The sequence below is a fragment of the Ostrinia furnacalis genome, unplaced genomic scaffold (genome assembly GCF_004193835.3).
Source record: "Ostrinia furnacalis isolate ACB-3 unplaced genomic scaffold, ASM419383v2 OfSCF5115, whole genome shotgun sequence".
NCBI lineage: Eukaryota > Metazoa > Arthropoda > Insecta > Lepidoptera > Crambidae > Ostrinia > Ostrinia furnacalis.
In genome coordinates, this window is record NW_021135354.1 from 41,242 (window position 1) to 185,420 (window position 144,179).

General features: G+C 36.3%; 8 protein-coding genes across 8 annotated transcripts in view; 6 read left to right on the forward strand and 2 right to left on the reverse strand.

The window, feature by feature from the left end:
* The window catches only part of LOC114360653 (uncharacterized), a gene marked incomplete at its 3' end in the record, with an annotated part of 17,166 nt that extends 8,449 nt beyond the window's left edge, over positions 1-8,717 (reverse strand). The window contains exon 1 of the mRNA XM_028315407.1: positions 8,694-8,717. Within this exon, the coding sequence (XP_028171208.1) occupies positions 8,694-8,717 (24 nt within the window). The remainder of the gene's footprint in view (positions 1-8,693) is intronic.
* A 21,410-nt stretch (positions 8,718-30,127) lies between these two features.
* Positions 30,128-37,288, forward strand: LOC114360657 (mitochondrial genome maintenance exonuclease 1). Its single transcript, XM_028315410.1, has 5 exons — positions 30,128-30,453; positions 30,689-31,123; positions 32,197-32,410; positions 35,047-35,392; positions 36,712-37,288. The coding sequence occupies exons 1-4, from the start codon at positions 30,252-30,254 to the stop codon at positions 35,384-35,386; spliced, it is 1,191 nt and encodes a 396-aa protein (XP_028171211.1). The 5' UTR covers positions 30,128-30,251; the 3' UTR covers positions 35,387-35,392; positions 36,712-37,288.
* Positions 37,289-39,320: 2,032 nt separating this feature from the next.
* LOC114360656 (4-coumarate--CoA ligase 1-like) lies at positions 39,321-50,445 on the forward strand. Its single transcript, XM_028315409.1, has 8 exons — positions 39,321-40,394; positions 40,773-40,983; positions 42,450-42,812; positions 43,348-43,533; positions 45,558-45,679; positions 46,923-47,093; positions 47,626-47,796; positions 50,059-50,445. The coding sequence occupies exons 1-8, from the start codon at positions 40,197-40,199 to the stop codon at positions 50,347-50,349; spliced, it is 1,713 nt and encodes a 570-aa protein (XP_028171210.1). The 5' UTR covers positions 39,321-40,196; the 3' UTR covers positions 50,350-50,445.
* A 5,265-nt stretch (positions 50,446-55,710) lies between these two features.
* Positions 55,711-63,982, forward strand: LOC114360658 (4-coumarate--CoA ligase-like). Its single transcript, XM_028315411.1, has 8 exons — positions 55,711-55,899; positions 56,377-56,587; positions 57,257-57,619; positions 58,687-58,872; positions 60,689-60,810; positions 61,496-61,666; positions 62,842-63,012; positions 63,409-63,982. The coding sequence occupies exons 1-8, from the start codon at positions 55,711-55,713 to the stop codon at positions 63,685-63,687; spliced, it is 1,692 nt and encodes a 563-aa protein (XP_028171212.1). The 3' UTR covers positions 63,688-63,982.
* Positions 63,983-66,657: 2,675 nt separating this feature from the next.
* Positions 66,658-112,516, forward strand: LOC114360659 (uncharacterized). The gene is made up of 25 exons (XM_028315413.1): positions 66,658-66,894; positions 79,329-79,539; positions 80,585-80,947; positions 81,516-81,701; positions 82,231-82,352; positions 82,799-82,969; positions 83,607-83,777; positions 84,296-84,585; positions 87,334-87,340; positions 93,010-93,225; positions 94,320-94,530; positions 96,561-96,923; positions 98,464-98,649; positions 99,180-99,301; positions 99,590-99,751; positions 101,678-101,848; positions 102,250-102,534; positions 104,361-104,627; positions 106,996-107,206; positions 107,906-108,262; positions 108,394-108,579; positions 109,025-109,146; positions 109,761-109,922; positions 111,320-111,490; positions 112,154-112,516. Exons 1-25 carry the CDS (start codon positions 66,706-66,708, stop codon positions 112,442-112,444), a joined length of 5,193 nt encoding a protein of 1,730 aa, XP_028171214.1. The 5' UTR covers positions 66,658-66,705; the 3' UTR covers positions 112,445-112,516.
* On the forward strand, positions 71,808-75,458 carry LOC114360654 (reticulocyte binding protein 2 homolog b-like). The gene is made up of 3 exons (XM_028315408.1): positions 71,808-72,025; positions 72,474-73,075; positions 73,297-75,458. The coding sequence occupies exons 2-3, from the start codon at positions 72,483-72,485 to the stop codon at positions 75,137-75,139; spliced, it is 2,436 nt and encodes an 811-aa protein (XP_028171209.1). The 5' UTR covers positions 71,808-72,025; positions 72,474-72,482; the 3' UTR covers positions 75,140-75,458.
* A 20,076-nt stretch (positions 112,517-132,592) lies between the features above and the next one.
* LOC114360661 (uncharacterized) lies at positions 132,593-138,698 on the forward strand. The gene is made up of 3 exons (XM_028315415.1): positions 132,593-132,797; positions 137,360-137,480; positions 137,908-138,698. The coding sequence occupies exons 1-3, from the start codon at positions 132,704-132,706 to the stop codon at positions 138,029-138,031; spliced, it is 339 nt and encodes a 112-aa protein (XP_028171216.1). The 5' UTR covers positions 132,593-132,703; the 3' UTR covers positions 138,032-138,698.
* An 841-nt stretch (positions 138,699-139,539) lies between these two features.
* Positions 139,540-142,248, reverse strand: LOC114360660 (uncharacterized). The gene is made up of 3 exons (XM_028315414.1): positions 142,084-142,248; positions 140,695-140,824; positions 139,540-139,704 (listed from the first exon to the last, which is right to left on the reverse strand). The coding sequence occupies exons 1-3, from the start codon at positions 142,181-142,183 to the stop codon at positions 139,572-139,574; spliced, it is 363 nt and encodes a 120-aa protein (XP_028171215.1). The 5' UTR covers positions 142,184-142,248; the 3' UTR covers positions 139,540-139,571.
* Positions 142,249-144,179: the final 1,931 nt, after the last annotated feature.

Below are 144,179 nucleotides of genomic sequence, written 5' to 3' on the forward strand. Positions count from 1 at the left end.
ATTTGCGTTCGTATTATAAACTTTTTATGAATAAAAAAATAACTCAAGCCAAAAGATATTCGAATTTCAAAAATGTATTTAAATCTTATTCTGAAACAAAAGAAAAACTTATCGGATTTTTTTTTCTTGGCTTTCGCGGTAAACGAAATGTTTAAAAATAGGCACACTGGCAGTTAAAAAATTATATCAAAAATATTACTGCAATGTGCATGCACAATGCACATCTAGTTGATGATAATGCGACAATGCAGATTACTAATGGCAGTATAATGGTTTCCTGCAACATGAAGTGTGTCAATGCTAAATAACTCGGCCACGAGAAAATTCCAGACTTTATTAATTCCAATTCATCATCATCAATCTTTTGAAATATTTTAGTTACTTGCACTTACAGAGCAGGTATCCATCCTAGACTGCATGTCACTTAACATAAAGTGTGATTGCTGTCAAATAACTGCTTTGTTCTGCATAAAAAAAAACTTAACTTCATTGACTAAGTGCCCGAGCAACTGCACGCAGGAGGATTTACTCGTAATTAATGCTGCTGACAAAGCCACTCTTGTAGCGGAGTTTTGGGCTGACACTGTGTAGGTTTGTTGTCGACACGATAAGAAGAAGAAGAATTGACTAACAGGATTATAACACTTCTTCCACGTTCCTACTTCCCGAATAAAATTGACATTCCAAAATGAAATTCTAAATTCCAGACACAGAGAATCTTGAAACAAAATGAAGATTTATTTGTGAAACTTCTATCCTGTCATCGCAGGTGGTTTTCCAATACAATAAGCTGGAAGCTCCCGTGGGAATGCGACGCGGATTTAATTTAAACTTTCGTATTTTTACTTCCAAGGTACTCTGTTGGAGCAAGGAGATAGCTTTTTAGGTTTTTTAGGGTTGTTATACGAGGGCGGCACTGAAAATTTCGGGAATCAAGGAAGTGAAACAACATTACTATTTAAAAATATATTTATTGCTTTTTAAAGTATTCTCCGCGAAATTTGACACATTTTTCCATACACGAAACCAATCATTGAAGCAACCATTGCATTCGGAAGTTTGGGTCTCCAAAATGGCCGTTTTGTAGGCTTCCACAGCTTCTTCAGGTGATGAAAATCTCGGACCACGCAATTTATTCTTTATTTAAGGGAAAGTATAGAAATCATTGGGGCTTAGGTCGGGGCTGTACGGCGGATGGACTAATAATTCTATGTTTTCTTGCTCAAAAACTCTTTTGTTCAGTGCGCGGTGTGAGAACTCGCATTGTCGTGATGGAGGATGATGCGGCGGTTGCAGTTCTCTTTACGGAGTTCAGAAACGACCTGTGGCAAACAAATGCTAGCATACTAATCTGCATTAACCGTTCTTTGTCCCCCAAGAGGAATAGTCGCAAATCACATGTCGATCTTCTTCAATCAGCTTACGCACAGCATCAACGTTTTCTTAGGTGACTGCAGTTTTTGGACGACCTTGACGGGGATCATCACTGAGCTTGACACGTCCACGTTGAAATTCAGGAAACCAGCGATAAATTGTGGTTTTGGATGGGGCTTCATTACCAAATGCAGAAATCATCCGGTCAACACACTGTTTTTGTGTTAAACCACTTCAAAAGTCATAATAAATCATCGCTCTTGAATTTTCTCGAGTCAATTCCATTTTCTTAACGACTAAACAAGTTTGACAAGACCTTGTGATACGACCGAGAATCTTTTTTTAAATAAATAAATGGTATACGATTTTTAAAACCCTGGAGTTTGCAATTAAATAGATTTTAATATGACTGGAACAGTGGAAATATTCCATTCCCGATACTTTTAGTGCAGCCCTCGTATTGGATAACAAATGGGTAATGCTAAACTCTAGCCATATTAACACCTGTCATCCGCTTTGCATTGGAGCGAACTTGATCATAACTTCGACTTACTTCTTTATTCTTCTGATTACTCTGTCTGTTTTTCTGGGACTCATGATAACTGTGATTGGATTTTGCAAAATATTTTAGAAATAGGATTATGGCCTTTAGCTAGTACTGCCTTTATAATCGACTTCAAAAAAGGAGGAGGTTCTTTCTTTTAATTTTAGATTTGGTTATTATTTTATAGGCAACCCTAACACAATAATGGTAGGAAATGAATAGGAATAAAATAAATTTAGGCAACGACTCGATGGAACGTTCCAAAACTATGTGTGTAAGTTTTTTGGTTTCAGTTTCATATTTTAGTAGAAACTCTATTTACAGACCAACGTGTTTTCTAACTTAACGAGTTCTAATTAGAGTTGAAAGGAGAACAACCACTTTCTATGAAGCGTTGGGCCCAGTACTAAGTTATTTGTACAGCTACAAATTTTATGTCGTTTTTATGCCTTCATAAACTATGTAGTTTATTATTGTGTTTATTTGAGGTTGCTAACTAGTGTCATTCTCGAGAAAACTAAATTAGAAAAAAACTAGAAAAAATGTTACTTTTATACAAAATCAAGTCGTCAGTTACCCAAATCGCAAGCAGAATCCGTTAGAAATAGCATAAAATGTTATTAATCGATAGTTTTATTTCTTCTTCTTCTTTTAATTAGTTTTAATTCAACAAGCATTCGCAACAGTCTCATCCTTTAGATCCTTTAGACATACTCTCTAATCTGTGGTCTCATCTGTGATTCGCAAGTGACATTGCTGCATTGACAGATGACAAAACGAATTATTTTCATTCATTATTTCATTCAATCATTTTAGTTTTGTCATCTGTCAGTACAAACCTTCTTAAAGATCAAATACACTGAATTGTCCCACCCGTGACATTGACAGGGGGCGCCACCGTCAATACCGGATCGCTGGTTCCGATTTTTGCCATGTTAGAAACTATATAGTTGAACGATGGTGGCGCCCCCCTGTCAATGAGTTTGGTGGGACAGTATAGTGTATTGAGTCTTTAATCGATTGACTTTAACGTTCCATTTTACGTTATCTTAGATTAAATCATTAATTCGTTTTTATTATTGTATACGACTTACGACATCAGTTAAAATTATCATTTTTACTCATGTATGCGTAAAATACTCCCTAATGTATGCGTAATATAATATCAAAAACCTACCAATGTACAACTCTGTACAAACTAGGGGCCCAAAATGGTTGTTCTCCTTTTAATGGTTAGAGCCAAAGCACACGATCCGTTGCGGAGCCGCACCGCAAAGATTTCGGCGTACTATCGCGCGTCGCGGTGCCGCACCGCTCGTGGGCCCGCCACAGATATTTCTATGACTGTAATGTTTCAACCACACCAACGCGTGCAGTGGGTCTAGACAAAGTGCCATTATAATCGCAAACCAGTCGAAAAGTGGTCGAAAAGCCCCTTTTTTGTATGGAATTTGACGGATTCGATTTTCGATTCGATCAAAAAGTGCGTTTTGTCTAGGGGGGCAGATCACCACCGCCGGCCCGATCAAAGGTCAATGACAGGTCGCGTGAACTGTCATAGGTCGCGCGACCTGTCATTGGCCTATGATCGCGCCAGCGTTGCACGCGTTGGTGTGGTTGAAGCTTTAACTACGCAGCGACACCGCTCCGGCGTCGCACCGCCGCCGCAACGCATCGTGTGGTTTCAGCTTTGGCTCTTCGACCGTTTGCATAGCGGTTATTTCACCGACCCAGTGTCCTATTTTAATGCATCTGAATAATTTAGAGAATTTACTTGTTAGTTCTCGTAATAATTAGGTTAGTTTAAGGGTTAAGTTTAGATGTAACTAAAATATTTTCATCGATGTCGGCTAAAAATAAACTAGAACATTTATCCTCAGTTTTGTTATACTATTGTTGATAGGAAATCCTAAGGCTGAGTTGCAGTCCGGTGTTTTTAAATGGAGTTCAACAGAATTTTTGACGTTTGTTAAAAAGTAAAAGAAAGATGGTTGCTTTGGTCATAATATGACCAACTTGAGCTGCCACAGGCATCAGTTAGGAATATTCCTAATTGATGATGGCTGCTCAAGTCAGATACCAAGGCCAGGAACTCTTATTGACATTCTTTCTACCGTGTAACCTGCATCGTCATCATCATTTCAGCCACAGGACGTCCACTGATGAACCTAGGCCCCAATGATTTTCACATCGTCCGGTTGGAAGCGACCTGCATCCAACGCCTTCCTCCTACCTCTAGGACGTCGGTCTACATAATAGAAGAAAAAAGAAAGGACAAAGTTCCAGATTTTTTTAACAAAAAAATATTACGGTCTGCCCATTCCCATCACACAATTCGATATTATTGAGGGCACGTACATTATTATAATACCGCTATTAATCACTCAAGATTTATATTCAAGCTGCCAAAAATCACCCGCGAACAGCTGTGAGTAGAGATGAAACGGATATCCGGTAACTATCCGGTAGGCCGGATATCCGGCCTAAATTTACTATCCGGCCGGATACCGGATAGTAACTCACTATCCGGCCGGATACCGGATATTAAATAAACTTTTCATAACTTCAAATGATAAAAAATATTTCAGCACTGGAGTATTGTGTGGCAGAACATTATACTATGTAGAACTGAACTTTACGAACTATTGTATGCTTGACTACGTCAACTGCATGGAGAGATATGACGGTAAATATAATGACTTGTATGTGGAATATAATTAACTTTTTTTAAAAAATATAACCGACTTCAAATGCGTGAACACAAAAAAAACTAAAAATTAAAAAAAATTGATAATACCTATTCAACAAAAAAATAATCGTTCAAATTGGTTCATAATTGGCGGAGATATTGCGTATAAAAAAGTTCATCCCCAATTTTCCACCCTTGGGGGTCAAATATTTTCTTCAAATTCGCATGAAACCACCCTTTTGATAATACCTATTCAACAAAAAAAATATCGTTCAAATTGGTTTATAATCGGCGGAGATATTGCGTATAAAAAAGTTCATCCCCAATTTTCCACCCTTAGGGGTTGTTTTTTTTGAGGTATTACCTATACGCCGAAAAAAGATTTGTTCAAATCGGTTCATAATTGACGGAGTTATCGCGTAACAAACATAGAAAAAAAAAACATACGGGTCGAATTGAGAACCTCCTCCTTTTTTTGAAGTCGGTTGAAAACTACGACAATTTCTTATTAATAAAATGAATAACATTAATCTTTGAGGCAAACATCAATAAAATGGCTTATAATAATAATGACGGCTTTTATTTAAAGTTCAAAAAGTTACTAAAAAGCCGTATTAATTAAGGCCTTTAAAAAAACTAATTTCTTTTTCTGGGCTATTCACTCTAATGACGAATACATAAATACACTCAGCGGCACGGAATTTGGCCCAAGCCTAAACAACCAGATATGAGGGCAAATAGGTGTTGTATACCTAAGTTTCGTGTGACATGTTAACAGAACATTTGTTTTTGTTAATTTAAGAGGCTAGATTAATAAAAAAATGCGTCTGTTTAACTTTTTTGACTCTAGAAACGCATTTCGTTGTTGGAGCGTAAAGAGTACGGGTAAGTTTAAATTCGATATTAAATGTTGTAAGGGTTTGGCGTTTTGTTTTTTGTTTTTAAATTAATCTTAGGGTTATTCTCGTTTCCATAATTTGAGAATAATGTCCATTATTTCAGCTCAAGTTGCTCAAATAGTGCTGCTTAGAAGTCCAGGGCGTATACAGCGGGAGATGGCTGAAACTTTCAATTTATGGCGTACAAATTTAAGATACACGTTAAAAAGGCATGACCATACCGCCTTTTACACAAGAAGACCAAAAAGTGGGGAATGAAGGTGTAAATCAGCGCGCGATGACCCGATTATCGTGCTTGCAATATCAAGAAATCGGGTTCTCACTACGTTTGAGATACGCCAGCGTAGCGTTTACAAACAACAAGCCTAGTGAATGTCAGTGAGTACACAATAAGAAGAAGGATGGAGGATCATAACCTGCATACTCGAAGACCAGCTCGAGGACCAGAACTTTTCCGATACCTTCGCGAAGTGCGACTTACGTTTTCTAGAGAACATGCAAATTGTACGTTAGACTAATAGACACGACATGCAACGAGACAAGGGGCCAACTATCCGGCCGCCGGATATCCGGCTATCCGGCCTAGCAGCTGGCCGGATATCCGGTATCCGGTATCCGGCCAAACAACTATCCGTTTCATCTCTAGCTGTGAGTCCTAAAATTAAGGTGTCGAAATATAGGCTTAGCGCTTAACTGAGTCAGTTCTTGAGGTAGGTATGGGAGCGGTACGGGGGGGTGTCGCGGATGTCGAAGGCACGATGCCCATTGACCGGAGCGCGTCGGAGCGCGTCGGAGCGCACTTACACGGCCGTAAAGAAAACAGTATTTTATTAACAGTTCTTAGAGTCGTAATTGCTTTCAACTGATCAACTGACATTTCAATCCGGACGGATGCGCGAGCATGCGTCCGCATTTTTACGCTGCGCTGCGCGCCGACTCGCGCCGTTCAATATGATTCCTGCCTAAGGCTACGGCTGGATACTGACACTCCTACTCAGGCGATGACGGAACGCCGTGTAGGTTTTAGTGGGTATACCCCGTACTATTCAGGACGGAACAGCGCCGAGAGTCCCACACATTACCCTATCCCCCGGCAGTGGTGACGGTGCGCAAAACATTTCCTACGCGACAAAAAAAGGGTGTTTGTGATATCAAATGTCAGCGCGACTTCATATTTTCAGATTTGTATGCTCTGTCTCGTCAATATCAATGTCGCCCCTCCCGTGTCGCTGCAATACCTCAGCTACTGACTCGGTTAAACGCTATATCTATAGTAGACTACCGCAACCACTCTATCTCGTTAAAAATAAATCTATCGAAAATGTATTACAGAACCGCGTGTTTCCAATGATTCATCAGCTTTGGTGGCCCGAGAAATTTTGACGCCTACATTACTAACGTACCATTAAACTACCAGTGCAAATTCAATCTTATTTTCTCTGATTAAGGTAGGAAGTTCAATGAGAAAAGATAAAAGCACAATGCATTGAGCAAACAGTATTCGGAAACTGAACTTTATGGAGGTCGTGTAAACAGTAGTTTTGGCTTGATGACGCAGAGTTCACGAGGAAGGTAATTTAATGATAGGTCGATGACAGAGGAAAGCTCGGCGAATTTTTTCGCAACTACTTTTACGAGTATGTGGGTTTGATACTTGGCTATCATATAAATAGAAATAAATTAGTATTATTTTGTTGATGTTGAAAAACGCAATTTACGCGCTTATTACTTTTTTTCAGTAATTTTAATTGACAAAAGAAAGAGAATTCTCTCTTCTACTATTCTATGGACCTCAGTATCTTAAAGTTCTGTTTTTAATCTCCACATCTTAGTTCAAATTTATTATTCATTATCACCATTTCAGCCATAGGACGTCCACTGCTGCTGAACATAGGCATCCCCCAATGATTTCCTTTGACCGGTTGGTAGCGGTCTACATCCAGCGCCTTCCTGCTACCTTTATTAGTTTGAATTAGTTAATACAAGTTAGTGTAACTATTGATTTTTAGCATTTACAAAAAATATGTGACTAATACTGAAAAAAGTATCTTCTCTCATAAGAAATAAATTAAACTATTGTATTTTAGAATAACTTTTTCATAAACAGTTCCATTGCATACCTAAGTAGACTAACAATGACAGTTTTCTTTCACAAAATCAGAATTAGAATTGACAAATTCAGTGGCACTAACTTTTCCAGGTCTCAACTCCTAACAGCTCTTGACGAATATTCCAAAATAATTTTTACTTCAACTAAAACAACAAACAAGAAAACTTGAACAAAGACAGTTGCGAAATAACGGGGCATTTCCGAGACAAATGGGTGAAGACTGAAGCCCCTTGGAAGTTTACCTGAGATTCGCTGTAAATAAATATTAAGGGTGTTTGTTGGAGCTCTTATTAATGGCACTCCATTATTTTTGGGTTCTGCTGAAAATATAATGTGCTCGATACTTAAGGTTTGAAGTGATGCGAGCTAAGCCAGCTCAGCTATGTTCAACACTTATGGATACCTACACTAGCTTATGTCTGCGGCTTCGTTCCAACGAATATGGGTTTGTCACAGGGGCCTTCAAATTAAGAAGCGTGAGGAAGAGCTGCACTGCGTCTGCAGCGCTACTAATGGTTTTCATACAATTTCTAAAATGTGCAGCGCGCCACTTACATTTACGTAGACGTGCGGCTATTGTGTATCTAGAAATCTAATAAAAACTAGTAGTGCCACTTTCTTCTTGTTAGATGGCGCCCGATCCTAGAGATGTGTGTTTATGTTACTCAAGAATCATGTAGCTTTCTTCTGTCAGTGACAATTTTCCAAGCAGTAGTGGACGCCATTTGGCTGACACAAACGAATGATTTTTCAATCTACCTATTTCCAAAACGCGCTCCTATTTGGCTCAATATTATCGTAAAGCATTTTTTATGTGGACACGTAGAACATTTCATCACCTTGTTGAATGGATAAGAACTTTTTTAAAAAGCACGAGCTTTTATATTATTTCATCACGACTTTACATAGACGTACACATTAACAGATCAAACCCAAACATGTACTAAGTGCGAATGTGAAATATTTTAGTGGACTATACATATCTGGAGCCTGACAGTCGACACAAAGGCACTACATATTTGGGATAACAACCTGCGGCGGGCGCACATGTGAATGGCATCCCCTAATTCAACATACCATGTCGGGCCTCTCATTTCTCATTTTCACTGTCAACACTATACTAAGACCCTGTACATAGTTATAGTATAGAAGGCACTCTCCATTTTGAACGTCGCAGACTTTTAGGCCGATATTATGTACTTTAATCGGGTTATTAATCAGTATGTACAGTACGAAATACGGAACACGGAAAACGCAGCGTGGGACGTCCACCCACATGATGGACCGACGACATCGTAAAGGTAGCAAAAGGTAGAAGGTGCTGGACGCCGGCCGCTACCAACCAGGCAACATGGAAAGCATTAGGGGAGGACTATTCCCACCTCTCGTTCCCACCACTGCAACTCCTGTGTAGCCAGGATCTACAGTTTGACCGCCATAAAAACCCAACCAAGAAGGTCTTTGTCCGGGGGAAAGTTAAACTGTCATTGGACCCGCAACGAAATTAATCAGAAGGACATAGGAGGAGTTCGAAATTAAGGTTCGAGGGGAGGCCTATGTTCAGCAGTGGACGTCCTAAGGCTGAGATGATGATGATGACAGTACAAAATAACGCACGTCATTACACCAATTTGGTATCGACTGCCAAAAAGTTTGTAGTTTACGGGGACTCTATTTAGTACCTAGGCAGTGCAGCAAGACGTGTTTATATTGTTTTGATTGAAGAACCTTACTGATCCAACTAGTCACTTCTACGTGCTATGTGACATGCCCATTGGAACATAAGCTTGCAAAACCATTTGCAATTGCAAATCCTACGTCAGCGATTTTAGTTCGTTTACGGATCTTCTCAGCTCCCACTTGTATCTTCCTTACAATCGTGAGTCTACTGTCGTGGTTTATGTTAGTGTTTTCAGTGATACTTCGCAGTTAGTAAGCCTGCCCAAAGTTAGACAGTTCAAACGATATGTTACATACAAAAGATGTACTCGTGTCAAATGCCTAGTTGTTAGCGTGAAGAGGTAACAGACAGACTGACAGAGTTACTTTTAAATCAAGTACAATTAACACCATCATAGTCACAGAATGAATAAATAAATAAATATCCTTGGACATTTTACACTGCGCTTCTAGTCCCAAACCAAGCAAAGCTTGTAATATGGGTACTAGACAACGGATATAAACATACTTAAATACTTTTTTTTTGTAAATACATACATATTATACATAGAAACACCCAGTCCAATACAAACAAATATGATCATGCACACAAAACTGTGCGGGAATTGAACCCGCAACCTCTGGAATAGTAGTCCGTTTCGAACCACTACACCAAACGGCCGACTACCGAATAACTCATTATAGTGTGAAGATTGTGCGTAGACACTTGTTTAGATTGGATCGTCGTGATCGTGAACAGCTGTAAATATGACTGAATTAATGTGGGAAACAAACAAATAATTAATTGCCTATGACATCGTAACAACGGAAAAGATTTCGAACATCACGATTATTAGTCCAGTCAATAAAGCATTATAGATGGAAAACTGTAGAACACAATTTCTGACTTCAGGACTTTATTTAGACTAGTTAGGAGGTGAACATAGCAAAAGTTCCCGCCCTTAGCCCTTGAGCCGGCGGGGAGAGGGGGGTTTAAAGGTGCCACTTTTCGGTTTTTCGCTTAATCCTCGGAAACTATGCGTCCTAGTGACATGACTACTTTGAACCAAAAAAAGCATATTCAATTTGCTACAGATGAGATAGACAAGTTNCGGGGACTTTTGTTATGTTCACCACCTAACTAGGCTAAATAAAGTCCCGAGGTCAGAAATTGTGTTCCACGGATTTCTCTCTACACCGTCGTTAAGGCATTCATTGACTGGACTATATGAATATTTCGTTCGTTTCAGCCAATGACGTCTGTTGGACAAAGGCCTACCCAAGGATTTCCACGACGACACCGGTCCAGCACTGCCTGCAGATTGATTTGGATTGATTGAGATTTCATTTAGATTGTGAAAAAGAAACATTTACCCACGAATGTACTCTAAGATTGTTTTTTTTTTTTATTTGACAGGAGGCAAACGAGCAGACGGATCACCTGATGGTAAGTGATTACCGTCGCCCATAGACACCCGCAGATCCAGGGGCGTTACAGGTGCGTTGCCGGCCTTTTTTTATTCTAAGTTTCATAACTTATGAAACTTAGAATAAAAAAAGTTAGTTTATGAAGATAATTTGAGCGTCAGATAGAGTGACACCCAAAGTAGCCAAAAAGTTCGCAACACGTCTTTGTTACAATTGGAATAAGGTTGTGTTGTCAACTTTGTGGCCACTTTGGGTGTCACGAACTATTTGAAGCTGGAAAGTCAAAAAAATAAACATAGCACTCTATGTAGTTGTAAAAAGTGACATTTTGCAACAAAAATGCGTAAGCCTGTTGTGCTGTCAACTGTATAACCCCATAAATAACCATGACATCATCCCGCATATCATCAAGGGCGAAGTCCACTCACCATGTGTGTTCCCTAAAATCAAGATAACCTCTGAACTTAGGGATTTCGTCTGGTGACCCAAATAAAGGGACTCTTTTTAATTGAACGGTTAAACTGCTTGTCATGAGACGACTTAGCAAACAAAACGAATCTAATTATTACGACGCAACTACCATACTTAGTTTAGCTCATAATATGTGTTAAAATCCTATGCAATTGTTTACAGAAACAAACAAAACAGATATTCAAACTCCTTCATTAGGGGCCGTCCATAAACGCCGTCCGTCTACAAAGTGGACCGACGACCTCATAAAGATAAGCAGGAAGGTGCTGTATGCAGGCAGGCGGTCATTATGAAAATCATTAGGGTACAGGCCTATGTTCAACAGTGGACGTCCTACGGCTGAAATGATGATGATGATGATGATAAAATGTTGCTTTATTTTAATTCCTACGCTAAAAATTATCCATTTGTATTTAATGCCACTATGCAGTCCTAGTTTAACTATTACGAGAAAAACTCATTTTTGCAGTTTTCATACTAGTTGCTATTCAAGTAGCCATAAGAGAAAAATAATACAGAGTACATAGGCTTGTGATACCTTTTTAGAATTTCAATTAACCAAGAAAGTTTTTAAGATAATGGGCACGATGGTCTTCCTACATTTTTTTTACACGATGGCTGATCAAAAGTGCAAGACAATGAATTAATTTTTCCTTCTCTTCTGCAATTTCTTAAAATTTTCATACTTTCAAACTAGTTTGTTGAACTTTGATCTTTTCTTTTGATAGCCCAACTATCCCTTGTGATAAGGAAAAAAACTAGATTGAAAAGTATCCTCATTTGTAGAAATGGCATGAGAAAAAGTAATCGCAGGTGGCAATTTTCTAAAAATGCACAAAAACTTAAAAATCTTGAAAACGGTGATATTTTTACTGGGGTCAAAATTGGACGTTAGGGAGACCATGGCGAGGCCTATCGATGGTTACAGGGTTATCCATTGTTTTTGGGACACCCTGTATTTACCTTGATACAAAGAACTTCGCAATGTTGTCCCAATAACAATATTTAATAATTGTGGTTTCACCAATACATTTAAATTTCATAAACGGCGTATTGGCGGCAATAAATGGAATATTTGAATGCAATAATGCAATTTGTTAGTAGTTTAATTTGGAATTTCCTTGACTTCATCCCCATAAAGTGGTAGAATTTTCCTGTTATAGTCTAAACTCTTCATAATATACTACTCCACGTAATACCTATTTGAATTTTACTACACCACACACACAAATATGAACTAATAAGTAATTCTTAAAAATCCTTCTCTTAAACCTGTTTCCGATAGAGGTAATGATTATCTTCTTCTTCATAAATAAGTAAGTACTCGTAATAGAATCAATTAAAACATTGGGTCTATTTTCAGGTTTCTAAATGCTTTTTTTACGTTCGGAGCGTAAAAAAGTAAGTAACATTTAGTTACCCTGCGCGTAAAAAAGCATTAAATGCTTCTTGTTTCTATTCCATACTTTAATATAACTATTGGTTACACAAACGTCTACTGTCACTTGTTATTCTTGGACAATCTATCACGGAATTAACGCGAACATTAACACTAGTTAACAACTTTTAATTTACGAGTAGAAACAATTACAGCTCCATTTATAACGATGTCACGGCCTAATTAAACACATTTGGCCAATTAGCCCTTGGTAGGGTCTGGGAAACCCTTTTTATAACCCAACTCCCTCGGAATTGCGTTTAGGTCAAATGCTACATTGGTAATGTTAATTGTTTTGGACTTAACTTCATTGGCTTCGGTAAGACTTGGTTTGGCATGAAAATTGTTATCACTATGTTTACACTTCATTATAGGTAATTACTTTCCTAAAGTATTTACAAATTAGAACAACTAACGATTGTTTCAGCAAAGATAATAAGTAAAGATTTTTTCGTATTAGACTTGTGAACTGCTGTATTTTTTTATTACTAATAGTCCCATTAGCCCCTCGTAAATAAGCTTGTGTTACGTGGGCTCACCACAATAGTCGAGCGGAAATAATGGAGCAACTTTTCTTCAGAATCAAATATTTTAGTCAAATGACACAAATTAATTGCAGACATTAAATTATATCAATTTTGCATAATTTATAGCCACTCCTTATTCACACGGTCAGTAATCTACATATTACGACCCATTGTCATTCATCGGCCTACATAACCCCAAATTGTGAAGATCGTTTCGTAACTTGAACAAACTGTCGTAAACGTCCATCATTGCTCACATGTGAGGTGACCATTTATTATGTCGAATACTGACGAAATTACTGAAATTAACAATCTAGTTTATAACAAATTCTCTTATTACAATTTCGAAGATCTTTTGACAAAAAATCGTAATTTTTGAAAGATGTTTTTAATGCAAGTTTGACTAGTTACTACTAGACATTATTACATTAATCACATTAAACGAATTATACTTAATTCGTTTAATGTCATTGTTAATCTTGTTTATTTATTTGTGTAAATTTTTTACTGTAAAAGTACATAATAATATTTTTTATGCAAGATAAGGCAGGTATTTGACCGCAATCGCACCTGATGTTAAGTGAGATAGTCTAGGATGGTACATACTTAATATCTGCCCTGTAAGTGCCTATTAACTCTCGCCTTGAAAAGGCCCGGATTATAGTGTTCAGGAAAAACAATTCATAATTTTACCTCATTAGCATGATTAATAAACACAATATCTATTACATACTAAAAATAAAGACGCCAGTACAGATCCCTGGAAAACTCCTACCAAAATAAAAAATACTAAACTTCCAATTATATGACAACAAAGACAGGTGTTCGAAAACCAATCACAATTATTAACGTAATTTAATTTACTTGTACCTGTATGTGGTTCACGATATCGAATGCCTTAGAGAAACCGCCAATTAATCCAATAGATTCTGGAGCTTCATTATGTGTATAAGTAACAAGGCCCAGAATTAATTGCTAATTTATCTTTCACGCACCGTGTAACCTTTACGAATTTCAATATCTTCCTTTCAATTGATTGCCCGAATAGAATGTTTTGAAATAAATTAACGTGACGCTGTATAATGTTTAGTTAGGTAGGTACTCGTACTATCTAAAACAGGGTTATGTACCGAAGGTTTAATGCCTATTACGCTATTATTGTATTGTAACGCATGAATTAATGGAATTCTAGGATTAAACAGATCTGAAATTCAGCCAACATGATCAATTACTTCGAAGACTATTAATTTAAAGATATCTTTTATGAAGGAATTTGGGATAGGGCTAATTTGTGTAACACCTGTGCTTGAACACAAACGATGCTTGCTTATGTGACGCAGCAAATCGAACGCACAGCGTTGAATAGAGTTCTGTGATTGGTTCGCGTGTGACCCTGTGCGTCCACGCATACTGTGAGACCTCATGGTAATGTTTGTTAAAACGGGCATTAGTATTAAACGAGGTTCACGAAAAGCTATTCAAGACTCTAGTGATTTACTACATTTTATTACTCGCTGATGATCAACGAGTATCCAAATACAACATAATAATTAAGACTAAAAGTTTGGTCACCATAGTCGCAAGTAACACTTACGTCGTAAACGATGACAGCACCATCAAATATTGAATTGTGAGCATTTCATCGCACACCCACATCAAACTCAAATGGCAATGTTTTGAGAGATCTATAAAATACGGGTGTTATAAGGTGTACAAAATAATTTTATTAATATGGCTACACTTTTGACATTGACTCCTATAAAAGCTCCATGCAGTAGCCATGGGCGTATAAATGTCGATCGTTTTATCCACAAAGACGCGCCCCACCAATTTTTGGTCGGGGGAAGCGCGGGGTGCGGGGAGTTTTATCCGAGCCATCCCAGCGTCATTATTGTAGTGTGCGTGTACACTCATGGACAATTTAGCGTGTACCGATAACACTCAAACATTAGCGGAAGAATTATGGTGGGGCGCGTCTTCGTGGATGAAACGATCTATACCCCGCTTCTGGCCTGGCAAGTCAGTTTTTAAGGTCAGATAGTTTGACTTAGTTCCTTCAAAGTGACTTTCAACCCCCATTGGGTAAGCCTATGGTGGTAACTATCCATTAAATAATAAAGTAGGTCCTATTATTCCAGGGAAGGGCGCAGGTTTCACTCCAATTAAGGCACAACAGTTGATTAAACCTCAGCAATTAGCAAGCGAGGCCACAATTAATTTATTTGTTTAATGAACATGTACCAAATTTCGGTGTACGTCGACGATTTTACCATTGTCTTTTGAATTCCAGAAGTCAAAATCAAAATGTGTAGATATACTATTAGAAAATAGTACCTACGTACTTACAAATGGTCAAATCTTAAAAAAAAAAAAATACAAAAAATACGCTTTTGTCCTTATTGAGCCCTTACATGTTTCTAAATTACAATATTTTTACCCTATAACTGCTGTTCATTATAAATTCACATTTTTAGGGACTCATGAACTATTAAACGCCCCCAAACCACTTGTTAACTCATGAAGCCCTGGGACCGAATCACCAATTAATAGGAGTGTTGACCCAGTCGTAAACACAGTGGATCGTAACTCAAAACTTTAAAAGAGACGTCAGGAACGTCGTTAAACGTCAATGACGTAATCTGGGCCAGTCTGCCCTACAGGGCTTTATGTTGGCAAAACAGGTCACTGGGATTAGATCGTAAAGTGAAGCTTCCTTGGTTGGTGCAAGTCAAGAGAATAGATAGGTAAGTAAATAGAATACACTTTATTGTAAGTAAAGTACAGAAGACAAGAAAAGAAAAAAATTATAATAAAAATAAACTTTTTTAAAAACAAGCTTTTATTCTGAATTTCGAAAGTTTGTATCGCGCATGGAATTTATTCCTCTTTTTCTCTGTTTGCGCTACAAGCTTTCGAAATTCAGAATAAAAGCTTGTTTTTAAAAAGTTTATTNTAAAAAGAATACACAAAACAGACTGCACAATTATTTAGAGAATGTTAAGAGGTCATTTGAAAACCATATACTTAATTATAACTCAAAGTAATCCAAGTTTGATATTATGCTCGTAGTATGAATGCAAAAACTCTTCAATTACCTACCTATGTTGGCGAAACAGGTCACTAGTATTATACGTTTAGACTTAAAGTCATTGCCTGAGGTCTTGGAGCGGCGCGGCATCAAGGTGTTTTCAACCGACTTCAAAAAAGGAGGTTCTCAATTCGACTCGTATGTTTTTTTTTTCTATGTTTGTTACGCGATAACTCCGCCAATTATGAACCGATTTGAACAAATCTTTTTTCGGCGTATAGGTAATACCTCAAGGGTGGTCCCATTTAAATTTAATAATAAAAAAACAACCCCCAAGGGTGGAAAATAAAATTGGGGATGAACTTTTTTATACGCAATATCTCCGCCGATTATAAACCAATTTGAACGATTATTTTTTTGTTGAATAGGTATTATCAAAAGAGTGGTTTCATGCGAATTTGAAGAAAATATTTCACCCCCAAGGGTGGACAATTGGGGATGAACTTTTTTATACGCAATATCTCCGCCGATTATGAACCAATTTTTTTTGGTCACAGTGTACTGCCTACCTTCAGTGGTAACATCAAGGTAATAATTAGTTAACTAAAAAGCAAGAAATAAGTAAAATTTTATAAAAAAAAACCGACTCCAAAAAACCTACACTAAAACGTAGAAAAATAATTACTAATTACCTACTTATTTATTAGGACAAATTAATAATATTTATGTAGGTATACCATGATTGATACTTTTGGAGTCGGTGCAGGCAAACTTTACATGTTTCATAATCTTGGCACTTGGAACACCAGTATACCGGTATGAATTGACTCTGAATTGTCTATGTTCCCACATGCCTAGATCACATACGAACCTATAGTTCTGTACCTAAGTTAGAAATTAAATACAAGTCACGTTTGTTGTTTTAATTTTGTAACGAACATCATCTATGAAAGTTTCAAGTTTCAACTGTCTAGCTATCATGGTTCATGAAATACAGACAGACAGTGTTTTAGTAATAGGGTATAGTTTTTAGCCTTTGAGTACGGGACCCTAAAAAAGGTAGGCTAGTGGTAGCAAAGTCCGTTAAAATTAATTGATCCACCAGCAAATTCATCACGCGGGATAATTGGCGATTGGAGCCTGACCGCAGAACTGATCGCATTGAATTAATTATTGGTTGTAGTAACGAGAATGGAATTACATACGTTCAAACTAACTTTACATTGTTTTCGTGAAAAGTGGGCTCAATATCTGAATATGAGAAGACGACTGATTGAATTCAATTCTGATTTTGGGAAATTCAAATAAATTAATGGCTTTTTCGACAAAAAATATTACGAATGGAGTTTAAAGTTTGTTTGAAATGCTTATTTGAAGTTAATGCATCGATAACATTGGACAGGTTGAGTTGGGAGAGTTGTGATAATTCCAAGATGTGAACTTTACCTTGAAATAATATGTATATCAGCTTGTACTTTGGCTACCGAAATATTTTCTGTATCTACTACACCTACTTCTCAAGTTCCTTCATACAATAAATAACAGGATTGTCGAATTTATGATTTAGTTTTTTATCATCGCTATAAATGTTTTATAGCGTTTTCAAACAGTTGTGCAAACAACAATAATTTTAATTTATTGCCTGGTGCAGTCAAAGTATGAAAAGATTTCTGTAGCAACAATATGAAGTAACAGCACATTGCCAACTATTACGAAAAAGGTTTTTCGCAAGAATATAATGTTTATAAATATATTATTTTATTACAAATAGAAAACACTTTTTGTGACAGAATGAAATTCACGCGGGCAGAGTCGTGGGCAAAAGCTTGTCTAAGATAAAAGGAAAACTTGATGAGCCATTTTTTTAACCTTCTGTCTGGTTTAGAGAAAGATATTTTTCATTGATTTTATTAAACTTATGTCTATCTTACAACTAAAGTTCAAAATATGGTGGCATCTATTTTTCCACTACCAGGAAAGTGTATCTATCAGTCGTATTTTATCTATGATCAATAGTGACACACATCAGCCAGTTGATCAACAAAGGCTTTTGTATCTAGGTACTTCCTATGTAAATTGTTATAAAACCTAGTACTGTTATAATTTATCATACAAACATAATACCCCATACAAGTTTAAACAAATACCTTTTGTAATAACACACAAAACTTTACCGCAGTTCCCAGAAACAGGGTTACAGTTATTTATTAACTGCCAGTTAAATAACACACAGTGGAAGTACATTACGTAGGGCTACCATGAGAAGCACTTAAGGACTCTAACACACCAAGCTCGGCGGCTTGGTGTCCGCGGCTTTATTTCAAAAGCAATATTATCTCGACGACTTCTTCTATGACTTTTCACATTTCAAAAGTCGACGCCCCATGTCGGTGGGTCGGCGAGCTTGGGAGTGACTGCATTAGAGCTAAGTATTGAGCTAATATCATTCAGAAAAGACAACAGTGGGTACCTCTATATTTTACAAATTCAAATACTATCGCATTCTTTCATAATATGCCTCAATATTGCCGTAGTCTGTAGGTACTTGTACATTATAGTAATTTCAATTTACCCTACTACATTTGCCCACGTTCTGGTGTTCAACAGCCGATGCCACGTGTTGCCCCGTAAACCCGTTTATGTTACTCTGTTTACGTTAACAGTAAACTTGTAGCCGATTATATTATCTCATACGCTATTTTTATATTTCCTCAATATGCAGTATCCGCATTTACGCAATATTGATCTAAGACTTGGGAAAAATAGTTGGCCAATGTGTAGTGGTGCATCATCTCAAAATGTACGTAATTGGCCAAACTGAAGAATGGTCTGTTCTTTGCACTTTGAACATCGGATCAGTATCTGCATTAGACAATTGTTAAGTATTTAACAACGAGCTATACTAACATATACTTGTATTGTAGGTATTATTATTATCTGTAATCGAGAGTGGTTCTGGTGCTCAAATACAACAATTTATGGGTATGCACAAATACCAAAATCTAAATCTGAAAAATAAAACAAAAATCGTTTGTTTTATTAATTACGTAACTGACTATCAGCTGTTCAATTTTTACGAGTATGTGAAAGTAAACTTAACATAGTACGCAAAACTGACGGCCGATGGGGCAGCAAGGTTCTGGAATGGAGACCGCGTACCGGAAAACGCAACGTGGGACGTCCACCTACAAGGTGGACCGACGCATCGTAAAGGTAGCAGGAAAGCGCTGGACGCAGGCCGCTACCAATCAATCAACATGGAAAGCATTGGGGGAGGCCTATGTTCAGCAGTGGACGTCCTATGGCTGAAATTTTAATGATGATGACGATGATGAAACTTAATTTTTGAAATTTGGATGTCCATTGTCCGTCCCACACAATATTTGTTTGTTATTTGGGCACCAGAATCACCCCTTACAGACAGAGTTTTTGCATTACATCATAAGGCCTGATCCCATTAGCCATTAACAACAAAGCTCACAGTAAAGACGCATTACGTCACCACTCGTGCTGACAATCGGAACGCATGCTTCAGACGGTTAGCGGCGACTCAAAGAACTGATTGAGATGCGCGCACGCGATGGTTAACCGGTAATGACATTGTACGCAGCTTAAAATATTTTAGACTTCTGAAGTCCAGACGATCTTTCAAGTTTCTAGTAATTTTAGGCTCAATACATACCTATCTCTTTTTTTTAAACCACTAATACATAGGTACAACTCGAAATCTAACCAAAATATTACCAAACTTCATAGGAAGAGTCAAATTCCTTAAAAGAAAAGGGCACGACTGAAAAGCAAGAATACAGTACGTGTATTTAATCTTTATGAACATTTGTGATGATTAATGGATGGATGATGGTTGCCTCGTGCAAATAAATACCGAAAGAATCTTTGATGAATAATGTAAATGTGTTTGAACATCACGTGAACCAAGTCCAATAATTAAGTGGTCAATACTCAAACTCAAACTTCACATTATAATACAAAATCACACCTATTACCACTACATTAGATACACCAGTGGCTAGCTTGACATGCCCGTAACCTAACCCTTTCGTGACTTCTTCCATTCCTAATATAGAATGCATCAACTCTAAAATTCCCCGTTATTTATACAGCATCGCGTAACATGTTGCTGTTGCTACAAAACGAACGAAATGTTATCAAACTATAGGTTCCGTTCTAAAACTCATTAAAAATTGAGAATTTGTATGTTTTGCGCTAGTTGCAAGCGTAAAGTCCCGAAATTAAAATCACTGGTTCAAATTCGCTACCATTTAGGTAAAAACTTTACCACATTCGCGCATAACTTTTCGTTCAATATGCTCGCAAATTGCAAAGCATTTTAATCTAAAACAAATCTACGTACAATTTAATTAAACGATTCGTCAAATACAGCCGGAACACCAGTTACATTAGGTTCTACCTACTTTTGGGCCCTTTCAGTTCAGAATTAAAATGAAATCCAAATTCCTACTTATTGCAACGCTGTATAAGTCCTTTTAAAATATGAATGACGTCAGCTTACTGTAGTAATCTTATAAAAAGTAAAAAGGACAATGACCAAAAATGTATGGAGTGTGGTCCAAATGTCCACCACTAACGAGACCTATGTAGTAAAATAGTCTACTAAATAAATACTGTTTCATTATAACCAAACCGCAATCAAAAATATGCTGTCAGTAAAAAGTTATGACTGAATGAAAAATCTGTTTTTTACCTTTTCATCAGAAAAATGTTCTTGATAACATTCTATCCATTGCACATTTTGGACTAATCTACGCATGTTATGTCATGTCGCATGTGGCGCGGGGTTATAGATGAATTTTATTAAATATTATACTAGCTGTGCCTACTTATGACTTTGTACGCGTAAAAATAGTTTGAATAATATTTCTCATTTTTACAACATTTGTCTTTACTGCTCCGCCCCTATTGGTTGTAGGGTGATGTTATTTATCCTTAAACCATCCTTGATAAATGGGCTATCCATAACAAAAAGAATTTTTCAAATCGGACCAGTAGTTCTTGAGATTAACGCGTAAACTACTACAATTTTCAAACAGTCATAACTTTTTACTGACAGCTTATTTTTTTTTCGTCTCGTACTGAAAGTTAATCTCTATTTAATGGACTATAAGCCAATATAGGTCTCATTAGTGGTGGACATTTGGACCACTTTTGGTCATTGTCCTTTCACTTCTAGGACGTGCAATTATATTGTAAGTTTTTGTATCTAGTAACTAGAAAATTTGTGCCAGTCAGAGTTAGTAATTTGAATCTTTTCTGTAAATACTTCGAATATTATTCATACATAAGCCTTTTATAACATTAAGGGCCATTTCCTCAATAGTTTCATCTGTTGCACGTTTGCGGTACCCTAAAACTAAAGATACGGAACGAAAGGGTCGGTTTACCGAAGTAACGAAGCATGCATGTAGGTCAGTGTGCACTGTGCATTCTGAATTATGCATTCAGTTTTTGGCAGTCAGAAAAAGTGGGCAGAATGCAAGTGCACAGAAACAAACACAGCGCTATTCAACCTCGCGCAGAACATATTTTTGCTTTATTTTTGGCCAAAATCAAGAGGAAGGTTTTTGGAAACTACACTGTGCAGGATTTTATAGGGTAAAAAGGAAAGAAAATCGGCGTAGCAGCGCAGAAATTTTAATATATCAAAGGTATTTTTGTCTTTTTTTGTACGAGTAGAATCAACTGTGCTATTTTTTTGAATCCTTTGTTTTCTTTTTAAAAGAACAAAATTACTGCCTGTGTGAATAAGAATCTAAATAGATTACGGTTTTTAGGAAATACCTACCAGTAGATCTATAAAGAGTTTTCGCGTGCTTCTCACCATCATTATTTCAGCCACGTCCACGTCAGGACGTCCACTTGAACATAGGCCTCCCCCAAGTAAATTTTCGGCCGATGGCACAGTCTCATCGGGTATAACACCGTAGTACACCGTATACTTGACAAAATAATTGTGAAGGTCTATAAAATCTGTCTCTAACTTTTCTTTTTTCTTTTTTTTTTAAGGGTCGCGCGCTGTTAGCTTGAGGAGCTTTTCCAGCTTCACCGGGCAGAGTGGCGAGTACAGAAGGTACTCTAGCCGTTTGGCGATCGTCGGTGCGCGTGCCGACGAGGCCGAGTGTGGGCTTCGCTTCGCTTCTGTCGCAGACCGACGTTCGCGATTAGGCCGTATCGAGCGCATAAGGCGCCCGATCAGTGGCGAACCCTTAGAGGGTTGCCCACCGCGGTGTTGGACCAAAGTCCAGCCTACGGCGGGCTCACTCTAGTGGGCCCGATAGAGGGGGACTACAGACGCGGCCTGAGGGCGCCACGGTAGGCTCGGACCTCAGCTCAGGCCGTGTCCGGGGGGGGACGGATTGGGGCTCTCTCTAACAGCACAAGATAGTGTAACATCGGTTGATGTCTGTATGATCCGTGACTGAAACACAACTTTCAGCCTGTTTACGTGCCGGCAGTAGGTACTCAAACATTGTTTACGACTGCATTGATTTATATCACTGTTGCTCCACTACTGTCAATATCAATTAATTAGAGAATGAGAACGCGTAAGTAGCCCTACGCGTTCGTGACTTGTCATCGTCATTAAGGAAAAACAAAAACGTTTATCTGTCTCTTTCTCTACATCAGGAATAATTAACATGTGTACAAGAGATGGATAGAGTTGATTAACATAAATTGTTTTAGCAGCCTAACTCTGAATTAACAATGGATGTATGGAAACAATACTTTTAAAAGAAAGTTTTCCGTTTTTTTACAGTAACTCTATATAACGACACTCATGGGACTAAGAGACACAATAAAGCGGATAGAAAACAAGGTAAACCAACAAAGTCTAGAAATTTCGACATTATAAGGACTTTATCGTTAAATCGAGTAATGCTATAAAGAGTTTACACTGTATTTTAAACTAGTCATCATCATCATCAACAGCCCTTTACAGTCTACTGCTGGACTATGAGCCTCCTCCACTATAGTACTAAGAAATTTGTGTACATAATATTATTCAACTAATAACCATCTCTGGAATTAATACTATAGTATACTTTTCTGCTATTTGTAGAAATCCAATATCTGCAGCCATACCTACATTTCCATGCCGTTGTTTTTCATTGACTCGAAAACATTGCGAATTCGCCCGAATAGAACTGTAGTAGGTTAAGTATCCCATTATTGTTTGAAGCATAGTTACCTAAATAGCTTTCTAAATCGGTCGCATTAGTCAAGATAGATAGCATACCTAGGTAATTATGAAATGAATACTGTGAAATTAACAATGTACTTAAACACTAAGGCCGAGTTGCACCACCTTACTTTAACCGTAATTAAAACAATAACCGGTGTTTTTGTATGGAGTTTTCCAGACTTTTGACATTTGTTAATGTTAAAGCTTGGACGAATAAATTCGTCAAAGCATTGAAGTAAAATGATGAAACAGCCTTAGTAGTTAGGTAGATGAAGAATTGTATAGTTCTAAAACCCTTTGCGCGTTGAGAAGACTTCGTTTTCAAGCACTCGACATGGTAGAGAAAATTGCATTTGAATACATTTAATTTTGTTTTGATTTGAATTAAATTGTAAGAATACCTACCAGAATAATTCCGTGTACCTTTACTGTTAAAAGTGCTGAAAAAATAAAACCCTTTGTAAAATTTGCAACATTTGACGATTTTCCAGCGGCATAAATAAGCATCTGAATGCAGAATGCAGTTTCCTTACGTGAAGCCGCAGGGGCACCTGCGCCCTAAGTTATGAGTCAGTCACCGTTCCACCACATTGCCACAGCAGAGGTGTTTACAGTAAGTCCACTGAAACTTGTTTAATGTTTCGAACCGCCACGCCGCCTGAAAATCAGCGCCCAATTAACTTGTGACACATGCTGAAACGATAATCTTTTTTTGTCGGAACTCTAGGCTCAATTTTTTTGATACTCGTATTTTATGCTTTGCTAAGCAGAGGATTTGAGCTCAGTGCAGAAGTCACTATTCAACTATTTACATTACGGTATTAACTATACTTACCAAAGGGCGATGAAGCGAGCTATGCTCGGAGTTTCCCTGCGTGATCGAATTAGAAATGAGAGATCAGCAGGAGAACCAAAGTAACCGATATATCGCAGAATTGCTAAAATACCGATAATGGCAGTGGGCGGGGCACATAGCTCCTAGAGACAATGGCCGTTGGGGCAGAAAGGTTCTCAAGTGGTGACCACGGGCCGGAATACGTGGGTAGGCCTCCTAATAGGTGGACCGACGATCTAGTAAAGGTCGCGGGAAGAGCCTGGATGCGGGCAGCGCAGGACCGTTCATTATGGAAAGCATTGTGGTAGGCCTTTGTCCAGCAGTGGACGTCATTTGGCTGAAACGAACGAACGATTAACTATACTGATGGCCGTTGAAACAGAGGACGTGAGGGACGCAAAATTCAAGAAGCGGAATAAATGCGGGCAGTGCAGAATCCTAAAAAGAGACAGAGGAGAGAAACAGGATCCAGCAGAGAGTACTTGGGTTGGAACAATTCATGAAATTATTTGATTATTATGTAATAATGAAAAGACACCAGAGATGTAACTCGTCCACACCTTCTGCTTGATAATGTCTATTGTGACACAGTAGAGGTAGAGTGAGCCGCTCATAACTTCACGACAAATGCACATAGCTGCAAATATTGTTATAGAGTTTTGGGCAGGATTGGTACTAGACTTTGCTTAGTATGGTTTCATGTTATTAACCTTCTTCTTCTTTACTATTATTAAAAACAGAAGCTAATGTGATTGTGCATAGGTATTTGCCCCTTTAATTTGCCTGAATTTCCCATTTTAATTATGATTTCCACTCTCCATATTGTTTGAAGCATTGTAAGACCAAACAGATAAAGATACTTCAGAGTAATGTTCAGAATTTCAGATGTAGATAACTATTATCGATTGGAAAAAGCAAAGAGAACTGGTCACAGCTGAATCAATTTCAGGAAAATCTGGTAGAATTTAGAATTAGATCCATTGAAATGTTAATAAATCCCAAGTTCTAACACAATCGCTGATTCTGCACTGCACGATAATCGCATTAGAAATTAGCATGCCGTATGCAAATGCTATGTTTGCTGAAATCAAACCAATGTGATGGCTTGTACAGTCCTCCGCATAAACATTAATAAAAAGACACATTAATAGGAAACCTTCATTGAAAGTAGGTAAGCTGACATTTAATACAGCTGACAGTACAGGCTTTATTTATGACGTTACAAAGTGCCTTCTTTTCCCTGAGGTAAAATTTAGCTGAAACCACAGATTAAGTACATACATACTAGCTGAAGCTAATAAGATAACGTGTAATGGGTTAGTTACTTAATTATGAAGCTGACTGTACAGCAGATTCCGGTTTTGAATTAGGTACAGTGTGCCTACCATGAGTTTACGTTAGGTGAGCTCGCTAGCGAATACGTCAAAAAATTCTATGAAGATTTTATTTCTTGAAAGTAGCCGCTAGGGGCGCTGCACAATATGTCATACATTTAAATGTCATTTTTTACGCAGTCGCTAGCGAGCACACCTAACGTAAACTCATGGTAGGCACACTGTTGATGAATTGCGATTGCACTACATAGCGATATAAGCCACAAATCAGTAAGTACATTAGAGAGAGATAATTTAGTTTTGATTTTATGTATTTAGGCAGTATCCGCCATATTATGTAAAATACTTGATACCTAAATAAATAATTATTTGTCTTACGCAAAATTTAACCAATTTTAAATTGGAACCTAACAAAAACAAAGTTTAATAAGCGATAGGCATTTCATTCCAAAAAGAACAGGAATAACCGTCAAGTTTTAATTAACTAATTACAAAGTCTAAACTACTGAACCCCACCTGACCGGTCGTGGCTATTTCATTTTTTAATTTGTAAAGTAACCCCCAATTAGTGATGCAGTTCAGTAGTGACTTATCGATGAAACTCTACATTTTAATTAACAACTAAGTTGGATATAGAAAAGAACAAAAGTAGGTACTTATTCCCATTAAGTGAAGTCTTTTAGACCTACCTGGGCAAAATTTCTTCTATCATTGGACTCGCAAAGAATTATGTAAGAAAAGAAAGAGTTCGATAGATGCTAAGAATCAATTTCCCTTCTGCAGTGTTAATCAAAAGATAGACCATGACCATGCGCTACTTAATTTTACTCTCATACCTGGAATCATAACAGATAAAAAGAAGGAAAAACATTTCTATAGTTGCTTGAAGCTATACTTCAAAAATTGATTGGTAGAAAGTATATTCATCAACATAGCTATCTAGAAATTTTGTGGTATCGATAGTACCTAAGCTAGTGGTTTTCGGCGACACTTCAAGGCATCTTAGAAAATGTCGATTGTGCAGAGAACAAAGGGTAATAATGCAATTTTAATCAAACTTCTAAGTTCTTTGATGTTTTTGCTCACTAAAACCCTTTAAAAGTCAAAGTGCAAAAAGTGCTTGATGAAGTTACTTTGTATTTCAAACGGCTAATTTGTAAGTTAGTTTACCTACATATTTCTCAGCTTCAGTAGTATATTTTATTGTAAGTTAGTACTGCTTGCATATATGCATTAAAATTTCACGTTCAGTTTTAATAGTTTATGTTCGGTCCTGATACGTGAGAGCACCCCTCACTCATGCTTAACGCTCAAGGAGCGGACATAAAATTTTACACCTAGACGATGCAAGAGTGCTGACTCAGATAGCGGAGAAGGGACCTTAGTTATAGCTGATAGTGAAGACGTAATGTAGTCGAAAGTGTAAACTAATACTGTAGTTAATATTATAAAGAAAGAGTTTGTTTTGTTGAATGAGCTAATTTCAGGAACTGGTCCGATTTGAAAATTATTTAATGTTGGATAGCACGTTTATCGAGGTAGGCTATAGGCTATAATAATCTAATCCCGCTACGATCAATAGGAGCAGAATCAACGAAAATGTGGCGAAAACGGGAAAATTATTAAAGAAATGAACTGTAATGCTTTGCAATCCACTGGGATTACTTCACATCAGTGGGTATAAACTTCAGACTGAAGATCAAAATAATATCTAATCTAAAAAGTACAGCTCTAGTTTCGTTAAAGTTCATTCAGCTACAAATAATTTTGAGATAAGCTCAGTACGGGACTAGTCCCACCTCTCGTTCCCACCGCTGCAACTCCTGATGTGTAACCAGGATCTACAGCTTGACCGCCAATAAAATCCCAACCAGTATCGGTCAAGTCAAGTAATTGAGCTGAGTAGTGCATACGAAGTTCTTCTCGCAAACCATTATTCACCACCTAGACGTAGCAGGCTCCATTATGATAATTAGCGCAATCAAAATCAGGAAGTAATATTTACTCGTAGTTATTGGGTCAACTAAGTAGATCAATGCATTATTCATGATAAAGTCGGCACCAACATTTTAGTACAGTGTAGGTAACGTATAAAAGTAACATTGTTTAGAGATTTACCCCCTTACTAATAAAACTTACACGCTCGTTGAACAGTGTTTTAAAGCGACGTTTAGTATGGAAATGACATTTTAAAACAGTGTTCAACAACTGTGTAACTTTTTATTAGTCATGGACCGTACCTAATGATTCAACCACACCAACGCGTGCAGATCGCCATCGCAGGCGTTATCACGACGCGATCATTAGGGAAATGACAGGTCGCGTGAACTGTCATAAGTCGCGCGACCTATCATTGGTCTTTGATCGCGCCGGCGATGGCAATCTGCACGCGTCGGTGTGGTTGAAGCTTAAGTCGTAACCAATGTAGTAGGTAGACCCCTTCAGTAGGAGAATTGACGTGATGGTGAAGTTTGCAGGAACCACCCAGGTGCATCCAGATGCAGGCAGTGGCGCAGTGCAGGACCGGTCGATGTGAAATTCCTTGGGGGAGAACTTTCCAAGAGTGGACGTCTTTTATATGAATGGAATCATCACCCAATAACAGTTCCGTCATAGGAAAATGGCGTCGGTAAATGTTTCTGACGCTGACTGTAGTTATTTTGCAAAGCCCTACCGGAGCGTGGGTTGATCACCTGGTCGCCTGTTCAGAGACCGTTGAGGCAAATCGGCCTAATTACACAGTTCCATTTCTGCCACTTTTGTGAATAGCACAGAAATAAAACGGTTCCAGAACGACCCTCTTTGCGCTATAATAGCTTATTACGGAACTGATTTATAGCAAATAGCTAGAATAGAAAAATTTGGGCTAAGTAGAAGATGGCACATCGAATTGGACATGCCACACCTTATCAACTTAGTACCTAGGCTTATTTATTTTTATTTTAGTTAAAATACTTTATTGCACAAATAACGTACAAAATGCGGACTTAACGCTAAAAGCATTCACCGCTAGTCAACCTTTGGGTTATTCAGAAAGCCGTGTCTCAAAAAATTCATTGGTTTAGTTGTAATCGGGTCGATTTTGCAACAGTTAACAATAATTGTAGGTATTTAATTTTTACATTGAAGATGTTGATATGAGATTTGGACTCTTCACAGGATTGAATGCATTTTTATCAGCATTTTTGTGGAATCAGGTAAATCCCCTTGGCAGTAAGTCTAGCTAGATCAATAAAGGTACAGGGCTAGTATCCATAGCTACAGTTAGGTATTCTTATAACTTGTAGCCATTTTCAGCAGTAATTGCTGATTAATACTTTCTTAAATTAAAACGTTGGCGGTATCTTACGCGGTATTAAAAGCTCAGGTGAGGAGACTATTTTTCCAAGCAAATTGCTGGCTTAAATGAGATTTTTCACGTTTAGGAACAGCCGAAGCGCTAATTGATTTACTTAGGACAAGTTCCGTATAATAACATGGACAGAAACATTGCAATGACTGTTTTTTGATAATGGTTTGTTCGATGAAAATTCTTGTAGGAAGTGGGTAAGTAAGGTACCGTAAAGATGTGCGCATTTTTCCTCTTCAACTCGAAGTTGAGTCTCTGAACAAAGATCATAGAGAAATTAACTAAATTATTAAGTAGTCTGTACCTACCTACCTACTAGGTAGTTTTATTAGGTAGTTCCAGTCCTGAACTAAAAAGCCAGGAAAGAAGTCAATTTATTCAAATTTTATTTAATTTTTTTGCCAGACAGAGGTACCAGACCAAAGACTCACAAAGACCGCTTAAAAAAACTACCGCGAACCCCTAAAAAGTGCAAAATGAATCACCGCGGCTATAACCGAGGTTTTTAATTAAAATTCTGCTCTCGCGGTCCGGCGAATGAATGAATAGTCCCATTCTAAGATTAATTCTTTTTGCCACCTTATCGGAGGGAGCACTTCCACTAAAGTTCTTAGCGTTCTTCCTTTATTAGATGAATGCAGCAGTTGACTTTGAACTTTTTCAGTTAATGTCAACACTTTCAATTTACTTAATGGGTAGATTCTTGTTTTTCAGATCGTAGGTATCTATCTCAATTTTATAAAATGAGAGGAACGTGTCCTTAATTTCTGGGAACTTTTGTCATCACCGGTATCTGTTTTTGTTTTTGTGGGTGTTACCAGTACCAGTAGCGCAATCTATCGTAGTTTTTTTAAAAAAATGAGAAAAGTATGCTTGGTTGCGCCATCTATCTTTACTATTCTGTAAACTACTGTGAAAGCATGCACAAGCAATAGATGTCTTTGAAAAATAATAAGAGATGGCGTTGTTAGGTCGATAAAACAGTACAGAAATATGACAGAATGGAACATTATCTTTCATTAAAATAAACCAATAGCAATGTGGTGATAAGATTTTTGACCAATCAACGCTTGCTGTATCTTATCCCTCTTCGTTCATTGCCCAATCAACAGCTTACGTCAATGTCGTTTACCATCATATCTGTGTTTACCATACAAGATTCATTCATCATTCATTCTCTGTCCATCTGTCATAAATCAAAATTTAACAAATTTTTGGTCAATTTCTGCGAATTCTTTCTTGTTCTTATTTTAGAAAAATCATTAGAATTTTGCGTCTGAGATTGTAAATCAGGTTTTCTTCGAAGACTATTCTGTAGATCGTTCCAAGAAAAAATCGGCGGTCGTTATGTTACGACCGATTTGCACCATCGGTCGTCGAATTTCTTTCGAAAGGAAATCTAAGGAATTCATCCGAACAAAAGTGGTTAAACCCAGTTCTCTCTTGAAGCCAGCGGATAGAATTAAACTATACAATAGAGAGAACAAGGATTTATTCGGGCCTTTGTTGGAGAATAGTAAGCAGAAGAAGCAGCGTACGCGAGAATCGGGTAGGTGTTGTATGGTTTCGCTAGCCTTGTGATTGAATTACTTTCTATATTAAGGTAATCAGGCTTATCTGCACGAGGAAATAGTTGGCTGCGATTCCCCGTGTCGTTTCAATGTTGTAGCGGCACAGAGTGCGTTTACTTTCCCTTGTGCGTCTTTGCCAATTCAAATCATATGACATTACGCTGTTGGCGCCGTGCGCTATAGGTACACGCGTATAATTTTATCTGTTTTCAGCTAAAAATAGATCACATCAAAACAACGGCGCGACAGCCACAAACGAAAATACGCTCAAGTTAGAAAGTGAGCGGGATGTGGTAGCAAGCTACTCTAAGTTTAGTGTGTACCCTGAGAAAATAACCACGATGTGGCAGAATACGAAGAATTTAGTGAACTTTGTTGGTGTTTTGTTGAACAACACAACAGTGAGAGGGTTAAAGACTGTAGTGCCAGTGAATGCAGCGAGGAGCTCACCTGCACAGCCTGGGTATGCAAGCGAAGACAGAATACTGCAGATTAAGCAACATAAGAATGATTTTGCTGAACAGTATCCTTCTGTTACGCTGATCCTGAACAAAACTATGACTGAAGACTCACGGTCTGCTTTGGAGAAATGGAAACAAGAGAGGATAGCTGAAATGGGAGAAGAAGAATTCAATAAATTCTACCAGGGTATGTTTGTTTCTTTAATATTTATTTTTCAACTGTTGTATTTAATTCTTCATTAATGTGTACATTTCTGCACCTGTAACATTTTTAATCCCTAAACAACACTGCCATGGCAATTTAAATCTAAAATGGTAGGCAACCTTGAAGAATGGTAGATAATTTAATCAGTGACACTGCATAAACAACAATTGCAAACAATTAAGGCTGGTACGAAGCAGCTATTCTATTAGAATTTATTAGCACTTGATATAGGTGTACAATTTTGATTGCTCAAATATTTTGAGCTTTAGAAATATTTGAATTACTAAACTACCTAACAATACAAATTAAAGTTCTTATGCTTTAATTGTCAGTATTTTAGGTAAAGTCAATACTTTACCCAAATACATGTAGGTACGTCCTTCTAATGACTTAATAACATAAAATAACATCTAGTGACATGCAATAAAATAATTCAAATTTGAATTAATTCATATTATTATGTTTCTCACTTTGTATTCTAAAATAACAGTCAATTTTATGTGGCACTTTCAGTACATTGTATCATTGGACTTGAGAACATAATTTATTTTATTTTAATCTAACTAATTGCTATTTCATTGTAGTAATAGTATCTGGTAAATGTATGAAAAGCAACTGGTGAGTGTACAGTCACTTGAAAACCAGAATTCTCAAGGGTAAACTAGCTTGGTGCATTTGTTGTAGCTGTCTCACCGATGACCTCCAAAATTTCTTGTACATGACATTTACATGTGATTTGTTATTCCTTCATTGTTATTCTTTAAACAATGATGAGTCTATAACAATAAAGTGAAAAACCATTACTTGTTTTTAGATGCGTTAACTTTGGAATAGGAAACAGAAAAATAATGTAAAATTTTCTTATTTGAATTATTAAAAAAATTAGGATTAACCTTATACTGAATTTCATTTAAATAAGTAAGTAGACTGTTAATATTTCTGACAATTCCAGTGCTATAAACAACTGTAAAGTAACTTACAATTAATATGTATTTTTGGTGGCTAATTAATTGATTGCAATCAATAAAATATTGGTCTCTTACATTTCATTCCAGCTCAAATGGCAGTTGGTACCAAATTCCACACTACACTCAAGAACTACTTCACGCAGCCTCAAACACAGCTTCGTATTGAGAAGGACGTTGAAGGCGTCTGGGTGTCAGTCAGCGATGTCCTCAAAAGTATATCATCGCCCAAAGCAATAGAGTCCAATGTTGTGCACCCCGTTCTGAAGTATCGAGGAATATTTGATGCAATCGCTGATTATGAGTAAGTAACATTTATTTGAAAACATATTATTTTGTCAACTATTAGAGATCCCGCGCACTAGACAGCCTGGCTGTGGTAGCAAGTTCAACATCATCATCATCTCAGCCATAGGACGTCCACTGCTGAACGTAGGCCTCCCCCAATGCTTTCCATGTTGCCCGGTTGGTAGCGGCCTCCGTCCAGCGCCTTCCTGCTACCTTTATGATGTCGTCGGTCCACCTTGTGGGTGGATGTCCCACGCTGCATTTTCCGGTACGCGGCCGTCACTCCAGAACCTTGCTGCCCCATCGACCGTCAGTTCTGCGTACTATGTGCCCTGACCATTGCCACTTTAGCTTGCTAATCCGTTGGGCTTGAACATAACTAAATGACGGTGTATGGGAGCCTGCGTACTAGGCAGCCAAGAGTGTTCATATACATTATACAGGATTGGCTGCCACAGCCAGGCTGCCTAGTGAGCGGGGTCACATACTGTTTTTAAAAAAAAAATTAACTGATAGTGATGGTCCAGAATAAGGAAAATCACTCACGCCCATATTTACAAACATTACTATGAGGTCTCACTGTGCGCTTGGACGCATAGGGTGAGAAACGAACAGATCACAGAGCTATAGCTATTCAATGCTGAGCGTTCGATTTGCTGCTTTACTTAGCAAGGTTCGTTTGTGAATATGGGCGTCAGATTGTTTTGCTTCTTGTTGATTCATTGAGCCTATTATGCTAGTGTTGCTAGTGCAGTAAATACAGCATATCAGAATTACGGCAATATTTCTTCTATTACATAAGATGTCACAATGTTTAGTTTGTCGTCAATTCTATTTACTTATTCTGTGGTAGTTTTAGAATAGTTTGTGTTAACATCGATTGTAATATTTTATTTGCGATGTTACGCTGCGAAAACAACTTTGACCTTGAAAGGGGTATTGCTCTTGTTGACAATTCTCTTACGCCCGTATTCACAAACATTGCTATGAGGTCTCACAGTGCGCGTGAACGCACAGAGTCACACGAACTAATCAGGGAGCTCTATGCGTTCGATTTTCTACTTCACTTGTGCAAGTATCGATTGTGAATACGGGTGTTAAGCATAAAGAAAGTAGGTATTATGGAGCCAGATTGACAAGTATCTACTTGAGTATAATCTTTGGAATTTTAATATGTTGATTATAATGTAAAAAGTGTTATCTGCGTATTTTATGCTACACCCACATTGCATAATATGATACAGAAATCTTATTCATGATAATATCATATCGGTGAATTTTATTTGGATAGTAGATTTTGGAGATTCTCCAATCTGCTACAAAGTAACTAATTATATCCATTGTTTTGATCCGTATCTGAAATGTAACAAAGTCCAAACTCCATTCTGATCTTTGGACATTGTAGCAAGTAGATATTGATTATTCCTGTGAATCTGAATACGAGCTCTATAACGATCCATTGTAAATTTCGATGTGTTATGATTTACCTTCATAACCTGAGTTTTTACCCGACTACGCCAGAAAGTAGGCAAAGTAGCTAAATGCTCACAAATATCTGTAAAAAAAAAACGTTAATACAAATAATCTCAATCAACATCGGCTAAGTATATTTTTACTAATCTCTCTAAAGATAACTCTAATTGCTCTGAAAAAATTTTTTGCTCTTGAAACATTGTTTGACATAAAACATGATAATGCTTTTTATTGGCAAGTGTCCAGAATTTTATCAAGTTCACGAAAACAAACATTCTGTGACAAAACATAATTAACGCTTTCTTGTGACGCATATTATTATCTTGTATGGTGAAATACCTACTGATAAGTGTCGCAAAAGTCAAGTTCGAGATTGGGATAATGTATTGTTCTGCATTCCTTGATAAGGTGACCTCTTATCGGTTGTTTATCAAGGTTCTTGACTTTATTAAAACTCATACACCCCCGTATTCACAAACGGTGTTTGCATAAATGAAGCATCAACGCTATGCGAAGTCGAACGCACAGCGTTGAATAGAGTTCTGTGATTGGTTCGTGTGTGTCACTCCGCTACTCAAGTATTGTCTGTGAATAGGTTTTTGGGACCCTATGCGTCCACGCGCACTGTGACACCTCATAGTAATGTTTGTGGGTGATAGCCTACTGATTTGTTCAGCCACGAGTAGCAAAATGATAAGTATAATCAGGTTTATCAAACTGGTATCGAGTAGGTGTATTTACATGAAGTAGGTAAAAATGTCTTTAGGCCGATACTAGGGCAATGACATAGTAAGAGTGAAATTGCAGAGGTGTAAATCTGTTTGTAATCGTTAAAATTCTATTGTCTTTTCATACTAGTTTGCCTGGCGATTTCAAGGCGAGGCGCCTCTTATCTAAATAATATATCACAACATTGAATCGAAGCCAGAGCTTCTATGTTAAATTAAATACCTTGGAAGTACGTAATTGACGCGAGAGGTGCACACTGCTGGACAAAGGCCTCCCCCAAGGTTTTCCATAATGAACGGTCCTGCGCTGCCCGCATCCAAGCTCTTCCCGCGACCTTTACCAGATTGTCGGTCCACCTAGTAGGAGGCCTGCCCACGCTACGTCTTCCAGCCCGTGGTCGCCACTCGAGAACTTTCCTTTAGTGTATAATATTAATCTTTTTCTTTTCAGGGACAAGCCCACACTAATCGAATGGAAGAAATCCGACAAGCCACGCAAATCGATATCTCTAACGTACGACAACCCTGTACAATTAGCCGCATACTTCGGCGCCGTCTGCAACGATCTAAACTACAAACACTTAAACGTGCGCGATGCTTTACTCGTTATCGCGTACACAGACGGGTCTAAAGCTGACGTGTATCATCTATCGACTGACAAATTGAGGGAGCACTGGGCGCAGTGGTTGATAAGGCTGGAGGAATTCATGAAAACGCACGGGAAAGACTCTGAGAAGATTCTGAAGGGAGGGAAGCGGCTGTTCGAGGAAGATATCGGGAATCTCCAATAAATTAGGGTAAGATTTTTTAAATACCTTTCAATCAATTAACCTAATCTAACTAAGACAACAACTAGTATAGATACTGCGTGGATCGAATCACAAATGAGGCGATCCGTAGGAGAACCAAAGTGACTGACATAGCCCGCAGAATCGTTAAAATCAAGTGGCAGTGGGCGGGGCACATAGCTCGTAGAGCTGATGGCCGCTGGGGCGGGAAAGTTCTTGAGTGGCGACCACGAGCCGGAAGACGTAGCGTGGGCAGGCCTCCCACTAGGTAGACCGACGATCTGGTGAAGGTCGCGGAAGGTGCCTGGATGCGAGCGGCGCAGAACCGGTCTTTGTGGAAATCCTTGGGGGAGCCATTTGTCCAGATCAGTGCCTGAGGGTGTGGAAGTGGCACGGGAGGGTGTTTTTGTAACGTCAAATGTCAGCGAGACTTCAGATATACTTCATGTTATTTTTAAAGCTCGATTCACACATCAGTGAAGCCACAGTTCCTTCAAAGTGTTCGCTCAGTTCAGTATCAGTGCTACAGTGTTGCGTCAGTGATTCAATTCATACATGTCAGTACTCAGTTCACGGAGTTTCAGTGAATGTGTTCGTCGTCAAGTATCGAGATTATGGTGTCTAGTACTATGAAGCTAGCAATGATAGCTATTGCTTTGGACGACGCAACATCAAAGAAAAAAAAAAATTTTTGCATGAAGCATGGCGATCAAGAGACAGAAGGAGAATTGATGACATTATACAAAGAATTGGTTGAAGATGAAAGGAAATATTTTGAATATTTTAAAATGTCAGAGAGCTGTTTCAATATTCTTGTTCAGAAACTAGGAAGTAAGTTATTTTGTTTTTGATGCCGCGGCGGCGTCCGTGATCCGACAAAAAATATCGTCGTCAACAAATACGTCCGTGATTGCCGGTGTCGGCACTGACACTGCCAAGTGGGGATGCGTTCATAGAAACTGTATGAAAGAATATTTCGCACTGTGCGGGTACTGTGTCTGAACTGTGACTTCACTGATATGTGTGAATCGACCTTTATGTTCTGTCACGTTGTAATATGTCAATGTCACCCCTTCCGTGCTTCTCCCATACCTCAAGCATTGACTGAGTAAAGCTAATAGACCTTTAGATAACTAATAAAATTATTTAAACGTATTATTAACTGTATGTGACACTCTTCTTAAAATTATATTTGGCCCCAGTGGAATTTGAACCCACAACTTCAGCTGGTATTTTAGTATTTTAATTGCTTGATTTACGTCATTTTGTCTTAAAATACTTTTTAACTTAGAAATAATGCTTTATACTTCTTTTTCTTTATTTTACAGAAGATCTCAGCTCGAAGATTTATGAAGAACCAAACCGAAACCTTTTCGAGGAAAACGCTTACTGTGTCGTTACAAATCTGGTATTTATATAAATATTTCTTATAATTTGTATAATATCACATAGTTGAGAAAGTTGCCAGTTATCCAAAAATAATGTAAATTAATTGGGACAGTGCGTTGTTGCAATTAATGCGAAGGGAAATTACCGTATTTCATTTAAGTGCGATAGTGCTTATGGCAATCGAAGGCCTTAGCCTGTCATATTAAAAGTTTTTATGTAAAACATTTTACTGAATTTTAGGGAATGTTAAAGTTTTGAGATTGTTGGTGAGAACGGGCTCGAACGATGTAGGAGAGCGGATGTTAGAATGAGAAAGAAACTCGAAATTTTGTTCCTTTTTATGTGGCAAGACTTGTATTAAGTTTTCTTATCTTATTTCTCTCAAAATGTTTTAAAAATTCAACTATAACGTAAAATAGTGGCCAAAGAAATAGCAACATTTTCCAGACATTTATATTAACGAACAGGGAAATATGTTTACGACAGTTTTCTTTGATAAACGTCAATTGATTAAAATATTACGAAACAAAAAAACATCAAAATTACATGCAATACTTTTTGGTAGGTGATCATCATGTTTGTATTTGAGGCAAAAAGTGAATTCCAAGTTCGAAAAAAAAAATAGGTTGTGTTGCCAGATAATTATAACATGAATAAGGTAAGTTTTTAGACTTGTATCATGAAACGTCACTCAAGTGGGAATGTAAACTTAAACCAATCTAGATTGAATTCAATTTTGAGTGAAATGTTTCCGAATACGAGCTTTATTATTATCTTCTTACTGTAAGATCTGTAGTCTACTGGTATTTTGTTTAGAACTTATGCTTTACTTAACTCATAGTACTTTAAGTAGGTACACGTTACGATACATTTCAGTTTTATGTTTTTATTTTTTTACCAAAATTGTCGCAATACTTTTATTACTGTTAAAATGTTCAACATCACAAGTTACAGTTTTGGTTAAAAAATAAAGAAGAAACTCCGACCATTTCTCGTCCTAGAATTTTTATGTAACATTTTATAATGTATATTTCAAATTACATTTATAAATTAGTTTTCCGCAAAAATAATCCTCATATTATTAGATTTTCTTGTTTGTACAGTTCATTTCATACGAGCTGCAGTATAAAGCATTGGACTCGCTCGACTGTATAGTCTGGTCTGTGAGCACGTAGAATTTTCTCCAATGACCCCAAGCTACCCATCCTTATCGCTTGCGCGTAATTATGTTGCTGTCACGCTCGCACACTCACTGCGGGCACCCGTCGCACAGTCGCGACAGCAATATAATTACGCGCGAGCGATAAGGATGGGTAGCTTGGGGTCATTGGACAAAATTCTACGTGCTCACAGACCGGGCTTTAGATATTTTTGAGGTGGACTGTACTAACGACAAGGGCGCGGTTTCCACCAAGCTGGAACGGAGAAATATTTTGAATGACCAATAAAATTTTATTCAGATTGAATGAAATCTGATTGATTATTAAAAGTTTAAAACTTTTCTCTGCTCCGCCGCCTTGATGAAACCGGGCCTAAGCTATCTGGAAATGTTTATTGTATTGATAAGAATTTATTATTAGCTTTGGTTAACTTTTGTAATTGTATACCAAATATTATCAATTGCCTAGTCAGCCTCCATCATACAGACGACAGCACACCAAGTTTAACACTTATGTCATTGTAATAAAGGCTGTTTATTGTTGTAATAAAGCTTGATATGCTGCCGAATGTACATCGGTACAAACATCTGTAGCCATTTTGAACAAGCGTGTGTAATCAATATAATGTACTCTTCTTTTACATAGCATTTATTAGTAATTATACCGAATGTATCCTCTGAGTATTTTAGTAATATAATAAACTTAGTTACCCTTTTCTCTATTTGGGGACAAATTAAGTTCCTATGAAAGACATGACGTGTGTCAGATTATCAAAAATACAGACTGTATCGCCAAGTATCAGTGTAAAATATCCCTGTTAAACCTTGAATCTTATCCTAATGTCTTTAAGTTCAAATTCGACTTTAAAAGTGTATATGCATGCTTTCAAGGACAAAACAATAATCTCAACTGAAGAAATATTTCTAACGCTAAAATAAAGAATATGGTAACTGAAAATGCTATGTTAACATTTAAATATACTTATACCACTCCAGAAACTGATTAATATCCGTTTTCGCGCCTATTGTTATTTCTTTGATAATAAATGTATTTAGAATTTTCATTATGTATTTGTTTAATTTTAATAACTTACACGTTATACTAGTAATAAAATTAAGAATACAAAATCCAAGACCCCAAGAGTAGGTATATTAGATTTGAAAAAATAAAATGTAAGTGGAATAGACCAAAAAACTAAGGCACTTTTTGTGTTTATTAATTTGAAAAATCATGAATCTTCTACACGAAATAGTGCATCTTTCCTTTCCTTTTATAGAAGTGTATAGCTGCCACCACATTTTGAACCTTATTTTATCTATACATTCTAAAATAACAAAAAACATTCCATCCTTTTCTAAAAGTATTCTATATTTGCAGAATTCACATGGACGTCAAAGATCACTACCATACCACTAAAATTCATTAAAATTCTTTGAATTGTTTTTCAACTTGGATTTCCTGAACTGAAACTGAACGTTTGTTGTATGTACTTGACATCTTACATTGACGTATAACATGAATTATTTTAAGTTTCATGTTTTTTTTTAGACTTAAGGCTAAACGCAGACCACTGACTTTTAGTTGGCCGAGAGTTGGGTCGGGCTGTTAATCAGAATGGAGATGTATGAGAGTGCGCACCATTACACCGACTTGGTATCGGCCGATTCTTCATACAAATTAGAATCGGGCCCAGCTATTGGCCGATAAAAAGTCGATGGTCTGCGCTCAGGCTCAATGTGGATCTTTTCATACAAGGTCTTTTTCAGCATATAAAAAGGGTGGATTATGTTGTTCTAATGCGACGACTTTTTGCATGAGACCAGCATAGAAAAATTTAAAAACATCCACATACATTCTAATTGACCGTGTGAACCTTGGCTCTTAGGGCCTTGGTCACCATCTCTGAGTAAAATGTCAACGAAACCATGACACTGACAAGACTGACGTAACTACTCGGAGATCGTCAAAGAGGCCCTTATGTAATTAATTAAATCTCAACAGTCAATAATTTTTATCCTCATTTTTAAATAATGTTCGAGCGTACCTACCTGTACCGATACGACAATGCAAAATTGTCTTGTTTTTACAGTGTCAAAAAAATCTATGTTATGCTGTGGATACTCTCAACCCCGAACAATTATTTTTCATAGTTTAACATTGTTTTTATGACGCAAAGGGTACAAGGCCAATGCTGTTGTAAATACCATGTTTTTTTTAATTTCGATTAGTCTGTTGCTGGCTGTTGGTAAATTCGCGCGGGAAAAATGACAAGTGTTGCTCGTAAACTTTTTTCTGGACAGATTAAAAATGTGAAATGGTCAAGGAAGTGTTATTCTAGTGCCAGTGTGAAGAAGAATGATTATATTCTGAGGTCTGTGTACCCAGATGTCCCTGTGCCTAACATTAGATTGTTGGATAAACTGTGGGCGGACTCTGCACATTTTAAAAATCATGTTGCATTGGTAAGTAAAATCATATTTTTTTAATTGCATACCCTTTGAATGTGGTAACCTAGTGAATTTGACCCTTTGACTGGTCTTGAAAAATATGTTTTTCATTCGTTTTGAACTTTATATCATTGCAATAAAGTTCAATACATGGTGGAAACAATTCAGCCACTAACAGAAAAAGGTTTAAGTAAATCATTGCTATTAATTATTTATAAACATTTTGATTTGACATAACATACAGACAAAGACTTTTTTATTATTGCTTTTTTTTCACTAGTGTACAAAATCCATTTACCTCAACAAATATTCTGAAGTCAAGGTGTCGAAAGATCAAGCGTATAATCAATTATGAACGTTAAGCAATTATCATGAAATTTTAATTATTTTTAGGTCAGCGCAGAAACGAACAAAAGCTACACCTACCTTCAGCTGCAGAATTATATTGGCAACTTTGCGACATCCCTGCTCAAGAAGTTGGGGCTGAAGACAGGAGATATGGTGGCCATTGCGATGCCAAACAGTCCCGAATTCCCCGTGGTGGCGTTTGGGTCGATCCAAGCTGGGTGTGTCGTGACAACTGTCAACCCTATTTATAAGGAGCGTAAGTATTATTTTCATATTCTTACTTGTTGTACTTAGGTCCCGTAGGTGGATTAAAGCCAGGACATATGCCGGCGATTGTGGTGCCCAAGGCCCAACTGTACCGAATTCCCTTTGGTGGCATTCGGGTCGTCATTTTGTAACTTACTGCCTTGTATTAAAGTCCAATTTGTAGCTTGAACCGTTTGCGCTGTGATGATCAAATTGTAGGAAGGGTCCTTTCTTGGTGTTCCCAATCCTATTAAGTTAATAGTTCATCATGACGTTGCCATAAAAATGGACAACTGTAAACTAAGTCTGAGTTGCACCACCTAACTTTGACCGTAACTATAACGATAACGAGTTTTTTGTATGGAGTTTTGACAGATTTTTGACGTTTGTCGAAGTTAAAGTAGGTGCAACCCAGCCTAATTGAGTATACGAAACTGTTGACGTCGCTGTCAAACAAGACACGCCCTTATTGCACTGCAGTAACGTCAGTTGTCCATTCAATTGTAAGTCTAACGGCCGAATACTGAAACACTACTCAAATCTGTCACTCAGCTGACGGGCTCCTAAATTTAAGTATCCTTCAATTTTAAATGGTATTCTCAAACGTTACTCAACGGATTTGAAGCCGTGATCAGCTAAGCAGCTCTCAAATGTTTACATAATGGCAACATTTACCAAAAAAAGTATGTTTTCATTTACACAAATGATAACTTTACGTCTTTTATCCATTACACGCAGCATCGTTTAGTTATGTATTGTCTTTTATGGAAATATACTCAATCAACTTAACATAGAACAGTTTATTTTTAGTTTCTAATATATATAAATCTCGTTTTATCATATAAAATAATAATTCTTGCATTTTTATTTAATTAAAAAAATAATTTTAAATATGATACTTTTTATTGTTGAAATCTGTTAAGTGGCGATCGTGGACCGAAACGTAACCACAATTGACATTTATCATTGTTGACTGACAGAGCATCAAAAGACAATGCCGGAAATTGGCGTCTTTTTTTTTTCACGCGGCCATCGACCAAACCTTGTTTTTTGATTACAAAATAGTGTAATAAACCAAACTTACTATGACATGTATACCCCTAAACTCAGTCTGAACTGAGTTACGAGCGTTAGAAGTTTGATGATTTTACATACTAGATTTTCTTTTTGCCCGCAAGTTTTGNGCGTTTGAGTGCAACTTAATTTGAGAGGTGCTTAAAAATTGAGAACTGCTCAGATATTGTTTTGAGTATGCGAAATGTAAGTTTAGGAGCTGCTTAACTATTTGAGAAGCCGTCAAATATTTAAATGGCGTTTCAGTATTCGGCCGTAAGGAGTTTACCTTCTATAGGGCACAATATTATAGTTTTCGACCTTACGAAAAATTAATAAGGTTCAAATTATGGTGGCAATAATGAGACAAATTCCTATGAAAGAGAGAGAGAGAAGATTTGATCTATTTGTTTCTAATTTTAGATGAACTCGGTCACCAGCTCGCCGTGACTAGACCGAAAGTCATCATAACCATCCCACAAAGTTACGACACAGCTGTAAAAGCGCTACAGCTATCCCAATTGGACGCGAAAATCGTCCTTATTGACAACCCAGCTGACTCAGTCCCCAGTGGGGTCATCAGATATACTGAACTAGCCGAATCAGGTGGTGCGGATTATTCTTTATTAGATAAAATTGAGGCGAAACATGATGATGTGGCGGTGATACCGTTTTCAAGCGGTACTACTGGATTGCCTAAAGGAGTTGAAATAAGCCATAAGAATTTGCTGTCGAGTATGGACGTTATGAGTCATGACAAGATTGCGTTGGCTGAGTTGACTAGTGGTGAGTTTTATTGTTAAAGTATTTATATTTGTAACTAGCCCAGAACCATAAGCCAAAGCGTCAAAGAGCGCGATTGCCAGCTGAAAAGGTGAAAATGATCTATAAGTTAAATGACACCTTTATTATCTTTTCTTACACTACTTCTCAGCACTGGTCATTATTATCCCGGAGCAGCGGTAGGCTTTAAATATCTAAAAGCGCTTTTTAAAAGCCAAGCAATAGTAGGATTATAATAATACTGGGACATGTAAAAGCACTGAAGCCTAATATTTAGCCGAAAATAACTTACCTACATTAATGACTTTTTGATCATAGCATTTTGCGAAAATTTTCCTCGGTGCTAAAGATCCACGTATGAGACTTACGCCCGTATTCACAAACGATGCTTGCTTAAGTGAATCAACAAATCGAACGCACAGCATTGAATAGAGCTCTGTGATTGGTTCGTGTGTGACCATGTGCGTCCACGCGCACTGTGAGACCTCATAGTAATGTTTGTGAATACGGGCGTTAATCTATCGATGTTTGCTTACAGCTGAGCACCAAGATGTGGTTCCTTGTGTGCTACCATTCTTCCATATCTATGGTATGGTGATCACACTCCTCGGGCATCTGGCTAAAGGCTGCAAGCTCATCACGATGTCTTCCTTCCAACCGGGCACGTACTTCGATATATTGGAGAAGGAAAGAGTGAATTTGCTGTATGTGGTGCCTCCTTTGGGTAAGTTTCCTTGCTTAGATAAATTACTAAAATTTACATATAATATTAAAGCCATTGAGAGACAAAGGAGCGTTAAAATATAGCTCAAAACTTACAAGACTTGACGTCTGGATTTAAGACGTTCTCTTCCACTTTAATCATCTGGATTTGATCACCCAGGTGATCAAAGTGAACTCCAGGCATAAGATGTCTACTTTGATCACCTAGGTGATCAAAGAACACCAAAGTGTCGCCTGGAGTCAACTTTGTTCATCTGGGTGATCAAATTCAGGTAATCAAAGTGGAATAGACCTGTAAAACTGCCGAGCCCATATCGGTACATAATGAAATGGGGGCTGACAATAGTGACCGATTTTATTTGTCCCGATTTTCAGTATTGTCCCAAAGCATCGTTGTCCTGAAACAGAGCTAAGCTTTTGTTTTGAAAATATTAAGCCACCCTACTGAGAATAAATTGTGAATATTATGATGTTTTTATTTATTTATTTTGAGCAAGTGTCAACAAATACTTGGTATAGGTAATGTTGTACGGATGACGGCGCCATTTGCATGACGTAAATTCTGCGTTATTTTTTCTTAGAATGTGTAAGTTGTAACAAGTAAGGTCATAACCCATTACCCAGGTGTTACTGCCGCTATAATGTAAAATAGCGCTGCACAAATGTTGTCTCAGTATCAGTGGTATCAGTATGCTCAAGGTTGGGTCATTATCATAGAGAAGTCTCAGTGGTTTTTTATATACGGAACTATTCCCACCTCTCGTTTCCACCGCTGCAACTCCTGTGTAGCCAGGACCTACAGCTTGACCGCCAATAAACACCCAACCAGTGAAGGTCAAGTTTGTCTCAGCTCAGAGAAAGTTAACTGTCATTGTGGACCCGCAACAAAATTAATCGGAAGAACATTGGAGTTCAAAGTTAGGGTTCAACTTCCCTCCAGTGCAAAGCGGATGACAGATAAAACAAAGATTTAAGTCTCTGTGTTTATGATTATATTCCTACGGGACTGCCTGTAGAATAGGGATCTAATGCCCGTTTTCACCATCAATCCCTAATTTTTAAGTGACCCCAATGGTAACACAACAGGAATTTTGTTTTCAAAGGGGTCATTTAAATTTTTTTGGTGATAACGGGCTTAAAGTAACTTACATGTGCGGTTCATTAAACGTAATTTAAATGACATTATTTCCCTTATTCACTTATGTTTTTGTCAGATATACAAATATTAAGTCCAATGGTCCTAAAAATAATACCTTGACCCTTATTTTCGTCCTTGTCTTAAATCATCACTTAACGTCACGTAAACAGCAGACGTCATTAACAAAGAAATAACATTGTTCTGGTATTTAAATGCCTATTATGAATATTTATACACGTCACGCCTACATGTTTATTTCAGTATTTTATTTTTCAATTATTTTTCTTGAGCACAATTTATGTAGGTATGTATTCGTAAAGTTTCGCGAGACCCGAGAAAACTCGAGACTTTGGCCTCGAGAATTCCCGAAACTCGAGAAAAAATAGGTCGAGAAATCAGAAACCCTAGTTTCGTCAAATCAGTCATTCGTCAAATCAGTCATTCGTCAAATCAATCACATATTTCAGACTTTTAAAGATAACATAATTTTGTAGGTAGTTGTAAGACTTTTTTTTCCTCATAACCACATTACTAATATTCCCACTACTCCCTTCAGCTAAGCTTATAATATAGCAGAGAACGAACTACCAACCCTCGGCATTGCAAGTTGGATTCAAAATTCGTATTGTTCTCACCCTATATCAGGGGTTCCCAACCAGTGGTCCATGGAGCCTCAGTCACCACGTTTCTGAAGCACTATTTATTTTCTCATAAACATCCACGACTTACCTCACGTAAAATCTGAAAATATCTCGAGAGTTCAAATTTTCAGAGTGCCAATACGTGCTAGCGAACTGTCAAATAGTTGCAAAAAGCTTAAATGGCATGTTATGAGAAGGTTTAAGTAATATGAAATTTATCTATGTACCTATATTATTTCATTTCAGTAATCTTCCTGAGCAAGATTCCCCTCGTGACAAAAGAACATCTGCAGCATTTAAGATACATATTCACTGGCGCCGCCCCCATTGCTGCCTCGGATATTGAGGCTCTACTTACCAAAACTCAGGTAAAATAACTACATACAATCTAACAATCATTTCTTTGTACTTTCTACTTGAAAATTAAGTGCAGTCCAATTTGTGCTTTATTAGGAAAGTGATAAGAACCAATTACCGGACTTGTCCAGCATAAAAAAAATATTAGGCTGGCTCACCGAGATATTTAACAAATAATGGACAGACGGAATCTGAATATAACAGAGTTAAGTAAGTGTAATGTCGTCAAAACGAATGACAGTTTACTTCCATAACTACCTACAATACAAACTTATCAGCTGTTTTTTTAAGCTGAAGTAATTTTCTTTTTTGATGTCGTATCCAAAGACCCCAACCCGTCTGACCAGCGTGAGGAGTGAAGGCCAAATCCTCCATTTCCTCATCATTTCATCCACAGAACGTCCACTGCTGAACATTAGGCCTACCCCAATGATTTCCACGTCGCCCGTTTGGTAGCGGCTAGCGGCCTGCATTCAGCGCCTTCCTGCTGCCTTTATGAGGTCGTCAGTCACCTTGTGGGTGGACAATCCTTCATTTACCTCCGTATATTAGAAGGTCATGATTGTGCAGTGGAGACTATGACCTGGGGTCGTAGTGTGAGTTTACGTCAAACGCATTCGATGTCGACTGCGTAAAAAAGTGACATTAAATGTATGACGGATTGTATAACTGTACAGCGCCCCTAGCAGAAACTTTGAAGAACTAAAATATCAAATCAAATCAAATTCGTTTATTCGTGGAGCATAGGTAAATAACATATTACAGGTGTTAAAAATTAAGTCGGTATCACTATGTTTGGCCCAAGGTCGGCGTACAAACTTACATAACATCATTGAGTCGTATTAGGTTAGTAGAAATTAAATAAAATAAAAAGTAAGTTAGTAATGTCCAATCAGTAACAATTTCATAAACATTTAAACATAAAAAAAGTCAAGAATCTCACAATTTGTCAGTTAAAAACTCTGTCAATGTATAGTAGGCTTTGCTTAATAATAAGGATAGCAGCTGCTTGCGAAATATCTGAATATTTGTGTCTTTTAGTGTCTGTGGTAATTTATTGTAAATTTTTGGAGCCATACTAAAGAAGCTTTTTTGTTTTAAAGCAGTTTTTGAGACAGGTGCACTTAAAATATGACCATGACGTCTACTCTTTTTCAATTTTCAATATCTTCACTAAATTTCTTAACGCGCTCGCTAGTGATGACGTTTGATGTAAACTCACACTAAGCCCTCTGATGATAAAGTACTTTCCAGCCTAACACAGAATTCGTGCAAGGGTACGGCGCAACGGAAACTTCGGCTATGGGTTCGACCACATACAAAGGGAGTTGGAACAGAAACTATGGGTCTTGCGGGGACCCCATGGTGAACTATGAAATGAAGTTCATTGATCCGGCTACGGGGGATGATGTAGTCATCGGTGAGGTAAGCGAAATGAAGAATATTGTCATTCCCTCATTGACATCTATAGGGTAGAAAATTTGATGTTGGTATTGATACCGTATAATAGAGTTCGTGAAGCACTTTCAGGATCAGTAACCACTTTTTCGATCTCGTATACTTAAGAAATAATCGAGTGAGATCACTTATCATTTGCACCTGCGTACTCGGCATAAAAAATACACCTACGTTAAAATAACTACCAATAGAATCAGATATGAATCCCAAAGGTTGAGGATACGTCATGTGGGTGTTAGCAGCTAATATCGCTAGAAAGCTATTTTCGGAGGTGCGATTTTTTTTACTCCGACGTAGTAGAGCGGGGCTGGTAATTTTGTTACGTCAAAAATTCAGCATTACAGATGTGTTTCAGACATTTATGCCGTGACCTCTTGAATTTGAATCTTTGTATGATCCAGATCAGGCCGGGAGAAACTGGTTTTCAGACTCAGCAACGACTATACCTACTACTTTATGCCTTAATAATATTAATTTAAAATGAATATATCTATTTCAGCCAGGCGAAGTCTGCTTCAAATCGACACTGGTCATGAACGGCTACTACAAAAACAAGGAAGCCACGGAAAACAGCTTTACGAGTGACGGTTTCTTCAAGACTGGAGACTTGGGCATCTACAAGCCTGGAAAGGGGTTGTACATTACTGATAGGATAAAGGAACTTATCAAGGTAAGATTTAATGGTCTAAAGGATACTTAATACTCAATGAGGGCTATCGTTTTATACTTAACAGTTGGCACCCCTGGCGATTGACAGGACCTTACTCTACAGTGGCGCCATCTTGATGAGTGCAAATACGATAGTCCTCCTACCACTTTCGCGCTCACCAGTTGGTGCCACTGTCTTCGCTACTAGCAAGTGACAGGACCTTACTCTACAGTGGCTCTAACTGGTGAGCGCTAAAACGATAGCCCTCATTCCTTAATGCATCCATGATGTTACAGAGGTGGTAGGTATGGTTTTATAGGATACAATTATGGACCCTGTCGGGCACAGAATTCTAAGAAATTCTTTCAAATTAGACGTTTTCAGCAGGACCGCAAGACCGCGACCGACCGACTCGTGGTCACCACTCAAGAACTTTCCTGCCCCAGCGGCCATCAGCTCTTCGAGCTATGTGCCCCGCCCACTGCCACTTCATTTTAGCGATTCTGTGGGCTATGTCAGTCACTCTGGTTCTCCTACGGATCTCCTCATTTCTGATTTGATCACGCAGGGAAACTCCGAGCATAGCACGCTCCATCGCTCTTTGGGTGACCTTGAGCCTTCTTATGAGGCCCATAGTGAGCGACCACGTCTCAGATCCGTACACCATCACTGGCAACACACACTGGTCAAATACTTTTGACTTGAGACACTGCGGTATTTCGGACGTGAGAATTTCGGGAAGCTTCCCGAACGCTGCCCAGCCGAGTTGGATTCGACGATTAACCTCTTTCTCGAAGTTGTACCTACCTAACTGGACTGTTTGTCCCAGGTATACATAATTGTCAACAACTTCGAGTGTAGTGTCTCCAACCTTCAGAGGAGTGGGTACAACACGGTACAATTTTATTCAGACGCAGTTGTCATACCGTATAATTTACTGTGTGTGGCCCGGCAAACCCACGATAAACGTCCGGCTCAAAACGTCTAATATTTGAAAGAGTTGAACTCTGTGGGGTCTTATATTGTTGAAATAGGGGCGATATTGCAACAAAAATGTGTAGACTCATACACTTCGACTACCAATCAATGAGGTTACCTTGATTGCGCTCACCAGTTGGCGCTTCTGGCGAATAATATGGTACTCACTTACTTGTGGCTAATACAGGTGGTAGGACCGTAGGAGGACTATTGCATTGGTGGTGGGCAGGAGATCCAGCTGTGGGAATAGTCCCGTATTTTTTCACATTAACATTCATCTGATTAGTATATTGTCCAAAGAAAGAAAGAAAGATTAGCGCCAATGTCGCATAAGTCTTATCACTCGCCAGTGGCGCCACCTGGTAAGCACATTAAGGAAACTGTCATTGAGACAGTTTTGATCTGCCAAAACTATATCGAGAAATAATTTTAGTATAAACAAAAGTATAAAGCATCGATTATAGCGATTGAATGTTTATCGAGTAATTTACTACTAATTCTTACCTACCATTCAGCTAAATAATTATCTTGGTAGCAATAAATAAATACTGATCATAAAGATTTAACGGCAAGTAACTACACGGTTTGTGTATTAAAAATTACATTACCTTGATCTTTGTCACGGCGCCATCTACTTGATGATTTACGAGTACCTACCTATCATAATATTAACATGCCTGTGTATTTTTTTTTAATTATTAGGAACATTATTTTAATTGCAGCTATAAGCTCGTAGGTAATTAATCTATTATCGTGTTCATAAATTGGACGTAATCAGTCATTGAGATACATTTATGAACTGTTAAATTATTTTTTCTGTAGGCTTCGTATGTTTGACCTACGTTTGATGTCTCTTGTAAATGATGTTTTTGAGTCATAATAAATTAAACTGGAAATAAACAAAAATTTCCGTTTTTAAGAGTTCGTTCAAGGAACTAGGTAGGTATTTATGACCAGTATACCTCTAGCATGAACAACTTTCGTCTTCGAATAGTTTGCGTATTCGACAAAATTCGATACTCAACCTTCGAATTAAACAATAACGTGACAATTTTGATTCTTTAAATAAGTTTCGTGCAACCATTTCTCATACTAAGTTCACTTTACGACACGTTTACAAGGGCGCTGTTGTAGTTTTCGTACTAAATCTTTTGATGGTGATTCGAATACGCAAACGATTCGAACTCGAAAGTTTTTCGTGCTAGCCTTACAGAGATTATTCCGCTATTGACTGAAAATATATTTTTCTCTTGGGTCGTGTAATTAATTATAGTGTCAACTACTATAATTATTCATCTCTTCCAGGTCAAAGGCATGCAAGTGGCCCCAGCCGAATTAGAGGGTATACTCCGCTCCCATCCAGCAGTCCAAGACGCGGGCGTAATCGGTATACCTCACGAGTTCCACGGTGAAGTGCCCAAAGCCTTCGTAATTCTTAACGATGAGGCCGAAGTTACTGCGCAAGAGTTGCAAGCGTTCGTCGCCGATAAGGTATCGGAGTATAAGGAGATAAAAGAAGTCATGTTCGTGGACGAAATACCAAAGAATGCGGCTGGTAAGATACTGAGGAGGGAGCTGAAAAGGATGTATATGTAATCATTTACTGTAATCGTTTTTATTATAATTGTTTATTTATTTATAGGTACAATAACAGAATTTAATCTCAAACATGTTTTTAAAGAATAACATTAGTTTTTTGCATTCAAATTAAATTCCTATAAATGTTGCACACAACGTTTACATAGAACAGATACAATTAAAAGAAAGGGGTATCGATGCCAGGCTGCAAAGTTAAGCTGATTATAACCATGATATGAATATAAACTTTGATGTACGAGGGCGGCACTGAAAATTTCGGGAATCAAGGAAGTGAAACAACATTACTATTTAAAAATGTATTTATTGCTTTTTAAAGTATTCTCCGCGAAATTTGACACATTTTTCCATACACGAAACCAATCATTGAAGCAACCATTGCATTCGGAAGTTTGGGTCTCCAAAATGGCCGTTTTGTAGGCTTCCACAGCTTCTTCAGGTGATGAAAATCTCTGACCACGCAATTTATTCTTTATTTAAGGGAAAGTATAGAAATCATTAGGGCTTAGGTCGAGGCTGTACGGCGGATGGACTAATAATTCTATGTTTTCTTGCTCTAAAAANTAATCAAAAAACAAAGTTTGGTCGATGGCCGCGCGAAAAAAAAAAGACGCCACCTTCCATACAAAATCTGGCATTGCCATTTACAAATCAACAACTCTTGGAAATGCTGCTATGCGATGTCCCCTTAATCCTCAGAAATAGGCATGTTTATGTAAAGCGATTTCATAGCAGCTATTTTGGTTGTTACTTCGTGTCTTCGTGCACTATACGATGCACAGTTTCTTCACAGAGCGAATGCGGTATCCATCGGGAAAACAACTTTTTTACACCTAATTGTTCATGCAAGATTATTTGTATTTGACTCATGCCAATGTCTAAAGTTGCCTGAATTTCGCGGTATATCACATGTCGATCTTCTTCAATCAGCTTACGCACAGCATCAACGTTTTCTTAGGTGACTGCAGTTTTTGGACGACCTTGACGGGGATCATCACTGAGCTTGACACGTCCACGTTGAAATTCAGGAAACTAGCGATAAATTGTGGTTTTGGATGGGGCTTCATTACCAAATGCAGAAATCATCCGGTCAACACACTGTTTTTGTGTTAAACCACTTCAAAAGTCATAATAAATCATCGCTCTTGAATTTTCTCGAGTCAATTCCATTTTCTCAACGACTAAACAAGTTTGACAAGACCTTGTGATACGACCGAGAATCTTTTTTTAAATAAATAAATGGTATACGATTTTTAAAACCCTGGACTTAGCAATTAAATAGATTTTAATATGACTGGAACAGTGGAAATATTCCATTCCCGATACTTTTAGTGCAGCCCTCGTATAACCAAAAAAATTGATGTTTAAACTGTAACATTACAAAATAGCACATTATTAGTGAAATAAATATAATTATTTATGCACATTAATATCTATGACTCTAGCTAGAAACATAACATGAAGGCGCAAAATTCACATAAGATCTGTTTTTTTTTGTTTTTCTTTTATTTATAATTAATTTAATTTTCTTTATATTGAGTGTTTATTTGTAGTCATTGTTTTTCTCGTCTTAATATCGCTGTGTAAGTTTATGTAACAGCATAAGGAAAGAAGTGATGGAGAAATGGTGTGAGAAATATAAAATAAGACTTACGGCTTAGGTAAATAATATGTAAAATATAGGAATAAATTTATTTAAAATGTTTTATACTACAATTTTAGGAAATTATTTGTCCCTTTTTTTCAAACGTCGATTTCACTTAGATGCAAAAGGACAGAATATTTTTAGTGAAAACTGTAAATTAACTATTTATTACTTTACATTCGCTTAAGATATTTTGAGATGCCTGTTATTAAGTGTGATGTAATAAATATAAAGTGATTAATTAATGTTTTGTAGATTTATTATACCTACCTATTAAATATAGACATCCTACTAATATTAAAAATACGAAAGTTTGGATGTCTAGATGTCTCGTTGTCTGGACGGATGTTTGTTACTCTTTCACGCAAAAACCACTGAACGGATTTTGATGAAACTACCTACATTCTTTATAACGCAGAATAACATATATAGGCTGTAACTTATGACGATCTGTGACAAACTAAAGTTCACGCGGGTGAAGCCGCGGGAAAAAGCTAGCACTATCTAAAATGTTTGGCGGTCAAGTAGATCCTGGCTACGCAGGAGTTGCAGCGGTGGGAATAGTTCCTATAGCTAAAATGTTTGCCCAGTGGATCATTGAAGGACTTATGCCCATTTTCACCATCAATCCCTAATTAAGTGACCTATGGTAACACATAACAGGAATTTTGTTTTCGTAGGGGTCACTTAAAAATTAGGGATTGATGATGAAAACGGGCATCAATCAATAAAAATCAAGAAGTTCTATAAATGTCCTTTATAAGCATTCCAGGCGCCACTGAGGTGAAAGGTCCTGTCACTTATCTATCGCTAAGACAGTGGCGCCAACTAGTGAGCGTAATTATGAAACCCTCATTAATATTTTGCATCTCTATGAACGGTTAGTTACGTATAGCCTGACCAGGAACATAAAAACCCTCGCCATGTTGCGGGAAACTAATGGTACTAATCTGGGGGCACGGCAGTGCCCCCACCAAGTCGAGCAAAAAAGCGGCACGGCCGTACCATCCTTTTCTCGAAGCAATTCAGGCCATTTTCGACCGCCTGTAACTTCGTTGTGGATAAAACTAGAAGGCTGAATTTTCATTAGCTATGCAGGCATTGTAAAGACACGGTATATTTAAAATTTCATTCAATTTGAACCAGTAGTTTAAGAATTATAACGGGTCAAAGTTACTTAATTTTGTCACTCACTGACTGACTCACGCATGTCAGTCTATTGTTGTCAAAGTGTAAACAAACTTTATTTTAAATGTGTGCAATTGATTTTGTGAATTAAATTGCTGAAATATTTTTATAGTCGTGAAAGAAAAGTGGTTCACAATGTGTTAATGTATTTGTCGAAGAGAAATACTAAGGGTTCGGACAATATTTTCATTGAATAATGTTTCCGACAAAGGTTGTCAAATTGACTGACATGTTTATCGTATAGTACAGTCCACTATGAAAATTAGCTGAAGTCTGTTTCAACTACCCATTTTAAAGTTTTTTGTCACTTTCTAAGTTATGAATTTTATGGAATTGGGAAAGAAGTACCGAGTTTGAAGCGTTCATGAGCAGACATTGCATAAAATAAATCCTACTAGCTCGATTGATGGTTTCATTAAAATTTAATTTATTTAAACCAGGTTACCTTTAATCATATATTTTCGTTAATTTATGAAAATATCAAATTAGCCCGTAATCCTAAATCCCGATACATAAATTTAGCCTATTAATTTAACACATGTACGACCATCTGTGTGTACGACTGTACTGTACTCAGTGTTGCACTATCAAATGCAATTGACGCGCCTCTATGCCAGGGTTTTTATGTTCCTGGTCAGGCTATATCTTATTGTTTTGATTATAATGTATGAATTATTAATTAAGTATTCGTGAACATTTTGGCCAGAAGTCTTATACCTACATTTATAACGTAGTAAACATTTTCCAAGAATGGTGTATTTTATACAAACCTTGTTCATTGTTAACAACATTCTCTAAAAACTTTCAGGTAGACTTTAAACTCGGCCGCAAAAGGTCGCACTTGAATAATTATGAATTAACACGTTTTTAAAGAATGATAAATCTTTTATTCATAAAGTTTTATTCACATAGTTATGTGATTAACATAGGTATGTGTTGTATACAGGGTGGAAACGTTAAGTGATCTCACTCGATTATTTCTAAACTATACAAGATATCGAAAAACTGATTACTGATTCTGAAAGTGCTTCACAAGCTCTTTCAAACGGTGTCAATAATAGGTTACAGAATAATCTGGATCTATCCGAAAATTCAATGTTTCCAGCTTCCATACATTTAGTAACACCACATAATATTAAAAAACTACATAAGATATTCAAAAACTGGTTACTGATCCTGAAAGTGGTCCACGAGCTCTATCCAACGGTACTAATAATAGGTTACAAAATAAACTGGATCCATTCGAAAATTCAATGTTTCCAGCTTCCATACATTTAATACAGCCGCAGGAATGGCACACATGTCTTGTTAATATTATAGCAAGTAAAGCCTAAAACCAATGTTTTACAAGAATAATTTTAAATAAGAATGCAATTTACGAGTTCATTTTAAGTGTTTATTATTTAATAAAAAAAATCATACCTTTGTTATTGTTTGGCTGGCACACATTTAGTATGGAGGCTGAAAACATTACATTTTCGGATAGATCCAGTTAATTCTGTAACCTAATATTGGTGCCGTTGGTCAGCTTTTGAAGCACCTTCAGGATCAGTAACCAGTTTTTCGATATCTTGTATAGTTTAGACATAATCGAATGAGATCTCTTATCGTTTCCACCCTGTATAGGATATGGTATTACTAGCTGTGCCTCGCGGTGCTACCCGCGGTAAAAGCCTATGTGTTAATCCAGGGTGTCAGCTAACTCCATACCTTATTAAAACCGTTTCAGCCGTTTAGACGTGAAGAAGTAAGTAACGACTTTACTTACAATTATTATAATACTTATATTTTTTCCCCACAGGCAAGGAAATTGTTTTTTTTTTTAATTTATTTAAGAAAACAAACAACTGAACAATACATATTTTTTCTTAAGATAGTTCAATAAATATACAGACTAATTGGATAGTCAACACCGTTATCCTAGTTTAATAAAATGAACATGCAATGTACGTACCCTACAGATACTTAATAAATTACCACTTATAACATAAATGCGAAAGTGTCAACAAAACGCAAAGGCCACATGGAACTTCATGATACCTTACAGAACCAACTGTAAACGATCTGCGGCAAACAAGAGAGTACCAACACTGAATCGGACAACAACAATGAAACCCCACGCATTCTTCTGTCTGTTTCTCTAGTTTTCAAATTCTAGTCACATTAAGTAATTTTATCGTAATCGTAAGCATGCATATTACAGAACCACTCCAAAGTTTTAGTATATAAAAAAATAATAATGAAACTACTTATTTCACCTCTCATTCTCACCACTTCTACCGCTGTATAGCTAAGATCTACAAATTGACCGACAGACAAAGTATTGTATTATTTTTTACTCATAATAGAAAATTAGGTAGTACCTACGATTATACCTACAAATATCTTCAGTGTTTTAAAATATTACTTACTGTAAAAAAATATGTTCTTCAGCAAATACATATTTAAATTAGTCTTGTTACTGAGTATTTAAGGCCAGTGATATGCATTAGTCTGTTTTCGAGAACCATAAGATGTGGATTGGAAATATGTCTAGAAATTCAAGACTCTTTAGACATTTTAGTTATGTGAAATGGCATAGGAATTTGTCAAGCAACGTGAGGAAAGTGGATGACTTCACGGTGACATCTTCGCTTCCATTTCAACCTGTACCGCGAATGAGACTTTTTGATCGTATGTGGGTCCATGCATCACAATTCAAGGATCAAGTTGCTTTGGTAAGTGTATACTTATAAGTATTATTGTTTTTTTACTCGGTTGTCTTTTGTTTTTGTTTGGATTAATGTAGGCAATGTAGCGACACAACCACTTAGTTGAGTTAGACAGTTTTGATTTCTCAGGTGTCGGATTAAATCAAATGTTTCCGCTTCTATTAAAAACCGGTATTGGATAAAACCAAATAGATTTTGGCTTTTGGGACACCCACACTTTTTACAGGGCCTGACCAGAGAGAACGGGGTGTACAGTCAGCGTCAAATAGTTCGTGGTACTCAAAGTGGCCAAAGAGTTGACAGCACAACCTTATTCCGATTATAATAAAGACGTGTTACAAACTTGTTGGCTACTATAGGTGCCACGAACTACTTGACGCTGACTGTATCGCTCAGTGCAAGTGCCTTTATTATTTGCAAGCAAACGACATAATATGACACAAGTTAGGTGATCGAAATTACTAGGAATAGTTTCTTTTTCAGGTGAGTGCAGAAACGAAGAAATCCTACACATATTCTCAGCTGCATCGCTTCATAGCCAACTTCGGGACGTCTCTACTAAAGCGGTTGCACTTACGGCCAGGAGATATCGTGGCTATAGTGGTGCCTAACTGCCCGGAGTACCCTGTGGCAGCCTTCGGAGCCTTACAGGCAGGCTGCGTGGTCACGACTGTGAACCCTGCGTACAGGAACTGTAAGTTTTTAAATCACATTGTACCTCATTGCTTCATAGCCAACTTCGGGACGTCTCTACTAAAGCGGTTGCACTTGCGGCCAGGAGATATCGTGGCTATAGCGGTGCCTAACTGGCCGAAGTACCATGTGGCAGCCTTCGGAGTCTTACAGGCAGGCTGCGTGGTCACGACTGTGAACCCTGCGTACAGGAACTGTAAGTTTAAATCACCTTGTACAGCCAGCGTCAAAACTTTATTCCAATTGTAACTAAGACGTGTTGCGAACTTATTGGTTACTTTGGGTTTGGGTGTCACTATTTGATGCTGACTGTACCTATGAACTAAGAAAATAACTATTTTTCATCAGGAAACTTTGATATATTGGTGTATTATGAGTGTGCTGACACTAACGCTTCCCGCAATGGTCCGGTGCTGGATTGGATATCGTTCGTTCGTTTCAGCCGAAAGACGTCCACTGCTGGACAAAGGTTTTCCACAAAGACCGGTGCTGCGCCGCCCGCATTCAGGCACCTCCCGCGACCTTCACCAGATCGTCGGTCCACCTAGTGGGAGGCCTGCCCACACTACGTCTTCCGGCACATGGTCGCCACTCGAGAACTTTTCTGCCCCAGCGGCCATCAGCTCCACGGACTGTATACAAATAGATATGAAATATTTGTTATTTTCAGATGAGCTAGTTCACCAATTCACAATCACCAAGCCAAATTTAGTGGTCACCGTCACCCAGGCGTACCCGTTTATCTCCAAAGCTTTGGACGCAGCCAAAATCGATGCGAAAGTCGTTATAATCGATAACCCAACCCAATCGATTCCTGACGGAACTATTCGATATTCCGAAATCGCAGAATCCGGCGAAGCAGACTACTCAGTGTTGGACAAGATTGAAAAAGACCACGATGACGTAGCATTGATACCATTTTCTAGTGGTACTACCGGACTGCCTAAAGGAGTGGAGATTACATACAAGAATCTCATTAGTAGCTTTGATATTATGACCCATAAGGAGTTTGTTTTACCTGAAATCGCTAATGGTACGTATCTGTATGCTTACCACTTGCTAGCGAGCACATCACCTAACGTCAACTCATGGTAAGCATGAGCCTTATGAACTAAAAAAATTTTCTAGCTACATAAATCTTAAACATACAAAATATCCAGACAAATACACATTTAAAACAACACTTACAGATGTATTGTGCAGGGATCAAACTAGCTCTATTGTTTTCACTGAACTCAATTTCTTTTCTCTACTCTTGCTTGCTGGAGTAGCAAGCAAGACCATGAAATGGAAGCCACGTACTGGAAAGCGCAACGTGGGACGTCTACCCATAAGGTGGACAGACGACCTCATAAATGTAGCAGGAAGGTGCTGGCCACCACCAACCAGTCAATATGGAGATCATTGAGGGTGGCTTATGTTCAGCAGTGGACGTGTTGTGGCTGAAATGATGATGTTAATTGTTTGGTGACTGAGTTTGTTGCGGCGCTTCTTCTCAGCACTTACCAAATGTTTGTCTCGAAGCGCTGGTAGGGCAAAAGGATAAGACATGTATAGGCTCCTTAAGAGCATTTGACGATTTGTAATTAGTGTATATGTTACGGTCAAAGTGATAAATGTGAAAATTATGAATAATTACCGCATGATTTGGTAAATGTGATTAATATGAGGTCATTTATGTGTGTATAAAACTAAATAGGCGGCTTAGGGGTGGCCCAAGGGCCACCCCCGCCGCACCCTAACCTATTTTTCACTTTAAATCAAAACATAATGTTATGGGCATCATAGAAAAGTAATATTATGCAAGAAATATTCCAAACTCATTATGCCAAATTATATTAATATATGATATCAAAACGTTCAAAAGTTTGGTTGTACACGAGCACGTACACAAGATGTTGTTCTCTTTCATGAAATTTGTTACCTACTAAGGCTGAATTATTAAATAATCACTGTTAAATGTGATTAATTTATCACTTTTACCGCGACTGTCGGTAATTATTCATAATAACCGGTTATTATTAATAATTTTCAATTTATCACATTAACCGTAACATATACAAATAAAGATAATTTTAATTTATTTTTGCTTGATTCTAGGTACCGACCAGGAGATTGTACCATGCGTGCTACCTTTCTTCCACATATTCGGTTTGGTCATCACTCTGATGGGGCATTTGTCCGTGGGTGCTAAGCTGATAACCATGTCAAGTTTTGATCCTGCTACTTATATTACAGTATTGACTCATGAGAAAGCTACTTTACTGTATGTTGTGCCGCCATTAGGTGAGTTGATGTTTAAGTACCTATAGTAATATACAATCTATATTTATAAAAGCGAAAGGTCACTGACTGACTGACTCACTCACTCATCACGAAATCTCAGAAACTGCAAATGCTAGGGGTCTCAAATTTTGCATGGATGTTTCTTTTAGAACGTAGGTGCTCGCTCACTAAGAACGGATTATACAAAACTCCATCCCTAAGGGGGTAAAACGGGATCCACGCGTAGCAAGCCGCTAGTACCTAATATAGGTATTATAAATGCAGAAATTCCAATAACTTGTCACATGTAATATACCTAACCAGTTAAATAAATGTAAATTAATAAAAAGTCATACCATTTACGTTTTGCTATTAGCACGTGTAAGTACAGAGCACGGCACATCAAGATAAAAACTTGCATCTTATTCAGCTGTAATAGAGGCGATTTTGCAACTGATGTACCTACCTAATGTGATTTTGAATATGTTATATAGGGGAAGCCCGGGCAGCACGGATAACTTAAGAAAAGTGGCAAAAAAACCACATAAATATGCAATCAACAACAGTCTCTTAATTAATAATTTGTATCTTAGGTAATCATCTTTGGAATTGTAAAGAATAAACTTAGAAACTTAAACAAATTCTACAATAAAAATGTCATTAAAAAAAAAGTTCCAATTATCCATTTTGCCCGACCCCCCTGGGCAAGACGGATATGTACAGTAATAACTGCTTTAATCATTGCAATCATCACAATAATAACTGTTTATGCCTGAATATAAGGTACAATCCTCGTGTGCCCACTTCTTGCATTGATTGCACTCTATCCAATCCTCGGTAGGTGGTTCAGTGTATTCTTCTGAGCACACAACATGAATATTTTGTTTTCTCCATCAGATTTTTGTTTTTGGTCATTTTTCCTCTTGACAAGTCTTGTTTGGAAGTTCTTGTTTTCAGATGTGTGGTTTTGTTAGGGCCTGCTATTCAGTTATGGCTGTCTTTACCTATCCGTTTTGCCCATATCCGTCTTGCCCAAAGCACCAATATTTAAAAGTTGTGTACCCACCCGTTAAATTTCTACCGGTGAAAAAAAGCAACACACACAAATTAAACTTAATTTAACATGCAATCAACTAAACAGAGTCTATAAGTCAACACTTAATACGTAATACAAGAAATCAACACACATACCTTGCCAAAAATCGTAAGAAAACAGCCAAAAACTTTTGATTTCGAATTGACAAAAAGTTCACGCACGTATTGTTTTGGTGGAACTATCATGGCGTGGCTGTGTTGCTGTTTTACAGACCCGCAAACGTCCAGTAGCGCCATGTGTTGTAGGTTTTTAGTAAAATCGATTATTCTTCTTACCCACATTATGCTTCTTGCCCGGGCTTCCCCTAGTTACAGAAAAGTGTTTTGAACTTTGTTCCCTTATGATGAATTTCGTATTTAAGTTTATTTTTCACGAGGTTTTCAGTAATAATCGAGGAGAAACATAGCTTAAAATTGGTTTCTATCTCACTCACTAAATTTTGTCATAAATATTGAAATTAAACCGTTTAAAAGCCTCAATCTTTGCTTGAAATTGATCCGAATTTTGAGATTCGTTCTGTATTCCCTGGGCTACACACATCGCGTTAGCATTCGAGCAACAGCGGGCGGACTGAGGTCTTGCGTGCGACTATGCAAAAAAGCACAGAAGATACGCGAATACTTGACTATGACTGATAGCAAGAATCTTCGGGTTACCGCGATATAATAATAAATGTGGTCCAGGGGTAGGTTAGTATTAACTAACCTACCTATTTTATCCACCTAAAACTTTCGTTTTCAGTGGACTTCCTTGCAAAGTATCCCTTAGTAAACAAGAGTCATTTCGAGCATGTAAAGTATATATTTTCTGGTGGCGCTGCTTTATCCGGAGGGTCAGCTGAAGCAGTTCTTCAAAAAGCAAATGTAAGGTCAAATTCTTAATATTATATCCCTTCATCATAATCATTTCAGCCACAGGACGTGCACTGCTGAACATAGGCCTCCCCCCAATGAATTCCATACTGACCGGTTGGTAGCGGCCTGCGTCCAGCGCCAACCTGCTAGCTACCTTTATGAGGTCGTCGTGGGTAAACTGGAACTCGACAATCTTTTGGTGACTGACGATTAAGGTGTGTTAGTTTCAATTAACATCTTTAAATTGATTATAGAGATACTAACCTTGAATAATTTAACCGCCTCTGTGGTCTAGTGGTAAAACCACCTGCTTCAGACGCAGAGGTCCCGGGTTCGATTCCCAGTGGGGGCAGATTTTTCTGTTTGGTTTGGTTGGTGGTAGGGCTTGTTCTAAGTCCGCCTGGCAAGCTACCACCATCTTACCTAAGTCTGTCGCCATAACAACAATGTTAACAGCATTATTGTGTTCCGGCAGTTAGAGGTAAGATAGCCAGTTCCTCCGTGGTTGAGGATTACGGGTGAAGCTCGCTTCCACCTTCGGACTGATCGTCACTTACCATCAGGTGAGATACAGGCCAAGAGCTTTCCTCGTTGTGGATAAAAAAAAGACCGAATTATTAGTAATCTGTGTTATGATTATTTAGCTCTACCTATATTACAAAGAAAATTACCTAAAACTGAATACCTATTCCAGGAAAAAACCCAGTTCAGGCAAGGGTATGCAACGACGGAAACCACGTGCATGGGTACGGCGACTCCCAAAAATGGCGGCAGACACTACAATAATAGCTGTGGCGATCCTGCCCTGAATATCGAGCTGAGGATGTGCGATGCTGACACTGGGACGCCTGTGCCTATTGGACAAGTAAGAAATCACATTATCGTTTCAACTAAATGACGTCTTCTGCTGGACAAAGGACCCCAAGGATTTCCAGAACGATCGATCCTAATGGGGGCCTGCCCACAACTCGTGTTCGCCAATGAAAAAAAAATTTTTTTGAGTCTGAAATCACATTTGAACATTATTTGACAGACGACAATCGTCGTCGTCGTCGTTTCAGCCGGAAGACGTCCACTGCTGGACAAAGGCCTCCCCCAAGGATTTCCACGAAGACCGATCCTGCGCCGCTCGCGAGTGGCGACCACGAGCGATCTGGTGAAGGTCGTGGGAGATGCTTGGATGCGAGACGAGACGACAGTACAAAAAAACAAATAAAACTGAAAAATTGAACATTTACAATAAGTTAAGCTTCAACCAAACCAACGCGTGCAGACGGCGTGCACCATGGCGATTGGCGATGGCGATCAGATGTCGTAATGAATTTGTAGCGATGAGTTCACATCGACGCGTCCTGTCATTAGTCGCGCGTGATCGCCATCGCCGACGCGATCTGCACGCGTTGGCTTGGTGAAGCTTTAAACCCGCGTTGATCTCTAGTTTAAATTGACATTTAGTATGGAAATGCCATTTTAAACCAGTGTTCATCGCGCGTTTAACTTTTTTGTAATAACGCACTGTGTATTCACGGAAAAAATGTCCAGTAGGCCTATGCTATGGCGGTATAAGCGTTTATCACGCCGTTTTATCGATTTTACGCGATAAGCCAATACATGTTTCGTCTAAAATCATCGAAAAAATTTTATCACGGCGCGCTTCCTAGCCCGGCTGGTGAAAGTAATTATTATTTCGCACCCTTCCTGGAATAAGTACGCAAGTGAAAAATGCCAACTTTTCAGGAGCGTAAAAAAACTGTCCTAAAAATTTATTACCATTATTAAAAATATGTGTTATACATCAAAAGATAGCTAAAAATGTCTGTGAGGGGCCTATGTATTTATATTTAAAATACACTTAATAGGTTTTGAGAAAAACTTAAAAAAGAGCGTTGCGTACTTATTCCGCGAAACATATTTAACACCTTGTTGTTGTAATTATGAATATTGCATTGTTGACATGTAAAGGAATACATGCTGTTTGGTATTATTGCAGATAACCNATTTATTACTAAATTAAGTAAAGTCTTTTTTTTCTGCTCTCAGGTTGGAGAAGTGTGCTTCAGATCACCGATAATAGCAAAAGGTTACTACCAAAATGAGCAAGCAACGAAAGATAGTATGACAAGCGATGGCTTCTACAAAACAGGGGACTTGGGCGTCTACAAGCCTGGAGAAGGACTGTACATTGTGGATAGAATAAAGGAAATTATTAAGGTAATTTTAAAATTAGTGAATAGTATGAAAGTTAGATCAAGGTAAGGATTTGTAATAAATGCTACCTATGAAGTAGGGTTACCCAGAAAGAACCCTTTTCATTAAATTTTTAATACAGACGAGAGAAGTCAGAATAAGTTAATTACTTATTATGGCAACTGTCTCTTGAAAGCGATTAATTATGAAATGTATTTCTTAATTGGATTTTTGTAAAATCGACTACCTTTTTTCAGTTAACTGCACTGGATTGTATTATTATAAGAATATGATTGATGAATGACCAATTTAACGAGTAACAACAATGAGAGTTGATATCATAATTATGTATGACTTTATAGTCAATGATTGTACACATTTTAGAACACATTATTAACGTTGAAAAATATTCTTTCCCAGGTCAAAGGCATGCAAGTGTCTCCAGCCGAACTAGAAAACATCCTCCGCACTCATCCATTAGTCCACGACGTAGGAGTCATAGGGGTACCAGACAAACTTCTAGGGGAAGCCCCGAAGGCTTACGTGGTGGTTCGAAAACCGACCACCGCGGAGGAACTGAAGAAATTCGTAGCAGATCAAGTGGTAGCTTATAAGAAAATAAAAGATGTTGTATTTGTTGATGCCATACCGAAGAATGCTACAGGTAAGGTCTTGAAGAAGGACCTGAAAAATCTATAGAGATACTAATTTATTTAATTATGTGAACGTGCAAATTAAATTAATTTATGAGGATTTAATGCCTGAAACATGTGCTAGAAAATCATCGGGCGAACTGTGTAGGTTTGCATAATTCATTTTTTTTATATTGAAGGTCCTGCTGAATATAAAATAATATATTAAAAGGTCAAATTTTATTGACAGGACTAAAAGATACAAAAATAAAACAATGTAAAATATCGATAACATTTTATTGTTTACCATATCAGTTGTAAATATTGTTATTGTGATAATAAATAATATCTTCAGACTTACTTTTATTGTATATTGTTCTGAATTTAAATAAATGTTTCTAGACAAATTTATCAAAAGTAGGTACCTACCTAACAGACAGGGGCACGTCAAATTAGACACCTTTGCATCTTACTTAGCTTAAATCCGTGTGATTTTGCAATAATAATAATTTGCATAATAATTATTTATGTATGCTCTCTATTGTCATTCTTGTAAAACTAGATGTGAATTCTTCATAAAGGTAGGTATTCGATTTTGTGATCAAGACATATTGGTCGCTCTAGAACATATTAAAAATAAAAAGAACATTAAACAAAACAGAGTTACCACAAAATGGCAACATTCCTAATAATTATTAAGTACTTACCTCATGTATTAATTTATTTAAATTTCATTAGTCTCACGAAGTCACGAGTCACGATTAGGTACTCAATACAAAACTAGTGTTTTTTCTCGCCAATTATATTATTTATGTAATCATTGCACATTCATCATTGCATTGTAACTTATTATTGATACCATTTGATACAGAGCTCATGAAGCATTTTCAGGATCATTAACAGTTTTTTTGATATCTTGTATAGTTAAGAAATAATCGAGTGAGATCACTTATCGTTTCCAGCCTATACACAATACACTATACAAAATACAATACAGTATCTCCAGGTCACTTAGATACATTCCATAGCAACTGTATCGACCTTAGGTACATACATTTACGAATTTGGGTGATAAATACCTAGGCATTTTGTATTAGATTTTGTCTAACGCCTGAACAAAAACAAAGGGCAATATTTTGATGTTATACCATCTAGGGGCGCTGTACAATCCGTCATACATTTAATGTCAATTTTTAAGCGCTCACTATAGTGCTTAACTATATCTTTTAAACCGTGCCAATAGACTTGTAATTTTGTAATCCGATGAGTCCGATGAAAATCGACTCGAACAGAGATTAAAGTGCCTTATTATCTTTAACATTATTTAACTTTGCAATCAAAGATAGGTTAACTCATAGACATTTTATTTGAATGATTGCCAGTCTTTACTGCCATAATAATGATATTCATTTCCTATTGTTGGTGTATCCAGCAAAATGACAATCACGACTAACGCCCAAACAAAACGTAGTTTCATTATTTGAAAATGTACCTACGTGACAAAGAAGATTATTTTTAATGTCTTCATTTGGGGTGTCCTCGAGACTAAGAAACACAAATTTTGTATCTAAAACAGCCTGAAATTGAATAGGTAGATTAAGTTAGGTGTAGGGAGACCTTTGTCCAGCAGTGGATGTCATTTGGTTGAAACTAACGAACGAAGAAACAGTTTCTTCGTTCGTTAGTTTCAACATCCACTGCTGGACAAAGGTCTCCCAAGGATTTCCACAACAAACAGTCTTGCGCTGCTCGCATCTTAGGCGCTTCTTGTGACCTTTACCTACCAGCCGGGCTAGGATGCGCGCCATGATAAAATCTTGATTTTAGACGGTAAATGTATGGGCATATCGCGTAAAATCGATAAAATGGCGTGATTAAACGCTTATCGCGGCGCGCATCCTAGGCCTACAGATCTATTATTTGACATACGAGTATCTACATTTTATTCCTCTTTTTCACTGTGTATTTTTTAAACTTTCAGACAATTTTCATTCTGTATTTTAGAAATTCGATATACATACGATTCAACTAAAACGTCGCGTCGCCTGCCTATGTAAAAGGTAAAGGAGATAAGTACGAACAAGATAAAGAAGAATAATTATTGCAAGTCATCTTTACTGTTAGCTACAATGTTTAGTATAGCGTAGTAACTAATATACCACCCGGGGCCCGTGGCAAATGCTGCTGTGGACGGGGCCCTTGTCATATCTGTAGGGTTATTTTTCATCGCAAACTTTTTATCATATACAAATTTAGTAATGTAATAAATTGATGTGTTTGAAAGAGTTTATATTTTAGTAATTTTTTTAGAGTATTAAAAGCTGGTTGTCAAATATTTTTTTTAAATTTCATTTCATTGGTGCTTGAGATAGAGATAATAATCTCTCACAAATTCTTGTGGAAAAACGTTACGTTTTAAATTTTGTGTAAAAGTAAGGTATTTTCTCAGTCTTTGCATTGCTGGAGAATCAATTTTGATTTACGTATGAAAAAATTACAACCACTTACTTAGGCTGAGTTGCACCACATAACTTTGTACCGTACTTAACTCTAACGTTATCTAACCGGTGTTTTTTTAATGGAGTTTGACAGGTTTTTGACGTTTGTCAAAGTTAAAGTAAGATGGTGCTATTTGCTCATTATTAAGCTCATAAAAAAATCGGAATTCGGAATTGTAATGCCGAAATATTTTTTCAAATAGGTCCAGCAGTTTTTGAGTGTACTTATTCGCTACAAACAATAATTACAAATCTTTCCTCTTTATTATAATATAGCACTCATACTTAAATTAATAACTCGGACCTAGTGTTTTATAATAAAAGTAATTTTTATCCCGATTTATATTCATTCAAAAATGTTAAAAGAAGAATCTTAAGCAATAGACATCAGAGGCGGGAACTGACCTCTCCAAAAGATTATCAAAGTCCAGTTTGATTGCGTACATTGTGAAACAATAGCGTTATCATTCGTACATTGTATCTAATTTAATTTGCCGGCCTACACCAAATACCACTCATCCAAACAAGTTCCGAATCCGCACATACAATCAGTACCGTACCGAACCTCGTAGAAAACGCGCGCGATCATGAACGCACCGCGCTTACTTTTTTCGCAGATCAGAAAAATAAAATGGCAAAGGCCGCTATCCCAAACAGCCAGCCTCAAAAATGAGTTCGAAATTAAATCGGCAGTGCCCGATATTGTGGTTCCTAACATGAGATTTTTAGATCAGATGTGGAAGGACTCTTCTAAATTCAAGAACCTCGTCGCACTGGTTAGTATTTTTTTTTCTGTTTCATTCAGCGCACTTTCATAGACAAGGACTTGCTGTAGGTATGTAATATTTTTTTAATTTTTACGGAACGTGTGCAATAGAGATGTGGTCCATTTTCCCCTTCGTCTTTTTATTTTGTGTGTTTTTGTGTACCTAACGTATTAAGGTAGATGTGCAGTAAGTCAAAAGTCTAAGAAAAAGTTAAAACCATTGTTTCTTTCGAAGACCGTTAACCGCAAAGTTTCGTAAAGAAAGGTCACCAGAAAAAATAATTTCGTGAATTTTCTTGGAAAATAAAATTAAATGAAGATACACGCATATTACATTTTGTTATTAATATTCAAATACAGTCTGTAGGTTGATAATATTTTATTGAAGTAGGTGTGTACTCATACAATATTTACTTCTACAACACCTTTATTTTCGTGATAATATTTTTATTACCAATTAACTTAATTAAGTAAATATAAAAACTTCTTGCGAGATAATAAACGATTAGGTACCTACCTATTTATTATGACTTGTTTTAATGTTAGTAGTTATGTAATTTATTTATGAGAAAGCTGATCTTTGCTTAATCGAATGGATTACTGGATAATAAGTATTATCAAAGAACTAAGCCGATCAATAATAATGTAGAGTCCATAAAAGATTAAAATTAACGTCTATAATAAATATTTTATCCTAAACGATTACGTTTAGGATAGGTAAAGTTCTAAAGACCTATGTACATAATAATTATAAAATTACAATTACAATTAAAAGTTAGAATAATATTTCCCATTTTGCAACAGTTTTCTTTAGGTACCTACTGCTCCGCCCCTATTAGCTGTAGAGTGATGTTAATAGCCTAAAGCTTCCTCGATAAATGCTATCTAACACAAAAATCGGACCAGTAGTTCCCGAGATTAGCGCTTTCAAGCCAATAAACTAACTCTTCAGCTTTGTAATAAGTAAGAGTATAGAAAAATGTCAGAGAATCGCCCCCTGTTCAAAAATCTTTTAGAAAAAATATCTACTCCACAGCAATGCACTTAAAAATATTTTACTGCAGTAAAGATGCAGCGCATGTAACCTTCCAATACCTACTAGGCTATCTTAATACCCTATTATGGAAAATTACCTACTTCACTCTAGTAGATAGCAAACTAGATAAACGTCCGATGCAGTTCATGGTTAGATTTAATTAGTAACTTGCTCGACTTGAGGGTTCAGTTTGCTGACATGAGTAAGCAAACTGAACCCTCAAGTCGATCTCTCTATCAGTTGTCAGTGCTATTTGACCCGTATTCTGATTATTTTACTTCTCCAAAACAAACTTTACTTGTAGAAATGTAAAACATGAAGTTTATGTCATATCAAAATTCATACTCGTATATTATTTACGCCACATTAGTTTAGTTATCTACTTGTAAGTACCTACTCTTTTTTAGATGTCTTGGGTAAAATTTTCAGGAGGACACAAAATTCAGGATATCGTAGACGATTAATAGAATTCCACAGAATTACTAAAAATACGACTATCTACTATTATAGGCCGAAAACGAAAATACGATTAGGATAGAAATTGATGAAAATGTAATAACTAATAACATGAAAATAGGAAGGCAATGGATGCAGGTTGCAGGCCTCTAATGCTTGTTTTCACCATCAATTCTTAATTTTTAAGTGACCCTTAAGGTAATACATAACAGGAATTTTGCTTTCATAGGTGTCACTTAAAAATTAGGGATTGATGGTGAAAACGGGCACAACTCTACCAACCGGGCGATGTGGAAATCATTGAGCCTATGGTTCAGCAGTGGACGTCCTGTGGCTGAAATGATGATGATGATCAAAGCAATGTTGTAGCCTCAGTTGTTACAACCTACACGAAAAAATGATGATGTTACATTATTTTTCCATTTGAAATAAATACTTAGTGTTTAAAGTCAAAATAAAATATCGTTACCTAATGCAGGGGACACAAATTAGAGAATTTAGCTGTGACATCAAAGAACAAGATAAGGCAAAGCAAACATACATGAAAAGTTGCTTGAGTATGAGTCATCGTGTGTTGATCTAAATTGTATCACCATGTAGAGGCCAAAGACCTAAAGTTCATCAATTTTATCAATTGTCTCAAGTCAATTCTCTACTACTGTCTGTGTCTAAAATTGTGCACATCGTAATTTTAGTGGAGAGGTTAGCGAGGACTTTATAAATATGTAGAAATAAAATAAATCTGTTGAAAAGCAAAAAACAATACGCTCTGAAATGGAGGAGTCGGCTTTTTAACAACAGTAACTATTTTTGGCACGCGAATTATTGAAAATTATAAACCGTAAAGTTTTATTTCATCATCATTATCATCATTTCAGCCATAGGACGTCCACTGCTGAACATAGGCCTCCCCCAATGCTTTCCATGTTGATCGATTGGTAGCGGCCTGCGTCCACAGCGCTTCCCTGCTACCTTTATGATGACGTCGGTCCACCTTGTAGGTGGACGTCCCACGCTGCGTTTTCCGGTACGCGGCCTCCATTCCAGAACCTTTCTGCCCCATCGGCCGTCAGTTCTGCGTACTATGTGCCCTGCCGTTTTATTTAAGTAAAAAAAAATAGATGTGAAAGAGAAGTAACAAATAAACATCTAATCATCCATGCACTCAAACTTTCACACCTATGTATGTATACTTAGTAGGAATTAAGTAGGATATGATAATGGCGTTCCTGGCTATAAGGATAACTGAATTTATCGATATAATCGTCTTTATCCAATTATAAATAAATAATCTTATCACTGTATATTTATCTTACAATTTTATTGATTGATGTCAGATACACCGAGCAATACCCGATAACTAGATCCCCCTCATAGAAATATCGAGATGCTTTATACAGGGTGAAATTTTGTAATGCCACCTGGAGGGAAAGTACTCTTTAATACTTACTGTAGATAAAAAAAATTTTACTCAAAGAAAACATTCCTTTATTTTTAAAAAGAAATAAAACTGCATTCAATTATTAGAAAATGCCTTAAACAATCTGCTTTCACAAAAAAATGGTACTGGCTTTCGGCAGCTCTCCGTTAATAAAGGTCGGCAGCACGTTGCACTATATTTTTATATGTACCTAGATCTTACCTAATTGCACCTTTTAGGTAGAACTATATTATGAAGATGTCACAGCATTGTCGGCTCTACAAACTTACATAACAGATGACTAACATTTTTGGTGGCCTCGACATTAACCTTGCTATGAGTTCGACTATGGCAAGTATACTCGTACTTAGCAATAGTAGGTAGGCATATTTAGTTTTTATTATGTAAATTATGTAAACTCAACTGACCTTGGACCTTGGAGTTTGCACTAAAAAGATAATTATAGCGTTTATCATTGTTTATCTGTCATATTTGTTGACTAAATCTATTCTACCTAAGTTGTTAAAGATTGTAGAATGTCGCGTAAGACTAATAATCTTTTAATTTGTAGCAAAGCCATTGTCTCAAGTCATTGTCCATCAGACGAAAATTTTAAAACAACTTAATAATTTTTAAAATTAAAATTTCATTGACAATAGGTAAAACTTGTTTACTATAAATTGCAAAGCAAGTTTTGTTGGTTTTGTGTCAAATATTTTTTTGATTCTAATAAAGTTGTATCTTAGAATAATGACGCCATATTTTTGTTGGTCTAGCACACACACCTCAGACAGCACAATTATACTCATAAAAACTTGTGTTACAAAAAAAGGAGGCGTAGTACGTGCATTACAGATAATCTCTTACCTGGCTAATGGAGTGTGATTGAAGTAAATCTTAGGCTGGGTTGCACCATCTTACTTTAGCTATAACAAACATCAACAATCTATCAAACTCCATACAAAAAGCACCGGCTATCCTCATATTAGTTACGGTCAAAGTTAGGTGGTGCAACTTCATAAGGTAGCAGGAAGGCGCTGAATGCAGGCCGCTACCAACCGGGCGATGTGGAAATCATTGGGGGAGGCCTATCAGCCTATGTTCAGCAATGGATGTCCTAGGTGGCTGAAACGATGATGGTGATGAAATCCTAAAATATTTATAAATTCTGTCCACTTAGAAATAAACCTAACATATAATTACTACGTTGATTACTTAATCTTGTTCTTGAAGACAGTAAAGTTAGTAAATTTTACCGCACCTAGTAAATTCATCTAACTATTTCTGAGCATTCATTGTTCAGCAAAAGAAGTACGATTTACACACGTAAATCGTACTTCTTGCCTATGTAATGTCAAAATTAACTGATTTATGTTAATTTTAAAATTATACCAATGAACAGGTTTTAAATAAAAATATAGCAAAAGTACCAATAAAGTTCAAATTTAATAAGGGTACAGTAAAGGTGAAATAGGTATCTTTAAAACTTCACTGAATAAATCATTACTTAGATTTAAATTTGAAGATTGTATAGGTAATTCGCTTCAACCATAAAGATCATGTCAAAGGTAGAGACAAAAATACAGGGTGTTAGGTAAATGGGTATATGAGCCGACACTAGCCCATGTTAACATGGGCATATAAATGGTATGGTGAGGTCAGAAAATTGATATCTTCATTTAAATTTTCATACAAATTGGATTTTATAAAAAGTAATGTTAAGCCTTAATTTTCCTAGTCAGGCACATATTATAATCTTATCTTCTATAATCTATGATTAGCCTAGAGTTTAAACTGTCAAATAAGTTACTAAATACTGATTTTCTTTTTTATTATTATTTATTATTATTCCTTTACTTAAAATAAAGCTATAATCTGAATAGATGTCACACATTTCCACTGTATATCAAACAATAAAAGTTTATCAACGACGCGTGATTATACCTACATCATATACACATAGGGTACTGGCACTAGTAGTCAGCCCCTCACCAGTGCTCAGCCCTTTTCGCTTTAAAGCCAATAGAAATAGCGCTATAACAGAAACTAACCAATCAAATTACTTTGAATTAGTTCTGTGACTTTTCATTGGTCGAAATAATTCATAATATATTTGCTAAGTGGGTGCGAAGCACATTAAAAATGACTCCATTTCGACGTCGTCAGCTGACGAAGCGACAAGCTGCCCGTGCTCAATGTTTTTGTTAGTGGGAAGCGCTCGCAGAAAAGGTAATTTGTTTAATTTCTTGTAAGGTTTAGGGCACGTTGTATTAAAATTCATATTAATCGAGAGTTTAAGCATCGTAATTAATTAAAAAGTATTGTATTTTTCTTATGAATTATTAAATAACGAAGTGGCTGACTACTGGGTTTCATTTTTATATACGTTATCTAGTAGCCAGCCACCCCTGGCTGACCACTGGTTTTAACGCTATTTTTTAATTTAAAGTTATATTGGTATTATTTTAAAGTTCAGAATTAATCCTTTAATATAGAATACCCATTCCATATATATTTTTGTCAAAAACCCAGAAGTCGGCCACTTAAATAGTTAAAGTTTGTTACATGGCTGAGTACTGGAGAAAATAGATCCAGTGTTCAGCCCGCCGTATTTAAATTATTTCTTCATACAGTTTCTTATTTTTAGACTATTTAAAACTATATACATTTGTTTCAGTCACATCTAATGTCTCTTTCAAGACCCATATTACAATACCCCGAAGAAAAATTAACCCAAGCTTTAGAAGCTATTAGAAATGGGATGGCAATCAGGGAAGCAAGTAGAACTTATGGCGTTCCCCGAGGCACACTTCAAGATAGAATTCATCTTCGAGTTCCTGAGGGTCCAAGAAGAATGGGCCCTGATTCCGTTCTCAACAAATATGAAGAAGCCGAAATTGCAAGTTGGCTTAAAGATCTTGCAATGTGCGGTTTTCCCAACAAACCAGACAACCTACTGAATTCTGTTCAACAAATGATGATCGAAGATGGTAGGCCTAATCCTTTCATAAACGGAAGACCAGGTAAGAAATGGATGAATTCTTTTTTCAAAAGAAACGACTCATTCTCTATGAGAACACCTGAAGCAATTTCAAAGGGGAGAGCAGTAATCACCGAAGAGAGTATTAGAAAATGGTTTGAGAATCTCAAGGACTATCTCACTAAAAATCAAGCACTCGATGTGTTAGAAGACCCTAAACGAATTTTAAATGGGGATGAAACAAGTTTCATGCTTTGCCCTAAAACAGGAAAAGTGATAGCACCCCGAGGATATAANAAAAAACCCTGAACTCGCCAGAATTAGATGCACTAATGAAAAAACGTGTGTTTCGAATACCGGTACCTACGGTCCACACCACGTTTGCCAAACGCCTTCCTCTGTTTTCACACCCCCATATTTACAATAAAGTAATCCGAAAATGCCCCCTAAAAGACCTATCCCTATATGAAGCCAAACGTAAAGTCAAACTTTGGTTATTGGACCTTAATTATGCAGATTNTGTATACCAAATAGTAAAAGGAAAAGAAAAAGAGGCAGTCACTGTTTTAGCATTTTTTTCTGCATTTGGTGATATTTTACCCCCATGTGTGGTTTTTCCGTACATCAGACCACCCAAAGATATTATAAATAGCATGCCAGACGATTGGTTTCTTGGTAAATCTGACACAGGTTGGATGAAAGCGGATATTTTCTATGATTATATCGATAAATGCCTAAACAAATGGATAGAAGACAATGAAGTGAAGAAACCGGTGCTTGTTTTCGTCGATGGTCACAAAAGTCACATGACGATGAAACTAAGTAAATTTTGTCATGATAATAATATAATCTTATATGCACTTCCACCTAATACAACACATCTGATGCAACCAGCTGACGTAAGTGTTTTTAAACCATTAAAATCTGAATGGGCTAATACTGTCCATGACTGGTGTTCACAGCCAGAAAACGTTAACACTGTACTGTCAAAAACTAAGTTCTGTCCATTGCTCAATAAAATATTAAGTAAAGAATCTCTTAAAGAGTCAATCAAAAATGGGTTTCGTAAGTGTGGCCTGTATCCGTTCGATCCAAATGCTGTAGACTACACCAAATGCGTGCAAAATATCTTAGAGAACAGAAAGAATATATCACCTGGTTCCAAGAAAACACCATCAAAATCCTTGAAGAAAAGACACTTTGACATTGCATCACAAGTTATAAAACATTTAGACAAAGACTTGACAGCAAAGGGCATTGATGTTAACATTTTACTGGATATCGTGGAAAATGCGAAACTCACCCAGGACTTAAATGATTCGGTGAGAAGTGAAACTACAGAAAAAGAGATTGAGAATAAGGAAAAACGAATAACTATTGAAGAAAGAATAGAACCACGTGTGACAGACAAAGAAAAATATATGAGTGACGGAATTGAAAAAGATGGAGTTGAAGAAGGAATGTACGTAGTTATGACTGAAGACGAAAATAATTACCTAAAGAAGACTGACACTGAGAGTGAAATAACTCCAATTGAAAATAAAGAAAATAACAACGTTGAAATAAATTCATCGCTCCCTGAGATACTAGACACTAGTAATATAAATAATCTGATACTTGGCGATCTTACCTTTGATAATAACAATTTGTTAGATGACATTAATCTAGGGTCATTTGAAGTTAATGACAGTTTAATATTAGTACCTTTAAATAATAACAATTCTCTGATTGATGAAAACAAACTTCGTGATGACAAAATACAGACAAATTCTATTATACAAGTAAAGTCTCCAAAAGTATCACCATTTGTTCGAAAACATCTTATTATACCATCACCAATAAAGAAATCTGCCACTCCTAGAGTCATGAATAGAATTGGCGCAATTTCTTCTGAAGAATGGAGACAATTTGAAATGGCTAAAGAAGAAGAGAAACAAAAAAAGAAAGATGCTATACAAGAAAGAAAATTACAGAGGCAAAAAATTAAAGAAGAAAAACAGAAACAAAAAAATGAAAAAAGAAAAGAAGCAGCTCTTAATTCAAAAAAGAGTAAAGTGAAGGAGACTAAAACGAAGAAAAACAATGATTCTAATCAAGAAGTGAGAGTAATACGTACAAAAAAAAGGAAATTGGAAGACTTGTTTGACATAGCTGAAGAAGCAGAGAAGATAGACTGTCTTTTAGAAGAAGGCAAACAAAATAAAATTAAAATTCTCAGTAATATACTTCTTTCTCCTAAAACTCCTGAAACAGAAACCTGTAAAGAAGATAAGGTCCTGCAAAAAATTGGTAATAGACGACAAACTTTCAGAAGTGAAAAAGAACTTGAAAACTTTTTAAATATGGCAGAATTTTCCGACTGATCTAAGTATAAGTTAAATAAGTATTTGATTACTGTGATTGTTAGAGTATTAGGTTGTTTGACCAGACTTATTGTTAATTAATGTTGTTAATCTTTAAGCTTAAAACTATTGATCTCAAGATAGGCTGACCACTGGTTGTAATATGGCCGAGTACTAGTTTTTGGCGGCTGAACACTGGAGAAAAGTGCCTCATTTTGTTAAAAAATATTTTTTATTTTATTAAAGGATAAGTTTCTATTTTTTGTTAATTTTGAGATATAGTTTAATAAATGAGTAAGTCAATTAACACAAAAGACTTTCAATTTACTCTTTCTAATATTTTCATAAATGAGTTTGAACTCAAACTTACCATTAAAAGGCTGACTACTGGTGCCAGTACCCTACTTNCCAAACCTCTTCTCCATCTACGTCAACGACCTATTAGATCTATCTATTGCCAACACAACAATCATTTGCTATGCAGACGATACGGTCGTACTTTTCAGGGAGTCTTCTTGGGACAATACAAAAAAGCTGGCTGAAAATGGTATGTCAATTATAGCTGGGTGGCTTGATCGGAATCTACTAACGCTCAACACAAAGAAAACTACATTCTTGGCGTTCCATAAAACTAAAGCAAACTCTCCTTGTAATCTGTCATCAGTCGTCATCCACGAATGTCAATCACGAAGCCGTCCTCTTGCGACTGCGGCTGTATCCACTGCAAACGCCTGCAACTGTAAAAGTATTAGTAGGTCAGGCTGCGTTAAGTATCTGGGCATTCTTATAGATGAAAATCTCNCATACTTAAATAAACCTACCTACCTATTACACTTTTTACGTCAGTTTATCTGCTTTAGCTCGTAGGCAGGCTTAAACCCTGGCTTTGGATTATCTTCATCAGCATTTTAATCTTTCATGGCTCTGAAATAAGGCTATTTTCCGGTACATTCATGAAACCATTTCAGTACAAAGCTATAAAAAAATTACACATTTCAAAGATCTAAAACTACCTACAGGACGGATTTCGATGATACAGTCATCTATGTAATACAAATTTTCACAAGCCAGCCGCGTGCAAAAATGTAGTTATTTCTTACGAGTAAGTACTGATGAGTGAATGACCATTTTATCATTGTTTAAAACTGTTTGTCGTTAAGCAGGCATTAAACAATACAATCATTGAGCATTTTGTCTGACTAGATAACATACAAAGTACGTGTGTACCACACATATTTAAAAAGAAAAACAGTTTTTATTTATAAACAAACTTTTAACGAGGTACTTGACCTTTGTATTGTAAAGCACATCATTTGGTTTGACATTTTAATTGGGTCTGGTATGCGCGTGCGTCGATTTGTAAGTAGCACAGATAACATAAAACATTTTGACGTCTCGATTGCGTAGTGGGGCGGTGGCCTTAAACGAGGCTGTGATTCGATCCTTGGCTGGGTCAGTTTTCAAGATCATGTTAAGTACCTATAATATTACTGTTTTTAACGAATTTAATAAATTTTGATTAAACTCATTATTAATATAACTCATAAATTATAATATTAAAGACAGTTAAACACAGTTGGAAATGGACCATAAAATACATGGGAAGAGTACCGAGGTAACAAGGTTTAATCTATTGCAAAATACATAATTTTCTTTAGCCGACTACTTCAATTTTGGCTCATTTTGTCCGATGTCCTTTCAGCATGATCGCTGCGTTCTACAGATCGGCTGAACCTTTAAGGTTCAATGCATTTAAGTCTGGCCGCCATCGCTGCACGCCGGCTGATCGCGTGTGATCGCGTTGGTTTGGCCGAATCTTTACTAACCGACGACAGCTAAATCGTCGGCCGTTTGGTGTAGTGGTTCGGAACGGACTACTATGCCGAGAGGTCCCGGGTTCGATTCCCGGCCGGGCAGAAATTGAAATGATGAATTTTAATTTCAGTGATGGGTCTGGGTGTTACTATGTATAATAAGTATGCATTTACAAAAAAAAAAGTATTTAAGTATGTTTATATCCGTTGTCTAGTACCCATAGTACAAGCTTTGCTTACTTTGTGACGCAAAGTTAGAGTTAGAAGCGTAGTGTAAAATGTCCAAGGATATTTATTTATTTATAATCACTGGAACATCCTAAAATTATTATGTTTAGGTGCAATTATGCAGTAAAAATGATTTGTGAGTTTAACATGGGCAAATGATAGTTAGCATAACCGTACAACCTTTAATACCTGCCAAAAATATTGTTAACATGACACTGTCTTCTTCTTTTCTTGAATATTTCACTAAGGTCACAACCTACTGCTAATAGATGGTAAAATTTTCTTATAAGTACAATACACAATGTACAAATAATAATTATTTTTAGCAGTGGACGACGGGTTTTCACTGTTTTGCCTAAGGTTAGCTGGTAGAGAATGTCACATGGTATTAAGTTCGCCTGTTGTACCGCTATTTTTTTGTGCGTGCAGTATTTTAAATAAAAATAAATAACTCATTGCAAAATACATGCGCAAATAAAAAGTAGCATTTTGGTAATGATGATAAATAAAACATCCTGAGCCAGAAGTTACAATCACGAATACCTAACTGCTCTATTTTACCGACAGGAAAAGTAGAGCAGTTATTTGGTTTTGTAACTCTAATGACTATGACTACTGTATTGGAAAGAATGCAAGGCAACCGCCATTAGTGTACTTTAGTACTCTTCTATCATTTTACTACTTATTTCCTCCGCTTTGTTTAAGTATAACAAACTAGGTACTTCGCAATTGATAAGCAATTACCAACCTACTTATCTGAAGTGGATACAATTACGCAAGTTTAACCAATCAAACCATTAATGTACCTACTTACTGGAATCTAGACTCTAGAATCGTATGTTCTTTAGTGGCAAACTCTTCAATTTACTACCAAATCAATAAACGAACTTAAAACAATAGCCTTCTAGCAGCTACCAGCAGCTACTTCAACTAGCAGCCGTATATGCTTGCAAATATTCTCAACTCACGTCAGTCCACTAGATATAGACCTTCCTCAAACCATGCCACTCGTCTAGTTCCTACGAAGAGTTTCTAGCACTCAAAACACCTTCCAGGTTTTTCATCATGCGGGAGTTAAATGCCGGACCTCTGAGATTAAGGTCTTGGACATTATTTGGCTAATAATAAAAATATAATATCTGCTGCTGTGGATGTGAAATAATTTATAGAAATACCTATAAAAATAACTTTCATATCAAAATATTTTGACGTTTCTTCTGTTTGTAGAGTCATTCTGCTTTATCTTACAGCATTATCATTTATTTTGGTATTTACTCGTAATGTTGTGATAAAAATTCGCGGTGGGTTCAAGAAATGATACCTAAATCCTTTAGCTTTATTTTACTTGATAATACAAAATACTTCAAAAAAATTGTAATAAATTCACGTTTATTATGGTTATAGCTGATTTTGGCTGTAATTGCGGTTAAATAAATGAACCTCTGCCATGGAATTAACTACTCTTGTTTTTATGCTCGGTTAGGAACGGCTAAAATCTGTAGAAATTTATCCAAAATACAATTGTACATATTAAGTTAAGGCTAAGGTCCTTCCTCCTAGCTAGGATCAGACAGATAATGTTGGTATAAAAGACAATTGAATAAGTACAAATCACAAGACCATGAATTATTCATTTTCCTTGTAAATTTTGAAAACTGAAAACGACAGCATTTATCTATTTAAGTACCTATTATTATTTATTTGGAAAATATTCAATTATTATAAAACTTAGGTAAACACCTACTTAACTATTAAAATTTAGTTGTACAAAATTAGCAAAATGTCCACTAAAAGTGTGGTATAAGTAGTCATTTCAATAGATGAATTTACATTATTATAATGCAGTTAAAAACAGCGTCTAGCAAAAGCAATGTAGGTACTCTTATTATCTTATGAAGTTGTTATAAATCTGACTGACATAGTGATCTATCAACGCATAGCCCAAACCTCTGGACGGATCGGGCTGAAATTTGGCACACAGGTACATGTTATGACGTAGGCATCCGCTAAGAAAGCATTTTACGAAACTCCACCCCTAAGGGGGTAAAACGGAGGTAAAACGGCATCCACGCGTACGAAGTCGCGTGCGGCCGCTAGTACATGATGATATTTTGCAACAAAAAATATAATCCGATCTTTCGTAGTAACTTACATTCATTTGTTTTCAGGAAAGTGCGGAGACAAAGAAAAGCTACACGTATCCCCAACTGCGTACAAACATGGCGACGTTTGCGACTTCTCTCCACAAGAAGTTGGGACTAAAATCCGGTGACGTGGTGGCTGTGATGCTTCCGAACTGCCCCGAGTTTGCTGTCATTGCATTTGGGACCTTAGAAGCTGGCTGCGTATTGACTACTTTGAATCCTATTTATAAAGAACGTAAGTATATGATTCCCTATTTTTGTGCTTCGTTTCGTTTCAATGTTAAGATGTCCACTGCTGGACAAAGGCCTCCAACAAGAATTTCCATAACGAGCGGTACTGCGCTGCCCTCATCCAGGTCTGCGACCTTTACCAGATCGTCGGTCTACCTAGTGGGAACGTCTTCCAGCCCGTGATCGCCACTCGAGAACTTTTTGCCCCATTAAGTTTTTTGTAGAACGACAAAATAATTTTAATTGCTATAATTTATCTTTATCAAACTAATGGTATCCCTTTACATACCTGCAAGGTATGCAAGATCTTTGGATAAATGTTAGGATTTGTTGAGTTACATTTTTTTTAATGAATTTGACATAAAATTGTAATGTTTGACTTTGACATAGATTTTTGATTTTGCAATTGCGGAAAAGTTAGTCACAAGGCAAACTAGCGGGGTGTCAAAAACCTTGATAATAATTTAGACTTATAACCATAATAATTAACAAGTCATTGATAAGTGGCTGATAAAAGACCTTAGCCGGTAATCGGGGAAATACTCATACGTACGAGTAAATCCAGTAATAAAATTTGCTTATCTTTATTATTTGTTTTAGGTTTTTTGGGCGATATTTTTCATTTATTTGTTTGAAGCTACTAATAAAATTAAGTTTTAAAGCAATATGTATAATTATAAGTTTGCCACAATATTTAGACTTTCGGTTTTGACTCTTCTTCTTCGTCTGCCTCGCCTTATCCCGTTAGTTCAATTCTATTCCATTGGCAGAAAGATTTGCCATTGATTTATTTATAATGCCTACTTCCGTTTCCTGTTTCTCATTTTAAATCAAGTGGAATCTAACCCCAGGAAGTAAGTGTTGAAAAACATTTACCAATTTACGTGTAGACAAATGTACTATTCCATATTATGCTAATGCACTTTTTATTCAAAAATATCAACGAAAGGAAATAGGTATAACACAACGTCACCTTCCTTTTAGGACTACATCAACTCTTTTTACACTTAATGTATTATCATGTACTTATAATTTTCTTTTAATTTCAGATGAGGTAACACACCAATCTTCACTAACCCAGCCGAAAGTATTTATCACCACTTCAGACCGGTACGAAATTGTTGTGAAAGGTCTCCAAAATGCCAAAGTAAATGCCAAAATAGTTATAGTAGATGATCCTAATAAACCCGTACCTGATAACACAGTAAGATATTCAGAAATAGGTGAAAATGGAGAAGTAGATAATGCCTTGCTAGACAAAATTGAAAAGAAAGATGACGATATAGCATTTATACCATTTTCAAGCGGGACCACAGGACTGCCTAAAGGCGTAGAGATTACTTACAAGAATCTTAAGGCTGGTATAGAGATTATGTCCCAAAAAACCAATTGTTACTGCAATCTGGCCTCAGGTAAGTCAATTTTATCATCCACTAAAATTTCTAGCATCAAATTCTTGTGTACCATTTGATTTCATGGTTTAATGCTTAAAGAGTGAGACTTTTCGATTCGGAGGATCAGGGTTCGATTCCCTGGTTACACATTAAAATCACTGTGTATTGTTCCCAGTTTGGTTAGAACATTAGAGGCTTGATACAGCCCGAATGTCTGAAAAAATCACTAACTTAATAACTCCAGAAGGTCCAATGTCACACGCTTTGTGGTTTCAATGTTCCAAACTACACAATAGGTTTTTTTTTTCTTCACAAAAGATTTAGGCTGAGTTGTACCACCTTATTTTAACTGCGACTTTAACTTAATTTACTGTGACTTTAATATGTGTGTGTGAGTGTGTGTGTGTGTTTTTGTATGGAGTGTGACAGACTTTTAATGATTGTTAAAATTAAAGTAAGATGGTGCAACCCAGCCTAAGTGTAATTTTATTCTACGTCTTCTACATCTATATTGTATGTACCAATCTACTAATATTTTTGTTGCTAATGCACTCCAATTTTGATTATCGATCTATTTGTATTTCAGACAGTTTCCAAGACGTAGTCCCTTGCGTGCTACCCTTCTTCCACATCTACGGGCTGGTCATCACACTCATAGCGCATCTGGCGAACGGCTGCAAGCTCATCACCATGTCTTCCTTCTCCGCCAGTCTGTACCTGAACTTGCTGAAAGCTGAAAACGTCAGCTTGCTTTACGTGGTACCTCCTATAGGTAATTCTTCTTCTTCTTCCTTGGTCCCTCACTGATGAGGATCGCGACCACATATAGTGTTCCTCTACAGACTGCGGTTATAAGCTGTGTGGACCGCACGTAGATACCTAATTTTTGTCACACAAAAGTGACTTGATTTTTCACGAGGTGTGTAATTAGTGGGCTCGCTCGTGGCCGATATTTTATTATTCTGTCTCATTAAAAAATATGTGTCGGGTTGAAAGGTGATTAAGTCAAGTGCCTATAAGAATAATTCAAGCAATGTTTCTTATAACTGAAAATTAATGTTACTACTCTGTTAGTGCTGCAACTAACACATCCTGTGGCTATATAAACACAATTATTTTGACAGTTTCATTTCTTTAATTAATTATTGTTCGAACAAAATCAATTTAAGGGTAATAAAAAGTCTGATTCAGATTTTTCGACAATTTCGTAGCACACTATCAGCTTTGAATGATTGTGTGTACATTAATGTTCACTTCAGTGGAGCAATGATCTTAAATTCTGTACCTCGATACGTTTCCAGCAATCCTCTTGGGCAAGCATCCAGATGTGAACCACGAGCACTTCAGCCACGCCAGATTCATGGTGTGCGGAGCTGCTCCTCTTGCTGCCTCTGATGTTGCGGCCATCTCTGCTAAGACGAAGGTATTTTTATTTATCCTTTGCGACCCTTTATCTGCTACCCAACGACAAAACCATATTATAGACGAACAGTACACACTGACACAAAGCAATAGCAGGGAAAAAATATTATGGTTTACTATAAAGTCCATGTTTGATGTAGTTACTCCTACTGACTGGTTGTCTATGGAAATAGCCACTCCCTTTCGTATAGCTACTGCCTACAAGAATTTACTGAAAATTTTCGTTTCGTTTAGGAGTTTCCCCAACCCGCCTGGGGATAGGAAGGCCTAATCCTTCATTTGCCATTCTTCATTTGGTAATTAGAAAAGGTCGTGCTCCTGCAATAAAATTGATACTAAATGACCTGATGATGATGATGATCTTTGTTCACCTACAAAGCATCAAAATCAAGGCCCAAGTTGGAATTAATTGCTTTACTTCAACAATTATTTTTTGGTTTATTTCAGAACAAAGACTTCCAGTTCTGCCAAGGTTACGGTGCAACCGAGACCACGTCGCTAACAACAGCTACGTTTATAGGACGACAGAACGACTATGACTCTTGTGGGGAAGTCATGGCTGGTATCACGCTGAAGTACGTCGACCCTCAGACTGGGAACCCTGTACCTATTGGAGAAGTAAGTACCTATTGTAGATTTTTTTTAATGAAATCTGGACAATCGGGTAATTGGTGAAGTATGGTAAAACAACAATAATAGAACTATAAGTACCTACTACAGAATCCGGTTCAGCTATAATAATCATGTAGGTACACAAAACTTTATACTTTATACGTGTGGTCTATGTTTTTATCTCAACCGTTTGATGTGTTTGTATCGGACAGTAAAATTCTTTTGCAATTTAGCTTTTATTAGAACCACAAATAAGATACCATAATATCTATTTAGCTATGCGGTCTATACAATGAATATTGAGTTTTGTGAAGATTTACGCAATAACAAGATGATAAGGCAGATTTTATTAATAGCTATCTAGGCAATGTTAAATTCAATTCTAAAATAACTAATTTTTACCGCTAAAGCACATTAAACCTTTACCCTCTTACTAATAAACAGTTGTTACACATGTTAAACAATAGTTTAAAATTTCATTTCCATACTAGGTACATCATTATAAACTAAAGTTTAACGTGCGTGTAATTTTTATTGATATGGGGGTTACATCCCACACTAGTTGGAAAACTTGTCAATATTTTTAGCAATACTGGAAATATCCAAGTTCAAATATAAAAATTACCTGTGATTTATGTTTCAGCGAGGAGAATTATACGTCAAAGGACCAACAATCATGAAAGGATATCACAAAGACCCCAAATCGACTGCAGACTCTTTGACAGATGACGGATTCTTCAAGACTGGTGATCTTGGATACTACAAGCCTGGAGTAGGAGCTTACGTCACTGATAGGATAAAGGAACTCATCAAGGTAATTAAAATTGTAAATAATCTAAGGTTAACGTGATTTCTACTCAAAAAGAAAACACTTTCTTAGCCGCCTCTGTGGACTAGTGGTTAAAAGATTTAGAGGTCTCGCATTTGATTCCCATTAGATTTTTTCTTGCTCAGTTATGCTGGGGATTCCGGGAGAAGCTCTTTTCTAGTTTCAGTATCGCCTGAGCTTCTCCTTCATTGGTAACAAAAACAGTATTTCGAGGAATTTATCATTTTTCACTGGGCTTTCAGATTAAGTTGAATTAGATATTTTAATGAGGGCTATCGTTTCAGCGCTCACCAGTTAGCGCCACTGTAGAGTAAGGTCCTGTCACTTGCTAGTAGCGAAGACAGTGGCACCAACTGGTGGGCGCTAAAGTGGTAGGAGGACTATCGCATATGCACTCATCAAGATGGCGCCACTGTAGAGTAAGGTCCTGTCAATCGCCAGTGGTGCCAACTGTTAAGTATAAAAACGATAGCCCTCATTACCTTAACATTTTATGTTCACAGGTCAAAGGTCTTCAAGTGGCTCCAGCTGAGCTGGAAAGCGTACTCCGATCGCACCCCGCAATAGCCGATGCTGGCGTTATAGGCGTTCCTCACGAATTCTTCGGAGAAGTGCCGAAAGCGTTCGTCATCCTAAAGAAAGATATGAAAGCAGCGCCAGAAGACATCCAAGACTTCGTGGCCAATCAAGTAGCAGCATACAAGAAGATAGATGAAGTGATATTAGTGGATTCAATACCAAAGAACACGACGGGGAAGATATTAAGAAGGGAACTGAAGAAGATGTATGCGTAGCCAGGACGGGAGTTTTATCTATTTATCTATCTTTATTAAAGAAACATACAGCCTTGTTAGACACATTGTCCTTTAAAGTTTCTAAGGCTAGGTTGTACAGTCTTGTAAATATTAGGACTTAAGTGGTTGTTATGTGGCCGGGTACTAGGGTAAAATGCAATATGATGGAATTATGGACTAGTTCTAAAGCATAACGGATTCCTAAACTAATGTTTCATTGGAAGAGGATTATTAACAAGTCAGATTACCTCACCAGAGTGCCTAATTCGTCAATTTTACGTTGGTGTTATGTACAAAAAACGATCTTATGTTATTGAAAGTAAAGTACTGCTTGGTGTAACTAATCGAGTTTTATAGTGCTGTTTCACACAATTTAACTCACAAATGAGTTGGTCACCAAGCTGAGAATCACTTAGAAACCCAGGTGCCTCGTAAGTCGATTGAACCAATCTTGAATTTATCTCGACTACTTAAAGTTCAAAATAGGGTTTTTGATAGTGCCAACAAGGGTACAATTTTGAGCCCTCAATGCTTATCTATTTGTTCATCCCAAAAAAATACAAAAGATGGTTTTGCAATTTTTCGGACATTTTGAGGTCTGCCAGGTAAGGGTTTTTAATAGGGATCTTCTATTGTATACAAAATAGTAAAGTAAAAGTTAAAAAAAAAATACTGCAGTGAAACCAAATAGGGCGAAATAAAGTACTACTACTACTAAGTAGACTGTAATTTATTACATAATACATAGTTTGGTCTTATTATAATTATAGGCAAGAAAGAGATAGTTTTACTACTTTTATTCATATTATTGTTGATTTTTTATATAATTTTATAAAGAAAGTTTGCGTTAATTCTTAAAACTTTAACAAATACATAGGTATGTTTTGTCATTCCCAAAGCATTTAATTTATATTATTGTTACACTCCTCAAGGAGGAATTTGGTGCTATTAAAATTACATAATTATTTTATTTTTGTACTTAGTGCACTTTATAATTAAAATATAGTTAATTATAATTAAGTATGTTATGCCATTTATAGTTACTCTATGTAGTTATTGTGGAAGGAAAAGCAGACATAAATTTAATAAATATTTTCAATAATTTCTTGTTCTTCTTGTCTTACATTAAAGTTTTATACGCTTTATTAATTGTCCTTGAGTTTAATTCATATTTGAAAAAAAAATAGATGCGCCTTTTCAACTATCGGGGGCAAAACTTAATATATAACACTTTATAATACGGAAAATCTCGATATTTTTGTGTGCCTCGAGTTCACGATTATGGACTTATCCTATTAAATTAGTTCTTGATTAACAATTTGTTATTTCCTCAACTAATATAAGTATTACATCATTGTTGGCATTGCAGGTCACCTCAACGTGTACTCACCTATTTTGATATTTATAATCGTAGAACAAATAATTAAAAGCGGATGATTCGTTAGATTTATTTTGTTACTAAAATATAATTTTAAAATTTTGAGATAACAATAGTTTTTAATGTGTGGAGTTAGCACGGCCATCATTTTTTATCTACAAAGGATAAAAACATTTTTATTTATAAAGCCTGGTCCGTGAGCACGTTGAATTTTGTCCAATGACCCCAAGCTACCCATCCTTATCGGTCGCGCGTAATTATATTGGACAAAATTCTACGTGCTCACGGACCAGGCTTTATCAAACAACAAATTTTTGTATCAAAAAAAATTGCAATATTAATCCTACCTACGTATAAAGACAAAAGCGCATCAGGCTTGACATATTCGTTGCAATCTCGCTTTTATTACAACCACATAAACTGCCACAGTGAAGAGCTTGATATGCCGTGCGCGTTTTAACCTAAGCATGGGTTATAATAATATCACTGCCAAAAACAGCTTTGCGTCTGTTCAAACAATAATATTTTGGTTTGAACACTGACACACTGCAAAATGCCACACACGGGTCTAACCGGTCACGCTCACGATTTGAGATATTTTGTATCAAGCTGAGCTGGATTTAGGGTTACCAGGTACTTAATACTTAATAATTTCCTTATTTTTTATGCTTAACAATGCTGGTATTTGACCGCAGTCGCACCTGTTATTGAGTGAGATGCAGTCTAGGATGGTAGGTGTACGCCCTGTAAGTGCCCATTCACTATTGCCTTGAAAAAGCCTGGATAAAAAAGTATTTTATTTAAAAAACCATCAGCATTCAAAAGAGAGAGAGGGAGAGAAAAATTGGTAATAATACTAGGTGTAGAAACGATAGAATTATTTATTTAGTTGTAACTTTTTTTCATAAAGACATAAGAAATTATCTACCAGTCAACTTTTATGCCCGGAATCATTCTTAAAGGCAGGCATAAAGGATCAACAGAAGCATCCGAGTTGCTATCGACATTCATTCACAGTTAACCCCAAATTCCCAACAGCTTTATTGTTATGTAGCATAAAAACTTCCCCAGTCAAAAGCATTAGTTGTAAAGTAAGTTTCTGTCATCTACCAGCCCTAGTGCAACGAATACAGCGTATACCGATTAATTTGTCGGTGTATTTCAACGAACACGCATTTAGTCGACGACCGGTCCCCGGTGCGGTATCACGTCCCGTTACCGGCACCCGAACACATTTCACTGTGACAAAAAAAACAAAAATAGTGCTTTGACAATCGACTACAGTGACAGTTTTCGACCAAGCATCAAGACTATTCGATGGAAATCGGTATAAGAATCGATATAACATCGTTATTCGTATAAATAACAGTCAACAAGTGAGTACGCTACAGAATACAGATCATGAATGTAGGTAAACAAAGTCCATTTCATTCAAAGAGTTGATTGTGTTGTATTTTGCGGTCTTTTTTTATCGCTGATTATGTGCTAATGTTCGTTTAAAAATGTTAAACTTGTTTAAAATTAAAGCATTTTGTAGGTCAACAACAATTTGCGTAACAATGAGCTGTTAAAGAACTAAGAACAATGAAATACAGCTTAAATTCTGCATAATTAAGTAACCGGTAGTCAAGTGCTCTTATCTTATTACAGTTTTATAAAGTAGGGTGTCTACTTTTTATCAGGAACTGTAAAATAAAATATCATAAAACATGTATTTATGATAACTGGAACCAAATTGTACTTCATTTATAATAGCTTCCTAATAAACTTTACATTGTTAATACCTACGAGTATCACAAAAATATTCTTCTCTTATGAAAATAGATAGATTTAAAATGTTGATTTAAATTGTAAATATTTCGAAATGTTGATGGAAAACTACGTTGCAAGCACAGCATTGAACCACTTTTTCTGTAGAATTTACTTTATCTACAAAATTCGTCTCTTTTTTTTAGTATTCCAGCTCTACCTTGATATTCTGGCCCATCTGATTTTTTTACGATTAGTATAACGTGGTATAACGAAGAAAAAATTATATTGCTTGATTTTTCTGATGATATTTATGATTCTGTTATCATCTTATCAATGAACTAAATCCTCAAATCGATAAACTGTAGCATTTTAACATAACCGGCTTACGAATGCAATGCCAGGAATCATTCTTAAAGGCAGGCATAAAAGATCAACAGAAGCATCCGAGTTGCTGTCGACATTCATTCACAGTTAACCCCAAATTCCCAACAGCTTTATTGTTATGTAGCATAAAAACTTTCCCAGTCAAAAGCATTACTTAATAAATGCTTATCTTATCTTATCTTATCTTATCTTAATGTTCTGTAGCATCTAATATGCATTAATAAAATATGTATATGCTATATTAAAACAAAAACGCATGTCTGCTGTTGACTAAACACGAAGGTCATCGTATTTTTATCATTTAAACAAAAGTAGAGTCATATTATTTTTAAACTTTCATGGTCACAAAAATGTTTAATTACATTTAAATCGGGACTTACTTTTATTTTCTGTTTCTAAGTGCGCACAGCTGTGTCATAATCGCGCATGAGCTGAAGAAAAATTAGGTCAGTATTTATTTGTTAAAAACCGGTACGCTGACACTTGAGTACGAGTAGGTAGAGACGGTGACTCTAGATTAAAACCTGCTTACGGAAATGCTAGTCGCCACGTGATCCGTAAAAAAAAACAATACATTTAAAACACCTATGTTGTAATGTTCGAGTCACATTAATTTCCACTTGACAAATAAACGTCTTAGGGTGGATTCGACTAAACAAGAGTAAATATTAATCTAAGAATACATTATTCGACATTTTTGACATATTTCCCATACTGAAACTGCCAATGTGCCAGTAATACCCGGAGTTATTCTCGGATAAAAGTTTGGTCGAATCGGGCCTTAACGAGGTTTGATTTACATTAAACAACTGAAGAAGTAGGTGGAGTGATGACTCGCGAAAGATCGCTGGCAGAAGCTGGATGTGCCATGAGAAGACAGAGTAAGATGGCTCGTATGGGGGGAAGACTATGACCACCAATGGACTGCAATAGGCTGTTGATAATGCTAGATGACCTAGAAATGTATCTTTCCTATTTCACCATTGTTTATCAATTTAAGGAAGACAGTAATAATTTCTGACTCCAAAAGTGGAACAACTACTTGAAGGCCGAGCATTCTAAAAATACCAAAGAACTACCACATGTTAGCAAAATAAAAAATAAAAGCTTGTAATGGAACGATAGTATTGATAGTATTAATTTTTACATTTCCAAAATACACTACTCATTTAATATTTAGTGTTAACTCACGCTAAAAACATAAATAATTATTTTAGCACAATATTTAGAATCATAACTATAAACACAATCATAACTTTAAAAACAATAATTTAAAAACCTAATCGATATTTTAAACAATAGCTTTGAATGTTCCGCTAATGAAACAATAAATTGATTAATCATTATAATCAGATCCATTTAAAATTATAAATTATTATCGGGTTATATTTAAGTTGTTACCATTCAGTTTTGCTCATATAAATCCTTTTCTATCTTATCTTCAACTTTAAATGAAGATTTTATTGATAAAAACTAAAAAAAAAATAGGTAGGTAATATTGTAAATTTTTTTGTGCCAACTCTTCATAAAAGGATTTAGCCAAAATCATAAAATCACGTCATGCCTGCAGCACACCTGCAGTCTGTTTACATGCACTCTAAGGCTGGGTTGCACCATCTTACTTTAACTTTGACAAACGTCAAAAATCTGTCAAACTCCATACATAAAATACCGGTTATCGTCAAAGTTACGGTCAAAGATAGGTGGTGCAACTCAGCCTAAGCAATGTTACATTTCCTGAAAACTTGCCAGTACCTACCTACTGTTTTGATAATATACATGACTTTTGAAATGACAGCGATTTACCAACTGCTGATAAGAAGTGCATCTCTACAAACTGTGACAATTTGGTACATACGGCGCCCGCGACTTCTTGCTTGCGTAAAAAATAAATCCCGTTTATGCTACATTTTTCTTTACTTTTCTTCTTAAAGCCTTCCTCGATAAATGGGCTATCCAACACAAAATGATTTTTTCAAATCGGGCCAGTAGTTCCTGAGATTAGCACGTTTAAGCAAACAAACAAACTCTTCAGCTTTAAGTTATAAGAAAATCGTATAAGAAAAATTACACTGTGTATGTAGCTTGAGGTACCGGCTATACCTTCAATTCGTCCAAAGTCGACAATTTCAATTACCACTTGTACTACATACAGCACATCCCACTCTACATAATTATTTGTTGCATATTCGTCCCTTTTACAACTGCATAAGGTCTCATAGTGTTACTTTGAGACAATGACGTCAATGACGTGCGGCTGTACTTGCATCGAGCAAGGAAAGGTCCAAAGTCGACTCGAGTTGACTACAATTGAAATGGCACCTAGGGTCAATTAAATGTCATCGACTTCGGTACATATTTATATGACTACATAGCTCCTCCATTTGTCTCCGTTAGCGGTGCATGACAGTCAAATAAAATAGTTCAAATGCCTCAAACTGATCGAACTCTACATTTTTGAAAGAATATTTTTATTGTACAAACAACCCCTCGTGATAAGCTAAAATTATGCTTATGTTACAAGTGGGGTGGGTTCACCCCTCCAAAATCAAGCGGCGGTGGGGTTCGAACCCACGTTTCTGGGATCACGAGTCGGGATTAATTTTTTGTAGGATATAAATGATTTCTAAAAATCCATTTTTACAGTAAAACTGCTGTTGCTATGTTACCAATCCTCTGAACTAGTACAAAGTCTGAACGACTTATCCAATTAGATAAAACTACTTTTATCTTAGTTTAAAGATATGGAAAAAACCAAATACCTAATTTGTTTTGTATTCAGCATAAGATTTAAAAAAGCAGCGACATTTTTTATTCCATTTGAATTGTGATAACACTTATCAGTTAGATTAAGGTACGTTTACACCACGAGATAAAACGAAAAACAAACAAACATCGTGTTACATAATCTTTAAATATTGCCACAGAATAACTAATAGTACCATATTGCACTGAATGCTCAGTGAATAAAACTTTCACCCAAAATCTTCCATATCTAAGAAAACTTGACAATATTTTCTAATGATTGAATAAGTTCTGAATCGAACATTAGTTTTATTTTTTTAGCGAAAAGTGGAGTAAGGCAGCTGGAAAAATTGAATTTTCCGGATAGATCCATTTTATTCTGTAACCTACTATTGATAGGGTGATCGCTATAGTAATTAGCCAATACATAGTTATTGGCCAACTTGCCTAAAATGAAAAGAAACAAGCCTAATGGAAGTTATTAGGAGAGGAAAAGAGATATATTTTTTTCTGAGCAATACGCAGTCCAATGTAGTAGGTAAATATTTTTGTCTCTTACCTACTTATTAACAATCCAATATGCCAATAACTATGTGTAGGCTAATTACTATAGCAATCACCCTAGATACTGTTTGATAGAGCTCGTGAAGCACTTTCAGGATCTGTACCTCTAGTACGAAAAACTTTCGAGTTCGTTTCGTTGCGTATTCAAAGTGTCATCGAAAAATTTTGTATGAAAAATTAAACAGCGCCCCCTAGGGCGGCTATAATATAGGGGGCGCTGTTTAATTTTTCATACAAAATTTTTCGATGACACTTTGAATACGCAACGAAACGAACTCGAAAGGTTTTCCTACTAGAGGTACTGTACCTCTAGTACGAAAAACTTTCGAGTTCGTTTATGAAAAATTAAACAGCGCCCCCTATATTATAGCCGCCCTAGGGGGCGCTGTTTAATTTTTCATACAAAATTTTTCGATGACACTTTGAATACGCAAACGAAACGAACTCGAAAGTTTTTCGTACTAGAGGTACTGTATCAAGTTTTTCGATATCTGATAGAGTTAAGAAAGTGAGATTACTTATCGTTTCCACCTTGTACTGGTAAATAATAACATTGATTCTAGCTCATGAATATATCTTTAACTTAGTAAAAAATAATTTCTAATGGAACATGCAAAAATACCTACACCTGTATGTCGTGTCATCATTTGTACTACATCACCCACCTCCGACCTTAAATTTAATAGTTACGATTACAATAGTATTGTATAAGATTTTTAAGATTCATTGTCACTTTTTGTTAGACGTGCCGACGTGCGTCATCATTATGCAAAATATTTTTTTAATAAAATTGCGCTAGTCAATTTTCCGTGTTCGCAATTTACCTACCTGATAACTTTTTTTGGCACGGTTATAGTAAACTTAGGTACAAAACTACAAAATATTGTTTTTAGTTTTCACAAAAGACCTGTTTTCCTTTTTAAAGCTAAAAATAAAGCATTAAAATATGCATTTTCTTAAACAAAAATCAAACAGGTGCAGTTCGTTGTTATACGCAGCAAGTAGGTACATATTTTTAACCAAGACTGGCAGAGGTCACATGGACACGAAATTAATACGTACATGAATAATTAAGTGACCTTCGTATACTTATTGTAGTAATTATTTAAGAAATTTAAAAGTTGGATTAACTTTTAGCATAGGTACAATGCGATTTTCAATCACATATTTTAGATCGTCAAACCTAACAAAAATAATGTAGAGATAGAATCAATAATTTTAGCTTTATTAGATTAAACCTAGTTTTAAGGCAATAGGTATTATAAACTTCTCTGTATTTCGCATTCTTGTAGATAATTGGATTGTAAATTTTGATTGTAAATTACGATCAATTATTATTTATCTACGTGTACTCGTAAATACCTATATACATCGAGGCCTTAAAAGTCGTAACTTATTAAATTTCTACTAGGTTACAGCTAGTCCAGTAGTAACATAATAATTATCTCGTTGCCAGGTTCAATTCGACAAGCATCAAATGTCTGCTTTAAATCTTCCATTATCATACTTGATAGGATTATAATAACAGTGTCGAATTTTCAATAACCCAATACATCATTGTTTCAGATATTATAAGAATACGAGCATTGACTAATCCTGACAACAACACATCAAGATGTCTTTAAGACGCGTGATAAAAGTGAAAAGAGTCCTCGAATGTGCCAGCAATGGCACCAAGTTGGTAAAAAGAAGCAGCAGTATGTGGACAAAAGATAAAATAATAAAGACTCCATACAACAACATCGAAATACCTAATGCGACTCTATACGACTACCTTTGGCAGAACCTCGAGAAATGGCCTGAAAAGACATTGGCGGTAAACGTTTGTTTTAGATAGTAAAAAAGAAATAAAAAGCTTGTAAAAAGACGACCATTATATGTTACTTATAGAATTAACTTGCCAATTATCGTGGATAATTGCATTCATTTATGAGTGATTAACATTATCGCATTAAACAGTTTATTGTTTGTAACAGATACCTACTCATCAATCACCTCATAGACCTTACAAGAAACACCCTGTATGCATAATACACACATTGATGATAAGAAAATAATATATAAAATGAATATCATCCTTTCAACAGGTGTTCAAAGTGACTTTTTGTCACTATCATGTCAGACAAATGCCTTTTCTGTCAAGATTTTAAACAATAAACCATGGTAGCCATTGTTTTAATGATACCTACCTTTAAATTTATACCTGCCAGTTTTACTTTATGTACTGTAACCAAGATCCCTATGTCGTCATCATTTCAGCCACATAACGTCTACTGTTGAATATAAGACTATGATTTCCAGATTGCCTGGTTATTATTTATTATTATTGGTTTTTGGGCCTTCATTTGCACCAGGTCGACCAGGTTTGATCTATTGTGGCAGCCCTTGTGTTTAGAGTACACTGCTTAGTCCTGGTTACAAAAGATCTTAAAAAATAGAGCAGTTTGCACTTACGACTCTGCTCTATTATGAAGTTCTAAAAGGTGCAATTTCAGAACAAAATATGAAGCCTTGATGTACTAAAAGGCAATTCAGCAGCGGATACCTGAATATATTTAGTCTCTCAGCCTCCAAGCGGTAGCCGGCTACCGCGTAACAATGAGGGCTATCGTTCTAGCGCTCACCAGTTAGCGCCACTGTAGAGTAAGGTCCTGTCACTTGCTAGTAGCGAAGACAGTGGCGCCAACTTGTGAGCGCTAAAGTGGTAGGAGGACTATCGCATTTGCACTCATCAAGATGGCGCCACTGTAGAGTAAGGTCCTGTCAATCGCCAGGGGTGCCAACTGTTAAGTATAAAAACGATAGCCCTCATTGATTATCCACTGTGTCTGGATTCGCAGAGCTTGAAGGGTTAAACGAGATTATGGCCTCAAAAGGCTCTTTCTAACTCATAGGTCATTCCATTTTCAGGTATGCTCCGAAACCGGTCGAGGCTACACCTACGAGCAAGCCTTCAACCTATCCAATGCTTTTGCCGCGAACCTCCGTCTCAAGTTAAAGATCAGAGATGGCGACACTGTGTCAGTCATGCTGCCGAATGTGCCTGACTACCCGCTAGTTGCCATGGGCATTCTGGGGGCTGGTGGCGTCATATCTACTATCAACCCTATTTATACCGCACGTGAGTATGATTTACCATGTATATTCGGTGACTGGGTGACTGAGTTTATTGCGCTGCTTGTTCTCAGTTACTGCACTGTCCCGAAGTGTTAGGGATAAAGCAATACTGTGATCTGTAAAAGCGCTTTTCATTGCGATGCAATTTTCAATCATGCTGAAAAAAATACTTTTATGATTTTAGGGTTTTTTGTCATTAGTAGGTAGGTAGTCTTTATAGTATAAGCGGTTGATTTGATTAAGTTTTTTTATAATCTGCGAACATTCATGTTTCCGTGTGATCAAAACATGCATCATATAATATTACCATTTTCTATAAAAAAAAGATAAAACTTGCATAGTTACAATCGACAACACCGACATCAGACAAAACAGCAAAATATCAATTTTACAACTGCATACAAAACTCAAGTACCTAGTGTAGGTATTAGTATCATCGTAATTTAAGCGTAATGACATCATTACTAGAAGAACAATTTCCGTATGGATGTAATTTCATTTACAGAAGGATTACATAACCCGAAGAGTTTACTTAGGTCATGGTTATTCATAACTGTCGGTACAAATCAAAATAAATTATCATGTAATTTTCTCCGTATATTTATTTCGATTCTACATACGTGGAATGAAAGTGAAAATAACTTTAAGTCGAGTGTCTTGTATTACTTTGTGTAATGGCGCAGTTACACTGTGCGGAAATTGACCGAGAAGAGCATGCACACCGAAGTATGGGCGATGCACGGCGAAACTAACTGAATTACGTGTTTACACTGTCTCGATCAATTTCCCGCATAGTGTAACTGCACCATAAGCTAAGGCGCAGACCACTGACTTAGTTGGCCGATAGTTGAGTCGGGCTGTTCAGTAATCAGTAATGGAGATGTAATGAAAATTGAAAGTGCGCACATTACACCGATTTGGCCGATTCTTCATACAAATTGAAATCGGGCCCAACTATCGGCCAACTAAAATTCGGTGGTCTGCGCCTAGGCCAAGCTGATGTTGTTGAAATAACAACTTTTTGTTTGTTTACTCGGCCTAAAAGTTGAACGGCCATTACCGCAACAACTGGTTCGTGCGACCTTGTGTTTACGCAACTTTATGTGTGTTGTAGACGAAGGCAGAATAGTTGAAGACCCAGTAATAACGCTCTACCACAAATTACGACACTAGTTATGAATGGCACGCTATGCGCTAAGTGTACCACGTGCGGTAGTATCTTTTTAACCGACTTCAAAAAAGGAGGTTCTATGTTCCACTATGTAACATGCATTGGTGATGATTTTGACATATTATGAGTCTTCCGTATCTACGCCAATTATGTGAACAGCTATGGTTTTGTTGTTAACCAATGTTTGACCAATAGTTGAAAATTGGACACCCATGTCGTCACTCATTCCAAAAGTAATGCAATATTTTTCCTATAAAAATAATTATGAACCGTTATTTGCTTATTTTATTGCTCTGATTAATGCTACTTTCCTTTTTATCTGATATCCTGTTTTTAGATAACTATAAAAATGTGATACTGTAAAGTTACTACTGAAGTCGATTGTACCAATCAGATGCCACAAATAAGATAAAAATGATTGCAATCAGCAACCCACAATCGGTTTTTAATATTAACGATATCGTCAAGTAGATTTATTGCAAGATTGCTACAAACAAGCTCAGTCACGTAGGCAACTTTGATAGTTATGGGGTAAACTACAGTAATTTGAATATTATCTTTATCAAGTTTGTTGAATGATGTTCTTTGTGTACAATTGGTTCCAAAGTCCAGCACTTGTGTAAGGGAGCGCGCGCACGGACAAAATTGCTAACACTTGTCCCTGCTACAGACTTTCAAGGTTACATTAGTATTCAAATTAAGTGCTTTAACTACGAGTATTACTAGTCTTATTGAATGCTAAGCACTAAATTATATCATAATTTAGTGATATACTTTAAGATTTCATTGAATGCCTTCTCGCTCTACATTTAGAGACTTAGATTTAACTTTCATTACTAATTTTATAACTTTTCCAATTCCAGATGAGGTGCAACGCCAACTAGTGCTATCCAAAGCCAAAGTGGTCGTGACGATGCCAGAAATCCTAGGCGTAGTCAAGGAAGCACTAAAAATAGCGAAATTGGACACCCCTGTCATTGTAATCAAGACAAATGGGGACCCCACTCCGGAGGGGACTTTGTGCTTCAACGAGCTGAGCGAAGATGTCCACGTGGATAAGTCCTGCTTAAAAGATGTCAGAAGAACGCCAAAAGATATCGCCTTCTTACCTTACTCCAGTGGCACCACAGGAATGCCGAAAGGCGTTGAGCTGACGCATAGAAACTTAATAGCTAACTTTGAACAAATGAATGACCCGCATATTAGGAATTACAGCGATACTACAGGTTGGTAATAAGTTTTGTTACTGGATTTTAATTGTTTCGTTGGGGCAGAAAAGTTCTCGAGTGGCGACCACGGGCCGGAAAACGTAACGTGGGCAGGCCCCATACTAGGTGGACTGACGATCTGGTGAAGGCTCGGTCGTTATGCATATTCTTGGGGGAGGCCTTTGTCCAGCAGTGGACGTTATTTGGCTGAAACGAACGAACGATTCTAATTATTTACTCGTATTGTAATAAAATAGGTACAGATTATGTGTGCAAAACTATGCCGAATCACGACAGTGCTAATCTTAAATAAAATTAATTTGTCTATCACACGTCAAAATGTATATTAAATTGTGATACATCTTCACGAAGTGCATCAAGATAAAAATAATAAAATAACCGGAAAAATTCCATCTCAAGAAAATCACAAACTTGTTATTGATACTGATGATAATAATGTCATGAAAGAAAACAAACAACCTACAAATAACGACATAAACTAAGATAACGTTGCACCAAATTATTATCCGATAATTACTAAGATGTAGGTACCTACTATGATCGCTAGAGACAATGCTGGTAATAAATTAACATAAATTTATTGGCAGACTTGAATATAGTTGTGAGAATATTGCAGTTGCCTTTATGACATAGTCAGTCAAATTATTATGGTCCTCAATCCATTGTTTTAAGATTGTATTTGCTAAATCACCTATTAAGTGATTAAGTTAAATTATGCGCATGTTATTTCTATCTTAAATAATTTGTTTCTATGTAGTTAATAGTATAGAATAAACAACATGTTAAAGTTTATTGTTACTTAGTGTTAAATTTTAACATTTGTTTTTTAAATGAACAGACTGTTACTCTTCACTTTTGCATTGAAGAAATTTAAATAAATAAAAACGTTTTTGCTGTGTAAAACACATAAAAGGAATTACAAGAAACAAAATTATTTTACATTATACCTAGCTAAAAGAAAAAGCAAATGGAGGTGGTTCAGCATGTACCGCCAAGGAATATCCGCCCTAGACAGCGCTGGTTTTCAGCCACCACCATATTTTCTCTTGAGGCGTTGGTCGAGAAAATGGTCATTTAAAAGGTTGAAACCTCAAACATTAGCCTACGACTAACGAATCTGATTTATTTAGTTGGTTTTGTTTTACGAGTAAGATCTTGCGTACCTATACCAATAGAGACATCAATATCATTTGCCAATGGCACTTCACAGCCCGTGAATGCCCATAACTTATGATGTAAATCAAAGTTTGGGACTATCTAGGACTTCTAAGATGTGTCCACTTAAGTTCTGGACCTCTATTTGAAAGTAGACTTTTAGTTACTTGTATCGGACAACATTGCAGCTATTTGACTGCCGACGATCTGGTAAAGGTCGCGGGAAGAGCCTGGATGCGGGCAGCGCAGGACCGTTCATTGTGGAAAACCTTGGAGGAGGCCTTTGTCCAGCAGTGGTCGTCATTTGGCTGAAACGAACGATTTGACTGCAATTAAATTTAAATCGCTATACGTACATTCCAAATTCCAACTTTACTTACAGCAACCCACCAAGATTCCATCATGGCTTTGTTGCCTTTCTTCCACATCTACGGCGCTTCAGCTATTATGTTCCACAAGATGTCCGTTGGCGCCAAGCTTGTGACGGTCGCCAAATTCCAACCGGAGAAGTATCTTCAGGCGTTGGAGAAATTCAAGATTGACGTGCTGTACCTTGCCCCTCCGATTTGTAAGTAATCTTCTGTTACTAATACACTGGACTTCAAAGAAAATGGGTCGGTTAGGTCTTATTTATCTTCAAAAGTACTTGACCTATCCTTAGTCTTTATTTTTGAAGATGTTGAAGATTTTCTAATCGATCCTTTTTCTTTGTGGTTCAGTACTATTATAAACGTGTCCATATTTTGGTTACTTTTTCTTTATCTTGTAAAGTTGAGCCTTAGGAGCAGTGCTAGGGCCAATATTGTAGCCCTTAACCTGCGATAAGCACTACTTTTTGTCGCAAAAGTTCGAAGGAGATGACATAAAATAAAAGGATAAAACACATTAAACATTGTCCATCTAGTAAGAAAATTAAGTGTTTATGATTGAGTGACACGCGCATGATACCTAACGGTTATCTGTGACAGATGAACATTGATATTAAAATGCAATCCTCGAGATAAAGAAGATAGTTGAAACCTTGGAATTATTGGTCAGTGATAGCTTAAAATTTTGTACAACATAACATTATTTGAGAAAAGAAATTGGTCCTTTCAGGTTTACTAATGGGAGCGCACCCAGCGGGCACCTCACAAACGTACCAGTACTTGAAGTCGGTGATCAATGGTGCGGCGCCACTGGCGGAGTCCGATGTTAAGCGGTTCCTATCAAAAGTCAAGGTGAATAGAACATTAAAGCTTATTTAGGTTTATTTTCTGCAAAAAGGCTTTTATAAAGCGCTGTTTCTCGTCCTTGTATTACTGTAATCAACACTGTTTCGGGAAAATTAATGGGTCAGTGATAGAAGAAACAGCGCAAAAAATTTGTCACCGTCACCATTGCCATTGTGACCAGCGTGCTAGTTGTTTCTCGACAATTTAAGATACATATTAATCCAATGATATTCCAAGATATAATTATATTCATTTAAAGTTAATTAATAGTGAACATTTTTTATTTCTTTCCAGCAAGAGTTCGACTTTCGCCAAGCCTACGGTTTGACGGAAACCTCCCCTCTTGCGTTGATGCCTCCGAGAGGCGTAAATAACTATTCAATTGTAGGATACCCAGTCTCCAACACAGAAGCTAAGGTCGTTGACGATAACCTGAACAGCTTGGGACCGAATGAGGTGCGTATATTTTGTGATAGAACATTTTTGAACCACTCAAAACCATCAATATATAGGCAAATGATCTGGTGGAGCTCGCGGGAAGTACCTGGGCAGCTCAGGAACGGTTGTCGTGGAAATCCTTGGGAGGCCTTTGTTCAGTAGTGCACGTCATTTAGCTAAAACCTCAGATCATAGAAAGAGAATAGATATGAAGTCGCGCGTAACTACAACGAGAACCAGTGTCCCCACATTTCCCCCACCACAGCTCCCACACACACATTCAACTGTGTAAAAACAAAGCGACTGAGAGTCTACGACAACATGTGCAACCGGCTTAAAAGTGCTGTGATTGGCCAGAAGGCGTGCCTTATGGCCAATCAATGGCCGCGTGACGTGACGCACACTTTGAAAAAAGCAATTAGAGAGAAGAAAGATAAAATGGAGTCGATAAGATATCGATACTTTAAATCCTGGGGGCAAGGCTCGAAATTGGTTTAAAAAATGCTTGTATGAAAACCTTTTTATTATTATACGTTATTATTATGTTCTTTAACGATTTTTGCATAAAGGAGTCAGTTCCATTTTGTATGGACGAAAAACTCAGAATCAATTATTGGGACTAAATGAAGTTACCTTATATTAATTTACCCCAACCAAAGCTCAATGTCGTTATCGATGGAGTATAGAAGTTATAGACTGACAAAGTTTGTATGAAAAGTCATGGGTTAAGTAGGTACTTGCGATTTTTACCAGTATTTACAATATTGGTAATATATTATTATTTACTTTAATAATAATAACAGGATCACTGTAATTATTATTAACTACTATCGCGCATTAACTTTTTAATTATGGCGAAATTCGTACCGCCTATGTTTATCAAAAATAATGCCTATATTAGGCTTTCAACTAGCTCTTATAGTAATTACATAGTTGACAGTTACTAATCCCTTCTACTATTGTTATTGTTTTTGTAAAAACTTAAAAATCGCAAGCAACTCATGATTTTTTCATTCAAAATTAGAAAATAGAAAATAATAATTTACTTCTATTTATCGATAATAGGAAACCGTATTAGAACACGAGCCCTGCACTATGTTACGACCGGCACATGCGGCCGTACTGTGTATTTTCACGCGTCAGTGGATATCGGAAGAAATAAAATACATTGCGCAGTAGTTACGCATGACATAAAGTGGTTGCTAACTAAATCGTCAATGTACAACGTGTTTGAATTTTTATCACCACTAATTTCGATATCGCAGTAAATGTCACGGCACTGAATTCGTTCGTAAAAATGTTTAGTTTTTTTTATTTATAAGCAAAATACCAATGGATTTGCAATACTTACATGTGGTAAATGACTTCATTGTTCCTGTAGTTCTTCGTTTCACTTATGTTATTGCACGTTACGACGCATTATCCAACAATATCGGAGAACATTTCCTCAGTACGACTGAATCGCGACTAACCTGGCGTCGCGGGCGATGTTCGTTTCTGGGCATATCGCGGAGACACGCGCCACGCCCCCGTTTCACATCTATTCCCTTCTATGATCTGAGGCTAAAACGAACGAACGATAGGAAAACGTCTCCGTGCTTCTCAGACACGTCTTACCGGGGAAGATCCTTCGATCCATTGCCACTGGTAAATTAGAGAGAGTCTCATTCTAAATAAAATGAAAAGTAAAAGTAATGTGCACTAACTCAACTAACATAATTTAAGGAAAAATTGTTACTAATCCCTACTAACAAACTATGGATGAAAGTCTGAAATAAATTATTTAATTATTATTATTATTATTATTATTATTCTTGCAAAATGATGATGATGAGGATCGCCGAATATAGCATAGGACACCTTCTTGCTCAATAGATAGACTATGTCAAGAGGCTTTGTTTAGTTTCCGAACCACATGATAATGAAGTATTTTGCCAATTTCAGACGGGAGAGCTCCTAGTCAAAGGCCCTCAAGTGATGGTTGGGTACAGGGAAAACCCGCAAGCCAATAGCGAGGTGTTCACTCCAGACGGCTGGTTCCGAACTGGTGATCTGGTAGTTACTGATGAACTGGGACAAGTCACCATCACTGACAGACTGAAGGAACTGATAAAGGTAAGGAGCAATGTAATAAGTGGTGATATAACCATTGCATGCATTTAATAATACCTACCAAGAGTAAACGTCTTTAAAAGTATTTGGAAAGTAGAAAACTAATGGTCGCAAAGCGTACTGCGTAAGTCTTACACAAGTGTCAAAAAAGTTGTAAACGCAACTAACATAAATAACTATGCGGATGTTATGCGTGTTAAAATGCAGCTGGCATTATGCCAAAGTATACTGTTTTCAAAACAAAAATAAAATACAGATTTGTTGTAAGTCCTATCCGACGTTTAACCTTCTGCCCGCACTTTCTAGAAAGACAACGTCAAAATATTTTCATACTACAACGACTTAATTAGTTTTCTAGATGTTTGTACAGTGTTGTTTATTTACCCTTGCAAAATCATTTACAGGTTAAAGGTTTCCAAGTACCTCCAGCAGAATTGGAGGCGGTCTTGCGTGACCACCCCGCCATCAACGATGCTGCTGTCATTGGAATCCCACACCCAATCAAGGGCGAAGCACCCAAGGGCTTCGTGGTGCTCAAGAGCGGTCAAAAAGCCGACCCTGAGGATATCAAGGCATTCGTCAAAGAAAGGGTAGCATCGTTCAAGAAGATAGACGAAATTGTATTCATAAACAGCATTCCCAAAAGTGCATCAGGGAAAATCCTTAGGAAAGACTTGAAGGCTCAGTATTCTTAAGTATAGTGCAGTATTTTCTTTGTGAAGTACATGTTGTTACTTTTTCCGTGACGTACAGTCGACGGCACAATATACCTAAACCTCTACCTCGAAAAACTTCGGACTTCGAATCGTTTGCATATTCGAATCGCCATCAAAAGATTTATAGTATGAAAAATTAAACAGCGCCCCTATGAACGTGACAAGTAAACTCAGTATGAAAAATACTGTCAAAATTAGTCACATTATCGTTGAATTCGAAGGCTGGGTATTGAATTTTATCGAATACGCAAACGATTCGAAGACGAAACTTTTTCGTGCTAGCTACATAATTCTGTTGGAAAAAAACACCTACTACTTACAACTATTGAAAGTGCCACAATTTCAACATAGGTAGGTATTTGTCCGTACAATGCGTCACTATCAAAAACCTTAAAAACTACTACGACTGAAGAGGGACCAAAAGCGTTACAATGTAAAAGAGTGGTTATTTTGATAATTATTTTTTGGACTTTATAGGGTAAATGGTTTTGTATTAAAGGAGTACATTTTTGGTCATTATGTTGTACTTAGTTCCTAGTTTACGTATCAGTAGAAAGCGAACCGTCCACACGGCTAATTCAGCATGCAAGTAAAAAATCAATCAACTAACATTTTTTTTTCTAAATGAATAACAAAGTATCAGTATGACATTTGCAGAATATTATCAGTTTTGTAAGCTTCATTTTTGTAATTAAATAATAATGTTTTCAGTTAAGGGAAAGTAGTTATTAAGAAAATGTATAGTTTAACTCTAGTCGCATAGAATTGCTTTCAGATTTAGTAATTTTAATACCATTATGGTAACAATATTGTTACACTTAATACTTTTGATATACAGGGTGTTAGAGACATGAAGGCGAAATAAGAATCAATTTGAAAAGACAATCGTCTTACATTAACTTCTTTTGTTTTAACCAAAAAAAAACCAGTTATAGCAGAGTGGAACTACGACCTAAAGATGTTTAATTTATAAAAAAAGAATACCTATTTTTTTTTATCTTTAGGTTAACCACCTGGTTAGGGGTGATTAATTTGTGGTGGTGGAAGATGAAGAATTAAAAAAAAGGTATTTTTAAAATCAGTTTTCGCAAAACTGTCTCTTCCACCCTGATAAGTATGACTAGTTAGTAAACCAGTTTTATAATAAGTATTGTTATTTCTATATGTTATAGTTTTGATATTAATACAATTTTGTATATTTATTTTTGTGCAATAAACAGCAAATAAACATTATTGCATTTATCATTCAGTTATTTTATTTTCGATATCAATTTTCTTCTTTAAAATGCTATCTTTAAAGTCGAATTTACATTAAGTAAGATGGTTAATCTAAAGGCTACTACATCAATACAAAACTTATGTATTTGAATTTTATAACATCATTATATCGGTCATTAGTTCTCATTGCACATGTCATGTCTTGTCGCTCACGCTGATTATCTCGCTTTGCGTGAGAGAGACGAATATATTCGACACTGTATATCGATGTAAATAGTAGCCTCACTTGGTACGCCCCTTCTATGGGTCATGGTCATTGCAATCAGGTCTCTTGTAGCTCGCTTGTGGACTGAATTTGTAATATAAATCATGATTTAAAGTCGACGTGTTGATCTAATGGAGCCATGTCGGCTGCTATAGGGGGTTTTTAATCCACGTAGAGTACTTAAAAAGCTGCTGAATCCTTCCAAGGTTCATAATCCAGTGCGGTCTTTTAAAAACTACATAAATACGATATCGAATTAATAAACAAAACTGTTCAACGAAAAGTAACTTTACCAACTGGAGCAAAGTCCAAATAAAACTTAATATTCAGTGAGTGTAAAACATTATCAACAACGCCACATTCACTTCTAAACATTGCGATAGCTATGTCGTGTTTTACAGTGCGATCCAAATATTTATTCGATAAGTTCAAAACAATAACAAGTATTAAATTAAGATACAGTCATGTTTGGACAAGTGAAAATGTTGTACAATCTCCGTATAAAGATGTGGTGATACCAGAAACGACTATAGTGGATTATGTTTGGAGGAATTTAGACAAATGGCCAACCAAGACCGCAGCGGTGAGTACTGTTACAATATTTTGGTTACAAGAAAATATTGTGTGGTAATATACTACGAATAGCACTTGCATCATACATACATTTTATGGGTTGATTATCGAAGGTTGCCTTTAATGTTCGAACGGATTTTTATCAGCTGTTCAAAAGCCCAATTTTCCTAAGCATGATTTACTGCCAAATAGTTCCCTAATGGGCCTCATAAGAAGGCTCAAGGTCACCCAAAGGGCGATGGAGCGGGCTATGCTCGGAGTTTCCCTGCGTGATCGAATCAGAAATGAGGAGATCCGTAGGAGAACCAAAGTAACCGACATAGCTCGCAGAATTGCTAAAATCAAGTGGCAGTGGGCGTGGCACATAGCTCGTAGAGACGATGGCCGTTGGGGCAGGAAAGTTCTCGAGTGGCGACCACGGGCTGGAAAACGTAGCGTGGGCAGGCCTCCTACTAGGTGGACCGACGATCTGGTAAAGGTCGCGGGAAGAGCCTGGATGCGGGCAGCGCAGGACCGTTCATTGTGGAAAACCTTGGGGGAGGCCTTTGTCCAGCAGTGGACGTCATTTGGCTGAAACTAACGAACGAAGTTCCCTAATAAAAAAGGTAAAAGGGTTCAGTAAAAAGAAAAGTGGATATACGGGGACTATAATTATGAAAAATTCGTGTATGTATTTACCTAAACCTAAACAATATAAAGTTATGTAAAAGAAAAGAAACAAACTCATAAAAGAGATAAAAATGTCCTAGTGTTATATTATTGTTAACTGATAGGTACAGTAACATCTTCTCTATACATTGTGAGTCACGTTAAAGTGTATATATGAAAATAGATAAAACTAGACCTATTTTTATCGACAAAAAAGAGGTCAACAATTTTTTGAGATTTTTTTTTATCTTTTATAAAAAATTTTTCTTCCAATTACTTATTGTAAAGAAAACGTAATAACTTTTAAACTTAGCGGTATATCCTGATAAAATAAAAACAATAATAATGCCAAATAACAGGCGATACTAAAAAAATACATAAAATACACAAAAAGGTTTACAAATAATAAACAATGATACTTTTTGAAAAAAAAAATTGCTTTTAAATTCGTGTTTTTTCGGTTATTTGATAAATTTCTCCAAAAAATGCCCCAATTACAGCAATAATTTACCAAGTGTTATACCATTTTGGAATCCTTACTAAATGCGCCAAATATGACGTCACTTGCCAAACTCGCGTACTACAATTTTTTTTCAGTACAGTCAGTTAAAACAAGGCAACATTTTTATTTTGAAAAATGTTTTGGGAATAATGTATTTTTTTCATCCAAGTTGGAGCAGCTGGTTTTGTAATTTTGATAACAATTTAGAGAAGCATTATTCAGGGTTACATAACAAAAAAAAAATTTTAAAAAGTGAAGATTTGTGGCAACACGAGTAAAAAGACCGTCACCTGGAGTAAAAATTTTTGATTTTTTTAAATGCCCATTATTTTGAAAAATATGCCACATAGATTTTTTTTATATTTTTCTGATAACCAGCATACTCCTACTAGGTGGACCGACGATCTGGTAAAGGTCGCGGGAAGAGCCTGGATGCGGGCAGCGCAGGACCGTTAATTGTGGAAAACCTTGGGGGAGGCCTTTGTCCAGCAGTGGACGTCATTTGGCTGAAAAGAAGAAGAAGAAGAACCAGCATAACTTGCCTCAACACCCAGTTCCGGCTTGACGTTACATTACGGGACACCCTGTATATAAAAGAAAGTCGTGTTAGTTACACCACTTATAACTCAAGAACGGCTGAACCGATTTAGCTGAAAATTGTCAGAAGTTTAGAACCAGGAGAAGGCCATAGGATACTATTTATCCCGTTCGAAATAAAAAAAATGTTTATTGCCATTAAGGCGGAACAAAGTTCGCCGGGTCAGCTAGTTGTTGATAAAATTAATTTTAGTATACAGCACATTTTAGACTAAGATTTTTGTTGCAAAATAGACTGTGTTACAACGAGATAAGACGCCACTGTGTGAAGCTTGATGTGCCTTTGTCCGTACGATAAAACGATGTTTAAGACTACATAGTAGTTATCATAGATAATTTCTGTCAGCCCATTAAAATGCCGTAGCGCCTCTTTATTAGGTAAAGAAAAAAATGTTTTTCATTGGTTTTGAACTTTATGTAATCTCAGTAAAGTTCAAAATACTTACATTTAATACATACATGTTACCTATAGTCGAAAGCACATCGGACTCTATGTTTTTGTTTACACTCCTCAACTATAACAGTGCTTTTATTTAACTAAATAATAGAGAGATTGGAGTTTATCTTTAGTTTTGAAAATACAAATTTTAGTAATCGCACATTCACTGATAATTTTTTTTCTAAATTCCAGGTCTGTGCGTTGACCAACCGAGGGTACACCTATGAACAAATGTATAAGTTGACCCAGAAATTTGGTGCCAATCTCCGAAAGAAGTTCAACATTGATGATGGAGATACAGTGGCTCTTATATCTCCTAATAGTCCTGAGTATCCTATTGTAACTTATGGTGTTTTAGCAGCTGGAGGAATTGTAACAACTTTGAACCCTGTGTACACGCCATGTGAGTTATTTTCCTGTGATATCGGAACATTTAGTTATCTTTGTTCCATACCTATTCCGTCTTCCGTACTTTACATCAATTTATTTTTGTTTTTCATTGTATACTATAAATAGTACTTATGTATTTAAATATTTTAGAATTTTAAATGACTGTTCGAGTGTAAACACATTTCCATTTACCTCTTTTTAAATGGTTGGTTAGGCTACGGTCTCCTATTGAACGCTACACGCGGCATACGTCAGCGTCAAACGTTTTTATCGACGTCATACGCCGACTTTAACTTTATATGCGGCCTGTAGCGTTTACAATTTCTATTTTGATTTTACAGTAAGTTCATGTATTTTGTAAAGCTATACAGGGTGTCCCAAAAACAATGGATAATCTTACAACAATCGAAAGGTCTCAATAATATTAAATTTGACCTTAGTAAAAATAATATCACAGATTTAAAGACTCGTTTTTAGAAAATTGCCATCTGTGATTAGTTTTTCTCATGAAATTCTCCAAATTAGTTTTTGGAACTACTTTGGTATTAAAAAAAATGAAAAAGAAGAAAAGGAAAATGTAATTCGTAATCTCGCATCGTAATCGCAAGTGAAAAAATACACATCGATAGTTACAAGGTTATATCCATTGTTTTTGGGACACCTGTATTTACTCACAAAACAAGGTTTAAATGATAATTTTCTAACTTTTCAGATGAAATCCAGAGACAAATTGAACTATCAGACGTGAAACTTGTAGTAGCTGATGCAGATTTAGTATCTTCTGTTAAAGAGGCCTTAAGATTAGCTAAAATAGATTTGAAAATAATCTCTATTGATATCAACAAACCTTTACCTGAAGGCACAATATCCTACAAAGAACTTGTTGATGATCAGTATGTTGATTTAAACATTTTGAAGAATGTGAATCGAAAACCGCACGATGTTGCATTTCTGCCGTATTCCAGTGGAACTACTGGACTACCTAAAGGAACAGAACTTACGAACATGAACCTCGTAGCTAATTGTGAACAGCAAAATACTGAGCTGAGACAGCATAGTCATACTTCAGGTATTGTTAAATATGGATTTTAATTATTATCAAATAGCATTAAATTACCTGCAACGCTGGTTTCTGAAATGGTTTCCATTTAGACGTTAATATTTTGTTTCTATCACCAAAAATGTTTTCATCTTTTTCAGAAACCTATCAGGATTCGTTATTAGCTATTTTACCAATGTTCCACTCTTATGGATTGTCATTAGTGATGCTGCACAAGTTGTCAGTTGGATTAAAATTAGTCACTCTACCGAAATTTCAGCCAGACACCTTTTTGAAGGCTTTGCTCCAATATAAAATCAATATGTTATTCTTAGCTCCTCCAATGGGTTAGTATGTGTATTTTTAATTCCAGAGTGCTTTTTTATTCGATCAGAGTGACAAGCTCTTAATGTAAGCTTAGAATACGATTTAGAACAATTTCTTACTAAGTCTATGAGACATGCATCTAGATTTATTTCTTCAAATAATAAGTTGATTAAAGGTCACTGCAGAGTTATCAACTCGGAAAGGGAACAACATAGTATACTATGACCTTTCGCGAGCTGTCATCGCGAGGCGAGGCGTTTACGTTACGTTGTAGAACTTGTAGATAAGTATGCGTTGCAGCGCAGTACGAAGTTTCATACAAAGAGTACTGACGCCGCGAGTTGATACGGTTTCGATCCCTTTCCGGGTTGATAAAATGTGCTACGTCCTTAAGATGTAATAGAGATGTACTCCAGCTAAATGAAGCTACGATAAACTTGAATTTTGAATTTTTTAACTTTTCAGTTCTCTTCCTTGGATCAAATGAAATGGTGACGAAAAAGCATTTTGAGAGCGTACACACAGTCACATCAGGTGCTGCGCCTTTGCCGTCAACTGATATTGAAAATTTATTAAAAAAGGCGGAGGTGCGAGTAAATTTGTGTATTTTTATTGATCATCTTCCATCTAATAGCGTTTCTTCAAGTACTTTCCATAAGTAGCTATCTATTAAGAAGTTACTAGCTTGCCACAAAAAAGAACTGGTGAACGTGGATATACATCTCATCGTGGATATATCCACATCAGGGATGTTTGCGGATTATCATACAGACGGGTTTAGCGCCATAATACGTAAGAAATCTGTATTCCCTTATTACCAGGGTGCGAGCCAGTCACAACAGCATTCTGAGGACCCTAGCGGACAGATACACATCGCCGCTATGGAATGTCTTGTGCAGAGACTGATCACGGGGCCTTATCCACCCCCATGATGGTCCGTCTCTGCACAGGGTACAAGTTTTTGAATTTATAATTGTTTGTGTGTATGTTTATTTTCGAACCCGTTTAATATGGACTTTTAAAAATTGTCTGAAATAAAGAATTTTTATTTATTTAATTTATTTATATCCGTTTCTTTTTTGTAGCCAATATTTTTTCCAATGTCAAGTGGAATATTGATATAGGTGAATTACTTACTTAGTTCTTCCATGGATTCTGTTGAAAGATTATTATCGATTATAACTTTAACTTAAATTTTCAGCGTGAAATCAACTTTTGCCAAGGATACGGCATGACAGAGGCAAGTCCACTCGTGACCCTGAATACCAAAGGCAACAAAAATTACGATGCAGTGGGATACGCCATTCCTAATGTGAAACTCAGAGTGGTAGACGGGAATATGAATAATCTTGGCCCTGGTGAAGTAAGTACATGCGTTTGGTCTTCAGCTTTGACAATAATAATTGATATACTTTATAGCACACCTCATAAAAAAGAAGACACCATATAAGAGATTAACAATTTCAGAAAAGCAACAAGTGATCTAAAATCTAAATGTGTAAAAGTTAGTAGTTCGGCTGTGTTAATCTATTGAGGAACTCTCTTAGCATAAAATAGCCCGCAACAGTACTCGTAGAAGAAAACATAATTTGTCTGCTTCATCCTCTTGAATACGGTCAAATTAAAAAACAATCGAACACGTTTTTACACTGAATATGAACATAAAAGTTGTAAAGAATGCTGTTAACAAATTAGGTTTTTCTAGTTCCGAAAAGATAGGAAGGAATTACCCCAGGCCCACATCGCCTACGTTATCTGTCTGGTGGTTACATCAAAGAAAGTGACTGGACAACTCAAGCCATCTAATTTATGAAAGCTTTCTGAACCTGTTAATTTGAACTAATTTATTGCTACAATGTGATGTATTTTAAGAATTCAATCACCAGAAACTATTACTCATGAAAAAAAACGAAAAATGAAATCATCACTACCTATTTAGGATTACTTAAATACATAAGACATGACACTACAATCTATTTGAGTTGAATGAACCTCATCTAATAGTCCATTGTGTGTTTTAACAATTACGTATCCTTTTCTGGAAACGTCAATAAATACATGAAAAAAGCGACAATGCTCAGCAAGCTACTGCATACAGAAAATTAGACCTTATTTTTACTAATTTAGATTTTAATTTACCAAACAATTGCTAAAACTTACAACGCTAACTCATGTCTGACTCTAGAAATCACTGTTCGTGACGTGAGTGAGTTATCACCATAGTTCAAAAATAACAAGCTGTTCCCAAACTAATTAAGCTCATTAAGTAAATTATTTAGAAAGTAGAAAAATACATCACGGTCGGTCTATTACATCGGTCGGTGCCTGGATGCGAGCGGCGCAGGAGAAATCCTTGGGGCAGGCCTTTGTCCAGCAGTGGACGTCTTTCGGCTGAAACGAACGAACATCACATCGCTACAGAGACTCGATCCTCTTCATTTACCAAAACCGAACCGAATTTACATGGATGGACGTGCTAGTGACTTTGAAATAAATTACACAGAAATTTATTAATACATGGTGGGAAAAGTTGGTTAATGAAACACTCCCATGAAATCATCCACGCGTTCTCTACCTCGAACCGTTTTCGAGAAATCAAGCGTTGCTATTTACAAAAAAATTTTTGGCCCACCTATGTTAACATTTTTCAGACAACTTCTTTCAGAAATAAAACCGTTTGTTCTGTTTTTCCTACTCGTTACGTTTTCACATGATGTCAGAGGCAAACTATTCAAAGCACTTATTTAATTACGCCCACAGACCGGGGAGCTCGTCATAAAAGGACCTAACATAATGAAAGGGTACAAGAATAACCCGGAAGCAAACAACGAAGTGTTTTTGGAAGATGGCTGGTTCAGGAGTGGAGACATAGCAAATATTGACGAGACTGGAATGGTCTACGTCACTGATAGACTTAAAGAGCTTATTAAGGCAAGTGTTGAGGAGAATTCTATGTTTATTGAATATTTCAAGTAGGTACTTCCTTCTACAGAGAGTTGAATTATTTGCAATTTTACTAAAACGGTTCATTATAAATAAATAAATAATAAATAAATAAATCTTTGGACAATTTCACACAGCGCCAGCTAGCCCCAAAGTAAGCAACTTAATGCTTGTGTTATGGGTGCTAGCTTAACGGATATACTACTTATATACTTTTTTTAAATACATAAATGTTATACATAGTCACACCCAGACCCGTCACAGAAATTAAAATTCATCATTTCAATTTCTGCCCGGCCGGGAATCGAACCCGGGACCTCTCGGCATAGTAGTCCGTTCTGAACCACTACACCAAACGTCCGACCCAGAATTATAAATCGGGAATCATTCTTTAAGATAGTCATTTACTATGCCTATTGTTGGTTTAGAAAAATCTTTTGCTATAGTATGTTTTTCGTAAACATTGTCCCTGTTAGCCCCCCTAAGTAAGCCTTTATGCCCGTGTAAGGAGTGGGTTCATCCCATCTCAGCAATTGACAGGGACCGAAATAACGTTCCTCCATTCTCGAAGAATCGATCGATACATACTGTTAGACCATTATCACCTTAATAATTGTATGTGTCTTTGAAACTTTGAATGTCTGATTCCAGGTGAAAGGCTTCCAAGTACCTCCAGCAGAGCTGGAAGCAGTTTTAAAGGAACACCCTTCAGTTCACGACGCTGCTGTAGTCGGTATACCAGACCCTAAGACTGGTGAACGTCCTCTAGGCTTCATCGTTCCTAAGTCAGGAGTAAACATGAAGACTGAAGATGTCATAGAATTTGTAAGCAAAAGAGTAGCACCTTACAAGAAAATAAGAGAAATTGTAGTTCTTGATAGCATACCAAAGAATGCGTCAGGGAAAATACTGAGAAGGGAGTTGAAAGAAAAGTACAGCTAAAGAAACGGAATAGAATTAAATATGCAACTTATGTAAAGTATATGACTGTAATGTGATTTGTAAAGAATTTATTGCAATTAAGTGAAATAAATCAAAAGTTTTGCATGACAAAATACAGTTTTATTAAGGTATTCTTATAATTATGACTATTTACTTACTAAAAATACCAAATTACACTTCAGTGAATTCAATTACTATCATTATTTATACTAAAAATATTTACCTATGTAAATTTTTCCGCGAATTGTTTAATTTGATAATCATAAACAGACATCAAATAAATAACCTATTCCTTTGTGTATGTAAGTAATTAATTAGAATTACAAACACTTCAAGGTAATCTTCGTTACAATCCATATTATAATAAGCTAATTAGCATATAGATATTATTATGGCTTTAATCTTCCATAGAAATGAACAAAGGTATTTACTGCCAAGTCGAATAAACAAGTTTTAATACGCATCAAAGGTACCTTAGGTCATTGTGGAATAGTTCTTCCTGTAAAAACTTCTTACAATAGGTATAGTTATTTATTAGTCACTTTTAAAATTAAAATTCTATAATAGTAGATTATGCCCGTTTTCACCATCAATTCCTAATTTTTAAGTGACCTATATGAAAACAAAATTCCTGTCCCTGTATTATAGGGGTCACTTAATGGATTGATGGTGAAAACGGGCAAGACTCTTCATTCACGGCACCATCGCAAACTACTTTGACAACATATTAGCTGGAGCTAAGAAGAGTTGGAAAAAAGCTCATTCACTTTTGCAAATAAATACATATAGGTACTTCTACATTTAAAGTTATGTACTTATGTAGTTTTCAATAATTTGCTCTCGTAATTATTGTACAGTAAAAAGTTGTTTAAACTTACTTGTCGGCATATTTTACACATTATTTTTAAAAAGAACATCATGGATGCAGTAACATAACGCAAATTATTTTACACTTAATAAACAAATAGGTAAGCACCTTGATTACTTATTATTTGACATTTCACTCCTCGGGAGTACTTGAGTGGAAACCGTTCTTGTTAAACACAGTAAACGCCCTTAATCAATATGGGTGCATGGGTCCAGTCCAAGTGGACTGGCACGGGCTAGATGATTAGTCTGATTAATACGGATTTTTAAAAGTTCCAAAATATTTTTTCACAATTAAGACCAGGATCTGTCTGTTGACGCGGGCGAATTCTTCGCCGACCTAATAGTTCACAACAAGGATGTCATAAAACTGAATCAAAACACCCAATCGTCTACTAAAAGTAAGAAAAAAACTGCTACGCATTCCGTATCTATGTAAATAAACGTGCCGTGAAACGAAAATTTATTAAAAAATTTACATTGACGTCACGTGAAACAGGATTTGCGCATCTATAAATGGACCGAAAAATTATCAAATAGATGGCTGGGTATTTATAAAATAATTTGGCGATAGTGTCACAGAGCAGAGAGAAAAGTTTTCCCAAAAAGGTGATAGCGTGAAATGATCAAACAGCCAGATGTTGACCTTCACTGGTTGGATTTTTATTGGCGGTCGAGATGTAGATCCTGGCTACACAGGAGTTGCAGCGGTGGGAACGAGAGGTGGGAATAGTCCCGTAGCCAGATGTGATGAGGATACTGTTCAGAAGTGACTTCTATCAAGGAACAGCCATAAAAAGGAAATTAAACAAGTTTGAATTTGTGAAGTTTATGATGTTTAAAGTTGTAAAATGCAACGAGCTCTTTTCCAACCACCACTTGGTACTACGCACAGCCAGTAAGAATTTATAAAGACTTTTAGTAATAAGTAGTGATACAGCTTCAAGCCGTAACTCAGGTCATTAGAGCTGCAGGTCACTAAAAATAAAAATAAAATGGTACTTGGTTTCGTATTATCATAATAATATAGTAAGAAAAGTTTAAAATAAAATTTTGGCAAAGGCATTTCTTAATACAAATTACTTCAATTGTCTCATTATGTGTAATAATAACTGTCCGCCTTCATACTTAACTGTACGTGCCTACTCGTAGGTACTTGAGATTATGACACGAAGTATGATCTCATTTAAGTAATGTAAGTAACATTACACCCACATTCGCCAGTAGCTATTTATGAGAAGGAACTGCTACCTTTATAAGAGTTTATAAAGTATGATTGATGGTTACTGCGGCTATGATTACCAATAAATAGTTCCAACCTGTGATTATACTAATAGAGACTATGATTTCATCTGAAGACGGATACAATGTAGTTATACCGAGGCCACGTTGTTATCCATGTCACTAAAACTTCTAAAGTACTTATATTTCAAAAGGGTAAAACGAATTTGGGTAAGTAAAGCAACTCTCCTGGCCAGCATGGGGAACCCAGGTCAAATCTTTTACTTGCCTCTGTTAAGTTAGAGAAGGTCGTCCTGCTGTGGAGACTTATGCCCATTTTCACCATCAATTCCTAATTTTTAAGTGACCCCTATGAAAATATAATTCCTGTTATGTGTCACCATAGGCACAAAATATAACAGAAGACAAACTCCATACTAAACGCGCTCGAGCCACGCACACATAGACACCGCTCCTAGCAAGACTGTCTTGGACGAATGCGAGCGCGACGCGTTGAGTCACGCGCCGGTCAACCGCCTGTGATATTATTTTGTTTTGCGAAATTGACGAAAATGAGTAAACAGAATAAGTCGTATTATAATTGTTCGGTATTTGGTTGCTTAAACTCATCATTAAATACCGAATTTTCATTTTTTAAGTTACCAGTTGATTCGGGGAGGTAAGTAAGTTATTTTTTTTTTAATTTCAATTGAAATTGAAAGCCAACTCAATTATTAGGAATATCGAATTGTTCTAGAGAGGTTTTATGAATTATTGGATAACTAGCTTTTGCCCGCGGCTTCACCCGCGTGAAATTCAGTTTGTCACAGATCGTCATAAATTATAGCCTATATGTTATTCTGGGTTATAAACAATAATACTGTAAAGTTACATCAAAATCCGTTCAGTAGTTTTTGCATGAAAGAGCAACAAACATCCAGACATCCAAACTTTCGCATTTATAATATTAGATTAAGTTACAGATTCTGACTAGCTCCTAATTTGGATACTGATTGCAAAGGCCTAGTAAATAAATAACGTAATAATTTTTCTACTTGTATTTATCTAGTGCAGTTGTTTTGGAGTCAATTATAGTTTTTTTACACTAATAGATTCTATTCAGGTAGAAAATAGCGTCTGAGCGCGTCATAATTCAATTGTATTGTCTGACTGCACGTACTCTATGAACAATTCTGACATAAAATCTATTGTCGAACAAAAGCTGGGTTGCACCATCTTACTTCAACTTTGACAAGCGTCAAAAGTCTGTCTAACTCCATACAAAAAACACCGGTTATCGCCAAAGCTACGGTCAAAGTTAGGTCACCTCAGGTGGTGCAACTTAGCCAAAGAAAAAATTCATTTTGATCGCTAATGTCAGTTTTTAGCGAGTGACACAACCTCCCCGTCTGAAGGCCAGCGGCCGACTGCCGCCCGCACCCCGCGAAGGCCCCCTCAACAGCAAAACGTTCGGAATTTATCAAAAGTAAAATTTATGAATGAAAGTAATGTTCGATTGAAAAACGCAACGTGTCATTTAAAGATTAAAGAATTCCCAATCTATTCGTGCAAAAATCTTTTAATTTAACATAGCCGTTTTGGAGGAGTAGGGAATTTAAGTAAAAAATCGATGTCCCGTATTTATTTTTTTAATCCAAAACAAAGAGACGTAGCGAAAATTCAAACGTCACAAATGTAGTCCTTGAACTGTTGTACAACATATATTTTTTTCAACTATTTCTGTCCAGCAGTAAAAGAGGAGTAGGCTTTACAAAATGCCCATTTGGCGCGGATTGAGGACACTAATCGCCTTAAATGATTGGGCACTAATAAAATTGGGCATAATTTAGTTATTTTTCCAGAGCTTCCTAAACTTTTTTTCTGACGGTAGTCAGCAAAAATGTTCACCGTTTGTTTTTTGTTTCTGTATTAGTTAAGGTATACAAGTGTAAATGTTAATGTATGTTTTAAATTCAATAAATTATTTGTATTTGTATTTTCTGTGATGCCTTTGGGTCATTGTCATTTTGTTCATTGTGACGCACAGTTTGGAAAGCCTTTTTTAACTATAACTAGCTGACCCGGCGAACTTTGTTCCGCCTTAATGGCAATAAATAAGCAGACTTTTTTTTATTTCGAACGGGATAAAAAGTATCCTATGTCCTTCTCCTGGCTCTAAACTACTTCCCTGACAATTTTCAGGTAAATCGGTTCAGCCGTTCTTGAGTTATAAGTGGAGTAACTAACACGACTTTCTTTTATATATGTTACTGTAAAAGCTCGAATTGCAGTAAATCCTAAGATATTCCAGTAAAACCTAAGATCTACCAATTCCTAATGGTAAATGTCCCAAAAGGTTTGCGATTCGAACTCTTACCACCATTACGTTGGTAAATCTTAGGATTTACATTAATGGCACGGTAAATGTTGAAAAACAAAACAAGCATTTTTGACATTAACAATCGGTCTTATCTACGCATTACACGAGCGCAGCCTTTTTGTATTGTTTAAATGTATCTACGAACAATGTAAGAACTAAAAAGAAAGACCACGGCATAACTTTTCATTTTAATACAATTAAACAAACCATGATGTCACGGCCTTGTTTTTTCTTTAGCAACATAAGATCATGACATATAAAATACTAGCTTTTGCCCGCGGTTTCACCCGCGTGAAATTTAATTTGTCACAGATCGCCATAAATTATAGCCTATACGTTATTCTGGGTTATAAACAATAATACTGTAAAGTTTCATCAAAATCAGTTCAGTAGTTTTTGCTTGAAAAGAGTAACAAACATCCACACAAACTTGTGCGTTTATAATATTAGTAGGATGCATGCAGTACAAAATTTCAGTGTCCTAGATAGGCTAGATATGATATTTACAGGTATGCGCTACTATCAATGCTGGGTTATTATAATTCCGATATTTTCCACTTCACATTTCGTCCATGCCATGGATGAAATAACAAAAATGATAATACCTACCATGGACTCCATGGTTATTATCATTTTTGTTATAATCTTACTAATTAAAAGTTCTGTAAACTTTTACGAAAACAACATCGTTGGTAATGAGTCAGAAGGAATAAAAAAAGGAAACAGTAAGAATGTGAACACCAAAACACAAGAAAAATAAATGATTATATTAGTTTGTACTTATTACTATCATAATATTATGATACTGTTATAATACTATGTACCTGTTTTGTCTAATAGTTGATGAAAGTACCTAAGTAATTAAGAATAACTCATTGTTTTATTCCTAAAACCAACATCTACCAGCTGACAGAGGTAAAACCTAGCATATACTGAATTCGAATGGTAAAAGCTCGAAAAAGTCATCGTATTTTCAGAAATACTTACATTTACCAACTCATGTCGGTAAATCCTAAGACTTACACTTAAATCTTAAGATTAACCGTAGTTCGAGCTTTTACAGTAACATATATATAGATATTGGTGTTGTCAACACTCGAAATCGATGGGGTCTCCCATCACGCGTCACAAACCTATCAATCGATGATACAAAAAACTAGTGTACGTAAGCCTTTATAGCCCACAAACACCTTCCAAGATATCATTATAGTTCAGATTGGGTTCACGGCATTTCGCCCCGTAATGAGTTACAGTAAGGGTCATTTTGGTGTACCAACGCCGTTAAGGTATCTCGGGGGTGGTGGAAGATTACTTTTTACGGTCAGCGCAAAGGTCTTTGTAATGTCAAGCGAAAAAATGTGTGGATTTTTTTGCACCTAAGTCACAAAGTCATATTTAATTTTATAATCGTGTAAAATACGTACCTAGTTCTCTCTCAGCCTGATCACCATAGTGGTGTACTAACGAAAACATCAGGTATGATTGCGGTTAAAAACCTGCCTTGTTCTGCGTAATTTTCTGGCATTAACTCTACTATTATTTATCGGAAACTTGGAGTGCAAGTGTGGTTTTGTTCCCCAGTCGACGAAGCACATAATGTGCCCTGCGTGCCCAAACAACTGCACGCAGGAAGATTTAATCAAGGCTACTGACAACTCTAGTGGCGGAGTTTTGGACTGACACTGTGTAGGTTTGTTGTCGACACGACAAGAAGAAGATTAACTATTACTGCTTCGGGACAATAATGTGGAGTAGCTGAAGAATTTTATGAATCGGACTGTACCACGTTCTTACTAGGGCAACGGCCACTAGTTAGACACTTTGTAGATCAGAAAGCTGCTGAGTGCCGGGCACAGGGCCCGGCGGGGTCAAGCGGACATATTGACTTGGAAACATTTGTGTAGAATGTTGAGTTTGAAAACTAATACTTCCTTACTTCTTGCTGAGGAAGGGTTAGTTTTCAAATGCACATTTCAAATTATTAATACGTCTAGCAAATTATTTGACTAAAGTAAATCACTTTCGTGTCATCCGCTTAGTAGTACAACCTTAACTTCGAACTTCTCCTATGTTCTTCTGATTAATTTCGTTGCGGGTCCAATGACAGTTTAACTTTCCCCCAGGACAAACTTGACCTTCACTGGTTGGGTTTTTATTGGCAGTCTAGCTGATATCCTGGTTATACAGGAGTTGTAGGTGGGAACGAGAGGTGGGAATAGTCCCGTTACAAAGTAAAGCGTGGCAGAAGAGAATAGAGAGGACCATCTCCACTCTTCACATGGATGTCGTAAGAAACGACTAAGAGAAAAAATATGAGAACAATAGGCCCCCGTAACCTATCTGACCAGAGTGTGGGGATTTAAGGACAAATCGTCCACTTGCCTCTGGTAAATTGAAAAGGGTCTTTGTATTTGTATAAGTTACTTTACATGCATACTTAGTTAAAAATTATGTAAAAACGAACTCCACCTTAACACTAGTTGATAAGTAAACTGAGACCAGCGCTGTTGGATTCATAATAATAATGTAAGTTATTTTATGCTATCTTCTTTATATAAATTCTGATTGTGAATCTGTTTGTGGTCCTATGAGAATAAAATAATGAAAAAAAAAAGGGTCGTGTTCTCACAGTTGAACTTGAGACTAAAATGACTTGATGATGATACCTCAAATTACAAATAGTAATACAATTATAAAGCTGAATGTTGCTTGAGTGCCTTACGCCCGTATTCACAAACGATGTTTGCTTAAGAGAATCAGAAAATCGAACGCACAGCGTTGAATGGAGCTCTATGATTGGATCGTGTGTCACCCTGTGCGTCCACGCGCACTGTGAGACCTCATAGTAATGTTTGTGAATACGTGCGTTAATCTCTGGTCCGATTAGAAAAAAATATTTCAGTGTTAGATAGCCCAGCCCAGCATCTAGGAAGGCTATAGGCTACACATCATCACTACTTAGCCCAAAGTAAGTATTACACGCGGACGAAGTCGCGGGCAGAACCTAGTTCATAATAAAGTGGGTAAAAGTAGTTACCTAATCGTTCCCAAATATTTGTAAGCGCATTAAAAATCGGGAACCTGTTGTACAAAATCACAAAAAAAAATCCCTACTAAAACGATACTACTAGAAAAACAAGTGACACAACAAAAGGCCCCTAAAAATGTATCGTGAGCCGGCCATTGGAAGAGAACCGATATTTTCGCTTCGGGATACCAATATACGACGCACATTGTCGCCGGGTTGCGTTACGAGAGCTTTTGGCGGGTGTTGCCGTGTTTTGGATTTACCGTTACCCTGGAAAAAGGGTAAAAGATAACCAGTGAAAGCAGGTATTTATTTATTTACTTAAAATTTTAGCTAGGTACCTACTGTCTTTTTTGTACCAACAGTTTAATAAAGTGTACAAACGAGTTAATTACATAGTTAGTTGAGTTACCTATACAGTATTATATTATCTGTGCCTATACCAAATATGTACCTACTTATTTTTTTAAGTTGAACTAAGGACGCTGGCCAATTTTTTCTCAATACGTAAATAAACATCCTGAAATAAACGAATTCGACATTTTCCGTAACCCAATCACAACTCTTTAAATTCTTACTCAAATTCCAATCAAAATGGCATCCCATTTGAGCCCTTTATCCCACCTAATGACCGGGCTACTACCTTATCTACATGATAGGGTAAATGTACCAACATCTGGCCACACCCAATCTTCGCACAAAGGCGCTGAAGGTCAAGTGTGCTAACAGCCTAATGTGGGAACGATAATCGGCTATGTACCCTGTTTTACGTTGATTACATGATACAGGGTGTTTTAGATAACAAAATATAGTAACATTCTTATCTCCTACAAAAGTTACACTCGAGTCAATGGTTTAAAAATAACATTTTGAAAGAGAGTATATATAGTAAGATTTATTTTTCTTTAAAAATACAAGGCTGAGTTGCACCACCTTATTCTAACCGTGACATTATAACGATAACTGGTGTTTTTTGTATGGTGTTTGACCGACTTTTGGCGTTTGTTAAAGTTCATCATCATCATCATTTCAGCCACAGGACGTCCACTGCTGAACATAGGCCTCCCCCAATGATTTCCACAATGGCTGGTTTGTGGCGGCCTGCATCCAGCGCCTTCCCGCTACCTTTATGAGGTCGTCGGTCCACCTTGCTGGTCGCTGTGTCGCATTGTCCTACACTGCGCTTTCCGGTACGTGGCCTCCACTCCAGAACCTTGCTTCCCCATCGACCGTCAGTTTTGCGTACTATATGCCCTGCCCATTGCCACTTCAGCTTACTAATCCGTTGGGCTATGTCAGCGACTTTAGTTCGTTTACGCATCTTCTCATTTTAGACTAAGAGCTAGTGAACGCCAGACCTACGTTATTTTATAAAGGCTGAAAGTTTGTCAGCGCATGCTCCCAATATAGCTAAGAACCATGGCCAAACATGAAGTTTGGGTCATGGTGGCTTTGGCAGACAGACGGTACTAAAGGTGTGTAAAATACCAACTTAATTACGTCAAAGTATAAAGGCTGATTTTTTGATATTTCCTTCAAAATGTTATTAGAAATGACGTCATTAATTNCAATAATACTGTAAAGTTACATCAAAATCCGTTCAGTAGTTTTTGCATGAAAGAGCAACAAACATCCAGACATCCAAACTTTCGCATTTATAATATTAGTTGGATAACAGTGTCAACCACTCAACTAAATATTACTTCCTTCTCGTGTATTTGTTTGCAAACTATTACTATAATAACGTACTAAATATAATATAAATAAGTATACGTGGATATCTGTTATTGTCTTTCTTGCATAGTATTAAGAGTAACATTTTTCTATCATAACGTAATAAACGCAACACATAACAAGACAACCCTAGCGTCCCTAGCGCGACGGCCGAGCGTGCGAGCGAGACAGGTATGCAAAGCGAGGTACATACATGAGTTTACCTTCTGTTATATTTTGTGCCATAGGGGTCACTTAAAAATTAGGGATTTATTGGGAAAACGGGCAATATGATGATGATAATGGTAAAAATGCAAATGTCTATGGAAAGATTTTCTAACTATACATAATATAAATTCCACATAGTTTGAAGTTATTGGTCTGGCTGTTCAACGATGGGCTGGAAGAGTATTGTTATATCATTTGCATAATCGAAGAGGCGCCACTCTCGACATTTTATTGGTTTCATAAAATCAGACAGACGATTTATTGTTGAAAATTCCAGCTCCAAATTCTTATACGATATAGGTTTTGGTGAAATTTTTGCACTCTACATTGCTTATTATTGCAATATTAATAATGTTGTGAGGTAGGTATTAGATATTATCTGTGGTATTAGGAAGTGAAGAAAATGACTAACAAATTGTAGCGTTAACGATTTTTATGTGAATAAGACAGGTAGAGTTAACAATTTTAACAAATTGTAGAAGATTACAAGTATGTAGAAGATACTTAATCTTACCCCAGTCAGATTCGACTCAGCGACGCAGATGTACTTTCTTACAGCTATGAGGTACTCAGCCAGGTGTACTGTTTGAGATGACTCTTTTGTTATTGTTATGAATTAGAAAGAATAAAAGCCATAAAGAATGAAAATGTTAATGATAGCACCTGCATTATTAATTATTGCGTGAATGTTCTGTTTCCTTGAAGCAGTATACGGGTAAGGGGATTAACTAACAGTCATTTCAAACAGATTCATGCAATGTTCATCTAAATATTTGAACAAAATAAATGTGAGGGATTTCCCTTTTCTTTTACCACTATCCAGGAATTAAGTTGCCAAGGCGATAGATTTTTTTTTATCCACAACGAGGAATCTCTTGGCCTGTATCTCACCTGGTAAGACACCTCACGATGGTAAGTGACGATCAGGCCGAAGGTTAGATGAAGTGTCATCAACATCTTCTTTAGGTACATACCTACACAGGTATTTATTTAGGTCTAAAAGCACGATTGCTGTTGTTTTCTGAACCTTTTTTTATGCATAACAAGGCAGTTATTTGACCACAATCGCACCTGATGCTAAGTGGGATGCAGTCTAGGATGGTACATATCAGCCCTGTAAGTGCCTATTCACTCGCCTTGAAAAGACCCGGATTATAGTCTTCGGGAAAGAAGTTTAATTAATAGTTTTCTAATTTTGTAATTGTTCTAATGATCGGTTTTCATAAAGGTTTTTATCATCAATGATATTTATTCAGTTTTTGCATAGTACGTTTCTTTAATAAATTGTGAGATCGCATCTCGAACTCGATCAACTTACATAGTAGGTAACTATCCATCTTTGAATTTCGTGTTCAACTCCAGTAATAGTTAAATAACTTTCTTAATACTTTATTAATTCTATAGACATGTGTAATTATACCATCTAATTTATGGCAAAATTTAGGAAATACAATTAATTTCTTGATTGAAAATCTCCTCTATAACAGGAAGAGCCAGTTTTAGTAGTATAATGACAGTTATAAATCTTTTGGACTAGACAATATTCAAGTAGAGATCTTTTGGTCTTAGCAACAGCAGCAAAAGTTTCATACAAAATTAATGAAAATGTTAGACAATAAACTATTCGTGACGAATGTTTAAAAATACGAAAACCCAAAAACAACATTTTAATTACCATATTTATTAAGCTAGAGTATTTTTTTTTGTAACTACTCGTACTACTTACTGTTCAATTACCTTCCAAACTTTATCATAACTTGAATTTTTGTACTGGGAACTAAAGCTTTGATCTAGTTCTTGATGTGTGAAGAAAAATGAACACTAAAATGAAAATGTACAATGCACTTACATGCCAAATTATGTCAGAGTGAGATTAACTAGAGTATTTGCTTCTTATTTTGTCGTTTGACGAATTGTGTATCGTTTTGCGAGATTTTTGCCAGGTTTCATTAGAACGGTGACTGTATATTGATTTGTTTCATTCTTTCAAACAACTTCTACTGACATTCTTACACTGTGGTCTAAATACAAGTTCTTGTTTGTTTTGATTCTGTATCTCAGTAACGGGACTCGTTTGTAATAAAATCACAAGAAAAAACTGTTTACTTCGTTTATGGTGTTGTTATAAATTCTTTTCGTCCATATAAAATGCGCAAAAACATTTTTGTGTTTTCCAAATTATCCAGTTTGACAATATAAAATTTACATTATATTATACTTACCTTTTATGGCTTTGATTGCCTTTTATTGGTCTACATTCGTGTGTAATGTTATTTTGTTGTTATTATGTTCATTTGTATAAATATTTCCTTTTATAAAGCCCTCTATATCTATGTATGTTAGAGTTAACCAAAAATTGTTCAGCGGTATTACCGATTTATAGAGTAACGTGAATGAAATAAGTAAGCATAGAGAAAAGGGAATAGTGAAACATTTTCCTCAATAAGTATTTAAACAATAATTAAAAACATAAATTGTTATTGTGATTCATTTAAATAATTAGAAAGAGGTCGCGGTCGTCATAGATAACCTTCAATAAGATTACTGGGCCTATGTTTCACTGGAAAATCCTGCATTGTAACTATAGTGTATAGCTAGACATTTTCCGACTATGCGTCGCCGACGAGCAATTGGTTCATTTTATGCAAAGGTGCAGTCGACAGCACAAAAGACTACGTACTACTACATAAGAACTACATTAGACGCAGCAGTGTTTAGTTTCATGTGGCTTAGACTTATGTCAAAACGGTTGCAGATCAAGAACCTTCTTAGAGCATATTAGCAGCTTCTCGCGTGAATTTTGTTTGAAATCATTACAAAGCCCATTTTGAGCCTTTTATACTCGAATTTAAAATAAATAAAATAAAATTTTGTTTTGTCACAGCAATAATTACCTAACTAATTCTTCCCAAAAATGGGATACTATCATGTGTTGTCCCTGGGTCTCAAACTATCTGCATACCTTCAATTAAAATCAGTTCAGTGATTTAGGTGTCAGTTACGAACATCCATTCATCTTCAAAAACTTTAGCATAAATTATACGAGTAGAATATTAGTACTAGGAAAAGACGATGAGTCGATGACATTAAAGTTTTGGATACCAGTGATTCAAATAGGACCTTGACACTCTTCTAAGGCCAATACCTAATGCAATGCAAAGAATTACTGTTTAAAGAGTTTTTATAGTAACCCCTGTATAGTAGAAAAATAGGTTTAAATCACTGTGGTTAGAAATCTAGTTATTTTTATGTTCATAATAAAGTTGGGTCATCATCAATTTGAACTTGGGACAAAAAATATATTTTCCAAGAAAACTTTGCATCATTAACTATGATTGTGGGTGTTACGTAACCAAATCGTCACTATAATGAATAGAATTGACAATTGAGGAATGTATTGATGTCCGTCATCAACAATGCGTCAATTATGTCAATGATGAGGTAATTTACCTCTTTAATAAGTATGTAACTCTTTAGTAAGTCGTCAACAGGACATCAGAATTACGAGTATACCTAAACAATTATTGTTACAAAATCGTACGTATTAAAACTGATAAGGGCTTGTTCCCACGGTGACATCTTTCGGTTTTTTGCAGGAATTTATTTTTGGATCTCGTTAATGTACTAACATTCGAATTTGTAATTAGAATTTCAAACACACATGGGTACTTTATACCTAGGCGCATACCACCGATTTTTAGTCGGCCGATAGTTTAGTCGGGCAGTTAATCAGTATGGAAGTGCGCACATTACAGCGACTGATTGTTCATACAAATTAGAATCGGTCTGCGCCTAGGCTTCGCATTCGCACGATAGTACAGGAGTTGCAGTGGTGGGAAACTGTGGTGGGATAATAATAATTCCCGTTATGGTTATTTCTGAAATGGGAAAGCTTTCGCATCAAGATATTAATGGAGCTACTAACAATGTAAGGAATTAGAGGAAACCTAATCTAAGATTAAACAACAGCTTCTTCACTGTTTCCTTAAAGCCTAACAAAATACAGTGTGAGTCACTTTAAAGTGTACATATGAAAATAGATGAAACTAGACCTATTTTTATCGACAAAAAAGAGGTCAAAAATTTTTTGAGATTTTTTTTAAATTTTTTATATAATTTTTTTTCTTCCAATTACTTCTTGTAAAGAAAACGTAATAACTTTAAAACTAAGCGGTATATCTTGATAAAATAAAACCAGTAATAATGCTAAATAACAGGCGATACTAAAAAATACACAAAAAAGGCCAACAAATAATAAAAAAAGGATACTTTTTGAAAAAAATCCGCTTAAAATTTCGTGTTCTTTTGGTTATTTGATAAATTTCTCCAAAAAAATCCCTTATAACCGGTAGTTTTTATTACTTTGTATTATTCTCTATCGTATTACCTTCGTAAAACCAAAAATCGCATGTCTCTATCCCTATCACAAAGTTTGCAATGATCGTTTGAACTAAGCCTCTCCGGGCGCGCCATTCAACGCTTCGTTAACAACAAAACTGAAAATGGCTCTAGATTTGTAATTTTGATAAAGACAAGTTAGATTTCAAATAAAAACAAAAGATTTCGAAGTAAAATAAGCATTTTAGTTAAAATTAAAATTATATCTACCTGTAGCGGAGAATAATGTTGTGGCAGGCCTTTGTTCAAACGATCATAGCAAATGTTGTGATAGGGATAGAGACATGCGATTTTTGGTTTTACAAAGATATTACGATAGAAAATAATACAAAGTAATAAAAACCACCGGTTATAGGGGCATTTTTTGGAGAAATTTATCAAATAACAAAAAAAAACACGAATTTTGAAGCAGATTTTTTTCAAAAAGTATCATTTTTTATTATTTGTTGGGTTTTTTTGTGTATTTTATGTATTTTTTTAGTATCGCCTGTTATTTAGCATTATAACTGTTTTTATTTTATCAGGATATACCGCTTCGTTAAAAGTTACTACGGTTTCTTTACAATAAGTAATTGGAAGAAAAAAAATTCTATAAAAAAATTTAAAAAAATCTCAAAAAATTTTTGACCACTTTTTTGTCGATAAAAATAGGTATAGTTTCATCTATTTTCATATGTACACTTTAACGTGACTCACACTGTATTATCGTCTTTCCTTAGGCTATAAACGTTGTGTCTTAATCCTTTTAGCTCCATAATTGGCAATGCACATCTTGGCCTCAAGCCTTAACGTGAGTCAGGGTAAGTCTAATTCACATCCTTAGGCTGGGTTGCACCATCTTACTGCAGCTTTAACAAACGTCAAAAGTCTGTCAAACTTCATACAAAAACACCGGTTATTGTTGTAGCTATGGATAAAGTATAGGTGATTGAACTCAGAATTAGGAAGCATCCAAATTATGTAACTTTTGTATATTTAACGTGTTAAAAACTATCATAATATTGGCTCACTTGTTTAAACTTATAAAATTTAGTATACTAACTAGGTTTTATAACCATTTATACATAAATCTTTAGAGAGCGTTTTAGGACGTCTATTTTCAAAAGATGGCTTTTAATGCAATGTTTTATCAAACATAATTTTATGCCAATTGCAGCAGGTAATAAAATATTACCGCATGTATTCGTGATTCTTAGGTCCGGATTCAAATGAGTTAATTTATTACAAATTAAGATAATCATCTGAGTTACAGGTTACAGGACTATAGGTATCTGAGTTACAGGTTACAGGACTATAGGTTTTATTTCTAGACCAATTTATGGTACGAAATAAAACGTCTTTCAGAATATTCGATAACTACGATTTAAAAATCTATAACCGATCTATTTCGTTGCAAAATAGTATTTAGGTACTGCATTTAAGATATCAGTGTAAAACTCGATGTGCCCTTGTTAGAAAATAATCATGTTCAACTATTCCAAAAACCTCATTCATTATCTTCTTCGTAAAGTTAAAAATAATATTATTTTGACCTTGTATTACCCGTATTATTACCATTAACCTATTTATCGATTTATCTTATTGCAAAATAACCTTTAGGGTTATCTGGACATTGGAATAAATTAACCTAAACTTTTGTCTCTTACGACTTTGTGATTAAAATTAATGTCTCTTACAACATTGTGAGTTTGTGATTTACTCTAAAATGAAAATTTTCACAGATTTAATTTTTTCTTTTACTTATCACAGTTAAAATATTTGTATAGAGATTATTAATTTTATAAATACGAAATTAAAGATTTTTTAAATCTTAATCAGTCTTGTTAATTATAAACCTAGGCCAGTAGAATTAAACACAAAAATTGATTAAATCGGAAATAATTCCTACAAAAGATTTTTTGCTTTAATGGCTTCATTGGTTGCCCATTAAGACTCTCCTAAGTTTTCGACTTCGACGGAGTTGTGCTTAAGTGGTGGGGGCCCCCGAAAGGGGCGTTTTTTCGGTTTTCCGGTTATACCGCGTAAAGGACTTACCCTATCGAAAAGTGGTCTTTATGACGGTTAAAGGGCACTTAATCCTACATTGAATAAGACCAAATTCATATGTTTTGGACAAACCGTTCTCGCGCTAAAGTTCGGCAAAGTAGAAAATATACGTATAATTAATGACCCTCTCCACGTCCAATGGCTTGTTACCCACATGCTTCCAAGCCTTGTAAAGGGTCGCCTTAACCAGTGTAACCCTAACAAGGCTCACGATTCTTAAGTATAAAGTAGTTTATGTTGCCAAATGACTTTTAGATTATGAGATGTGACCTGTTTTCTTGCAGTAATTTTCTCGAATTTTGACTATCTTAGACATGATAAAAATGCATTTTAATGAATTAAACATCAAAATTTTCTCAATACACTTTCTTCTTCAGGGTATGCTTATTCTAATGAATACATTCTATCTTCTTACTTAGAAATAAATTTGTTGTAATATTAGTTCAAAGTTGTGCCTTCGCGAGTTACCTGGAAATCGGGCTTTCGAAATTCGCTGTTTTCGTAGGCAAAAATCCAATTTGAACGAAATTTTGTCAATAGACATTCCGTAAAAATGTATGATAATTACGATGATATAAGTCAAAAGAAGCTATAACAATAAATTATATGACTAAAATCATTTCGAAATCTGCCAAATTCTCGATTTCTGCATGAAAAATGTGACAACGCTCTTAAGTCACGGGAAAGTTCGGATCCACAGATATAGATATATCTATATCTGTGTTCGGATCTGACAAAAACAGCTAGCTATAATTTCCGCCTTTTTAAATTCCGTTCTCCACCGCGCGTGTTTCGACTTGGAACTGATGTCGAATACTCAATTCTGGTACACAACGAAATTCAGGCGAACCTGAATGTGTTATCAGATAAAAGAAATATCCACTAGTTTAGCGGAGCCGACAGCCGACAGGCTTCCGACGCATGCTCGCGCATCCGTCCGGATTGAAATGTCAGATAACTCTAAGAACTGTTGATAAAATACTTCTTTTTTACGGCCGTGTAAGTGCGCTCCGACGCACCCCGGTCAATGGGCATCGTACCAAGTTAATATTCCGCTAGGTAGTTAAGTAAGTATAAAAGTGTAAGTGAAACCCCTTTGCTTCCCTGGTAAGACACCTAGAACACGCCTAGAAAGCCGTGTCAAGGCCGTGTGATCCTGCAGTGAAGACCACAACGCAAGTACTTATTAAACATAGTGGAGGGAGACCATAGAGATAACTAGCGCCTAGTGTAAACAATCTACAATAATTCTACAGTTTGAAAATCTATACGTACGAGGGGCGGCTGAAAAGTTTTGAGCCTAAGGTATTAAAAATGCCGATAGAAAAGTATAAAAAATATATTTTTCTATTTAATCTCCCTCTACTACAACGCACTTCTTACATTTGTGTAAAAGAGCTTTTAACCCACTGAAAAAAAATTCGCAAACTTTGCCTTCGAAATGATCCTCTAACTAAGTACGCCTTCATTTCTTTGTCACTCAAAAATCTTCGTCCCTGGAGGTCCTTTTTCCAAATTGAGAATTAGAAAAAAAAAGCTAAGGATTTAGACTAAACTGTGTGATAGGTGATTAATTTCTTAAAATCTAGTTTTAACCGGGGCAAGCCTTGCAACATGCGTGGTGTGCACGGGCGAATTGTCTGGCAATAACAGATTTCATTTCGCCAGTTTACCTCTTATNGTGGGCAGGCCTCCCACTAGTTGGACCGACGATCTGGTAAAGGTCGCGGGAATAGCCTGGATGCGGGCAGCACAGGACCGGTCGTTATGGAAATCCTTGGGGAGGTTTTTGTCCAGCAGTGGACGTCATTTGGCTATAGAGTTAACTTATTATAATTATAAAAAAAATGCGTCCTTGTGGTTTACCGCCTATTTTTGTTTGACATTCGAAGACAACAAAATCATAAGAGCAAAAGTGTAGTATCGATTTATCTGTGCCACGATTTAATATGGTAATTATGATTCAAATATAATAGTAGTCGTGAGTCTTAACTTATGTAAAGCTTGAGTTGGTTCACATTGACACCAACCGGATTTTTATCGTCTTTCGATGCAGTTAGTAAATTAAAAAGAAAAAGCCATAGACTCTATATGTTTTCAGCATTATACAAGTTTTATTACACCTTTTAATTTATACGAGTTAAGTAGGTATATTGGGTAGAAAAAAGTTGTCGTGAGCAATTGATGCCTAGAGTTAGTTAGCTTTTGAATATAAGGCATAGTGCGTTATTTTCAAACCAAAAAATAGTCAGTGGATTGGTATAAAAAGTAAATGCACCAGGTGACGTCATAGCACTTTGCAATATACTGATACAAATTATATGAGTAATCGGCAGGTGTCGACAATTCGTTAGTTCAAAAAAGTATATCAATCTTAAGATTGATAGGTAATAAAGAATGATGGAAACCACCATTCAGGCGACACTTTTTTGGTTCTAGACAAGTGGGTGGTTATTAAACCCTGTGGTTACCGACAATATAACGTTCCGATAAATTATCGGCGCACAATGTGAACCAGTTCTCACTGACGTTGGTAGAGACCGGTTCCATAGAATTATATTATTGAAATGGCATTATAAATGGTTAGTATTTAGTCCGGGAATTTGTTACGTCAAAGCTCTCGTGAAGGTACCTATCTAACGACATTTTTGTGGACCAAATGTCTTAAAAACAACTTATTATGGCGCCAATGTGTTTAGACAAATAAACAGCATGGTAAAAATTATTAAATTATTTTAAATTACTAATAATAAAGTCTTCACAGATTTTTTAAGTAAATTGTATTTTGTGATAATGTAATCGTAAGGTTAAAGGTTAGACAGAGACTTAATTAACACTAAACTATCAGCAGCGACCTTGAATAAACTTAAATTTAAGTTATTATAATCGATCAACATAGAAAGCATTGGGGGAGGCCTCTGTTCAGTAGTGGACGTCCTATGGCTGAAATGATGATGATGATGAAGTATAATATAGTTTAAAACACATTTTCCCTATAGAATGATGGGCCCTAGAAGATAACCTTTATCCAGTTTATCCCTTTCAGGATAAGACACTTTTAATTTTGTCCCCGCATAGTTTTTTACGATTTACAGTAATACTGGCTAAGGTAAACCCTTTGTAGTTTTGAAAAACGCCACAAAATATGATTATGACGATGAAACTAACATCTATAGTTTTCTAAAAATATAGACTTCAAAAATGTTCAACATACAAAAGGTCGCATTTCTAAAAGATAATCTCCGACACGGATCCAAAGTTCACCGTTTGTCACAGTCGCCCGGCCGCGGCCGTACAAGGATGTTCGGAATGTACACGGATCTGGTACGAATTCGGCAATAAAAACATTGTTTACATCCGAAGATGAATCACTTGTAAATCCCATGAACACATTCCGATGTGGCGTCCTCCGTAAGGCCTGGCGAGCACTACGCCGGTATAGTTCTATTTTTAACGCACTGTCTATACGCTTCAAAATAATATTATGTCAATTTTATTAGTACAAATAAAGCTTAATATCATTGACACTGAAGAATTTATAATGTTTTGAGGACATTATATTTTTTTTATATGATGTTTCATTTATGATCTTACCTATTTCAGTTTTTAGCGAAATCTTTTTTGGAAGAAGGAAGACTGATTAAAAATAGTATACGTAATTAATGGCTTTATTTATAGTTTGTATTTTTACTAAGGATTAAATAAGAAACACTATATTATGTGTTTTTGTAATTTTGAAAATTCAAAATGCAGAAGTTGTATGCAAGGTACCTAAAGATAAACAATCGGCCCATCTTGATTGTCATCCCACATTACTAATTTGCATAATATGAGTCGTTTACTGACTAGAGATTTCACGTTAGATTTTCCTTCCTCGTTTGCATTTTATTCAAGGTAGTAAATAGAAAATGTTTTAAAAAATGAAGATTAAACAATATTTTTTCAGTCCATAAGGACTCTTTTAGATTTAAAATCTAGAAAATTGCAGTCATTCTCTTTCTAAGCACTACCGTGTCACAAAAAGGTTTTTTATGAAGGTCGAGGTCTTCATAAAAAAACCTTTTGTGACACGGTAGTCGAGAAAAAACTGGAAAAAGTTAAGATGACCCCAAATCTTCATTAGTCTGTAATCAGCTGAAACGAAGTCGCCAAGCTAAGGCAAGCCAAGGTGCGTTCACCTTTAAAGTTGGATGATTACGTTAATGTCATGTTTATAAACATCTAACGAATAAGGCGTTCGTCTGCTGGCAGCCTGTTTCGAATAAAAACAAGCGCGAATCGCCGCAGTGACCAGTCTCAACCGAGCTTCTGACCGTACCTTGACAGGACGTTTGATAACTATTTAAAAAGTATTTTAGACGTCAGTAACTTCTTAAACATGATCTCAAGGATTGCTTTTCTTTTGGCGGTAGTGGGACTCTCCTGTGCCGCGACATGGCAAGGCTACTTGCCCCCAAAACCCGCGGAGCATGGTGAGTTTTGTTTTTTGTGAGTGTAGGAGATAATGATTTGGTTGATGTTCTTGCATATCAAATAAAAAGTGAGAAACAAAACTTAAAGAAAAGATTGTTTAATATTGTGAATTACTCTCGAAACTCAAAATTTCCGCGGATAAATTGGAAATAAGACTGTTGAATTAAAACAAATGCGTGTAAATGTAAACAAGTGTGTAAAAAATTTTGTGCTAATTAGTAGCTGATTGCTTTGTTTAAAAACCAAACCTAATCAATTACAGTGATTAAAGAAAGCGGTTAATTCGAACTATTTTAATTTATGATGCGTTAAACCTACTGTTCATTTTAAATTAACATAGCTGCTATGGATTGTTCTCAGTTCTGTTAACATTTTATAAAACTCTAATTAGAATTATAGAACAAAGTATTAGTTTCATGATTACGAGTAAAAGCTATTCGGTTTTCACTCGACAAAAACTTTTTTCAGGCAGGAAGACTGCTCTGAGCAGTCAGCTACGTTAACACTGCCTTACTTTAGTAACAGTTAAACGGTTATTGTTAACGGGTATTATTCAAAATAATAATAAATAACCAATAACTAAACAGTAATCCAAACCAGGTTGTTATTAAGTAGCAAACCAAAAAATGCTAAAGCACAAATTAGAGAAAATACGAAATCGTTTTTGTGTAATAAATTGATTTTACGATCTCATTTATTAGACGTTTCGCGAGTCCAAAGAGTAGAAAACTTGATTGGCGGACGTCATCGGGGACCGTGAGCTTAATTGAATTTAAATAAATTGGTACAAAACACGAAAACAATATTTGCCGGTAGTTTTATTATTGACAAATAATCCTACTTAGGATTGGTGTATCAGGATAAATTTATATTAAAATTTATTGTAACTCTTAGGCTGAGTTGTACCGGCTAACTTTATCGCAATTATAACGATAACCGGTGCATGTGTGCTTTTTGTATAAAGTTTGTCAGATTTTTGACGTTTGTTAAATTTAAAGTAAGATGGTGCAGCTCAGCCTTAGCCACTAAAACTACAACCGTTTTTTTTATGTTTTTAAATTTCACGTGAACGAAATAAGTACTGGGCAAGTACATTCTATTATACTCGTATTGTTTTAATTTATTTATTGCGAACTTAATACAATATTTAATATTTTATTATAGTAATGTCGTAGTCTGGGATACTAATAATTTGCATTTCAAACTTTCAAAACAACATTATACAACAAAATAGCAGGTCAATCTGTTATGCAGCAAATACGGATTTCTCATAGACTGGTCTTTATTACAGTTAATAAATAGGTTCAAAATTGAATAACAAGACAAAATAAGCAAGAACTAAATGAAAACATCTTAACTAATCACATTAACAATTGTACATTTAAACACAGAAACTTAGCGCAACAAATAATCAAGTCAGAGGTCGATGTTAACACGAAGATGTCAGACGTAAGCCAATTAGCTGGCTTTTGTAAACAGTGCACTGAATTACATAGGCCAGGAGATAGGCATCATTGTCAGGTCGTTTTGTATCAACTTTGGCACGGACAAAATGGAGGGTTAATTAAGCTTACACTCCTTAAGCTGGCCGGATAGGTTGGGGAGGCCTGTGTTTTTAATTCAAGCCAAAACTTGTATATTATTGCGACTAACGCGAAAACAAATAATTAGTAATTTTGGCAGTTTCAGCCTTCAGGGTCTTAGCTAATGCCCATTGAAATCAAAAAGTATCTCTCCTGAATACACCCTTTCCAAAAGCTCTAAAATTAAAAGACCTGTAGTTAAATAATAATCATAGTTAATATAATCTACGAATCACAATACGTGACAACAATTGTGACAGTCAACATTAGGTTTGATCAAGCTTTAACTGAAAATGTATCATAGCCCTTCGACTAACCACAGTTAAACAAACACAATGTGATTAAGTCTAAGTTAAATGTGATTAACTCTCGAATAAAATGAATGATTACATTTTATATTAAGCTAATTGCCTTACAGTCTGAAATCACAATATTCTGAGTCTAGACTGAGACAGTTTATTTATAGATTTATTAATCTCTACAAGATATATTAAGAAAATATCATTTTTGACTTTTGATACTAAAATTTACATCCATACAAAGAGTGTGATGCCTGTATTCACAAACATTACTATGAGGTCTAACCGTCTCACAGTGCTTATGGATGCACAGGATCACTCACGAACCAATCACAGAGCTCTATTCAACGCTGTGCTTTCGATTTGCTGCTTCACTTAAACAAGCATCGTTTGTGAATACGGGCGTGAATGTTAAAGCTTATTATTTAAGATTGAAGTATCATTTTCATGAACAATTACGTTCTTATTGTCTGAAGGTGTTCGTAATATTGTGGAATGCTGTATTGTTTGCGCACATCGCATGAGGTCAGGGTGTACGCATAATGTAGATAGAGGTAGTAGGTTAATTCTTAGATGCACTTTAATTCGTTGCTAATCCGACACATGTCTGTTCAGAAACATTTCTACTTCTACGACTTCTTTTACCTTTGAGGTACAAAAATAAATGTCGATGTTTTTAAGGGCTCTATGTCACTTGAGGAGGTACGACATCGATGAATCTTTTTTTCCTTATTAGTTTGTACTATTGTCAGATAAACATCTAACTATTCGGGCTATATTTCACCGGGACACCATGGCGGCGCAACCAGTCGCCGGCTACCCACAAAATGTATACAGCTTTGCGCAACCAAACGGACGCCAGGTGAGTAACTCTCTATAGAGCTGTATACAATTTGTTGGTAGCCGGCGACTGGTTGCACCGCCATGGTGTCCCGGTGAAATATAGCCCTTATAAGCGTTATTTATAATAAATTATGTAATACCTGTGTTTTTATGTCCAAAATAAAAAGGAAAATTATACATTGCACTATCAAGACTTTTGATAAGAAGGCCTTAAAAGTACTCAATCGAATGGAGACGTTCCAGTTACAATCCGATTTGAGGATGTGTGTGGATGTGTGAAATGTGCATACAGTAGCATAATTTCATTCACTATTATTGTACTCTAGGTGGTACAGTGGTTGGTGGTGGTCTTACTGGATATTATTGTTATTCTTCAGTAAACAACCCAGAAGGTCGGCCTCTTGAAAATATCTCCGACGTCTCACGTACATTTCATAATTGGAAATTAATGTTGCTGGATAAAGTTAATCCTTAAGTTATGTGTCTTCCATTAAATAATTTATAAATTATTTCTTAAACGTTATTAATCCCAAACGTTTTTGGGATTGAATCAGAGATGATAATGATATTTTTTATTTCCTTTATTGGTTATTTTTGTACAATAACCTTGGCATCATTAAAATTATCACTAAGTAGCTTTCGTCATGTAGATTCTTAATTATATTTTTCTTATAAGCGTACATTACGTGATGACGCGATGACGGTTCGTTTGACCTTTATATGATTAACCCTCATTATCTTATTATACAGTAAACATTAAATTGTGTGAAACTGTAGATATCATAAATGTTATATATTTTTTTACACATTTACGACAATCTTGCTTTAATTTATGCTTGATAAATTTTACTAAAGACTATTTTTGCTCTTGGGAATTATTTACGATATTTCGGGGACTATTCTAAGTCTCCTTTTTCTTTTTTTACATACTAGTAGGTATATTGCTTTCTACTCAAAAATAAATTCACGTGGAAGAGACAATGACGTGGCTGCGTATGTAAAAGCAATAAAAGTTAATGCCGTTATTCCCTCAAAATACGGCTTCAAGCAGAAAATAAAGAAGGAATTTTACACACTTGGCATTTAATTCGGCCTCTCGCGACCCTGATCAATCTTTAGAAAATAAAGGTCAATTATTGAATTTATTGTTGGAATAAAGCTGCTTCCTCAGTACGTACGAATATGTTCGATATACGATTATTGGATATTTATCGAAGTGTTCAGTTCGAGCTACCGATATTACCCGTAAAATATCTTTAGTAAGTTAGACGTTCATCATCATTATCATCTCAGCCATAGGACGTCCACTGCTGAACATAGGCCTCCCCCAATGCTTTCCATGCTGCCCGGTTAGACGTTACTTCTATCAAACAAAATATTTAGCCAACATTTTAATTTGAACATATGTAGAACCTGCTGTTAGAAGAATACTTCACTGAGTCAATAAAATACGAGTATAATCTAGTCTAGTTTCTGATAGATATTTAGGTAAACATCGACATCTTTTTATCCTTGTGTGTATCCATAATTGATATAGATTTGATGAACATTTGTACAGATATAATATAAATTGAATTTCGAGAGTTGAATCTTTTAGAAGACATGCCTTAACTTATCGAAATGTGTCGGTGTCTGTTTATGGCTGATTTCGAATTATTATTTAAACCAGCTGTATTTACTTAGGTTTGTATGTTTCACGAGTACTTATTGTCTTCTTTAATAAGCAAGAAGAACCAACCCAATTCATTACTCTTCTATTTTCACTAATATTTTCTACCATTATTTGGCTAAATATTGAAGGTAATTATATTAATTGTATTTTCCTTCTCTTTCCAGCTCACAAAACTGGCTGTTACGTGAAAGAGATCGACGACGTTATTCCTTTCGGCAAGACCATCTACCCCATCGGACATTGCTATAGAATCGAATGCACTGCTGGCATGATGTACTATGCTTCGTAAGTGTTATTGTTGATCCATGGTTTCATTACCATCATCGTCATCATCATTAGTCACAAGACATTATTCTACTACTGAACATTATGCATTTAGAGCCCAGACAATGATTTCCAGATGCCGTGGCCTGTATGGTTTCATCATCATCATCATTCAGTCACAGAACGTCCACTAGTGAACATAGACCTTCCCCAATGATTTCGAGATTGGTTGATTTATAGAATCAGAGTGGCTCTATGGTTTAAAAGGTCAATGTTGTTGTTAATATAAGTGCAGACTGTAGGTAGAAATAGGTATTGTAATTTAATGACGCTCAATATTTGCAAATTAAAAGTACTTACTTATTATCTATCTCATGAATCTAGTGTTTTCATTCTCATTCCCAGAAAAAAAGTATGTTTATTAAAAACGATTTTTCTTTTATTCCAGATGTGGCAAAGTTATGACTAGCGATGACACCTGCTACGTCACGGAAGAAGATTTAAGTAAACCTTATCCCGATTGCTGTCCCCACGTGAAGTGCATAGAAGACAACAGTGTATCGAAAAACTAAATTATAACTAAGCATCTGAAACTTGGTGGTCTAATGTAAAGCCTGGAAGAATGAAATGAGTCGCTTTTGGAACTTTGATTTTGGATTTGAGATTAATACAACGTGGTCTGGCTAGCGCACCTGGCGAGGGTGACGTCACATCGACGCTCTGGTGCGAGTGAGTGCGGGTTAGAGTCGCATTCCAGCGAGTCAAACGATCGGGTTGTAAGTTATAACTCAGAGTGAAATGTCAATACAAGTGAAATTAGACATTAAGTTTAAATTACTATGAGTGAGAAAATTATTGGTGTATGTAGGTGTGTTTGTTTGGAACCTTAAATTATTGTTAGCGTGATACTCCAAAGATGAATTGAAATTATCTTATGAGCAAAATATCTTGGAAACTTCAATGAGTTTGTTGTTTTAGACTCTCTTTTCTTTTGTATATTGACACTATTCTAACTGAAGAACTTACTTGCCTGTATGATTTATTATTGTAACTGTTATAATACTTACTTCCCATAAGCATAATAAGCTCTAGTGCTTATATTTTGTTTTTTATCAGCACATTTAATTTTGTAATGTATCTTCTTACGTCAAGACCAAGTACATTTAGCATGTAAGATTAAGAACTGACGAAAAATCATGAGATTTGTTGTAATTTAGTTTCTAACTAGTTTTTAATTATTATAAGTACAAACAAGATTGTATGAGTGAGAGGCTGTGGCCAGACTTTCTAATTTCGGATGCTCATTTAATTTCGATAGAGTTCCTTAATAGAGTTAGAATTGAGAAACAAGTTGTTATTGCTCTAACTCATGAAGCTATCTTGCCACCAAATTGTTGATTTTATTTATTTTATTAAATTAATTAAAATATTTTGATACTATGCTGTGTATTATTGACAAAGTATTCCCTTTGATCAAGACATTGTCTGGGAAAACAAATTTATCTTGTGACAAAAGGAAGGCAGACGTGTTCGAAAATTTGCATTGTGGGTCCACACAGCTTATTAATATAACCGCAGTCTGTGGAGGATCACAACTAGAAGAAGAAGACTCCCTTTAAAGCTTTTGCATTCTTCAAGTCCCGTCTGACCAGCGTGGAGAGTGTACGCCAAATCCTCCATTTGACTCTGGTGAATGGTTATTATATCGGAGGTCAGTGCATAGCGATGGTCAGCATAGTTCAAAAATAGAGGTACATACCTGCCAATAGTGGCATAACTAAACCATCCGAGGCCCGTGACGAATTCTGTGCACGGGGCCCTTGGCGTATCTAGGTATTTTTCAGGGGGGCGACAGGAGTCAGGACCCTGTCTAGAGTCTTGTGTCAGGCCCCCCCTCGGGCCAGGGTTTTGCCAACCCTGCCACCCTATAGTTACTACGCCTATGTAGCCTAGTCAAACATATCGACGTCATAATTTACTTTTAGTAGGTGCTGTTTACAACATAATGTAAGTTACAATTTTGAGGTTGATGTGCTGTCAACTTTAGTTAAGAAGGTACCTACTTAATTAAAATGAAATGTAAGATTCAATTGCAAGGTTTATTTCAACGGTTTAAGCCACAGCAGTTTGAGTGCCATTTGAAGCAGATGGATCGCACGATACGGTGTCGCAACAATTTGGATAGGGTTTCGACAGATCCCCTGGGACTTTTACGCAGCCAGGACCAGCACCTACAGCTCCGCAGCTGAAATATTTTACAATGATGAAATTTTATGATACACTAGCTTTTGCCCGCGGCTTCACCCGCGTGAAATTTATTTTTTTACAAATCGTCATAAATTATAGCTTATATGTTATTCTGGGTTATAAAAAATAATACTATAAGTTTCATTAAAATCCGCTTAGTAGTTTTTGCGTGAAAGAGTAACAAACATGTTGACATTCAGACATTCATACAAATTTTCGCATTTATAAATTAGTAGGATATACTAAAAACTTATTAATGTAATTACTTAAAAACTAAACTTTCAAAATTACTTATAATAATATTTATACACACGGCCACAGTGTTAATTAACTATCAATTTCCGTTTTTGCTCTCGCTCTCATCAAATGGTGATTCTTTGCGATAGAACGAGGCGACATGACCGGCAATGGGCAGTTAACACTGTTGCATACTTATTTACAAAATAAAAAATATTTCACCTCCAGCGCCGCAGTTGGGAATAGTGCCCAAAAGGCTGGCAGCATTGCCACGTTGAATGGCCAGGCTTATTCTCTGACCGAAATAGCTGCCAGCCTTTTGATCACCGGTCACCTCGTTGAGCCTCTTTGCCAGTTTCTTATAAAAATAACGAGCGCTGGACCTTATAGTCTCAACCCCAAACGGCACAAATAAGTATCATTGGAGCACCATCCGGAATCCGGATATTCTAACAGTCGTATTTCGTAGAGCTGATGGCCGTTGGGGCAGAAAAATTCTGGAGTGACGACCACGGGCTGGGAAACGAAGCGTAGTGTTGGCAGGCCTACTAGGTGGACCGACAATATTTGTGAACGTCATTTGGTTGAAACGAATGGACGTTTGTAGTAAAAATAAAGACTAAAAATCACATTAAAATTGTCTCACATTTGGGAAATGCCAATGATTTTTTCACTTTGTATAGAGGAGCCTTCTTATTGGACCTTGCTTTTCCTAACTAAATGGAGTAGTTACATTTTTAATTTTACTTACGTAAATATTTGAGTGTCCCCAGAGTTTCCGCACAAATATTGCCTGCACTGACCCTGGTCAGTAGGCGAGTAAGGCTCGTTGTATGGCAACACAATATTTAGTTCCGGACTGTAGCATCCTTCTTCGCACGCTAGAATGAATAAATACAGTCAAAAACAAATTCAGAAGATACATTGTTTATCAATTACAGTTACTGAACAATCCATGAGTGAGTTATCTACACTAATATTATAAAGAGGAAAACTTTGTTTGTTTGTTTAGTTGTAATGGATAGGCTCAAAAACTACTGGACCGATTTTAAAAATTCTTTCACCATTCGAAAGCTACATAACTCACGAGTAACATAGGCTACATTTTATTTTGGAAAAAAATANTTACGAAACTCCACCCCTAATGGAGTAAAACGAGGTCCACGCGTACGAAGTCGCGGGCGGCCGCTAGTAAGAAATAAAAATAATAAAAAAACAAAATATTATGTAGAAATTGAATAATTGGCGAATAAGGTAGAGCTACTCGTAGCTTGCGTAGATAAACCTACCTAAATTACTTGTTATTTTTAAAACATATTTTATGAGCTAATATAAGTATTTGGAATGGCTCAAATGTAAAACTAAATAAGTACGTAATTAAAATAATACGACAATTATGTGCGTTTAAAGTCCACGATCAGAACGTTTGATCACGAAATCAAAACACGAGCTGTTGTAGTTGTAACGTCATTAATTAAAATGATTTAAATTGTTTTTCTTGTTTTAGGAGAGATAAAAGTAGGTAAACACATTGTTTGTAGCACAGCTGAACTTGTATTCTTATAATGTTCAAGTCGAGTCTTCGTAAATTATAGAGTTTGGACCTAGCCGAAGGTCTCTCTTAAACTACATTTTGTAAAGGTTGAACTCTACCAAAACCGAGATGGGAAAGATATGTTTTTCAGCTCTAGCTGATCTGATGATCTGAGCTGATGATGATAGATAAAAGTGTATTTTCTTTTTTATTTATGCTAGGAAACGAAGGCTCCTGAGTCTACCATAGTCAATCGTCCTCGCGACGCCTCTAACCGTTAGAAATGGAAGCACATCGCCAGAAGAGCTACCCTTGGAGACGACATCGAACACCCCACCGTGTACCTCGTCAGCGCAACCACGACCACTCTGACAAGAGTGCCCGAATAAGAAGAAGAAAAAACGAGGTGAATAACAAAATTCTACTGGTTGTTTAAAACATATCTTACTTCACTCGCCGCCTCGTCTCCGCTTTGGTGGAGTCTGGGGTTATAAGATAAGCCTACACCTAAGTTTAAGTACCTAATCGGACCAAAGTTCCTGAGATTAGCGCGTTCAACTCAACTAACTCTTTGGTTTTATAATATTAGTATAAATAAGTATTTACCAAACTCAGGCGGTTTCTCTACAGCCGGTTGTATGTAAACGGCTGAATAAACCAACTCCAAAGACACACTGACGCAAATTATAGCAAACAGTTTCTGCATTATCAAAATGATATCCGAGACGACTGCAAGTGAAAAATATTATCGAGTTAATGAGCAGTTTGTCAGCTGTGCCTACTTTTATACTAAACGTGTGTGTTCAAATCCACGCCCCTATATTATTTGTATATAAACCATACACGACAGTTCACAAGATTAAACGTGTTTATTGCAGAATGACACTAAATTATTATATAGCTACTCGCATCTAATAAATACTTTTCTTTCTTTTTTTCTTTCTCTCTTTATTTTTTTCTTTCTTTCTTTTTTTCTTTCCTTCTTTTTTTCTTTCTCTCTTTCTTTTTTCCTTACTTTCTTTCCTTCTTTCTTTATAAACTGGCAATTTCACATTTACACATCACATGAACCCTGTAAATACTATAATATGATACAATTCCACTTTAAAAGAGATTGAACTATCTCAGGTACCCTAAATATTGCTTCAATAGGCAATCAAAGATGACCAAAATAAATGTGCCAATGTTAATAGTTTTTTTTTAATTGCCAATTTTTATTGATGCAGATTATAACGTAACTCTGGCATTTACGTCTCCTTAAATTTTAATCCCACTTAACACATTGACATGTAAAATGTTGCTTAATTAATCTATAGGTGTACATCTAACTATACCTAGTCTGGTCATAAGTTCTGTCACATGATCATAACTTTTAAATTTTGAAAGAAGGTCTCTAAAATATTTATTGAATTAGAATTTAGAATATTAAACGAAATTAAAAATGTACCCTGCTTTGAATTTCATATGTTTTTAAATATGTAGTAGACGCATAAAGAAGATCGAACTGCAGTTGTCACGCTGCACTGGTACGCGCCAAAGCAGATTTTCGATGTGCTGAAAATTTTGAATTTAATCAATTTTACATTTATCGTTTCATCAGACGATAATATGATAAAGTTTTAATCAAAAATTACTAGGATGCGCGTTAAAAAGAGCTAAGATTGAAGAAGTCCTGCGTTTTGCTTAAGCGGTAGGCGAGAAAAAAGTACCTTGAAAAAAAATTTTGGAATGATTATTTTTACCATGGAGGAGAGTTACAAAAAAAAACAAAATGTTAAGTTGTATGCGTACATCAATGAAGAAGCAACAGCTTAATTTCAGCTGTCCAGCAAGGCCAGCTTTTGTCGTCGCGCAAGGTTTGGTTGAATGTCTCAAATTTGGGCTTTTTGAGGTTTTTTTTTGCATGAAAGGCATAAAAACAAAATGCCGTTCTGTATCAAAATGTAGTTCTCACAAAGCTTATGGAACATATTTCACATAATCATGCCCAATAACAGACACTGGGAGTTCCAGCAGGATTCTGCGCCAGCTCATAGAGCCAAAAGCGCGCAAAACCCGCTCGTAGGGCGTAAAATTGACCTCAGTCGGCACGAAGTCTGGCCCTCATCCAGTCCAGACTCTAATCCGTTGGATTACAAAATATGGCAACATTTGGAGAGGAAGGCCTGCTCTATGCCTCATACTGATTTGGAGTCCCTTAAGGCATCCTGGATTAAACCAGCCACGAAACTCGTTCGTATTTCTAGAGACCACTGACCGCGCAATTTGAACCCTTGTAGTTATTCATAAGCGCTCCTGGCGGCGGCGGCAGTGTGCAGGAGGAAAATTCTTAATTGTGAGGAAAATTTTAAATAATTTTTATAAACATCAAATATTTGTTTTAGTGCCTTTCCATTGGTATAACAATGATTACTGTAAAAGTAAATACAGTATCAATTATTTCACAATAAACATGTGACAGAACTATGACCCGACTAAGTATATAACTCAAAGTTGACTGACTGACTGACATATGATAGTGATCTATCAACGCACAGCCCAAACCACTGGACGGATCGGGCTGAAATTTGGCATGCAGGTAGATGTTATGACGTAGGCATCCGCTAAGAAAGGATTTTAAACTCCACCCCTAAGGTGTCGTAAAACGAGATCCACGCGTATGAAGTCGCGGGCGGCCGCTAGTAAATTATAAAGCTAAAGAG

Coding starts and splice junctions, on each gene's coding strand:
- LOC114360659 (XM_028315413.1), top strand. CDS start 66,706: ATGAACGCACCGCGCTTACTTTTTTCGCAGATCAGAAAAATAAAATGG. Junction 79,540..80,584: donor GAATCCTATTTATAAAGAAC/GTAAGTATATGA, acceptor TTTTAATTTCAG/ATGAGGTAACACACCAATCT. Junction 108,580..109,024: donor ATTCTTAGCTCCTCCAATGG/GTTAGTATGTGT, acceptor TTAACTTTTCAG/TTCTCTTCCTTGGATCAAAT.
- LOC114360660 (XM_028315414.1), bottom strand. CDS start 142,183: ATGCAGAAACTGTTTGCTATAATTTGCGTCAGTGTGTCTTTGGAGTTG. Junction 140,825..142,083: donor AGAGAAACCGCCTGAGTTTG/GTAAATACTTAT, acceptor TATTCATTCTAG/CGTGCGAAGAAGGATGCTAC. Junction 139,705..140,694: donor GGGGACACTCAAATATTTAC/GTAAGTAAAATT, acceptor AAAATATTTCAG/CTGCGGAGCTGTAGGTGCTG.
- LOC114360658 (XM_028315411.1), top strand. CDS start 55,711: ATGTCTAGAAATTCAAGACTCTTTAGACATTTTAGTTATGTGAAATGG. Junction 57,620..58,686: donor TTTACCTGAAATCGCTAATG/GTACGTATCTGT, acceptor GCTTGATTCTAG/GTACCGACCAGGAGATTGTA. Junction 63,013..63,408: donor GAATAAAGGAAATTATTAAG/GTAATTTTAAAA, acceptor ATTCTTTCCCAG/GTCAAAGGCATGCAAGTGTC.
- LOC114360657 (XM_028315410.1), top strand. CDS start 30,252: ATGTTACGACCGATTTGCACCATCGGTCGTCGAATTTCTTTCGAAAGG. Junction 31,124..32,196: donor ATTCAATAAATTCTACCAGG/GTATGTTTGTTT, acceptor ATTTCATTCCAG/CTCAAATGGCAGTTGGTACC. Junction 32,411..35,046: donor GATGCAATCGCTGATTATGA/GTAAGTAACATT, acceptor TTTTCTTTTCAG/GGACAAGCCCACACTAATCG.
- LOC114360661 (XM_028315415.1), top strand. CDS start 132,704: ATGATCTCAAGGATTGCTTTTCTTTTGGCGGTAGTGGGACTCTCCTGT. Junction 132,798..137,359: donor CCCAAAACCCGCGGAGCATG/GTGAGTTTTGTT, acceptor TTCTCTTTCCAG/CTCACAAAACTGGCTGTTAC. Junction 137,481..137,907: donor GGCATGATGTACTATGCTTC/GTAAGTGTTATT, acceptor CTTTTATTCCAG/ATGTGGCAAAGTTATGACTA.
- LOC114360656 (XM_028315409.1), top strand. CDS start 40,197: ATGACAAGTGTTGCTCGTAAACTTTTTTCTGGACAGATTAAAAATGTG. Junction 40,984..42,449: donor CAACCCTATTTATAAGGAGC/GTAAGTATTATT, acceptor TTCTAATTTTAG/ATGAACTCGGTCACCAGCTC. Junction 47,797..50,058: donor GGATAAAGGAACTTATCAAG/GTAAGATTTAAT, acceptor CATCTCTTCCAG/GTCAAAGGCATGCAAGTGGC.